Genomic DNA, 144,179 nt, shown 5'->3' with positions numbered 1-144,179 from the left:
AATAATATAGATGCCAAACATAAAAGGACGGCGAGTTTATGGCCAGCAATGGGCAAATATCGACTGTATTGTTTTCCAGGCTTATGTAGGACTCTTGCTTCTTGCTGGTGTTACTCGATCTCATGGGGAGTCAACAAAAAGTTCGTGGCATCAGAAAACGAGCAGAAACATTTTGCGGGCAAATATGTCACTTGAAACCTTTTGCAAGATATCGCGTGTCTTTCGATTTGATAAGAAATCTACTAGAGAATAACGAAGACGCACTGATAAACTTGCTGCTATTCGTTGCATTTGGGAGAAATGTCTGGAGGTCCTTCCCAAATTCTTCAATCCTGGCGAAAATATAACTGTCAAACAGTTAGTAGGATTTTGAAGTCGCTGTCCATTTAAGGTGTATATTCCCAGCAAACTATCGAAATACGGAATAAAAATACGGATGCTTTGTGACAGCAAAACTTCATGTGCATTGGTAGCACAAGTTTATACAGGGAAAGAATATGGACCATAAAAAAAAAGTCAGGGTATGAGGGTAGTGTGTGATCTTTCCAGTAAGCTAAGGGGTCAAAATGTAACTTGTGACAAATTTTTCACTTCTTACAATTTGGAACAATACTTTTGAAAAAAAATGACAATGTTGGGGACTATCCGGAAAAATAAGCCAGAACTTCCACAGCAAATGAACAACAAGGAAGTACATAGCTCTTCATTCTACTTCACAAATGATACTACTGTGGTCAATTGTATCCCAAAGAAAAACAAAAATGTGCTAATGAGTACACTGCATCATATCAATGAAGTCAGCAACAGGAATGATAAGAAGCCTCAAATGATTTTAGATTACGAGTATAATACATCCAAAGAGGCTGTAGACACACTTCACCATGTAACATATACATATACTTGCAAACGATAAACAAACAGATGGCCAGTGATATTTTTCTACAACATTCTTGATGTATCTGCTTACAATGCATATGTCTTGTGGACTTCGATAGACCCAAATTGGAATGCAAATAAATTGACTAGAAGGAGATTATTCTTAGAGGAACTTGAAAAATCACTGACAAAGGAACATATTTCATCAAGAAAGCACTTTTCAAGAGCAGAGGAAGCAATCAGAATTGTCAAGAACATTCAAAAACCTAAAATTGTGACTACAGTACCGGTATCAGAGTCTACAAGAGGAAAAACTGTAAAGCGTGAACGCTGTAAGTTCTGTCCATCAAGCAATGACAATAAAACGAACATGTTGTATGGAAACTACAGCAAACATATTGTAAAGGTCATGTCGCATATTTGTGTCACATAATTGTAAGCAATGAGAAAGAATTGTGATTATGTATATCATGTGTGTTACACAAAACGTAAGACAGAAGTTAATCATTATAACATAGCACACGCATGTAGTTCAATCTATAATTCTTCAAGGCCTATTGTTGTATTATAAGTTAAACATTTCATTCAAACAAGTATGTTTCTTCAATTTGTTGTTATTAATTTTTAATAAGAATGTAGAAAAAACAAATGAATAATATAGCAAAATAAAATATGATGAACGAATAATAATAAAAAAATTGAAATAATGTAAGATTATAATAAAATAAATAAATAACAGTAATATTAACAATAACAATAATGATAAACTATGTTATTGTAGTCATGCAAATGTTCACAAACATGATTTTGTAACTTTATATGCAATTATAATAGGTCGGGTCATATTGACCCGAACAGCACATTCGTATAGTAGAATCTAACAGAACAGCAGGGTTAAAACATTTGTAAAATAGTTGGCTTTATCGTTAATACCATCAATATTGTAAAGTAAAATCCAATTTATATTGAGAAGTAAAGAAATAAAATAATGGATAGTAGAGTTACTAATTACACGAGAGTATGTTGTGGAATTGTTACAACCATCAGATGTTAACGTATTTCTAGTTAAATTAGCTTTGAATAAAATTGCGTCGTGGTCAGAGAAAATAGTCGGAATGACTACCGCATTAGATCTATCATTATGAATAGTGGTAACGATATTGTCAATCCCTGTACCTCTAGAGTTGCTTAAGCCGGGTCGAGTTTGCTGACATAGTACTAGTCTAAGGCCATAACTGTCAAACAGGGTCTTAAGGTAATCCACCTCATTGGTATCGGTACAGAAGTCAACGTTAAAGTCGGCTGCTAGAACAATATTAGCGTCGGGTTTAAAATTGTATATCAAATTAATCATATCACTTAATTTGTCAAGATACCAAATATTTTGGGTACCTAGCAGTGGTGTGGAAAGCAATGCATATTATGTCCAATCACAGAAGACTTTACAGTTATTTGTGGTACAAGTTCCGTATGGTTCTCTTTTTGGCGCGGGTGTAAAGATTGTGAAGCCAGAAAGACAAAGTTAAGAATGTATGTTACATAATTTTTTTCCTACGGTAGCACACATTTACATTACAGTAAATAAATATTTCAAATTGGAGAGGTTATAAGATCACGATTTCATGGCCGTCTAAACCCCGAACTCTCGTGAAACTGCACACGGATCTCCATAGCAGGTAGACATTATAAACAAAATTATCTGTCCACATTGACTGTAAATGAATTTCGCCTAGACATAATTGGAATGTTGCGTTAAGAAACCACAGCGCGTGCTAGGAGAAGGTGGTTGAGCTATTTTCTATCCCTCCTCGTCACTGCGAGGTACTTGCCGTGGCAGCTTGGTGAGCACTGTATCACCACAGTCTAATACAGTGATGTCCAAGCAAGCGCATTTTTCTGACCTTGACGTGGTGCGCGGGCATCAAGCGCTAAGTATGGAAAGAAGAAGGGTTGTGTATATGAATAAGCAGCCTGTTGGATTAAGAAAACAGTGGTGCACAAACTTCAAACGGAACGTGACATTTTATGTCGTTATTTTTATATGGCTTCTTTCTGTTATTATCTTATATTGTCTGTAAAACAAAAGTACTAATATCAATTTCTCATTACTGCAGTTGCGTTTTAAATCTTAATAACATAATAGAGAGTTAAGAAGGAATATTCACTTAAATTCCATAGTAGTATAATATTATACTGTATTAAGTGGATGAAACACATCATTCATAAAGAAAGTGATATTCCAAAGAAAGAGATTGAGTATGACATGAGGTTATGGAGGTAGGAATTGGTTATGGAGGTAGGAATTGGTTATGGAGGTAGGAAAACGGATCGGAGTAGATGTGAATGTGATGGATATTGATAGGAGCCATAGGATTGGCAGGCGCGACGTTGGCAATGATAGGCCTAGACCTATCATTGTCAAGTTCGTGAGTTATCGGAAGAGGAGTGAAGTGTTCGAAAATAAGCGCCTACTTAAAAAAACTGGTGTAACGATTCGAGAAGACCTGACCAGAATCCGGCATAACATCCTGAAAGAAGCCATTACTAAGTTTGGAGTGAATAGTGTGTGGACTCAGGACGGTGTTATCATAGTGAACAGAGGTGATTCGAAGCGACGTGTGACATGCTGGAGCGATCTTCGCAACTTATAGAAGTCGAGAGTTTTGTATCACGACACAAGGTTTAATTCTGTTAATTCTAGTTATAGTTACATAGTACTTAAGCCTATCTACTTTATTTATTTATTTATTTTATTTTTTTTTTTTTGCTTTGCTTTCTTATTTAATATTAACTTACTAGGTGTTAGTTTATATTGACAGGAAAAGTGTTGTGAAAGTAGTGATAGTCTTGATTGAAACTTTTAACAAAAAGGTAGAAGTAGTGTAGTTTAGACTAGTAGTGTAATATTCTTAGAGTTGGTAGAAGTGGACCCTAGTCAAACGGAAATTCTGACAGTCTCTGACAATGACACTGACCTTCATAATTCCCCTCCCCTTACCAGTAACAACCTGCCCCAGCAGACGGCAGATATCTTACAGACCGCTTTCTCTTTCCACCCCAATGCCCTTCGAGTCGCACACATAAACGCTCAAAGTATTTTAGCACACATTGACGACTTTTACGCTATATTTTCCCCACTAAACTTGCACGCCATCTTAATTTCTGAGACCTGGCTTCAACCATCTTTATCCTCTTCCCTAATTCACCTCGACGGATACAATCTACTTCGCAACGATCGCTTAAATAAGCGGGGAGGTGGTGTTGCAGCCTTCATTAGATCGGATCTCGAGCCCAAAGTTATTCACCAATCCCCCGGCGAATATTCCTCTCGCCCTGAATTTCTCTTCGTAGAAATACGAGTTAGTTTTCAGAAATGTTTGCTGTGTATTGTTTATAAGCCTCCGAAGGTTAATTTTTTAGCTGACCTGGAGACATCCCTACAGAACCTATTGCCATATTATGAACACGTAATCGTTATGGGTGATTTTAATACAAATCTACTTGCCGCTGACTCAATACAGACGACACAACTAAAGACAATGTTCCATGCTTGTGATATGACTATCCTTCCACTTGAACCCACTCATCATACCACCTACTCAGAAACGCTCCTTGACTTAATCATCACCAATAATCCTGCCAAAGTTCTCTCACATGGACAGCTACCTGCGTCTGGAATATCTTCCCACGATATAATATATGTAATATACGCATTGCAGTGTCCCAAATTGACAACCAAAATAGCTACTTATAGAGACCTAAAACGTATTGACAATTCTGCTTTAATAGAAGACGCATTACGTATACCCTGGGACGCAATATGGAAGTTGCGAACTGTGGACGAGAAGATAGAACAGCTAAATAACTTTATTATAGACTTGTATGACCGACATGCTCCTCTAAAAACTAGACGTGTGAGAAGACTGCCTGCGCCGTGGATGACTGCTGACATACGCAACATGATGGCTGAACGAGATTCGGCATATCGAAAATATAGACGAGACAAAAACGAAACTAATTTTAACAGGTACAAGCAACTGAGAAACAGAACCAGCCAGACTGTTAGGAATGCTAAAATCCGACATGCATACAGCCTTATTGAACCAGGAACTAGCCCCTCCACGCTTTGGAAACATGTGCAGACAATGGGATTAAGACAGACAAAGATCCAGGTAGACGGCAACTCAATCTCACTGGAACGGCTCAATGACCACTTTACGAAAACTCACACTACAACCCTTAGCCCCATTGACAAACAACAGACAATCGATGAACTCTTAAACCTACGGACCAACCCCTCAAGGGAAAAATTTCACTTTTGGTATATTACGCAATCTGACGTAAAGAAAGCCCTGAAACGAATCACAACTAAAGCAGAAGGACCAGACCACGTCAATATTTCGTTATTAAACAAAATCATAGACGTAATACTACCGACTGTGACCCACATTTTCAATGCCTCAATTATGACTTCGACTTACCCACAGCAATGGAAACTCGCTTTTGTCCACCCAATTCCCAAGACCAAAACACCGACATCTTATAACGACTACAGACCTATCAGCATCCTACCTGCCCTATCTAAAGCATTGGAGCGCATTGTACACAAGCAACTGACAGAATACTTAAACAAATACAAACTTCTCGACTCTTATCAATCAGGTTTCAGAGCCGGACATAACACAAGTACAGCATTACTTAAAATCACGGAAGACCTACGCGAGGCCCGGGACGAACGTAAATTGACAATAATGACTTTACTTGACTTCAGCAAAGCCTTCGATTCTGTAGACATTGACTTATTAATATGTAAACTCAGAAGACTACACCTAGAAGAGCACGTTGTCCTGTGGTTTGACTCTTACCTTAATGGCCGCCAACAAAGTGTGATAGCTGGAAATCGTTCTTCCCCTTGGCAGGCCGTAAGGTCAGGGATCCCACAGGGATCAGTTCTTGGCCCTTTACTATTTACAATTTATATCAACGACATATCAGAATCTCTAAAGTACTGCCGACACCATCTCTATGCAGACGACCTTCAAATATACATAAAATTCCACACTGACGAAATAAATGATGCAATAACTAAAATTAATGACGACCTGAACTCAATCTGCACATGGATACGGAAATTCCGACTTAAACTAAATCCAGAAAAATCACAGTCAATCATTGTGGGCCATTCACGTTTGTTAAGCACTATTACCATACCAAATTTGTCCCCGATTAAAATACACGGCACCGAAATTCCGTTCAGTGAATCAGTAAAGAATCTAGGTATTTATATGGATAAAAGTTTAAATTGGAACATTCAAGTTGCAGAAACCTGCAAAAAGGTATTTTCATTAATCCACTCGTTTAGACGATTGAAGAATTTTCTACCCCTTTCCATGAAAAAAATGTTAGTGCAAACACTCGTGATGCCCCACTTCGATTACTGTGATATTCTGCTTACTGACCTAAGCGTTACTTCGGCGCAGAAACTACAACGTGTTCATAATATGTGCGTCCGTTTCGTCTGCAATATTCGCCGGGCTGATCACGTAACACCATCCCTCGAAATGTTGTCCTGGCTCCGTCTAGAAGATCGTAGGAAAATCCACTGTCTTTCCCTTCTCTTTCACATATTACATTTCTCCACTCCTGTCTATCTTGCGTCTCGTTTTCAAAATTTATCCACCCATCATAACCTAGACACACGATCACAACACTCCTCAATATTATCCATTCCCTCCCACCGAACATCCTCATATTCATCTTCTTTCACTGTGGCTGTTCCTCGACTTTGGAATTCCCTACCGAGTAATGTCAGGGACTGTCAGACATCAAATCAATTTAAGAATAGGTTAACGAGATATTTTTCTAACAATTATTGTCAACAATAATAGCTGTTTCAGGTTTCTCAGTGTTTAATGGTTATATATATCACAGATAAATATATAAATTATCTCATTATTATTATTATTATTACTATTATAATTACCATTATTATTATTATTATTGTTATTATTATTATTTTTTATCATTATTATTATAACTATTTCTTACCAGTGTTTATTATTGTCACACTAACATTAGTTATCCAATTTTCATCATTTACTTTCATGTTGTTTTATGATCTAGATATTAATGTAATAACTATGTAAGCAAATGTATTTAATTAGAATTAGAGTCTGGCTGGGCGGAAGAGAAGGCCTACTGGCCTTAGCTCTGCCAGATTAAATAAATAAATTATTATTAAATTATTATGATAAGTTGGAATTTATATTGATGGTATCTTTAGCCTTATAAACGTAATCAATAAACTAATCAAAACAATATTACAGTACAAAGCAAAGTTACCTAGGTGCTGTATCTGTTTTAAGTGTAACTAATATTCCATAACAAAACTCTTATCGCATTATGCTTTGAAGGTGATATTTGTGAGCAACTTCCTATCATCAGAATATTAATTTATTTTCTCGAAATCTGCTGAAGCTATAGAGCTGACATTTTTACAACACATGGGCACGTATCTTTTGCTTATGATGTAACAGTAGTTGCTTTGTTAATTCATTTCCTTACAAACAACTTCCATGCGAAAATTTTCAAAATTTGTAATACACTATCTCCAGTAATACGTATATACGGTATATTAGATTTATATCGAAATATTTCAGTTTCCTATTAAAAAAGTTGAGAAACTTATTTCTTTTGAATAAAAAAATCAAACTTGTGAAAAATGAATATTAAAATTAAAACTTGCATTCTTATAATGCACTTACACTTCTCAGGCAAATCTAAAAATTAACATGGATAAAGTTTTAATAAGTTCTCTTCCCTTTATGTATTGAATCAGTGCTGGCCATCCCTGAATATAGCTCGACCAAGCGGCATATATTACTTCTTTCGTCTGTCTCTTTCCTTTCCGCTGTAAAGCGCTCAGGCTCTCCTGGGCTCTAAAGCGCGCGCTTGCTTCTGTGGGCATCAATTGACATGACTGGTCTAATATATACAGTCACGAAGCTTGAGTTGTTGGGGGTACTAGGAACAATAGACTGTGCCGGTACTATTTCGCATTGTCTGTGATGAGGCGATAGTAGCGGTCCTAGTGGTTAGCAACTATCTGTGGATGCATATTTACTACGTATTGAATTTCGTGACTGTACTGTATATACTAGACTGTGGTGTCATTGATGGCTGAGGGCAGGTACCAACGAGTTACAGAGAGGCACTATACCTTGGATTAGCGCTCCCTATGGACCGCCATTTTTTGTTTGGTTATAAAGAAGCGCTTAACACGTGTTAACATGGTCAGTTTGGTGTGAAATAATTTTTAATGCGGAATCAATGCCGGCTGTGTTCAGCACACAACTCCACGCGCAGAACCAACAAAACAGAAGATATATCGTATTTTAAGTAAGGGCAGAAGAAAAAATATCAATAAAGGCACCTCATTTATCTTCATCTCTTTATTTTCAATAATTATATTCAATAATTTTCTAGGTCTACTTCTAGAATGGGCATCATGGGATAGTAGTGAAATATAACATTTGGGTTGCATTAAAAAAAATTGGACTATTCAATCTATCTTAATAAGAAGCAAATAATTGCAATCAGTTTCGACCTGATATTTAGATGAAACATAGCATAATTCTTTTGGTGTATATTATTTCGTAGGCTTGTATAATGCACGGATGCACATGTCAGTATAGTTACAATGAAATTCTTGATGCGAATAAATATTATGAAAACAAAGAGCCCTTTAACACCACCTTAAACTTCTTATAACAAATTTGAAATTATGTCAAGTGGTAATTTGGTTATAACATTGCTAACGGAAACAACGGGGAACTTTGAATAATAAGGTGCCCCGTAGTTTTCAATGAATATTTCATTCCATATTCTTGTATGATATAGTTTCAATAGTAGTACTTCCCAACGCTTCTATTATTATTATTATTATTATTATTATTATTATTATTATTATTATTATTATTATTATTATTATTATATTTTTGGGATACATTGATATATTTAATTTAAATAATTCGCTATTGCTTTTGTAAAAAGCTAATTTATAAAAAAAATAAAGAAATAATGGTTAAGACTTAAAAAATTCTAAAAATGTCTCATTTCTGTGGATTTAAATGAAAAGTGTTGTAAATACTAATTTTCGTTTATGGATGTCTGAATCCTATGAATACAGGTTGCATTGCCCCAGAGAATTGTAAGATAAGACGGACTGAGCATAAGCGAGATATAGAGGTACTGTATTTAATAAGATTGTACTATCAAGAGTTTAATATTTATAGGGCCTACTAGAATTTTCAATTTATTGATGCGTAGGGCTCTTTTTGTTAACAAAGAGGGAACTCTGCACCAGGACCGCCGAGAAGGGGGGGGGCAAAGGGGACAAGTGCATATGGGCCCGTGAGCAGTAAGGGCCCATCAGATTACTTTTTATTATCACGAATAATTATTCACAGATACATACCGGTACTTTAAAATTTTGTAAGAACATTTGTTACATGAATCTGACATTAACCAACAATAGTAGAATTAATACAAATTACCACTTCATCATGTAAATGTTTAACTTTTATATAATAGAATATCGGTTTCCAATGTTAACAATCATCGACACGACACTTGAGGGTTTCGGGATTTGCCTGAAATATGCTCCCTTCGCTTGTACCGAACACGTTCAATTGGCTTGTCCTCTTAACTAACAACCCCTGCCGGTCCACCGCAATATGCTAGTGGACTCGCCCAAAATATAAGCCGGAGGATTTTGTATCCTTTTCAGTAGGGCCTACATAGTATATTTCGTGATGAAACTTTCGTATTTTCTTTGTCGTTTTTCTAGTAAATTCTGTTCGTTAGCGTTATCAGTGGACAATGGACAAATAGAAGCATAAGTCGGGAGCTGAGAAGCGCAAAGAGAGACAGAAAAGTTGAAAGATATTAAGAAAGGGAGTAGAACTTTGTTTGATGTTGGTGTGAAATTGAGCGATCTTGGAAAACTAAAAGTTGTTGTTTTCTAATGCCAGGCGTTTGACAATAAAGTCATTTGACCTCTTGCACTCCAATATTTTTCAAAGATATTATCATGACCAGCCACTGAAGCACAGATTTTGAGGTGTTCCGAATCCATTTCTTGGTTTGAGTTGCACAATGGGCAGTTAGGGGACTGATATATTCCAATTCTATGCAGGTGTTTGGCCAAACAATCATGGCCTGTTGCCAATCTAAATGCAGCTACAGACGATTTTCGTGGTAAATCGGGAATTAACTGTGGATTTTGATGCAGGGAGTTCCATTTTTTCCCTTGGGATTGTGTTATCAAATTTTGTTTGTTGAAGCCTAAGTATGTAGATTTAATAAATCTCTTCACAGAGTAATACGTAGATTTAATAACAGGCCTGTAAGTAGCAGTGCTGCCCTTCTTTGCTAAAGCATCCGCATTCTCTTTTCCCAGGATTCACAATGGGATGGTATCCATTGGAATACAATTCTTTTATTGAGTGATAATAATTGAGAGAGCATTTTAGTTATTTCTGCTGTTTGAGATGAAGGTGTGTGTTTAGAGACTATTGATAGAATAGCTGCTTTGGAGTCTGACAATATAACTGCATTCCTAAATTTATTGATGTGGCATAGAAGATTCCTGAGACATTCACTTATTGCAATGATTTCACCACCAAAACTTGTTGTTCCATATCCAAGAGATCTATAAAGTGGGAAGAGACAGCACGTAACACCGGCACCGGCACCTTGTTCTCTCGAGATCAAGGATCCGTCGGTGTATAAATGAAGCCAGTTTTGTGGAGGGTACCTAATATTAATTGTCTCTAAAGACAATTGTTTCAGTATTTCAGTGTTTACTTCTGATTTCAGTATTTCTTCTGTTAAATTTAGATTATATTCTATATTTAATAGAGTTAAAGGGTTTGGTTTAATTTGCAAGTTTTCTTTGAAATTCGGGATATTGATTTTCTGTTTTAATTCTTGAACAATGAATATGAAACTTTTTTGAGTTTTCAGTCTACAGAGAGGACTGTATGAATGCCAATTGTTTCCTGGTAATCTGATAAGTTTTTCATATTGAATCAGTGCTTTTTCTTCTATTGTCATTTTGATGCTGTTAATATTAGTGAGGAATCTCATAGAATCTATTGGAGTTGTTTTGATTCCACCAGTAATGAGTCTGAGAGCTTGGTTTTGAACATATTCTATGTCGTTTACGAAAGGTGAAGTAATTAAAATTTCTCCGCAGTATGTCAGCACTGGAAAACTAAAAGTAGCAGACAAGTTGTGTCATTGAACGTGTTGTTGGAAAACAAGAGCTTTTCCAAAAACAGTATTACACTATTTTCAAAATTCAAGACTGGAGAATGTGTTCCCAGAGCTGGGTAGTGTGGAGTGAAACAAATCAGAGAAAATAGTATAGTGACTGATTTGCTTCACTCCACATTAGCCAGTCTCTGGGAACACATTCTCCAATTTTGAGATTTGAATATAATACTGGAAAGGCTCTTGTTCCGTCACTTAGATGCTTATTAGGCAGGTTGGGGATATTTTTTGAACAACACATTCAATGACACTTACAATTTGTCTGCCACTTTTTAGTTTTCCAAGGTAGCATGTTACCTGCCATGACTCAGAGTTAGGAACTGGTGTGGGTAAATTTGTTTCACTTGCACATATTAACACATCATTTTTACTATTGTTTGCTCGTTCTGATTCAAGACTACTGTTATCAGAATTTTTTATAGACAGCCACAACCATCAGTATTCACTTCTAAGCATGAACTGTCTTAATTTTTGACAATCTCAACTGACGGGCTTGAGATTTGTTTATTTTCTGCACCTTCACTAGCAACGCTCAATTTCACACCAACTTCAAACAAAACGAAGGAAATAAAAATGTATTCAGAGTAATAATGTGCCAAGAAAGGATGAGTAACCTTGGCGTCAGTCTGGAGAGCGATCTTGCTAGGTCTTTAAATTTTGATGTTTCAGTATAATTGATGATTTTGCGTCAGTGAAGTGAAGGAGAGTTTTTTGTTGATTTTGGCCTGCAACTCAGAAATTACAGATGTTTAAGGATAGTGTTTTATGAAAACAAAACGAAACGAAACAGATGACAACGGAAAGACTAAAGTTTCGTCACGAAACATACTATGTAGGCCCTACTGAAAAAGAAGCGTGATGAATGTAATATAGTGTGCTAATGCAAAGTTTTGCTACACGTTTTCAATGTGCCAAAAGTGTATATCTTTAGATTCGTATCTGTGTATGGGATTATCTTTTATTTCTTTTGCAAATAATTATTATGGTCAGAATAATTGATAACTTGTCATTTTTAACTTTTTTTCAACGCGGCCCGCGCACAATATTGCACAGGGGTCCAGAAATCCTGTCGGCGACCCTGCTCTGCACACATCAATATCACACACAATTTGCCATTATTGCGTCAAATGTAAGAACAGTTTTATTCTCCAAAAGCCTCTGCCTAGTTTCGAGGCAGTGTGGGATCAATATAATGTTTTGTTTCAAATGATATTAGACTACTCAGTCATTATTGTGCATGCTAAGAGGTTATTTGTAGTTTTAATAATTGCAGTTTTCTAAAAGTCCCTGTGTTATATTCCATTTTGAAGTTAATTTTTCTAAATAATTATTGAATCTTTTATAATTTTCGCCACCACCCTTCCTACATTTTACTCCTATTATTTACATACCGTCGCCTCTCTTAAAATCACTTTGAGCACTTAATTACATGGTTTTATATTAGGTCAGATTAGCTGTAAGGTAATTAAATTTGTGACGAAGCCAAAAGTTATGAATTTTTCTTTTAGGTGCTTTGCCTTGGTTGCATTGAGTATAACTTCTTATTTAATATCAGGGCTATATTTAGTGAAACTAATAAAACACACAGCTGTTTTAAAACGTGAAGTTTTGTATGTTTTTTCTTTTTACTTATTAACATAGGCATAATATGTAACTCAATTTACAAAAATACTAACTTCACCACTGCCATTTCCTACAACATTCGAGCCACACCCCTTTGTTTTGACCAAACAAAACATGGCGGACTAGTGTTCAGTTGTCTTCAACCAAAAGGCGTTACATCCATTCTATAATAATATAACTCGTTGGTAGGTACTCAGTTTTTCGATATTTTATTCAAGCCTTAATTCCGTAACCTTACGATTAATGAAGGCAATAATAATCTTTAGTATTAATTGTCTATAAACGGTTGAGATCCAACACTTTGCGCAATTTGAGAGGTGGTTTTGACATTAGCTCATTATCAGTCTCCTTGTGAGTCTTATTCTGTACAACCACCTACACTCGAATTGTTTATTACTTAATTACATGTGTACCGTCCGGTCTTCCTTGGATTATTGCACTTGGGATTTTATCAGTCTAAAATTAACCATATCAGCCTAATTTGGACCTCCAAACGTCGGGCATAGCTGCGAGTACATTCATATAGTGAGTGAGTGAATTATCTCCGGACCACGAGAGCGGCAGCATAAATGTTGTGCGCTAGTTATGGGGAGAGCATGTTGTCGGTGATTCGATGCAAGAGAAACAATCATTTCCAAATACGTATTTTTGTGCATTAATAATTGTTCGTTTATTGTTTAAGAAACGTCTGTTATTCTCTAACTAGCCATAAAGCAACGTACTCATTTTTTCTTATCATAAAGGGTTCTTCATGAAAGAAATTCGGTTTTTCGAACCTAAAATACTTCTGTTATAGGTATTTATATACCTTACTTATGGCTTTTATGGAACCCGGAGGTTCATTGCCGCCCTTACATAAGCCCGCCATTGGTCCCTATCCTGAGCAAGATTAATCCAGTCCCTACCATCATATCCCACCTCCCTCAAATCCATTTTAATAGTCTATTATTTTCCCATCTACGTCTCGGCCTCCCCAAAGGTCTTATTCCCTCCGGCCTCCCAACTAACACTCTATATGCATTTCTGGATTCGCCCATACGTGCTACATCCCCGGCCCATCTAAAACGTCTGGATTTAATGTTCCTAATAATGTCAGGTGAAGAATACAATGCGTGCAGTTCTGCGTTGTGTAACTTTCTCCATTCTCCTGTAACTTCATCCTTCATTAAACCTGAACTTGTCCGAAAACTCTTGTTTACAGGATTGTCGCATCACTTGTATCACTCTAAATGTGTAAGATTTTAACTCCCCGATCTTTGTAGTAATTTGCACGGAGAAATAAGAAAGACTAGAGGATTGTAAGGACTTTTCCCTAGCGATGTGAAATGCTATCCAAAATTTCCTCGGTAAGGGTAGAATAAACTTTAAAAAGTACGTGAAAATGTGTCCTTGCAAGGGAGTTCGGGGCCGAGAAAAACTGAATATGTGAGCTCCAAGCTTGTTGGCCACTTGTCCCACCTGAATTTTATTTGTAATACTTTCTGCCCTGCTAAATTATTCGGAAGATTTTGGATCGTGAACGATTGAAACGTACAGTACGAGTAGTATCATCTTGGGTTCCTCTCAGAATTGCCTGAGCCGTGATAGCTGGCTGGGACATACTGTACATCCGCTACGCTACTCCGCCTTCAGCTGGGAGATTGCTCACTCATCCGCTACAAAATCTGTGTGTAATGAATTCACAGATAACTGTCGATGTAGAACCTATACTTACTTTAGTCAGTTGAGCTTTTACTCCACTGTCTGGAAAAGAAATGAAATATGTTATTACTATTGCTCAAAAGAATATGCAATAAAACTTAAAAATATTCAGTATAAATTAATAAAAATGACATTAAATTAGAAAAGGTTAACCTTGGCATAGAACCTTCTAAGTGTAAAATCAATGTTCAACAATGGGAAATGGTTCAATTATAGCATTTAAAAAGAGATTAATACAATGTATTGGAACTAATTCAATTTAAATCATTTTTGATAGGGACGGTCTCATGAGTCCAGGGTCCAACGCCGAAAGTTTCCTAGCATTTGCTCTTAATGGGTTGAGGGAAAACCCCGGAAAAAATCTCAACGAAGTAACTTGTCCCATCCAGGATTTAAACTACAGACGGCCAGTCTCCGGCTCTGACATTTCTCTTGGAAAGAGAAGAGAGAGCGAGAGAGAAAGATAGTGACCAGCATTGCCAACCTGTGGTTGTGAAAAGAACCTCGAAATTCCACTGTGAATGAAACTATTCTGCTGAATTTTAACCTTAAAACACTCTGGTTCAGTTTAAAGTAATGTTTATAATTCAATTGTAATTTGCTGTTACAAGACTTGAAGTCTGATATGCGAGGATTAATTCAATCGCAGTTTGCAATGCTGGGAGAGAGGCGGGCGCTAGAGGTTAAAGTTCTCAGCTAGAACCAACCAGCTATGAGCGTCTGATGTATTTAGTGCGATGTTGCCACTTCTTTTTTTATGCGAAGCACGTGGCAAACAAGTCCTTAGTTCTTTGTGTTATAGGTAGTACAGGCACGTACAGATGAAGTAGTTGTGTTGTTTTGTGCTTGAGGGATTTACTGTGCCTGTAAACTTTATTATCGGTATAGTAATATGGCCAGAGGTTCGTCAGAATCGAGAAATAAAAAAATCGGCTCTTTTAACAGCCAATATAATGAATTTATATATGCAGATTGTTAGTTTTTATTCTGTTATAATTATTTAGCTGTGTACGTTAACGAAAGCTACGATCTACATTTGTGTAAAATGATTTACATACGCGTTCGCATTAGTGTTTTTTTTGTGATCTACGCTAGCTGTGTACATTAACGAAGGATGTGATCTAAGCTAAATGTAAAATGATTTATAGGCATGGCTACGCGTTCGAATTAGTTTTTATTCCGCGCCACAAAATCGGCCGGCGAGAGCGCGACAGTTTTAATTCTGTCTATACGTTTCGGCAACACTGTCTCCCTCGGTCACGAGAAACGTCAGGGCCGGAGGCAAGCTAACCGTTTCTCCACAGCGGTGGGCTATATGAGTGTTAAGGGTAGTGATGAGTAGAAAATCACGGTGATCGAAAAATCACGATCACACCTATGATTAAACAGCTGTTTAAACAGTGATCACAGTTCGAGGGCTAAACTGCTCACTATCTGAATCTGAGACAGTTCACGTTCTTTTCTGACTGCGTGCGCTGCGCTGCCGTGCTTATGCTACCTAGTGACAAAACTGGGAACTATTACGCCCGCGAACTGTGAGTGCCCGATTTTAACAATATACTAAGTGTAGCCAACTCAGTAGATTTCAGGCTGATCCTGGCAGATTTCAATTTCCCAAAGGCGGAAAATCTACTATCGTCAGCCGACAGCAGAAAATCTGGCAGGCTTTTACATTGCTTAATTGATTCCATTATATTAAGCTGTGACATTATAAACTGATTACACTATTCAACTAGTAAAATTACAATAATAACAACATTTTAACAAATATGAAAATGATTTTTAAAATAACAATGTTTCATTAATTTTCTGAGTGATGTGTGAATTATGTCAAAATTACTCATTTTCAGTTTTTTTCTATATAATATTTCACTTCAGGAATACTGGACAAGATCAAATTGACAATCGTTATATTGGCTAGCCGGACGACAAATGATCAGTTTGTCTATAGCATTAAATTAAATGAATAGATAGATAGATAAATAAATAAATAAATAAATAAATAAATAAATAAATAAATAAATAAATAAATACCGACTTTCAAACCTTTAATCTGTTTTTAAAATGATGAAACGCCTGTATTTACACCTCAGTATTGTGCTTACACGGAATTCTGTAAAATACAAACACATAACCTCAACATTTTCTCGCCCTCTCCTACCACGTGCGAAAAATCGAGAGCATTGAAATATCGCAGAGAGAACTCTGTGTATCAGGTTTCGGTTGATCTATTACGTAAAATGGACGACTGCAAGACAGTGACAATTTCTACGGTAGGTATTGACCGGCTAAATAAATAAAAAAAAAAAAAGAAGGGGGTCCAGACAAATTAATATTAATAAGTGGAAAGATGTGTCACTAAAGTCGCTGATCGATAGTGGTCTTGAGTATATAACAAGGAAGATGAAGTCGCAAGTAAGTGCGAAAGATTCCCCAAGTAATGTAACTTCCTGTCTGTTATTTTTTTGAAGTATTTTATTAGTTGCATTTTAATTTACACTTTACCTAGCGCTAGTTGCTGTATGTTGTGTTTTCTCACAATATTTCGTAACAGGAACAGTTTTGTGGAAATTCTTGTCAGGAGATGTGCTCACAGCTTGCTCTTGATGTCGGAATAGAGCTGTTTAAAATGTATAACTCTCTTACAGCCAGCATTTAAAAACTGTGACTGTTATTGTCTTAGTCCACACCTGCAGAGTAACGGCTAGCACGTCTAGCCGCGAAACCAGGTGGCCCGGGTTCGATTCGCGGTCGGGGCAAGTTACCTGGTTGAGGTTTTTTTCCGGGACTTTCCCTCAACCCAACATGAGCAAATGCTGGGTAACTTTCGGTACTGGACCCCGGATTCATTTCACAGTCATTATCACCTTCATGTTATTCAGATGCTAAATAACCTAAGATGTTGATAAAGCGTCGTAAAATAACCTGCTAAAATAAAATAAAAGTTATTATCTTAGTATTAATAAAATTTGTACTTAACTGAGAAGTCATTTGATGTATACAGAATATTCTGTACAAGAGTTCAAATTCCAACGCTCAACAATTTTTCAACTGTAATATTTAATTTTCTTTATTCATTTGTTATTGTTACAACTTTGATAGATTGAATGTTGTCCCTAAATCTCAATATTGCAGTTATTTTGTAATAATAGTAATATTATTTGATTCAATCTCGTATGTTTAGCCTATTCATAACATGACATTGAGTATAACTTTAATAAATTAGATGGTGTTGATTGATACTAATACCATATCTTTAAAAAATAAATGTCATAAACACTTGGTTCATAATTTAATCTTTTTATTGATTTTTTATATTTCATTATATTCTGATTGCAAAAAAAACTGTTTGTCTGTTTTCCCCAGTACTATTTCTGTGGAGTTAAAAATGTCACAAACTTCTATGATGTGCAATATGACTTTGAGTAACATACAATCGTATACTTCGCTTGGTGTACAAAACATACTGATGGAATAACGGTCTATGTTGCCTGTCAGATAGTAAATTTATGAGTGGAGTTACGATGTAACATTTTTGTTTGTAACATTAGACCAACGCTTCAATTGCAGAGAATGCTTTCCGTGTGTAATACAGAAACCGAATTTACCTTTCTGCAAATTGCATTATTTCGTTTATTGATGTGTTACAAGTAAGAGCCATTCGCATGTGTTAAAAGGGAAGGAATTTATATGAAGCTCTCGTAAAATGTAATTGGGAATATCGTATATTTCGTCGCCTTGGTGAATGTGGTTTATTTATTACAATAATTAGTATTGGCAGCTAGTATTTCTTAAGTAAGCTTTCCCTACAATAGTTATCCTGTGAAAATTTTCAGTCAAGTCTAAGCCGTAATATTCCGTAAAAAAAAAAAAACTTTGTAAGATGCTAATGTTATTACTTACTTTTTGTCTCATCGATCACCTTTTGAGTCTGAAAATAAATGAAGTAAATTTGTTTAAGTGTTTAAAGAGTGGAAAAAATTAAAGTCACTGTAATGATTTGATGGGAAGGAAAGAAGAGAAATAAAGGCGGGGTACAATGTTTCAAGTTTAAACAGTGAAGTAAGCCCTGTCCGTGAATGGCAGCACTGTCGGTCCAAGTTTACCCGTAAGTTATTTCTCGTCCATAGGACTTTTACTTTTAAGTGAATGTATCTGTAACACACATTGTAGATATTTGTACAAGTCTTGCTGTCGGAATGTCTGACGGAGAAAATAGGAAACAAAATGGCGTATGTATGCAGAGACCGGTAAGAAATACGCCCTAAAATAAGAGAAAAGCAGCAATACACTGACATGCAGTGACCAACCCGGATAACCACAAGATCATATTAAGCTACGGTTTTGGCCAAATAAGGGATTTTTGTCTTGACGGAAGTGTTTTATTCGGGTCACTGGAAGATCTTTGGAAATTATGAAGGAAATGTCAGCCTCAGACATAAGCATCATCATTGTGGACCTCGGGCTGACGTAATTTAATCATGATTGTTACTTAATACCAATCTGTGGGTGTTCTGGTCCAGGGAAAATCCGTGTTTGATAGAAGAATGAATCGTTTAATATGTTACTTAATTAACATTGCATTTAAAGAATTAAAATACGATAATTTTGGTCCAGAGAGACTCATTTGGTCTAAGGATAATTCCTGTGACATGTTTCTTAATTATTATTATGTACAAATAATTAAAATAGGATCATTTGGCTCCGGTAACATCCGTTTTGGTGCAAGGATAATTAATTTAACATTTTTCTAAATTATTATTTAATGCATCCTTTAATAAATCACTTCAAATTAATACAGAGTGGATTGTGTACGAAGATAATTTTTTATGTTGGCCTCATTCTACATCTTTTTTCCTTTGTTAAGTTTATTTATACACGCTTTAACATATGTGATCATGTCGCGTGTTGAGAATGTGTGAGTATACCAGTATGCCGTTTTTACTCTTGTTGAGTTCCTGTTTCTATTGTGTGTTGTAAATGGTTTGTGTTCATGCGACCTGTTTATAGATTTTGATTAATGTTTATCGTATTGGTAATTGAGACGGTGATGAATCATGGCATGTAAATTTACAATTTGACATTTGCCTTTATGACTAAGGGAAACCATGAAAAACCCGAGTCAGATTAGTCGGCCACAGAGCTTGAACCCGTGACCTCCCAAATGCGATCTCAAATTCTACCGCCTGAACCAACTCGCTCGGTTGTGCATCATTGTTTATGTACAAATAAAAAAGTGGAAATGAAGTGGTAAAAAAATATTGTTTTAAGAAACACAGGAAACGAATATGGGTAGGCCTGAATTATGAGCGCAGGAACGCCACTTCGCGACACTTTGTAAAATAACTGACCTCCAGTGAGCTCAACGGTAAAATGCTAAGTTTTACTCTGTATTTGGCGCACTAAAATGCTCATATTTACTACAAAACTATTAAAAATACTATTATGTTCTGTGGACAAAAGAAACTGAAGTAGAATATAAAATGATGCCGAATAAAGTTTAAATACAATAATTGCGACAGAATATCAAGTTTTCTGTGCGTAAGGGTTGATTTTTTATCTTACCCCACTCCCCATAGGACATTAGTCCTTCTAGAAAAAACACACTTTCAAATGGTGAAGGAATTATCCAGATCGGTTAAGTAGTTTCTGAGATTTCTTCATACAAACACACAAACATTCTCTGTATATTAAAATTGATAAAGATTTAAATATTCATATATTTCCATTATAGAATACAAATATATCCGTATAAAAATAGTGTTAAGTGACTAATATTCTCAGTTTGTTGTATGCAAGGCCGCCTTAAATAGACGGCGTCATTTGTTTTTATATCATTATAGCCTGTTAATCTGAGGCGGCGTTGGTAAAAGTGTTGTTATTTTAAAACTCTTTTATCTCGTTAAAGATCAGTTCTGTCAAACTTTTTCGTAGAATAAAACTTATCGAAGATCATATTTAAAGTAACGTTTTTCATGGAAATCAATAATAAGAGAGATATTTCGATTTATTTAATTCAGGCTCCCTTATAATCCCCCTTTTGAATAAAGTATTTTGAATGCCATATACAGTAGTATAAAATCTATGTTAGGACGAACTTAATTAACATTCAAACTTTCATAGAAATCGGTTTAGTCATTATCGCGTGAAAAGGTAACAAACATACATACATACATACAGACAGACAGACGAAGAAAGTTAAAAAAACTCTATTATTGGTCTTAGGATAGCTAAATATGCTTGAAAACACCAATTATTCTTAAAAAATGGAAAATCACCAGAAAAATTTTGGTTACAGATTTATTAATAGTATAGATTTCATTTCTATTATCATCATTCTCAATGATGTTAATTTCTGAAAATTCAAAGGATTCAGAGTGAGGCTTAAAATCTGACAGAAGTCCGAAGTTTATCAGTTAAATGTTCACCCTTCAATCTGGATCTTTTTTTTCCACTTCACTTAATTTAATTTCGAGAAGAATTGTGTTGTAGGGCTGGGAACGGAGCGGTTCGGTTCGGAGCAGTTACTGTGACGTCATTACTCGGTTGATCCGAGTACAGTACGGAGTACAAATGTGTGGCGGCAGATTTAAAATATAGATGGAGTGTTTTACAAGCGGTGTAGTAAAGCGCTTTCGGTTTTCCAATTGACGAGAAAAAAAGTGCTTCTCTTCATTGCAAAATGGCGGTTGCAAATTTTATTTGCGTGATTACAACTATTAGCGGAGTTATTTTATATGAAAGGCCTATTTAACCTTCAGTTCTTTTATATATGGCAGACGAAATAAAATTCATAAAATACTTTATAATAATAACAGCTAATAAATTATAATGCGAGGTGAACGTTTCACACTGCAGCTAAGTAAAAAAGAAGATAGAAAGAAACGGGCTCGATGAAGCGCTGCCTAAAACACCTAAAAATGACACACAGAATTATTTACTACTAGCCGTACCCGTGCGCTCCGCTGCACCCGTTAGAAATAAATATAAAGTAATTACATAATTAAAATAGGACATTTGATCCAAGGGAACATTCGTGTTTGATAGAAGGATAAATCGTTTAATATGTTACTTAATTTAAATTGTATTAAAAAAATTAATATGCGATCATTTTTGTCCAGAGACCACTCATTTGGTGCAATGACAATTTCTTTAACATATTTCTTAATTTTTATTACATGCATCCATACTTTAATGAAGACTGACATAACATTTAGATTTAATGTGTATACTTTATTTTACTTGCTATATGTTTCCATTGAATTATGATAATAACATAAGTTAAACCCTTGTTTTCTACGTATTCAGTGAATGGCGCTTGAGCCACTATGGTTCTGAACCCTTCAAATAACTTAAATAACTTATATTATCTTATCTTATCTTATATTATATTATATTATATTATATTATATAAAAATGTGTTGATAACGGACGTACACCGATAAGTAAGTTTTTAATTAGTTTTGGGGGCTCTTGAATCTCAGGAGGAACAAATTTTATTTTACAACAGCGCAACGTAATCTGCTTGGCTCATCACCCAATTTTTTTGCATTGCATTTAATGCATATGCATTTTATGTATTTAACACGATTCAATTGAGCATAGTTAAAATTTGGATTATAAAATAATGGAATGCTAATCTAACATATTATTACTGCATACTAAATCAATACACTCTTGTGGTTCGTTAATTCTCTGAGATAAGAGTCATTCCACGTCAAATCGCACAGCAATGAAACACGACCTTCTCGGAAGTGGTCGAATTTTTTTTTTTCATGAATTCCAGACATCAAATAAGGAGACCCGTATTGTTTTATTTTCACAATTATTAATTACTTGTGTAGTTATGACTATTTGAAGTTACGCAAATTATGCGCGCACTGTTACATAAACTCACTTGGAACTCTGTCTGTACATATAATTGAGATTTGAGGTTTGGCGCATTTGAAAGACTAAATACAACACATTTTATTACTTTAGGCCTATTACAAATAAATTTAAAATTTGGCCTATTTTCTTAATAATTTATTTTTCAAAGCAAAATGACTGTATTAAATAGCCAAGTTAAAAATCTGAAAAAAAAAAATATATATATATAGACTTGTTCGCTGATGTATTATCTGTAAACTACTGCGTTTATAAATATGGGATCGGCACCCATACATTTGTAACAATTTATTATCCGGAGGTATGCACGCGCTCGCGATGCCCAGCTAATGAACTGCTTGCAGCCATAGGCTAGAAGGCTGCCCGTGGAAATTTCCTGTTGCATCTGATGTCACCAAACTAATCATCAAATTATTAATACCTTAAGGAACAGTAAATATCATATCTAAAATTATTGTATTATTGTCAGCTCAGCTAAGAAGGGAAGCCCTTCACAGTGCTATATGTTTATACTGTAATATAGCCAAGTGTTTGATGATAGCAAGGCTGGGTAAGGCAGTAAACTTTATGGCAGTAAACAGATGGCAGGAGACAAAATATAGAAGAGAAAAATAATCAGTTTGGGTTTGAATTTCACGCAGTGACGTGACTTCTGGCCTGTACAACATGAGTGATGGTAAAGATCGCGTAATATATAACAAGTGTTTAAATCCATATACCTTCCTAATCACGCTTTTAAAAAGAAAAGTATACTAAGGCGCGTAAGTCGCGACTTATTGATAAAGCTCAATTTAAAGGAGTCTTTGAGTGTGCAAATATGTGATTCGTTCCGTAAAAATCAATCAATTTCCGGATAGGTCAGGTGAAATTATATATGAAGCCAGTAGTTCTTGTGATATTAATAAACATGAATCAAATGAAAGTGCGGACAGAGAAAGTGATTATCCCAGTTCTTCTTCTAGCAGTTCTATGGATACAGTGCTAGAAATCACTAATATTGAGGAATTAAACAAGAGTTTGATGTCAATAGAATCCCCTATCAAGAAAAGAAAGCTACAACAAAAACGATACTCCCGTGAAAAGTTTCAAAAGGTAAAAGGCTCCCTAACATGTAAAGTTCTTCATGTAGAAGATGCATCGTCATCCCTTCAAAAGTCAACCATATTTTCTTCTTGACGGAATGCAAATAAATGTACAACCTGAAAATTACATAGTTATTGCAGACTTTTCTGAAAATTATTCATTTGTAATACAAGATTCAATACAAGGTGTGCATTGGAATATATGCCAAGCCACAATACAATACAATTTTAATTTTACTTCCTCTTTTATTTTATTTTGTATTCTCTAATAGGCCTATTAATATTATATCTGAACTGCGACCGAACACGAGCGCTGCTCATTCGGTCTCAAATTTTGTTAATACTAGTGTATCTCCTTTCTTATATTGATTGTATTATTTTATTTCTATTTCTCTTGTTTGTAATTATATTATTTATTCTGTATATTTAAATAAATAAATAAATAAATAAATAAATAAATAAATAAATAAATAAATAAATAAATAAATAAATAAATAAATAAATAAATAAATAAATAAATAAATAAATCCTGTCGTAGTATATTTCAAAGGAGATACAGAAATTCGTTACAAAAGTATTGTCATGTCAGAAACCATGAAATATGACACCGATCCCTTTCACTTTTTTCAGTCCGAAGCAATCAATTTCTTAAAGCAAGAATTCAACGATATGAAAAAAATAATCTACTTTTCCAATGGATCAACTTCACAATACAAAAAAAAAAAAAAGATAATTTTAAAAATAATTGCTTACATGAAGACGACTATGGAATTAGTGCTGAATGACACTTCTTTGCAACGTCGCGTGGTAAAGGTCCATGTGATGGCATTGAAGAAACTGTTAAAAGACTTGCCACGAGAGTTAGCCTATACAAGATCCTATAACAACACCAAAAAAGATAACTGACTGGTCACAAAAAAAAAAAAGAAATTTCTAACGTGTCATTTATATTTTGTCCATTGAATAAGCACAAAAACCACACTGAAAATTTGCAGGCCACATACCATAATCTAAAACCAATAATGGTACATTAAAATTACATTATTTCATTCCGTTGTCAAAACTGAAGATTTAGTAAAACAATTTTCTTTCAAGAAAAAAGGTAGGCGAATGAAAATTTAAAGTGTGAAAGAAAAGAAACATTTAAAAAGCATAATGCACAAATATTTGAGGATATCATAATAAGTAAATTAGCAGCGTTTGCTCGAGTGACTTGATCGGTACTGGGTGTAATGTTGCAACGTTCAGTCAATCCTCCAGCGCCGATAAACCTCCCAGCGCGCTTCAACGCTTCCCGTCCACTGCTGCTGCGCCGACCGCTACACATTGTGTCGTAAATAATTACATTTCCATTAAACTATTGGAGATCCCATTCTGATTTTTTCTGGAATTATTAAGAATACTTCAGTGCACCTAGTAGGAATTTTCTTAGATTTTTAATAGGGCTATTTCATGTTGATATATATGTTTTAAAAATTGAATCATAAAAAAAATAGTTGTAATATTTATATTAAAACTAGTTAGTAAATATTTAATAGACGATAGCACTTTAAGCTTTTAAATGCATTTTTGAAAACATTTTTAACATCAATATCGTCAGAAATATGGCGCTTTAAATGTTGCGTTGTGCGACATTTTTAACGAATTCTAACATGTAATATTTTAAAAACATGTGGACTTAGGAGGAAATAAAAATACACTTGTTGGTTTATTAGACCCATAGAGTTGGTAAAAAAAAATATAAACGCAATCAGAAATATGAAGAACAAAATTTGTATAATTTTGTGCGATTTGACGTGGAATGACTCATAAACATTATTTTAAGAAATACAGGAAACGAATACAAGAATAGCCTATCAAGTTGTTTGTGCATAAGAAGCTATTTTAATCTTACCTGTCCTCAATTCACTCTGAAGTTACTGTAATAACATTATAGCATTATGTCCATATAGAGAAACTACACTTTCCAATGGTGAAATAATAATTAATTACACAAATCGGTTAATTTAGCTTCCGATATTACTTCATACGAACACAGAAACATTTTCTGTAGGCTATGATTCATAGCTTTCGATTGTTGTTGACCAAGGCCCCTTATAGACAAATTCATTTATTTATTTCATTACACCGCCTTAGATGGCAGTTATTTTAATTTTGAAACTCATTTATCTCATTAAATCAGTCCTATGAAAATTTTTCAAAGAATAAAACTGATCGGAAATGATTTTTAAAGAAATATTTGTTATGTAACATTTTTCACAAAAATCAATAATAAGCGAGATATTTCAATTTATTTAATTCAGACCCCCTTATAACCCCCCTTTTAAATAATTTATTTTGAATGGCATATAGCCTAAAATCTAAGTAATAGCGAACTTAATTTATATACCAATTTTCATCGAAATCGGTTCAGCCATTATCGCGTGAAAAGGTAACAAACAAACATACAGACAAACAGATAGACAGACAGACATACAAATAAACATTTGAAAAAGCGATTTTCGGTTTCAGTGTGGTTAATTATATATGTTAGGACCAATTATTTTTGGAAAATCGAAAATTACCAGAGAAATTTCGGCTACAGATTTATTATTAGTATAGATTAGGCCTACGGAAAGTGTATAAAATAATCAATAAAACGTGGAATCTTGAACTGAAGAACATAATGTTTATTTATATTAGAACCATGTCCTCTTTGGTGAAGAGCAATATTATTGATAATTTAAAGTAATTAGGTAATATAATTCGTAGAAATAAATACAAATAAAATGATGACTGATGAGGTAACAAAAACCCAATAAACACAAATAGAAAAAATATAACGCACTTCCTTTTTTAACATATTTCGATATTAATCAAATACTCTAATATAATAATAATAATAATAATAATAATAATAATAATAATAATAATAATAATAATAATACTTATGGCTTTTAAGGAACCCGGAGGTTCATTGCCGCCCTCACAAGAACCCGGCATTGGTCCCTATCCTGAGCAAGGTTAATCCAGTCTTTTCAATCATATCCCACCTTCCTCAAATATATTTCAATATTATCCTCCCATCTACGTCTCGGCCTCCCCAAAAGTCCGGCCTCCCAACTAACATTCTATATGCTTCTCTGGATTCGTCCATACGTGCTACATGCCCTGCCTATATCAAACGTTTAGATTTAATGTATCTAATTATGTCATGTGAAGAATAAAAAGCATGCAGTTCTGCGTTATGTAACTTTCTCCATTCTCCTGTAACTTCATCCCTCTTAGCCCCAAATATTTTCCTAAGCATCTTATTCTCAAACACCCTTAACCTCTGTTCCTATCTCAAAGTGAGAGTCCAAGTTTCACAACCATATAGAAGAACCGGTAATATAATTGATTTATAAATTCTAACTTTCTGCTTTTTTGAGGGCAGACTGGATGATAAAAGCTTCTCAACCGAATAATAAAATGCACTTCCCATATTTATTCTGCGTTTAATTTTCTCCCGAGTGTCATTTATATTTGTTAATGTTGCTCCAAAATATTTAAAATTATCCAGCTCTTCAAAGGATAAATTTCCAAGTTTTATATTTCCATTTCGTACAATTTTCTGGTCACGAGACGTAATCATGTACTTTGTCTTTTCGGGATTTACTCTCAAAGCTATCGCTTTACTTGCTTCCAGTAAAATTCCCGTGTTTTCCCTAATCGTTTGTGGATTTTCTCCTAATATAGTCACATCATCACTGTTTGAGTCGCTTGAGAAACTTCTTGCCCCAGCAACTAAAACTTACCCTAGTGCAAACCCTAGTAACGCCGCACTTCGATTATTGTGACGTTTTGTTAAGTGACCTAAGTTCTGAATTGTCAGTCAAGTTACAGCGAGCTCAGAATATGTGCGTCAGATACGTGTGCAACATCCGACGGTATGATCACATATCACCGTCCTTCGCAAGTCTCTCGTGGCTCCGACTTAAAGAACGTAGAACTTTACACTCTTTGTCTTTACTCTTTCGAATTCTGCACACTTCAACACCAAATTACCTTTCGTCTCGTTTCTCTTATCTATACTCTAACCACGATGTAAATACCAGATCACTTATCTGTGGCACGCTAAGTATACCTCTTCATAGAACATCTTGTTATTCATCATCTTTTACAATATCCACCTCGCGTCAATGGAATTCCTTGTCACAAAGTATTAGGGGCTGCAAGACAATAAACACCTTTAAGAACAGCTTAAAAGATAACCTTATTAGCATTTCACTCCAATCATACTGATTTAAACTATCACTGACTACATTGTTACTTTTTTCTTTAGACATCATCCTGATTGTGCTGTATTTTAATTATCTCATAATAATCTCTTTCTATTATCTAATATTATTTGAAATATATTAACATTCTATGTATTTTAGTTTAATTCTGCTACACAGTTTATTTCAGTGTTTAATTAATAGTTCATAGTATTTTGTTGTTTAATTTGTAAATAACTTTTGTATACATGTAACTCTCATCTCAATCAAATTGTTGGATTCTTTGTAAGTTCATGCATATGTATATACACTTTTTGCTGGTTGAGTGGAAGAGAAGGCCTTACGGCCTTAACTCTGCCAGCTAAAATAAATCATCATTATTATTATTATTATCATCCGCATAAACAAGAGCTGATGTAACCCGTTCAATTCCAAAGCTTCTCTGTTATCCTGGACTTCAATAATAGTAATAGTAATAATTTAATAATTTATTTATTTTATCTGACAGGATTAAGACCATAAGGCCTTCTCTTCCATCCTACCAGATAGCACATATAAGTACAAAAAATAAATACAAACACTGATGAATAGTAGTAGTAATAATATTATTACTATTATTACTATTATTATTATTATTGTTGTTATTATTATTATGATTATTATTATTATTATTATTATTATTATTATTATTATTATTATTATTATTATTATGTACAGTAATATGTTCAAACTGTCAGTGTTCATTAGGCCCACTTGACAGGTCATATAATAGAATGAACTCATCTTCAATACTAGAGTTTCAGCCCGCCTTGGCGATAAGGAAATAATTTGTCCTACAGCAGAAAATGTTTAAATACAACAGTACCTACGTTGTTGTCTGGTAGAACTAAGTGAAACACGTGAACTCTGTTCGAACGTTTGAACTGACCGGTAACGGCTACGGTTAACAGAGTACCTTCGGTGCTCCGCTGCCAAGCAGATAAACCGATAGAACCCAGTAACTCAACAGTTCTACTCGCTCCGTCCCCAGCGCTATTGTGTTGTTTATAAATTTCTGACCCACATAGTTGACCCATTGGCTTTTCAGAAAAGTAGGCCTATCACTCTGTAAGGAAATTACCTACAGCAGTTGCAAGAACGGCCTGGCATCCATGATATTAACGGAAAATTCTTCCATGATAACATGATTTTGTTTTTTACCAATACTTAAAAGTTTCTCTCAGTAACTAATTACGAAAATTATTCTTCACACTTACTAAATTCGTTAATTGTGTTACGATTTCTTCGAATGTAGGATCGTCATAGTCGTCACTTTGCGCTTCTGGAAAGGAAAAAAAAAAAACACTTTGTAAACACAGTGATAGTACGCAGAGCGATTGGTAGATATTTAATTACCTGGTTCGTATGGGATCTGTGAGCTTCCAATGGGGGACATGCATGACACTTTCAGTGGGGATATATTTATTTCTAGAGCTCTTATTTAGTAATGGGTCGCCACCATATATTATCTGTATTCGTGCTTCCCATCACCTTATAATTATTACAGTAACACATACAAACTTTCATCGAAGTGTCCAGTCTCCTTATTTCACCTTTACTACTCCTATTACTTACCATAATACATACCCTCAATTTACTATCTAACCTCTCACCTTGAAAACTTTCCTTTCTACCTAGTGATCACCTCACCACTTTTTTTGTTTAGTTATATTGAAGTACTTCCTATAGTTTAAAATTTCCTTATTTTATATACTGTAGGATCTCATTCCTACACTACTTAATCATAATCATTTACTTTAGTCTCCAATTTACAATCACTTCTACCTCTTCTCACTTCTGTCATTAGTTTTATCCCCTGTTTCTTCACTAGTCACTGAATTATATGTTCATTTCTTCATCCCCCCCCCCCCTATAAATTTTTCGTTGGGCATTATTATTGTAATTCAATGCTCAAGGGAATATGATATAATCTCATGACATGTATTCGAATACTTAGCTTAATCTGTCAGATCCTCTTAAACCAGGACTGGGCACCAGGAGCGAATCCAAACTCTAAACGGGGACGTTTAATATTCACGCGCTACGACATCAACGCTGTGCGGGAGAAAGGGGTTGAAGAGAAGTCATATGGCTCCCCGTTAGAGAGTAGAATTCGCTCTCGGTGCCCAGCCCTGTCTTACGCCTTGGTTTTTCTGAACCGATGCATGCGGCGCTGCGTAGAAGCCGTTCCACCGTAGTTGGAGCTGGCCTTGTCATCTCGCGCAGGTTACGTGGGCAGCAGCACGCAGCCAAGGTCATGCTTCAACCACCGTGGAACGGCTTTGACCACCTTCGCAACGACGCTGCGAGACTTGTGGTTTCTCAAGCTGCGAGTTCCCCAGGCGGAGTAGTTGCTAGCGTAGGTACTGTCCGGATTTTCCCTTAGAAGTTCTCTGAAGTTACTTGAGTGGAACGACGAAACTCGGAGGCAAATGGACAGCAATCTTGCAGCTGGGTCATTCCATACAAAATTTTAAAATTTGTAACGTCAAGTTCTGGATTTTTCAATATTATGGTAAATGAATGCCATAATAATGAATAGTTAAATGGCCTAATATGAACTTCATCTCACCAGTGGTTGAAAAGTAATGAAAGGTGGAATATTTGGGGAGTTGATATGTAGACTATTGTTAAAAATATTATTAAAATGACATGCTTCATTGTATCAAAGTAAAAATTGTGCCAATACAGTGATGACTCTATATATTTAAACTTACTTCTGAGTTATTATGGATTTTTACTTCGAGCAGGTATTAAAACTTCCAGTAAAATAAAGAAATGTTAATATTTTCAAATTGAATATTTTTTTTTACCATGCTCTATTTTTTACGGTGAGATAAACAATTTGTTTAATATATTACAAAAATTTTATAATGGGCTCTCTAGTACTTTGGGAAATATTAAATAAACCAGAACTGCAAATGTTTCCATTAAGGATTAAAGTCGCGTCACTCGCTCATACCAGACACCCACACGCGTGCTTAGCGATCGATATGACAAATGCCAGATGTTGCGACATCCGCCCAACGGTACGCTAATAGATTTCACGTGAGAGTTTGTTTTCTTCCTGTTATAATCTCAGCGCAACTTTTTCCCTTCATTTTAGAGGGTGATTTTGTTCTGTTCTGTCATTGTAACTTTTCCCCTGCACTTCAGACGGCGATTTTGACCTGTTCTGTCATTATAAGTTATAGGTATTCGATATACCTAAATTAAAGAAGAAAAGTTGGCGTCATCTGTGGTGTTGCAACACTTTCGGACTTTAAAAACATTCGTCACAAGTCTGTAAAAGAAAAGTGACAAGTAGCATGTGTAAAAAGGTCCCGCATTTAGTGGTAGGTGATGCTATTTGAGAACGCTTTTGCCATAAGATTTAAAAAATCGAAATAATTAGTGAAGTTGCTCGGACTGAAAGTAAGGTCGACAAATCAACAAGCGAAGAAGAATGTTTACAAACAGAGGCGGGAAATTCAACAAGTGAAGAAGCATATGCTCCTGAACGTAAGGAACTATAAATGTATCTATCTGAAATATTGACGTCATTGTTACAGAGAAATTTAGTAGAAATTTAGTACAAGGAATGGACGACAACTGACAGGGCCAATATGATTTTAGTGAGAAGTGACTGTGTAAATTTCATTAATAACTTCATTGGTTGGCTTAAAAAATTCAAGATACTGTACACAACTTCATTGCAAAGTCCCAAGCAAATTATTTAAAGTAGCTGAAAAATGAAATAAAGCCCGGTGAACTCATTATCATTGGTAATTTTTCGGAGAATTAGTTTCATTATTCAGGATGCTACACAAGGTCATCACTGGAGCACTTCTCAAGCAACAATACATCAATTGACAGTATATTACAGAAATTCAGTTGGTATTTTAGAGAACCTTTGATTTTCAGTAATTTCGGAATGCTAAGTTCACTATAGTGCAACAGTTCATGTTTTTTAAAGGAAAATGATAGAACGTCTGAAACAAACACATACCGAAATATCTAAAATATATGATTTCAGTGATGGAGCAGCTAGCGAATACAAGAACGAAAAATCTCCGTTAATCTACTCAATCATGAACACGAATTTTTAATACTTGCGGAGTGGCATTTCTTTGGAACTAGTCACGGTAAAGGGCCCAGTGACAGTGTGAGGGGTACAATCAAGCGACTCGCTGCAAAAGCCAGGAACTGTAATTTCAACTCCTAAAGGACTGTATGATTGGTCAAAATGCAATATACAGGGAATTATTGTCATTCATATCCATTGAGAAAACGTGAAGAAGTATTTACAAAATCTAAATCCTCAAAGATTTGCCGGCCTCAAGACTGTTCCCGGAACAAGAAGTGATCACTGTGTGGTTCCAGTTAATGGAAAGTTAGCAATAAAACCCTATTCTGCTTCACCAGAAGTACCGAAACTAGTTGAAATCAGACGTGTGACGCGCACCGGTCGTCAACGCGGAAACGCTTCTCGCAGTGACCAGCAGCAGTGATGGCGCATGGGGCAGGGGCATAGATCACCCTTTACGCGGTGAGTTGTTTTAATTTATAATTTCCTTATTTTTGAAGATTCCACTATGAAAATATGACAGCCAAATGAAAATGCTCATTAAATTGCCATTGATTATTTTTATGTGAATTGAAATATTCGATTTTATGTAATGGCGTTTTTTTAAATATATTTTTGAATTTATTTAAACATAATTTTCAGAGCTACACTGAATTATAGTATCTTAATAACCTATTTTGTAAAAAATTTGTAATTATTCTTATGGTCAGAAAACAAATTTAAAATAGAGCTATGTGCTCAAATAAAAATAATTTAACTGCGCATTACACTTAAACGGTAGCTGTCGCAAACATAATTTTGTACATGATTAATATGTGCGACATAAAGAGTTGAATGTACAATTTTTAACAAATTTGGAGATACGAATGTTTTTCGTCATACTGTTCTGCATGGAATTACCCAGCTCACATATTCAGTTTTTCTCAGCCCTAAATTCCCTTACAAAGACACGTTTTCGCGTACTTTTTAATTGGCTCTCCTTCCATTTCCCCATTGACATTGACAGTGGTCTTGCCTCCTCTTCGCTACTGTTGAAATGGGAAGCTAATATAGGCCTATGTACGTATGTTACATATTGAAATTCCTTTAGTAATGCATTGTAAGAATTGCGATTAATTAAAGCACATCTACCATATTTAAAATACATAGGCCTGCATCGAAGGAAACGCTTCTGAATTTCTTTTTATATGCGGCAATTAATATTATTCTTATATACATCTGTCCACATAATTGAAACATAATATTATGATTTCCTACGTATTGCAAAGTAACTGTATAACATGTTCATGCTTGAAATATCCCAGGAATTATGAAAAATAGATTCTGGTTGTCCATATATTTTATCCACGATGTTATCAATGTGTGTTTTTCTAAATTCAAATTGTATGTAAGAATTAAACCTACACTTTTAATAGAAATTTTCAGAACTCATTGTATTGAACATTTGGTTGTAGAGATGTTCTATGAAAACTTATGAAGCAGCATTGTTAACAATCAGTACGAAATTATCTAGTAGAGTATTTATACTCTAGGTACCCAAACAGTGTAGCTACTGTATATCACGTTATGGTATTTAAATTATACCATAGGTATGCAAAGAGAAAGAACATATTTATGTAGCCTATTCCAACGTAAGTGTTGATCGATTATTATTCCGAGATACTTAACTTGAGGAGGCTGATTTAGAATAGGACAGTTACAATTATTAGAAGAACAATTGGATGTATGAATTTTTAAATAAAGTATTTGTATCTATTTTAAATACGAATTTCTTGAACTATTGAACATAGTTTGGGAGGATATGCCAGTGGAAAGTAATGTTCAATGAACTATACCAAAGGGCAAAATTCACTCTGTTAGTTTAGGGTTATTACAAGCAAATACAGCATTCGACTTGTAGAATAACAAATTCCCACACTAAAGTTTACTCACATAGAGTGTTGTGGTGGTTTTTTCTACGAATTTTGAAAACAGATAAGGGGTACTGGTCTTTTATATTTTATTGTGAACGACCTCTCCCCAACATACTACTGATTTAATCTGGCTCGCAACCTGCATTCTTGCGCTGCAATGTCTTAAATTGGTTTTAATTTCTTATAAGAGGTTGAAAGTGATGTAAGTTACCATACGAGTATTTTTTTTTTTCGCTATGTTATCAGTCGCATCTTCCCTCGCTGCAACATCAAAATTGGTAGTTGCGATCAACGATTTCTTCACAATCGACAACGAAGTTGTATTTTATGAAGATTTCAACAAGAAAAAATGGCATGTCATGAAATTACAATTGGAGCAAAACATGTGAAGCATACTTAATAAAAAATTAACAACTGAGCTGTACGAAGATACGAGAGTTTTAACGCAGATGTAGGCCTACTATCCTGTAAGAACATGTGTATTGCGATGATTGCTGCATATTCAACGTCTTCCAGTGGATGCCATGTACTAGGAAATTCGTATGTTAAAATATGTCCCAGTGATACAATGCGTCGTAAAAGTATATTTCCACCCTGCAAGCATAGTCTGTCTCCTTGGTGAGTGACGGAAATCAAGCACCTGCCATTAGTGTAAATATATATATATTGTCTTGACAAGCGGCAACCGATGTCTCCAGAAAACTTTGAAATATGTATAATAATTCTATTCTGCAACAAGATACAAATAATGTGAAAATTCCTACGCCATCATATTGTAAACATTGTAAATGTTGTTTAATAAATTAATCACTGGTTTACCTGTATATTGTTAGATATACTTTATGCTCGACCATGCCGAAATGTAGTAATTATACACCCAGTAGCAGTCCTTTAATGGACCTCATTAAAGTACACCTATTCATTAAAGTTCAGGTTTTAGATTATTCTCGGATATGCAATCGAAAGACATCTAGCAAAACGTCACGCAGGCTGGAAATGCAATACTGTTGCAGAAGGTTATGTTCTGTTACTATAATAATTAGCGTTAATTGTAAATAATATTCAAATAAATTCAATTTGTCATCTCGTTTTTCAATGTCGAATTCAATTTCAAGGTTATATCAAGTTTAACGTTTATCTTACTTTCTAGATTATATATCAAGGTCGTCGACATTCGTTCCCGGAAAAAATCAATACTTTCGCATCTGCGTACATCTCACAATTTACGAGATTGCACAAGGTCAGTTCGCTTCCCAGTTACATAAGAATAACATGAAAACTTATGAATAATTTCAAGTTAGAAATATGGTCGAGCATAAAAAGTCGTATGAAACTTGCCTATAATGGTAATTAAGACGCTCGTATGAAAATTATGAAACGAGCGCAAGCGCTCGTTTCATAAACAAACATACTCGCGTCTTAATTACTATCGTTATAGGCTGGTTGCATAATGTAGTATTATGAATTTACATATTTAACTACATATTTCACTCTCTCTATTTTAGTGTATATATTTACATACATATACTACATAAAAGTTAGTCTTTTTTTTTACTTATGGTAGCCTTAATATTTTAAACTGTAACGCCAATACTTCAAGAGTGTGACGCCATATAATTTCGTGTGACAGTTACCCAAAGTCTGTGTTGTGGGTAAACTATCATGATACGGACGGGTTTGAAAATAAACATGAAGAAAGAAATGCTGAATTAAGTGATAATTAGACTGTGATGCAGAAGGACGTGAAGATAAATTGAAGGAGGATGAAGAATAGATAGAAAAAGAATAACACATCAAGAATGATGATAATCAAGAAATGGAAATGAAGAAAGGAAAGGAAAATGAACAGAGAACTGGGAAGAGAAGATGTCTTCGAAAAGCGAAGGGCGGGAATCAGATGAAGTAGACGTAATCGAAGAACAAGTGGAAGGAATTTTTATACTTATAATTTCGTGCACGGGACAGCGAAATGTGGAAGTTTTGGTAACGGTAAGAAAGAGCCAAGGAGTGAAGTGTTGAACTTACCAGCGAAGACGAAGTGCACGAATGCAGCGAGGACGAAGATCAACAGCGAAGTTCTCATTGTCTTGTAGTAAGGCACCTGGTCTGCTGTCAATGGTACGCCGTCACAGTGAAAACGAAGAGCTCCACCGCCTTCTTTTATACGGTCTCCACGGACATGACACCGATAACATGTTGAACTACGTAAGTACGTTAATATGATAGGCTCGTCGATTATATAACACACGACACGTTTGTTTCATCATAATGTGACGTGCATTTGTAATTATGGAGTAATTTATTCATAGCGTTCTGCCGAAGGGCAGGTGTTTCACTGCAAACCCAGAATTTTCCAGTATTTCCTATTTTCTGCCTTCCTCTTAGTCTCCGTTTATGATCCATATATCTTAATATTGTCTATTGTTTGATATCTTCTTCTTCTACCCCGAACTCTTCTCCCGTTCACCATTCCTTCCAGTGCATCCTTCAGTACGCAGTTTCTTCTCAGCCGGTGACCCACCCAATTCCTTTTTCTCTTCCTAATCAGTTTCAGCATGTTCTTTCTTCACCCACTCTTTCCAACATAGCTTCGTTTCTTATTGTGTCTGTCCATTTCTCACGTTCCATTCTTCTTCATATCTGCATTTTTAAAATGCTCCTAGTCGCTTCTCTTCACTTCGTCGTAATGTCTATGTTTCTGCCCTATGCAATGCTACACTGCACACAAAGCACTTAATTAGTCTCTCTCTCTCTTAGTTATTTTTTCAGAGTTCCGCAGATGATGCTCCTTTTTGTATCAGGAGCTTCCGCTGCCGTTACTATCCTCCTTTTGACTTCCTGGCAGCAGCTCACAGTACATCCCAAGTACTATTTGAAACTGTTGACTTGCTGTAATGCCTCATTTAGAATTCGCAAATTTACCTTCTTTACTTTTCTTCCTATGACCATGGTCTTCGTCTTGTTTGCATTTATCTTCATCCCACACAGCTCGCAGCTGTCATCTAGCTCCAGTAATATACAGTATATGGAGTGTTCATAATTCGTAAATTGGAAATCATAATAGGCTAATGCTAAATGTGATTTCCCGATCTCTGATCGGGCCAAAAACCCTGATAGAAATAATATCTAATCCCTGCGGTGGATTTGGGTGAAGTTCGGAGGGCCTAATTAGTCAAATCCACTCTGAACTGCACGCTGAGTCCCTCTGCAATCTTTGAAGATGTGAAAGAGAGAGTGGTGTGCGAAATCAACGGGATGCTGTCGCAATGACCTATCCCAAGAGAAACTACAAACATGGCGTGATGAGTCTTTCCAATAAGCAGTAACAGGAAGTGCTTCTGGGAAGTCAAAAGGAGGATAGCAATGGCAAAGTGTTCTTCTAATAGGAACTAGTGAAGAGGCTAGTGAAGTGCTTTGTGTGGAGCGTGGCATTGTATGGTGCAGAAGTACGGACATTACGACGAAGTAAAGACAAGCGACTAGAAGCATTTGAAATGTGGATGTGGGGAGGAATGGAGCGTGTGATATGGAAGACAGAATAAGAAACGAAACTGTGTTGGAAAGAGTGGGTGAAGAAGGAATGATGCTGAAACTGATCAGGAAGAGGAAAAGAAATTGGCTTGGTCACTGGCTTACTGAAGGATGCACTGGAAGGAATGGTGAACGGCAGAGGAGTTCGGGGCAGAAGAAGATATCAGACGATAGACGACATTAAGGTACATGGATCATATGCGGAGACGAAGATGAAGGTAGAAAGTAGGAAAGATTAGAGAATGCTGGGTTTGCAGTGATAGACGTACCTCTGGGCAGAAAACTATGGATGAATGGATCATTTAATTACCATCAATAGATTTGTGGATTAGAGCTCTCGGCCAGTTTTATCTAAGGAGTGATTAAGAAATTTCTCCTCCCGTCTTTTCTGGGCCATCCTTCTGTCGGACCGTTAATTTAAGAGATTTGGTAGAGTCCCATCTGCGGTCATTCTTCTGAGGTGATTACTCAATTGCTTCCGTACGTGTTTACTATGTCGACGGTAATTACGATTTTGAATGTACCGTAATAATATTTGTTTTGGTCCAATAGCCTCTGTCTTGTCAGAGCCTAATCAACCTTATCTCTGCGTGTTATTTTATTTTATTCGCGAATGTCCACGACTCTGATCCAGATGTGTTGGAATTGCCAGTATTTTGTAAAATTTTAACACGGTTTCTCGCCTCACTTTCATGATTAACATTGTTTTCATTGTGCCAAAGAGTCGTTGGAATATGACAAATATTCATTTTCTATGTATCTGGAGTAGAAGTAGATAAGAGTGCAACCAATGTTAACAGAAGGGATCCACTTACTTTGTAATTCGATTATTTGTAGCTAATACTTAAACTATATTTTAAATGGTTAGCTCCCTATATAGCCATTATTTTTGTATTATTGAGGAGGGGGGAATTTTACTTGAAGTAAATATTGAGATGAGTTTGGAAGTAAATCCCACAAAAACAAAGTATATTACTATGTCTCGTGTCCAGAACATAGTACGAAATTGAAATATGAAAATGGAAAATCTATCCTTTGAAGAGGTGGAAAAATTCAAATATCTTGGAACAAGAGTAATAAATATAAATGACACTCGAAAGGAAATTAAACGTAGAATAAATATGGGAAATGCCTGTTATTATTCAGTTGAGAAGCTTTTATTATCCAGTCTGCTTAAAAAAGCCAAAGTTAGAATTATTTATAAAACGGTTATAGTATCTGTTGTTCCGTATATTGTGAAACTTGGATTGGCACAGAGAGGAACAGAGGTTAACGAAGTACAAGAATAAAGTGCTAAGGGGGATGAAGTTACAGAAGAATGGAGAAAGTTACACAAACCCAGAACAACACCCATTGCATTCTTCAGCTAACATGATTAGGAACATAAATCCAAACGTTTGAGATTGGCATCTAACACGTATGGGTGAATCCAGAAATGCATATATTGTTACTTGGAAGACCTGAGGAAAAAGATCTTTAGGGAGGCGGAGATGTAGATGGGAGTATAATATTAGAACGGATTTGAGGGATGTGGGGTATGATGGTAGAGACTGAATTAATCTTGCTAAAGATAGGGATTGATGGCGGACTTACATGAGGACGGCAATGAACCTCCAGATTCTCTAAAACCATTTGTATGTAAGTAGAAATTTGTAGATTGTATTGATTTGAGATTAAGCATAGTCCTCTGTAGTGTCAGCTCGTCATCTGTTCATAATAATACCCAGTGTGATTCAGTAGCGATGTAAATAAAAACATTATGCTGTCTGTAGTGTCAGTCCATAATACAGGGTGGCGTAAGGAAACGGGAAATTTTGAAATAACGTAAATGTCACGAATGAAGAGAGTGCAAACATTATTTATCGATGGAAGTGCGCATGCATAATTTGCCATTTATGTTGCCATTATTACACAATGTCACTTGTCATGTTACATTTTGAATATGACATCGGAAAGATGTGCTCCATTTGGCTTTTGATTTTTGATTTTCTTCTGTTTATTTTTAGAAATATTTTCAAACCCAAGTTTGTAGTAGAGCATGTCAATTTTTAAGTTTCCTTTTCTGCTGTTACATTCACAAGACTCAGAGAAGCATTTCTATTCATTCAAATTTGGAATACCTCATTTATTCACTTCAATTTTTTTTATTTTGAAAATGTTATTTTTTTTCTCTAATTCATTAAAAGTATTAATGAAGTGAGCTAGTATCATTTCTCACAAAATAAATGCATAGAGACATGCAGCTATCTCACAAATACTTGCAATAATAATTTCATCCGGATTGATTAATATTTGGCATAACAAAGTTGATGTTGAATCATGAAAAATAAACGTATGGAAAATATATTTGAAAGTAAAATGAATATATATGTGAATTAGAATTCTCACCCCGCTACATGCATCAGTGACTTGAGGGAGCCAATTTTAGATGAAGAAGTTATTGGATTTGTAATCAGAAATTTGTAAAAAAGAATTCTTTGATGAGAAAATGCATTTGACTGCTCTTTAAATGCCACGCTCCCTTAGACTAATTAAAAAAATAACATATTTGTAATTAGAATTAAAGTAAATCAATTTGGAGTGTGAAAATATACATTCTAAAGAAGTGAAATAGGCGATACAAATTTTTTGGAACATTTTCATGAATTTGTGTGGAGTCTCCCCGTGAGGTACGTGTGTCTGACGAGTAAGTAAGAATAGGGGGACATTTGAACGACAAAGTTGTGAAACTCTAATGGAATGGCAAGTAAAGTTACATGTATTTTTTTCCTAAATCCAGTCCATTTGAGCGACATATTATTTAATTTTGAGGACACTATGGTCCTCTATTTTGTGATTGTGGTATCAGTTCGGTTACCTTGAGGTTTCCTAGAGACGGAATTGTAGCGTGCTTAATCAAAAGCAGATAACCAATACAATGTATTCGTCCTTCGTTTTGTAAATTTTGGAACAATGAAAATTATCACCCTATGATAACAGCATTTACTTCGTAACATTTTGTTCGTTTTTAGTATTTTTTGGTGATATGTCCCAACCTTGAATACAGATAAAAAAACACACACGTGGAACAGGTAATCAGCATTGTTTTACAGTGCTCCAAAATGATGCGATTTTTTTCTATGTAGGCTGTCTTTGGTTGTCATTTTGCAATTACTAAAAATGGTATGGTGCTCCATGGGGAGAAAGGAGTTTTTCTTTTCGTGGTGGTGATGACGCTGTTTTATTTAGTAATACTGAAAATAATTTGCAACAATCATTTTACGTATTTAATGTTATCTCAAAGGAATTCGAAGTAATTGTATATAATGAAAAAGCTAAATCTAGGCAATCTAATATGATGGAAGTTGTGTTGCGGATAGTAATAATATTGAACAGGCATCGACACTTTGACGTTTTGTGTATAAATATTAACAGTTAACGCCACTTCAAAGACGGAGTGTTGAGCAAACAGTTAAGGGTAATAGAATAATTGCAAGATATGAGCTTCTGAGTTTTAAAGGTGATTTCAATGATATTGTAATCAGTAATTCCTTTCATTTAAAAAGGGGGACAAAACCAACTGTGGTAACTTTCGAGGAATATCACTTTTGTTGACGTCGTACAAAATTTTGTCGAATATTCTTTTGAGAAGATTAACTCCGTACGTAGATGAAATTATTGGGGATCATCAGTGCGGTTTTCGGCGTAATAGATCGACTATTGATCAAATTTTTTGTATTCGGCAGATAATGGAGAAAAAATGGGAGTATAAGGGTACAGTACATCAGTTATTCATAGATTTCAAAAAGGCATATGACTCGGTTAAGAGGGAAGTATTATATGATATTCTTATTGAATTTGGTATTCCCAAGAAACTAGTTCGATTAATTAAAATGTGTCTGAGTGAAACATACAGCAGAGTCCGTATAGGTCAGTTTCTATCTGATGCTTTTCCAATTCACTGCGGGCTAAAGCAGGGAGATGCACTATCACCTTTACTTTTTAACTTCGCTTTAGAATATGCCATTAGGAAAGTTCAGGATAACAGGCAGGGTTTGGAATTGAACGGGCTACATCAGCTTCTTGTCTATGCGGATGACGTGAATATGTTAGGAGAAAATACACAAACGGTTAGGGAAAACACGGAAATTTTACTTGAAGCAAGTAAAGCGATCGGTTTGGAAGTAAATCCCGAAAAGACAAAGTATATGATTATGTCTCGTGACCAGAATATTGTACGAAATGGAAATATAAATATTGGAGATTTATCCTTCGAAGAGGTGGAAAAATTCAAATATCTTGGAGTAACAGTAACAAATATAAATGACACTCGGGAGGAAATTAAACACAGAATAAATATGGGAAATGCGTGTTATTATTCGGTTGAGAAGCTCTTATCATCCAGTCTGCTGTCCAAAAATCTGAAAGTTAGAATTTATAAAACAGTTATATTACCGGTTCTTCTATATGGCTGTGAAACTTGGACTCTCACTCTGAGAGAGGAACATAGGTTAAGGGTGTTTGAGAATAAGGTGCTTAGGAAAATATTTGGGGCTAAGCGGGATGAAGTTACAGGAGAATGGAGAAAGTTACACAACACAGAACTGCACGCATTGTATTCTTCACCTGACATAATTAGGAACTTGAAATCCAGACGTTTGAGATGGGCAGGGCATGTAGCACGTATGGGCGAATCAAGAAATGCATATAGAGTGTTAGTTGGGAGAACGGAGGGAAAAAGACCTTTAGGGAGGCCGAGACGTAGATGGGAGGATAATATTAAAATGGATTTGAGGGAGGTGGGGTATGATGATAGAGACTGGCTTAATCTTGCACAGGATAGGGACCGATGGCGGGCTTATGTGAGGGCGGCAATGAACCTTCGGGTTCCTTAAAAGCCATTTGTAAGTAAGTAAATTCCTTTCATTGAGGTTAGATGATGTTGAAATTTTCAGATATATATTTTGATTTGTAAATTTGGGCCTTAAAAGTCAAATAGAAAAATGTATATCTTACCCATAAATCAGATCGCATGTGAATGAATTAATGAATGAAGTTTTTTTTTCTAGTTTCATAGCTTAACAAGTAGCTGTATAATAAAATTGAGTAATGGAATTGCGTATTTATTTTTTGAATTACTGTGATTTACCGAAGTACGTACGATATTTCCGTGCAGGAATTCTGCTTTACCATATGGTAAAGAGTGGGTAGAATGGAGAAAAATTCTGTCCGGCACCGGGATTCGAACCTGGGTTTTCGGCTTTACGTTCTTACGCTTTATCCATAAGTCACACCGATTCAGCACCTAGAGTTACTTTACAACGCGGTATCAACATCTCAGGTTATTTAGCGTCTGAATGAGATGAAGTTGATAATGCCGGTGAAATGAGTCCGGGGTCCAGCACCGATATTTACCCAGCATTTGCTCATATTGGGTTGAAGGAAAACCCTGAAAACAACTTAACCAGGTAACTTGTCTCGACCAGGATTCGAACCCGGGCCACCTGGTTTCGCCAGCCGCGCTAACCGTTACTCCACAGGTGTGGACGGCATTTTATAAGTTTATCTTGGAGCGACAGTAACAAATATAAATGACACTCACTTTGAGAGAGGAACAGAGTTTAAGGGTGTTTGAGAGTGCCTGCACTGAAGTATAGGAACTTAAAGAACATGGTGCTCAGTCAGGTTGCAGAAGTTTTTAAGGATAGCCTGGGCAGAGATCGATTATAGGTTAGGTATCTTATACACATGAAGATATGCTGATTACTCTACAAGTAATTTACTCAGTTGCTTCACCACACTGTGTCTAGTGCGAGCTTACCTATCGTCGGTGTAGTCGATGGACGGCGATAGTCAAATTATGCTTGACGAGATGAGTCGAAGGACTTGTCATGGATCACTTGGCTGAAGAATGTAACCGTCACCGTAGAATGAAGAAGCCATACCATCACTCACGATGGGAACAAACGTAACCGCTAAGACACTTATGTTACGTTTATGTTTGATTTTAATTGTGAATGGGCCTTTACAGTTTGTCAAATGTGAATTGTTTTTTCTTTTCTATTATTTTTCAGAATAAGGAACAAATATCTGTACAGTTGAATTCTATTTTGAATGCTATAATTGGAATGAAATCGCCAGGAGGTTAGGAGAATGTAACTTATATTTCATATTTTCATTGTAGCTGTTTTGCAAGGAAGTTTGTATAATAATTCATGGATTCAAGGGAAGAAGCCCAACTTTGGTCATTTCTCCAAATATGGTCCAGTTACTTTTCTTTTGCGGAGAAGGGAAGGGTTCACACCTACAGAGTAACGGTTAGTGCGTCTGGCCGCGAAACCAGGTGACCCGGGTTCGAATCCTGGTCGGGGCAAGTTAACTGATTTCGGGTTTTCCCTCAACCCAATATGAGTGGATGGTGGGTAACTATCTGTGTTAGACCCCGGACTCATTTCACTGGCATTATCACCTTTGTTTCATTCAGACGCTAGATAACCTGGGATGTTGATACAGCAGCGTCGTAAAACGACCTACTAAAAAGAAGGAAAGGAAATATTTCGATACTTTATCACAGTCTAGTATATGCAGTCACGAAGCTTAATACTTACTAAATATGCAAACATAGACAGTTGAAATATGCATCCATAGATAGTTGCTCACCACCAGGATCGCTACTATCGCCTCATCACAGACTCTTTCCCTAGCAGACGATAAAATGTATTGTACTTTCGATATCGTGTTCTTTTGAAAAAATTAACACCTTCCTTCCACTACTGAAAATATATGAAATACATACCTAAGGTTTATATATTACTAGTGGCTTGTGCAGCAAATACTGCTGCAAACTAATTTCGTTAGACGTTCAATTTTTCAGCTTTATTTTCAACGAAGAATACTTGTCTTTTTGATAGTTATTTGCTTCCATAATAATGAAACATACTCCCTCTGAATGGATTTTTTTTAGGCCAAATACTTTTTCTTGAACCTATCCAGCTTCAGTTTTTGAGTTTCAACGCGAAAACGCAAGTATCAATGTCAGGACGATAGCAGTAGCTATTTCAGGTCATTGTGGATTGTAGGCAAAAGTTAAAAAAATGTCAGGTTTGCTAAGCTTTCGAATAATAGCATTTTTGTATAAGTAGCTGCTGCATGTAGAACTTGAAATGTAGAGCGTAAAATCATTTTATCCTACTAAGAGATCTTGCTGACATGATCTGGAGACTACAACATTTTCTAGGCCTCTTATTTTATCAGTAAGTAATACCTTTTGATCTTTCCTTAGGAACTGTAATTTTTGCGCTCTCTGGAGCCAATACTGAAAACAATGACACATATCAATATCTACACTACACCGCCATTAAGTATATGAGAAAGACCCAACACCACTGGGTTAATAAGTATACAAATATTTGATTTTTAATAACAATATTACTATCTTACTTAAGTTTTATAGCCAGTCAGTAAATTATAGAAATGAAGATCTAAATTAAGATATTCTTTACATTTACTTACATAACCACAAAACGTTTCACTTTCGTGTCATCAATATAGCATCAATATTATGTATAATTAATGAAAAATAGATGCATCATGATATTAACTATAATAATATTTAATTTCTAATGGTAATAATGTCATCAAACCACTTCAAGTTTCGTAGATTTGAATATCCAATACACAGCTGTACTCAGAAAATTATTATAAACTGCAGAATCAGTTTTTAATAACAAATTGAATTGAGCTCTAAATATGTCGGCAATCCTGCAGGTCATGGCCTTCGTGTAATAGCCTATTGTTTATTGTAATGTGTGTTTTGTTCTGAAATTCAATCAAGTCGGCCGTGATTCAGTAAAATTAGTTCTCAAAACTGACAACAGATGGATTTTGTAAAATAGGAAAATTATGTAGGAAAATTGATATTTCACTGAAAACTACTACTTTCCCGAAAAACTTTGGATGCCAGGGATGAAAATGAGGGGTCACTCATTAACATCCGTTCAGCCGTTTTCCCGTAATTTCCATTACCAGTTCAAATTATATATATAGATAAAATATATATTATATTCTATAAACTCACCTTCCTGGATCTTTCGGAAGAAGGATAACTGTAACCTATTTTTCTTACAATTTATAGTACTAAAAACGTCTCCTTGTCTCATATTATTATTCAAATTATTGTATTTTAGCCATTTACAGTTATTACAACCGATAACGAACATTTCACAGTTTACATAGCTTCTCACAAAAATGCGAAATACGGTACAGTCAATGCTTTTTTGATCTAGATCAGGCCGTAAGGTTTGCTCGGGTTTTCTATTTCAGTGTATGGAGCTCAGTGAAATATTATATTATAACTTTATTGCTTATCATAGCTAAGCTTTATTTAGTGTAATGTGTCCATAAGTTCCGTTTACTTCTTGTTGCATAATATGTTGCAGAAATAATTACAAAACTGTGTTATTTTAATGTGAAGAGAATTTTACATGTTAACATAATCTGTTCGCGTCAACATTTTAAGTTTAGAATGGAAGCTATTTTGAGGGGTAATAAAAAGGAATTTATATTGTGATTTCAATTTAGCACATCTACATTCCTTAATTTTAGACAAAACATTTACCATACCACTCCTATGAAATTAGTGTACGTACAATTGTGTTACTTCGTCTCTTAAGTAGTAGATAAATACAATAATTCAGTACTCAATTGTAGTAGATATTAAAATACAAATTAATAATGTATGATTGGGAATTTAGGAATATAAGTTAAATATAGTAAACATACCCTATAATTTTCATATGAATGGCAAGGCATTGGAGATCACTAAATTTAGACAGAAAGGGGCAACTGGTACAGTAAACATAACCTATAATTTCAACATATCTAAATATTCGTGGGCTGCAACTGAAAATTATTGAATCGTGCATAAATGAGTGTACAAGAATTTCGCAATATTTAATCGAAATAAAGGAAGATATTACACATACGAACAACGTAATTTTCACACCAAAAATAATATTACACCTTAACTCGCAAGGAATTATGTCTGAAGTGTCCCCTAATCATCATTTTAAATTTTATTAATGCAATTACACTACATTTTAGAGAAATATATGTTACTCTTAATGCATTCCAATTAATTTATATAGTTGAAACGCCTCCCTTCGTGATCGGGTTAAGCGAGACAGATGGATAATAATAATAATAATAATAATAATAATAATAATAATAATAATAAATTATTATTCTTTCAAGATGCCGGCTTGGTACCAGGAAGCACGCTGTTTGCTGGCGGAGGCGGATATTCAGTAAAATTAAACAGCATAGATGCAAATCATAACCACATACCTTGTCATAGAATATGTTGGAAATATGTCTTTGTTCCGCCACATATCTCTAATATCTTCAAGAAAGTTTTCATTAACATGCTTTAATTCCTCTTCTGAAATTGCGGCAACTTCTCTTCTGATATTGTCTTTCAGTTTGTCCAACGTATGCGGGTTATTCCGATACACTTCATTTTTTAAAGTTCCCCATAAATGAAAAACGCATACGGTAAGATCTGGAGACCGCGCTGGCCATAATCCCCTAATGATGACTCTATTTCAACAATTTCCTCTATTAATTGTAACGACAGAGCAGCTGTTGAAACTATGCCTGTGTACATTCAACGTCCATAATTCTTCTAGGAATGCTGTGATTATGTTATCCCTGTACCTCCGCCCATTCACAGTATACTAAAAGAAAAGGCCCTATAATTCTGTAAGCGTTCACAGCACACAAGACAACAATTTTTTGGACATGCAAAGGCATTTCGTGTACAAGCTCGGGTTTTTTTGCACTCCAGTATCTATTGTTTTGTGTCGATACATGGCCATTTAGATAAAACCATGCTTCGTCAGTACGAGTAAAAAAAAATAAATGCGGGTCAATAGAGTCATCATTAACATTATCTAACACCCAATTGCAAAAATTAACTGTACCTACACCATCGTGTGGTTGCAATTCCTGAGCTACACTTATCTTTTAGGGGATTAATTTTAAAAGTTTAGTGGCATTCCAAGCCGAAATTCCTGATTCCTGCGCAAGTTTTCTCAGAGATTTCCTTGGACTTTGTTCTACTTTTTGCCCGATGTCGTCGAGTTTTCCCTCCGTAAGAAGACGGAGACTCATTCTCCCGAACGGATCCTGTTCGCTTAAATCTATTCACAAGATTACGAACTGTTTCTCTGTGTGGCGCTCGAACGGCAGGGAATTGTCTATAAATCGCCGTCTGATTTCTCTACAAGAGGAATCATACATAAATATTGTGTGTTCTAAAGCATACTGACTTTTTGGCATTATAACAACACTAACGCACTGGAACACGTAGATCATAAGGACTTGGCTTCAACTGATTTAGCGGGAACACTGACAGACGGGAGAGTGAAGGGGGACATAACCGGCTACAAGCAGCGCAGCCAACCGGCCACACGTTCAAATGGAGTCACTACAGATAATTACAATGCGGAACTGTTTGAGTTTATGAAAAATACTTATGTTTTCAATCTCTCCCAAGGATCAACTAAATCTAACTCTTGCATTGACATAGTATTTGGAACTAATGTCAAATACCTTACTATAATAATACCAGACAGCTAGCAGTTCTGCGCGCGAATGACGCTGGTGCTGCTACCTAAGCGGTCGGTGTGGAGATACTCGCGAAACAAGGTGTGATCAAATGCAGTGTATATTGTTGCTGGGCTAGTTAATAGTTTTATTAATTTGTGCTGTGTTAAAATGTCAGAATGGGTATGTGCTGTTTATAATTGCTACAATTACAGCATTACAAATTGCTCCAAATCGTACTTTCGATTTCCGAGAGGTCATAAAACGTGAGTCAACAAAATTCTTTATTAGGCCTAATGCCTTTGTCTCTGTGTTTATAGAACAATAAATATGAGCTTTTTCGAATTTAAATCTAATAAATGAATAGAAGTTAAAATATACTGGAAATTTTAAGGTTTTAGCAAATTAAGTTTTATTGTTGTCCACATGCCTTTACTAATTACTACAAGCATCAGATTACTACCATTTTTATATTTGCAGTTGTCAGCAATGGGTATATAAAGCGTTATTGTAAATTCATTCTTAATGTCAGAATTGATATTGTCTGACTAAAGCAAAGAACAAATACGCAGTATTTTTCATAATATGCAGCTTTGATATAAAATAATGTTACATTAAATACGATACTATTCAATTAATATTTGTATTTGTGGACGTAATTCCACGCCGCTCCGCTAGATGTCAAGTCCGTGATATTTCGCACTCACGTCAATGCTGCTATATAGTATACAGCTGTCCGGTATTATTATAGTAAGGTATTTGCCAAAGTAGGCAAGTTGTCCTGCCTGAACTACGTTTCATACTTGAGTTACCATACGCCTATCTTAAGCACAACGAATCAATACACTCAAGTCACTGACATAAGTAATAAATACTGTAACATAAATACTTCGGGTGCTGTAAATAAATAATGTAGAAACTTATACAGTAGCAATATTTCAATAAAGTTTTAATTTGAATTCCAAGGTAAAGTTGTTTAATACAAAATCTGATATTTAGATATGTTTATCAACGTTAATCCCGGAACTTCGGATCCCTAATCATTTTTATGTACGCGTAGGATTGATTTTATTTCGAATTTATTTGTTGAGTTTCATACTGCTTTTGAAGTTCAACTTACTTTGAAATATAGTGACGTGTAAGTATAAATTACGAATTTATATAGTTTGGCCTTGATTTGCCTTGAATTAGCCTATATTCAGTAATGGATTTTTTCTTAACAAATGGCGGGAAGTACAATTTTCGTCAGTAACTGTTATCACGTGTTTGTAATAATCTGATTTCCGATTACGTGATTATTTCATGTACATTTATTACGAACTTCTGACGAACACAGAGTGAAAAAAAAACAGAAATATTACGTAAGCAAATAAAGCGTCATGATTAGTGAATAAATAAATAATAATTTAATAATAAACAATTAAATAATAAATTGTGTATTTGTTACAAATAGAAATAATAATAATAATAAAAAAGTAAAAATAATGCATTAAAAAGAAGCAACCAAATGGTAATATTGGCACAAGAGTTACATTGTAAATGGTGATATTGAATGTACTTACTTCATCCATTTCTTTGAGTACTTTCTTTATTGCATCTGAAACAAACGGAACAGTTATTATTCATCTTTATATCTGAACGCGCGCTGTTGAAACAAAAGACAGATGTGTATTGTTGCAGAAAAGTTTGTGTGATAATCGTGCTTATTGCATTGGATTGTATTTCTCCTACAATATACAGTATTTCAGCATCAGATTAGGTAGTTAAAATGAACTACTATTTAAGTATGTTGTCAAGATCCATTAACATACCATTTACTTAAAGTGCCTCTTAACAGTACTGGTGATAGATAAAATAAAGAATGATTAGTTTAACTCTCTTTTTAAGATATTCAAAGCGACCAATCTTCTGATTTTAACGTCGTACACAAGTTTCACAAGTAAAGAACCTTCGTTGCCGGGTTGGGTTCAGGAAGCCATAAATCTGACTGGCACGCTGTGGACAAAGATACCGCCAGGATGTCGCGTTGTGAATTTTCCATTTTTGAAAGAATATCCCTGCCACTGCACTACGGTTTCAGTTGTGTGTTGTGGATGTGGTTCTCAGCAGGACGATGTTTAATTTCTTTCGGCCATGGATAAACTATAATAATAGTGAAATGCATGCAGTGCGGGAGAAAACAAGTGGCACTGACTACGAATTTCCTTATGGGAAAAGTACTGTTCGTAGATTACTCCGAAGTATGGGGTTTTTACATAAGAAAACTCAATAGAGCTGAAGCCACTAACATCATTGCCTGGAGGTACTCGTTGCGTTTACAAGGCTACGATGATATGTATTTAGACGAAACCTGGCACGACAGTATATATGTCGCATGAAAAACTGAACAGACGACTCCGAAAACTGTGTGGTACCGATGTCCGGTGCAAAGGGTGACAGAATTGTTATTGTGCCCGGTGGGGCGTTTTGGTTTCACCGATGGTGCTCTAGCTGTTACAAGAAAATGGCAGACGCACCTACAGATTATCATCACAATGAACTTTGCAGTTTTCGAAAATAGTGTCCTGAAAATGCTGTAATAGTATGTGATAGTGCACCTTATCACAGTTTTCAGTGTTACTTAACTTATAATAAGTTACAACCTAATCTTGTTTACTAAATTTGTTAGGCCTAGCCTATAGCATATACAGTAGACTAAATATAAATACACTCAGGGACAAAAAAAACCGGACACTTTAATATTTGCTGGTATTTTGCAAAACATTATCTTCTCATACAATATTATGGTAGCCATCTGTTGTTATGGAGACGTGTATACATTGTTGATTGTTTTTTGTTTTATAAACAAGCCATTACAAGCAAATATTCCAATTTTGCTTTCGGAGTCTCAGCTACAACAATTTTGTCTCAACCATTTTGTGCTTCATTATCGTTATCATTCGTTATTTCTTTATTTTTACATTTCCTGAGTTTAGGTGGGGTTGTAACATTTGTCTTAAAACAAGATGCGACCTAATGATGTGGCTCGAGCTGTAGCCCTTTACGATTATGGACGCAGTGTACGTTACATTGCAAATGTTATGAATATGGCTAGAAGCACAATCCAATGATAGGCATGCTAACGACTAGATCATCGGTGATGACCTATTATTATTATTATTATTATTATTATTATTATTATTATTATTGTGCAATTGATTTAATTTGTTCCTAAATAGAAAGTATAGTATATTGAAAATAATCCAACCAGCTGCAAAAGACAATACATTTAGAGTCCAGCCAAGAGCAAACGTGGCAACAGCTGAAAGTTTTAGCAACACAGTTTCCCCTAACTGGCCTGTCAATCACTGTAATCTGTGTAGAAGTGGTGTGAGGCCAGGGTTCTTTACTTGTGGAGCCGAGAATTAATTTGCCGATAGAAATTTTCTTGCTGTATAACTCTGTGGGAGAATAATATATTTGCAATCTGATTATGCTGTAGCTTTTGCTAGAAGCCTTCATGTAATTCTGAAAAGCCGCAAGGTCGCGGGTTCTATTCCCGATGGGGTCATGGATTTTCTCCATTGGTCTCTAGCGCATAATGGCTCTGGTGTTACGCAGCCTCTAACAAATGAGTACCAGGGGTATAAATGTTATGTTTTATTTAAGGACGCTCGCAACTGCAGAGATTATATCAGCGTCGCCGGATGTGCCGGAATTTTGTCCCGCAGGAGTTCTTTTACATGCCAGTAAATCTACTGACACGAGCCTGTCGCATTGAAGCACACTTAAATGCCATCGACCTGGTCCGGGATCGAACCCGCAACCTTGGGCATAGAAGGCCAACTCTGTACCAACTCGCCAACCAGGTCGACCCAGGGGTATATCCTTAGAAGTGGAGTAATGGTAAAATTCAAAATAAGCTTTTTGAAATACAGGTAAAAAAATACCAAAAGAATGAGTAAAAAGCCATAGTTTTAAAAGTATTCAATAAGGGGAATCAGAAAGACCCCAAAAATTACAGAGGAATAATCATATTGAGTTCCTGCTGTAATATTTCTGTCCAAATATTAAATGAGAAATGAAAATTTTATGCAGAGAATTGTATAGATGAAGAGTAGTGCGCATTTAGGAAGGGTCGTTCTTGTATAGTTGCAGATTTGACTGTAAAATATTACTAGAAAGAAGACGAGAGTTCAATGTATAAACACGCTTACATTTTTCGGATTATGGAAAGGCTTCCGATGATATTAGAAGAACATTATTAATCAAGATTCCACAGTATGAAAACGAATCCAATCCGCAATGAAATGAAGGTGACTTTAGATTAAAGACTAACACAATCCATCCTTATCAGTATGTCAGAAAAGGACGCCTCCTGTCTCCCACTTTAGTATTTATTTATTTAACCTCGTAGAGATAAGGCCGTCAGGTCTTCTCTGCCCCTCTACTGTACCAGGGGATTACAACTATAATATGGAGAATAAAATTACAATTAATATTAAAATTACAATTACAATAAAAATCAAAGTACGAAAAAATTATCTGATTAATGATAGCTAGGCAATTTATCATAGAAGTTTAGATCAGAAGAATATTTTTTGTATTTACAGGATTAGAAATTAAACCTAGAGTATCATAACAAAATTGGACAGTGATGAAATTACCGGATATTGAAATATTTCTTGATAGATTAAGAGAACTATTTACAAGAAATCAATTACTGACCTAGTGCCTAGTAAGTTTGCGTTTGAATTCAATTTTATTTCGACAGTCCCTGATGCTAGGAGTTCCAGAGTCTTGGTAGTGCTATTGTGAAAGAGGATGAGTATGAGGAGGTGCAATGGAATGGTATTTTTAATATTGTTTCATGGCGAGAGCGTGTGTTCAGATTATGGTGGGAAGAAAAGTAAGTGAAGCGAGACGACAGATACGAAGGAATAGAAGAGTTCAAAATTTCTAAGAGGAAAAGTGATTGTAAATTTCCTTTCTGATCTAGAAAGACTAGACGGCAGTTCGGAAGGCGGTCGGCTGCTATATGCGTCGTAGCATTTCTGGCATGTGACATCACAAGCTTGTATAGCAGAACCAATCGGAATCAGTCTGTAACAAGTGCTTTTCAAGTTCGTTTGTTCAAGTGAGTGTTTCAATACATTGAATAAGTAAAACTAACATTTACTGTGTGTGTGTGTAAGATAAATAAATGGAAGAAGAGACTGTAAAAAAACAAATATTGCACAGGCAGGTGCGGAAAATATTGTTTAAGGTGTAGGCCTATAATTATTTTAAAAACGTTGACGAGCACAACGCTGCCGACCATCTTGATGCTGGCTGCAACGTTGCCAACGTGCAAGAAACGACTGCAGAAGCATGTGTTGTGGGATTGAGAACAGTCCAAAGAATATTGTTAGTGAAGGAAACAGGGTTTTTTGGTGTCATGCTTACAGTAATCAACGGCTAAGGTCATTATTGTCTTTTGATGATTTAAATTCTCTCCTGCGCTATTTGCATCGCACGTGCGCCTGAAGTACGATGTGGCAATGTTGTACACTGCCTTGCCTTCTCTGTCTCTGTCGACGCAAACGCTAGCAGACTACCGCCTTCCGAATTGCCGTCGACTCTAGTTTAAGCCAACACATTGCTTCCAGGGATGGAGTAATATGATCATATTTACGAACATTGCTTACAAAACGTACACACAAATTATGAGCACGTTGAAGTTTCGTTTTGTTGTCGCTGGAAAGGTCAATCATTAAAATGTAAGCATAATCAAAATAGAGAAATACAAGCGTCTGGATAACGGACTCTTTTAAGCAAGAGGGAAGATGAAAATTGATCTTTTTTGCACATGGATAGTAGAATATACTTTTGTGCACTTCATTCAACACAGACGCGCATGCTTAGGAGGGAACCAAGAAGTTATAAAAAGGAATAAAAATATAAAAAAATACTAACATTCAGACAATTTATATGCATATATGACCAAGTCGTAAGAGCAAATTCAGAAGACATTAAAAAAATCTATATACATTATAAATATGAATTAATTACACCAAAATTTGGATTAAACATTTTCAGTAACAAAACTTAAGCTATTGCCTTCAAAGGAAGAAAATCAATGAAGAGCAAAATAGTAATAAATAACAATGCAATAGAACAGATAAATACCTTTAATTACGTGGGATGCTCAATTCCTCGTCAGAATGAATAGGATGCAATGCATGATAATTTTTAAAAATAACTGGAGTGATAAAGTCTGGAGTGCAGAACAATAAGATAAGAAAAGTATAACACTTTTGTAGTATGATAAACCTGGACTAACAAAAAAAAAAAAAAAAAAAAAAAACAGATGAATCCCGTATCACCGCAGCAGAAATGAAATTCTTGACATGGCAAGATCACAAAACAAACACAGAAATATGTCATAACAATTTTATATATTATAGTTTAGTTTGGAAGTATAGACTATATCTATGATGAAAACCAGAAGAGAAAAAAGTGAAATTTAAAAAATTTCTAGGCATATAAATTTTACTCAAAACAGAAAATGCTAACTTATTTTCATAAACTTTCATTATATGTCTATTATGAGACCTGAGTTGCAGTGTACAATGAATACTTGTAAAAATTTTCAAATGAAAATAATTGTCTGTTATCAGCTAACAAAGCTTTGTACACAGAAACGGTCAATTTTCCTAGCTGTGGTGTCCTTTGTACCTCTTTTGCTTTCCTCACACACACTCTCTTTTCTAAAATTTGGCAAGGAAGTGGTTTTCCCTACTTCCCCATTCAGTTGCTACAAGTGAGATGCCTATCCACCCCTTTCTGTACCTGCATGAAAACAATAGCAAATATTTGACGTGATTCGTGACCATTTAGGGGCGATCCTGTTTTTGCACATTCCACAGAATAGGGGAGGAAGGAAATATGAAAGTATTAAATTTTTACCACATGGAAATGAAGGAACATACTTGTAAGAAATTCACAGAACGAAGGAATCCAACTTTCCATATAGACAGGTAAAAAAGTGGTGAATATGACTAATATGTCATTAAAATATGTCATATCAGGATAAAATTGTCAATTATACACAAATATGCTCAACAAAGTACTTTAACTTATTTTTTTTTCGAATGATGCAATTCTGTATATTTTAGCAACTCACTGTGGCTATAAAATATGCTAAATAATGAAGATCGTAGTCCTAATATGAGCATGAGCAAAGTCTGCGGACACGTAGGACTGACATCTCTGATTTTGGTTCAGACAATCTTAAATTAAATTGCTAGTTAAATATTCGCAGCTATGCATGTTGTTTCATCATCATCATCATCATCATCATCATCATCAGCTTTAGTCTAGTGGTCTTTCTAATAAAAACTGCATATACAGACGTTTAACTGTGTTATACTTATACAATGAATAGCTCGTTTATAAGTCGTGTGTAAATTCCTTACTAATAATCACTACCTACGTCGTGTATAACAGTCATAGTTTCGTCATTACTTCATTATGAAAGATAATAGAATATCTGAGGTTCTCTATTGCATCTGGTAGAGCGCTCTAGTGTGCCGTGTTAAGTATCGATAGTACAACTGGCTCTTATCTATTACCACACTATACTTTGGTCAAAGAATACAAGCTACAGCAATATTATTGTAATTATTCTGTGCTCTTTGGTTTGTTATTCTGTGGTTACAAGGCGACCATCATCATAAATTATGACAGTCGATACGAACAGCTGTTAGAGGGGCGGCCATTTTTTCTCTATATACAACGCTTAAACAAGGGGTTTCGTGTATATAACTACTGCAAAGCAATTCCAGTTGTATAGTTACAGACTGTTTATACATTCATCGCTTATGCATGGTTTATTAGTAACGTTTTCTGTCTCAACCCTGCATAAGTCTCGCATAAAAACTGTTCACGGTTTATGAGTAAGACCGTAAATGTTTTACTGTTTATTCTTAGGAAAATAACACGTACAAAAATACAGTCTTAATTCTTCCCTGAAGGAGTAAAACCTCGAATTTTAGAATTACATGTTTGAATTATATTTAATTCATGGCTTGCTTGTGTATTATTTTTCTATACAATTATGTCGTGGTCGTTTACAAATAAAATTATGATCTTAACTTGGCGTCAGGACTAGGAAAATATTTAATCAGTAGCTCACCTTTATTTTCAGGACTCGCAGCCTTAATCAACTGCTGTGACCTCTGTAAAAATATATGAAGGAGAAGTAAGGAAAAGTTTTTATTCGCAGGTTAGTAGATACTGTGAGTTCCGGAGAATCACAGCGAGTCCACTAACCACATTGAAGCATTTTGTAACTAAAATGTTAAAATAAAATCATGAGTGGGTTCTGTTTGACTGTACGAAAGACTGTAGCGCCTGCATTTAGAGTTAAAAACGTGCAGTTTGTGACATTGCTGTTACAGATTAATGAAAACAGAAGGAGCGTTACGAAGATGACACATACTTTCTCGTTATCAGTGTTACGTGATTAAAAGTGATTGAATTCATGGTGCTACCATGACATTCCCCGTTCCTCGTCGGTGGTGTAGCGTTTGCCATGATACCATTGAACCTGGAGTTCGCGAGTTTAGGGCCGGTTGAGGTAATTGGATTGTAGAGGGTGATAAAATACGTAACAACATCTCCTCAGGGAGTTGAATAAGAATGAGTGTTCCGTTGAGGCGTTAGATGACATACTAGCACTACAACTACTAATAAGCCATCGGTGTAGCTCAATCGGCTGAGGCGTTTGCTTGCCGATCCGAAGTTTCGCAGGGGCGTGGGTTTGACTCCAGCATGGGCTGATTACCTGGTTGGGTTTCTTCCGAGATTTACCCCATCCGTAAGGCGAAAGCCAGGAAACCTATGGCGAATCTTCGGTCTCATCTCTCCAAATACCATCCAGCTATCACCAATTTCTTCTGCACTAAATAACCTACTAGTTGAATGTATTTTTCTTGCCTGACTAATTAAAGAATTGGGGGGCTCGGTGGAAAAGACGCCCATGCCACATTGCTGTTGATTTTTAGTTTCTTTGATAATCCGCCAGATCTTGGCATCCAGACCTCTTTTGTGAACTTCCAGTCTTGTGGCATGTATCTACCGGACATGATAAGCATTCATAAATACCTTTTCTTCATTCGAAGATACAATCTCAGAGAAATAAATGCTTCTCCCACAAAATTTAATTTCTGTGCCATGGGTCCCTTTTCCACTCACAAGTAAACATTGTCATGGGGGGCAGATAAAAAAGTTCATTTTTTCTTCCACTATGTTAATAATGTCGAAACAAATTCTTATACAAATTTTGGTCACTCGAGCGCTATTACGAGGGCCGTCGAGAAAGTAAGTTTCCCTGGTTCGTTTACAGAAAGAATACACAATTTGATTGGAAAATTTATTGGGACAGATACAGCAATTGTTGATCTACGTATTTTTCAACATATTTTCAATTGGAATTTGAGACATTGGATCGACAGACAGGTGCAGACGGTTGTCACACACTGGTTCCGATCCCGGGCGGCAAACTTCTACGACACAGGGATACAAAAGTTGATCACACGGTGTGACAAATGTCTCAATTCCAGTAGGGAATTTGTTGAACAATAGCTCAACTGCTGTATCTGTTCCATCAAATCTTTCCATGAAATTGTGTTTTCCTTCCTAGGGAAGCTTACTTTCTGGACGACCTGCTTAAATTCACTCGAGGTGGCCAAAATTTCTATAAGCACTTGTTTTGACGTTATAAATATGGTGGAAGAAGAAATAACTTTTTTATTTGCCGCCATGAGGATGTTGGCTTGTGAGCCCCTGAATTGCAGAGATCTATCGAGATAAAACCTCTAGCATCAAGAGAATGCAATGTTTTTTATTACTATATTGTATTCTGTTGCCGCTATACTTGGAATTGAATCGCAGGAAAGTTTGTGCTTACAAGGAATGTTCTTGACCTGGAACTCTCAGAAACGCACAAAAACATGCTTTTAGTATAAATCGCTGATCAGAAGAACAGTGGTATGGGTCATACCCATGCAAACTGCGCGCTTTACCACATGAGTCATTTGAATGATCGGCTATTGAAGATCTAGGAGAAGAACATTGGTAAAGCAAAGAAACAAAATATCAGTACAATGGAACCAAAAACACGCATATTTCAATATCGTGACTATATTGCTACATTTCCCATCAACACAAACAATGAAATATTGCGAACCTCTTGATGTGTTCTTAACTACTTTAGGCAGTATAAGCACAGTCTAGTATATACAGTCGCGAAGCTTGGGGTGATTTTTTGCATTTCTCGCGATAGTTGCTAGCCGCTAGGAACAGTAGACTGTGTCACTGGCATCGTGATCTAATACAGGCCGTAGTGCAGATCATGTGACTCGCTTAACCCGATTACGAAGGGTGGCGTTTCAACCATATAAATTAATTGGAATGCATAAAAAGTAACATATATTTCTCAAAAATGTAGTGTAATTGCATTAATAAAATTTAAAACAATGATTAGGAGACACTTCAGACATAATTCTTTGCGAGTTAAGGTGTAATATTATTTTTGTTGTGAAAATTACGTTGTTCATATGTGTAATAGACCTACCTGCCTTTATTTCGATTAAATATTGCGAAATTATTGTACATTTATTTATGCACGATTCGTTGTTCGTGTGTGTAATAGACCTACCTGCCTTTATTTCGATTAAATATTGCGAAATTATTGTACATTTATTTATGCACGATTCGTTGTTCGTGTGTGTAATAGACCTACCTGCCTTTATTTCGATTAAATATTGCGAAATTATTGTACATTTATTTATGCACGATTCAGTAATTTTCAGTTGCACCGCACGAATATTTAGATATGTTGAAATTATAGGTTATGTTTACTGTCCCAGTTGCCCCTTTCTGTCTAATTGTAGTGGTCTCCAATGCCCTCCCATTCAGAAGGAAATATTATAGGTTATGTTTACTATATATTATATTCCTAAATTCACAATTATACATTATAATGAAGCATAATGTCATGTATGACACTCCGCACATTCAATTTGTCTGTATTTTAATACTACAATTGAGTATTGAATTATTGTATTTATCTACTACCTAAGAGACGAAGTAACAATCGTACGTACACTAATTTCATAAGAGTGGTATGATAAATTTTCTGTCTTTATCAAGGAAGGTAGATGTGCTATATTAAAATCACAATATAAATTCTCAAAATAGCTTCCATCCTAAACTTAAAATGTTGATGGGAAAAGATTATGTTAACATTTGTAAAATTCTCTTCACATTAAAATAACACAGTTTTGTAATTATTTCTGCAACATATTATGCAACAAGAAGTAAAGGGAACTTATGGACACATCACACTAAATAAAACTTAGCTATGATACGCAATAAAGTTATAATATAATAATTCACTGAGCTCCATACACTGAAATAGAAAACCCGAACATATATTACGGCCTGGTCTAGATCGAAAAGGCATTGACTGTGCCGTATTTCGCATTGTTGTGAAAAGTTGTGTAAATTGTGAAATGTTCGTTATCGGTTGTAATAACTGTAAATGGGCAAAATACAATAATTTGAGTAATAATATGGGACAAGGAGACATTTGTTGTACTATAAATTCTAAGAAAAAGAGGTCAGAGTTATCCTTCCGAAAGATGCAGGAAGGTGAGTTTATAAAATATAATATATACTTTATGAAAATAATATATAAACCTTATGTAGTTCGTATTTCAATAGTGGAAGGAAGGTGTTAATTTTTCAAAAGAACACGATATCAAAAGTACAATACATTTTATCGTCTGCTAGGGAAAGAGTTTGTGATGAGGCGATAGTAGCGATCCTGGTGGCTAGCAACTATCTATGGATGCATATTTCAACTGTCTATGTTTGCATATTTAGTAAGTATTGAGCTTCGCAACTGTATATACTAAACTGTGGTATAAGCTCTATATCAAATGGTCGTTGATTTTGTAAGATTGAAATGTGAAAAACCACTAGTAAAGTTACCTGATCGCCACTTCATCACCAGACTTCACTTTGTGACATACAATAAACTTTCTGTACCGAAGTACAAGCATACTGTATGTTGCAATATGCTTTGACAAAGGCAGGTTATGACATTGATATTCCAATATCATCGTATGAAAATGTAAATAGTGTGGCTTATGATACTGGACTACTTGAATGCTGAAGTGACGTTAATATGAAAAAGTGGCTTTTAAGAAGTGAATATTGTTCAGGTCCACTCTGCTGTAACCACTTCATTGAAAGCACACTCCTATACTTTGAAGACAGAATAGCCGTGCAGCACTATCACGTCAGTAGAAAAAATGTTCGGGTTTCGTAATTATTTTAAGCAGAGGTTCTGTGACACTCTTGATGAGAAATGTAGCAATATAGTCACGACATCGAATTAGGCCTATGTGTTTTTGGTCCTATTATATTGATACTAGTGGCTTGTGCAGCAAATGCTGCTGCAAACTAAGTTCGTTAGACGTTGAAATAAAAATTTTTCAGATTTATTTTCAATGAAGAATACTTGTCTTTTTGATAGTTATTTGCTTCCATAATAATGAAACATACTCCCTCTGAATGCATTTTTTTTAGGCCAAATACTTTCTCTTGAACCTATCCAACTTCAGTTTTTGAGTTTCAACGCGAAAACGCAAGTATCAATGTCAGGACGATAGCAGTAGCTATTTCAGGTCATTGTGGATTGTAGGCAAAAGTTAAAAAAATGTCAGGTTTGCTAAGGTTTCGAACAATAGCATTTTCGTATAGCTGCTGCATGTAGAACTTGAAATGTAGAGCGTAAAATCATTTTATCCTGCTAAGAGATCTTGCTGAAATGATCTGGAGACTACACAATTTTCTAGGCCTCTTATTTTATCAGTAAGTAATACCTTTTGATCTTTCCTTAGGAACTGTAATTTTTGCGCTCTGTCGAGCCAATACTGAAGACAATGACACGTATCAATATCCACACTACACCGCCATTAAGTATATGAAAAAGACCCAAACCCACTGGGCTAATAAGTATAAAAATATTTGATTTTTAATAATAATATTATTATTTTACTTAAGTTTTGTAGTTATATATAGCAGTCATTCAGTAAATTATAGAAATGAAGATCTAAATTAAGATATTCTCTACATTTACTTACATAACCACAAAAGTTTCACTTTCATGTCATCAATATTGCATCAATATTATGTACAATTAATGAAAAATAGATGCGTCATGATATTAACTATAATAATATTTAATTTCTAATGATAATAATGTCATCAAACCACCTCAAGTTTCGTAGATTTGAATATCCAATGCACAGCTGTACTCAGAAAATTATTATACACTGCAGAATGAGTTTTTAATAACAAATTGAATTGAGCTCTAAATATGGCAGCAATCCTACAGGTCATGGCCTTCTTGTAATAGCCTATTGTTTATTGTAGTGCGTGTTTTGTTCTGAAATTCAATGAAGTCGGTCGTGATTCGATAAAATTAGTTCCCAAAACTGACAACAGATGGATTTTGGAAAATAGGAAATTATGTAGGAAAATTGACATTTCACTGAAAACTACTACTTTTCCGAAAAACTTTGGGTTCCAAGCTTGAAAATGAGGGGCCATTTATTAAGATCCGTTCAGCCGTTTTACCGTAATTTCCATTACCAGTTCAAATTATGTATATAGATTTTGATTCTTTGTGTTAGCAAAGTTCTTCTGGTAGACCCTGATCATTGAAATGTGTCTTACGGTAAGATGCGCAGTTTTGCATGGGAATGACTAATGCCACTATTTTTCTGATGTGCGATATCTATTATAAGCATCATTTTGTGTGACTCTGAGCTTTCGACGTCAAGCACATCCCTTGTGAGAGCTTTCTTGTCCAGCGGCAGAATTCCCTCTGGCGTCGTACATCTAGACGCGCCCTCCCCGCTTGCCGTGCTCATGTCTTATCGGTGTTTAAAACCCGTCTCACACGGATAGTGTATGTAAATTAGTGAAATATTAATCACCAGGGGCGGCCCGTCCTTATGTGCTACAGTACAATGATAATTTTTGCTCAAATAATGTATTTGCAATACCACCATAGTATCTGATCTGCCATTTGACAATTTCCCGTGGTTATGTTCATGACGCGTTATAGTGTGTTTAGTTCTTCGCTCTTAGCTCTTTGGTGCCTCAGGGTGTACGTTGTGCTACTCAAAACTCTACATGAGGATGTAGACAATTAATGCGCATGTGCGAAGCTGAAATCACTGCCCTGATTGGCTGTTTTTACGCGGGGAAGTGCTGTAGTCAGCTTCAGCACAACACAGCTTGGAGATTGCAAAAGTAAAGCGTAACGAAAGAATGCTTGTTTGAGGAAGAACTCGGAACTATGTACAATGTATATATTTTTTTTGATGTACCGAAGTACATATGATATTTCCACGCAGATATTCTGCGTCATCACACGATGAAAGAGAGATGGAACGGAGAAAAATTCTCTCCGGCGCCGGGATTTGAACCCGGGTTTTCAGCTCTACGTGCTGCTGCTTTATCCACTAGAGGGAACCCAAGAGATGGAGCTTAATCTGAGACGATTCTAAACGGCGTCGGGATTGTATCCGGCGTGGCTTAGTGGATAAAGCGTCAGCACGTAGAGCTGAAAACCCGGGTTCAAATCCCGGCGCCGGAGAGAATTTTTCTCCGTTCCATCTCTCTTTCATCGTGTGATGACGCAGAATATCTGCGTGGAAATATCATATGTACTTCGGTACATCAAAATATATATGATATGCGTAATAAATCACTTTGTGATTTAAAGACGGCGCCCATACCGTCGGATCCCGGCCAAACAGTCACTCATCTGAGTGCACCTCAACACATGTATGGACTTCGGTCCTGCGTTCATAGACATCTATGACGTAGTGCAGAGGGCGGCCACTAGAGGGAACCCAAGAGATGGAGCTTAATCTGAGACGATTCTAAACGGCGTCGGGATTGTATCCGGCGTGGCTTAGTGGATAAAGCGTCAGCACGTAGAGCTGAAAACCCGGGTTCAAATCCCGGCGCCGGAGAGAATTTTTCTCCGTTCCATCTCTCTTTCATCGTATGTACAATGTATTTGGTAATTCAAGTGTCCGACTGCTGCTGCCGTCTACCTGGTTTTTGAGGTTCCTCCTGAACCAGTCAGCAAGCGACGGAGAATGGAATCCCAGAAAACTGAAGCCAAGGAAGTATGTGACTGTATAATTCAGAAAACTACTCACCGTTTCCAGTCGTTAAGCTATCTAGACGCAACAAAATTGTTAAACAGCAAATTTTCTGGCAATTTTTCGCATAGCCTAATTTTCCTGAACGCGAATTTGAAGTTGCTGTCAACAGCCATACTGTACTGAACAAAAGAGTGTTAAAGACACAACTTGGAGTTCTATACGGAACACCTGCCTTCCGGAATATAGATGGAGCTGTTCAATTGTTACGATACATAGCCTCCAACAATTTACAGGATCCATCCCGTGAAGTAACGAAGTTGTTAAATATTTTGGTTACAACACCAATGACCACTGCTGAGCCAGAAGGATGTTTTTCTTGCTTAAAACGCATAAAAACGCTTTTAAGGAACACTATGTCCCAGGATCGCCTCACTACTCTTGCAACACTGTCAATAGAAAAGAGTATGATGTCCAAGATGAAGGGTTTAACACCAGGGTAATTGACAGGTTCTGCAGTAGGAAGGAACGTCGTATGGACTTCATATTTCGTACTAGGCGAGTCTCAAATTAAGATAAATACATATAAGTGTATACAGTAGGCCGATATAGAAATTGTAGCACACTCATTATTTTGACCACCAGCTGCTACTGTTAATCACATATAATTTTATCTACTGTACTTATACTGTACAGGTACAGTTAATAAACGAAGTAAAATTCCGTAATTGTGGACGTCATAGTTATACGAAATGCGTTTGGTGTGCAAACCAGCAAACAAAAGTTAATGTGAACATTATCGTCGGCGATTTTCATTTTAATAATAGGTGAAGAAAATAAACTGTAAACGCTAATGTCATTATAAAGAAACCGAAGTCTTGTGAATGGTTAAAAATTTTAATGAGAGAGTATGTGTCAACTTCGCGACTAATGTTTTATGTTTCTTCCCTGAGAGTCCAAATTATAGAGTACGAATCTTCAAAGAAACAGTAATTTGAAAATAGTAGGGCATTATTTGTGACTAGTTGCAGGAAATGGGACCTAAAGTCGGGTTTTTCATTTTTTGTTTTTTGTGGTTTCAAAAAGAGGATGAAATACTGATCATTCAAAAAGAAATCGTGGTTCATGGTGTTATAGTTTTTAATATATTACTTATTAAATGATGATATTACATTATGCACTTTTCGAGAAAAATGCAAATTAAAATTTTCATTTGTTTTCTTAGCAACTGTAAGAAAGATTTAGGTATTTAAGAAGCACTGTGTAAAACTACGTCCTAGTTTAGTATGTAAAAAACCCTACAGGTAGCGCAAGATGTAAGAACATAGAAATGCAGTTTTTATACCGCAAATTAGTTATTTTGTTCTCCTGTAAAATTTCCTTTCACGACTTTAAGTCCCCTTTCGCGCAACGGGTCACATTTTGTGTTATGGCTGAACGTACCTTGTTTATTAGATTGTAAGATACAATCGCAGATCGCATTCCCCGATTAATTGCCCCTGTAAGCAGAAAGAAGAAAATATTAACCTCTAGTTACAAATCAATACCATTCTGGGTACGTCACTAAGGGAGTATCTATAGAAAGGTTGATTGGTTTTTGTAAAGATATAGATAAACAAGAAAGTTAATCGGTCTTTGCACTCTTATGGAAATTGGATATCTTCTGTAGCAATATTGATCAGGCACATTGCAAAACCAGGCTGCTACAACGTCATCTTTTGTAACTCGCGTGTCACAATTAATGGTCTTTATGGTTTTATACACGTAATAGAAAGATTACAGTTATTTAGCCTAATCCTGAATGTCGCTTTGTTGGTTTTTGTTTGCAACTCTGTGATATTGAATGGTTCACTGCGGCCAGATTCTCAACCCGTAACGGATGACTGCGCTAAGGTTCTCTGTTTATCTATGTTTCCAAAGGAGTATCGTTATTTGTTAGTAGACCAGGTCCCACCAGCCGGCCGGTGATCAGGGAATGCTCTGGAATGAACAACTTACAAAGAATAACAGATTAAAAGTTTTATCCATCTCAGACACGAACATAATATTGGCGCTACCTATTGGGCATGCGTCGAATTCGAAATTCAAATCCGTTTTCCTTCATCATTTATATTTTTTGTAGTCCCAATTTGATTTTTTCGAGACAGTTCACACATTTCTGTTATACATGCTTCGTTTTAAGTAAGTTGTTGCAATGGCATTTTCTGGAAAATAATTTCCTGAAGACAAATCCTACAGAATCCAATAAATGGTAGTAGAAATGGTCTAAGGACAATAATATTATATAATTAATTCAGTAGAAGCTTAACATATATTAATTTTTTCCCTACTTTCTTTAAGTTCTTTTGCGTAACTTAAACCTGAATATGGCTCTGGAAGATCTGTGGTAAGTTGTCAACATCAACCAGCAAGCGTGTTGCTTATAAATGTCTCTTTGTAGAGCCTTTTTTTTTATACATTCTGCTGAACCCTTAACCTTGCTTATCTCTGACAGAGTCTCTGTTTCTTTGAAAGAAATCTAGGTATGAAAGGGGAAAATAAATTTTAGAGACATGCCGCTTCGTATTAAATTGTAAACCCTGATCACTTCTTCCACAAATCTTTGTAGTTGTCTAGCGTGTAGCTCCCACGAACTTCACGCATCCCGATTTGAGAGCAATCCGCGCTGTTTCTTGTTTCACTCGAATAGTGTCTTGAAACTAGGGTTTGCTGGCATAAAAAGAATATTCCTTCTTTAAGTTAACTTCAAGTAAGGTTGCAAATTTTCCTCTGAAATATTTAAATGTCCTTCCTGATTTGTCCATCGCCCTCACTAAGTCTGTAATTAAAGTTAATGTTATGTGCAATTATGGAAGAGTTTTAACCACATCAAGATGTGTGTTTTCCGCGCACTTTTATTTTAGCGTTAAACTTTCTCTCAAAGGTCGCTGAATTCATAATGATGGTGCTTATTCCCACTTTATTGCCCAGAAAGGAACGAGATTGGAGAATTTCGGATATTTTGCTATTGCTGTAGCAGTAATTTTCAGATGTGCATTAATTTACCAAACACGTCCTGGATAGTTCAGTCTTATGGATTTTTTTCATACTAAAATGTGTTACTTTCATACGCACATAGTATGCAGCGGATACAAATGGATCAAATGGACAAATTTCTACCGCGACTCTATTTTTTCCCCTACCTCAGAACCAGGGAAAAACATTCACTACTTTTCTTATTATTTTCCAATGAAGAAATATTGTTAAAACAGTATCCCCCTTTCTTCATTATGATAAATCATACATCATTCCCCATTAAAACTTCGGCCCCTCTTGTCCCGTCACTCCCGTTTTCCCTCACTCTACCTCGACGCCACGTCAGTGGGACGTCAACGGAGACCGGCGCACGACATGCGAGCAATTTATCACGCGTCGTCTTCTTCGGTGTCCTAAATTCCTTGGACTGCACACGGGGCACTAAACTTACCAGGATGGGCTGGGTATACAGCTTATCGGCAAGACAGTACAAACTGTAATTCTCTGCATTTTTATGAGATTTGGGACTCTGTATTTGCTCAGATTATAACTTTTAAAAATAATTTGAACTCTGTTGTGAATAGAAGTTTCAGTACATTTCTTTTACTGTCGGATAAGCCTCATTACTTTGCATTTATATAGAGGGAGGAAGCGAAATAGCGAATAGCTCATGTTGTATCAAATGTAACAAAAACATAATATAATGTTGATGGAAAGTTAATAGTTTTTTTTTTTAATGAAATGTTTAACGGCCTCTTGCTCGGTAACTATTGCGAGTGATTTTTGTCCATAGCGACGGGAAATCTAAGAAACAGTAATCTATCCCTCTGGACGGTTTTCGTGTGAAGTTAATATTAAAAACTTCTAATTTGAAGCCACTGTACGATGCGAACAGGTTGGAACGTCGTGCCAGAGATCAGCTGATCTAGCGAGACACACCGAGATAGTTGACCTCTCACATCTGTATCACTGTACAGTGTGTTAGCGGCGATGTTGCCGAACAGCTAAAACTTCAAACTTAATTTTCTAATTGACAGTGCATTTAAACACAAAAGGTAATATAGGTTTCCTCTTCAATCGTTAAGTGTATCTTATCATCCTTTTCCCTCAGGAAGGTTATTTCCCTTCCACCCTGTCTACTCTGCAAAGGTTAATAATTAACCTTATTATTAATTACCTTTATTTTTTATCTTGTTTTAAGCTGATTTTTGTAATTTGTTAATTCTTTCGGTGTAGCAATTCGTTGAAGTTCAGCACGACACAACTTGAGCTCATTGCAGTGAGAGAGGACGATTTGAAGCTACACATTTCCATTATGAACACGGAGGCCTTACCTTTGGGTAATGTACATGGGAAGAATAATACATTACGGAAGTTTTCCATGAATACTAACATTTCCATTCTTTCACATAGTGGAGATATTTGGGACGTGCCTGCAACACAAACAATAGATACTGTTACATAAGGCATTATTCTTCCAGATTTTAGTTGGATGACTAGGGATGTGAAGTTTATGCACTATAAGGTAGTATTGGTACTTATATGCCTACCAATATAGATAGATGTATTTAATGTCATCCAGCGATTTACAGCCATAGGCAACGTCAGATTAGATATATATATATATATATATATATATATATATATATATATATATATTTATGGCTACTACAATGTGAATAAATATAAGAATAAAGAAATAAATATACAATCACCAGATAATCACAAAAACAGGTTAAAAGTTTTAAAAGAAATAGTATAAAATCAGGTTAAAAATGTACAGATTTGTCAGTTACATGGGGTTAAAACAAATAGTATCTAAAACGTAATATTGCTAAAATCATTGACACTGTAGATTGGATTTGCCATCAAAGTCCTTCTCACCATCCTTCTGAAAGTAAATATGACGTGTTTCTTATATGCAATGGTAAAGAATTATAAAGTTTATAAGATATGGAAATAAAACTATTGCTTGTAGTACTATATTTGTACTTGGTGAAATATATGTCAAGTCTGGAACATGTAGAATAATTATGAATGGTTGAACAAGTAGGAAGATTATGCACATTACGCTTAACATACAGAAGGCAATCCAGAATAAACATTGACGGCAACGTAAGTATTCCTAGTTGTACAAAAAGTGGTTTACAATGAGTTCTAGAAGAGACACCACAAATAATTCTCACTGCTCTCTTTTGAAGGATAAACAACTTAGAAACCGAAGTATGGTTGCCCCACAAAAGCGTCCCGTAACTTAAGTGGCTGTAAATATGGGCGTAATATACTGTAAGTAAAGAATTGTAACATAATGTTTGTCTGAGGATTCGTAACATGAAAATTCCTTTATTAATTTTATTAACAAGATATTCTATGTGTGTACTCCAGCCCAGACCGGCTTCGAGGTGAATGCCTAGGAATTTAACTGAGGAAGACAAACCAGTAATATTTCTGTTAAAAGAAAATTGAATATCTACAGTCTTATTAGAGCTGATGCTAAGTTTATTGGCATCGCACCAGTCTTTTATCCTGAGCGATGTGTTGTCAAGCTATCTTTTCATCGAAACATCATTATCCTGAGAAATTCCAAGTGCCAAATCATCAGCAAACATGAAAGTGTCAAGGCAGTCATCCTCATTGCTGGCTGGGAGGTCGTTAATATATATAATTAACAGCACAGGACCAAGAACGGAACCCTGTGGGACACCAAACTTGACAGGTTTAAATTGAGACATTGCACCATTACAGTAAACAGATTGGTGTCTGCCTGTTAAATAAGAATTTAAAAACATAGTACTAGAATGATTAAAACCATAAAATTTCAGTTTTTGTATTAGTATGTCGTGAGAAATGGTATCAAAAGCTTTGGTAAAATCGTAAAAACGGCCTACCATTAACCTGGAGTTTTCTCAAACACTAAAGCACTTCTCCACAAATTTAACTATGGCTTCAATTGTATTGTGGGAGGATCTAAAACCATACTGATTAATAAATAGACGATTGTATTCAAAGTAATCTGTGATTTGATTGTGTAATAAGATTTCAAATACCTTTGAAAGTGTAGGTATTATACTAATTTGCCTATAATTTGAATAATCTAGCTGATTACCTTTTTTTATGGATCGGAATAACTTTGGAATATTTAAAGATGTCTCGAAAGGTGCATTTATCAATAGAAGTGTTGAAAATATGAGTTAATGGTTCACAGATAAAATTAGCAGCAGTTTTGATAATTTTTGGACTGATGCCATAAACATCTGGATAAGAACTGTTTCTAAGTTTCAGAATAGCAGTGTAAACCTGCTGAACAGTAACATAATTAAGTTTAAAAACTGTAGGCTGCCAGGTTGATGTGAACTATTTATAAAGGATGAATAATCGTTGTTTCCTTTAAGCATATTGATAATTTCATCTACTTGACAGATAAAATGGCTATTTATTTCTTCAGCATTTATGACGGGATGTTTGTTCTTGGGTTTAGAGTTGTTATTCAATAATTCAGAAACGATAGACCACGTAGTTTTAGATTTATTAGCAGAGAAATTAATTAAATTAGAGTAAAATAGCGTTTTCGCCGTTTTAATAGCCTTCTTATATTTACGTTTGAGTTGTTTATATTTATCCCCAAGTTCAGACATTCCGTGATAAGTTACTACTAGGTTGTAATAGAATAAACAGGTTCCTTTAAGCTCTCGAAGCTCACTTGTAAACCACTTGGAACACTTACCAAGTCTACAGTGTCTTTGTTTAACAGGAATCAAAGGAAATGCAGTATCAATTGTATTCCTTAAAACATTTGTAAAATAGCTGGCTTTATCGTTAATACCATCAATATTGTAAAGTAAAATCCAATTTATATCGAGAAGTAAAGAAATAAAATAATGGATAGTAGAGTTACTAATTACACGAGAGTATGTTGTGGAATTGTTACAACCATCAGATGTTAACGTATTTCTAGTTAAATTAGCTTTGAATAAAATTGCGTCGTGGTCAGAGAAAATATTCGGAATGACTACCGCATTAGATCTATCATTATGAATAGTGGTAAAAATATTGTCAATCCCTGTACCTCTAGAGTTGTTTAAGCCGGGTCGAGTTTGCTGACATAGTACTAGTCTAAGGCCATAACTGTCAAACAGGGTCTTAAGGTAATCCACCTCATTGGTATTGGTACAGAAGTCAACGTTAAAGTCGGCTGCTAAAACAATATTAGCGTCGGGTTTAAAATTGTATATCAAATTAATCATATCACTTAATTTGTCAAGATACCAAATATTTTGGGTACCTAGCAGTGGTGTGGAAAGCAATGCATATTATGTCCACAGAAAACTTTACAGTTATTTGTGGTAAGAGTTCCGTATGGTTCTCTTTTTGGCGCGGGTGTAAAGATTGTGAAGCCAGAAAGAAGAAGTTAAGAATGGTTACATAATTTTTTTCCTACGTAGCACACATTTACATTACAGTAAATAAATATTTCAAATTGGAGAGGTTATAAGATCACGATTTCATGGCCGTCTAAACCCCGAACTCTCGTGAAACTGCACACGGATCTCCATAGCAGGTAGACATTATAAACAAAATTACCTGTCCATATTGACTGTAAATGAATTTCGCCTAGACATAATTGGAATGTTGCGTTAAGAAACCACAGCGCGTGCTAGGAGAAGGTGGTTGAGCTATTTTCTATCCCTCCTCGTCACTGCGAGGTACTTGCCGTGGCAGCTTGGTGAGCACTGTATCACCACAGTCTAATACAGTGATGTCCAAGCAAGCGCATTTTTCTGACCTTGACGTGTTGCGCGGGCATCAAGCGCTAAGTATGGAAAGAAGAAGGGTTGTGTATATGAATAAGCAGCCTGTTGGATTAAGAAAACAGTGGTGCACAAACTTCAAACGGAACGTGACATTTTATGTCGTTATTTTTATATGGCTTCTTTCTGTTATTATCTTATATTGTCTGTAAAACAAAAGTACTAATATCAATTTCTCAATACTGCAGTTGTGTTTTAAATCTTAATAACATAATAGAGAGTTAAGAAGGAATATTCACTTAAATTCCATAGTAGTATAATATTATACTGTATTAAGTGGATGAAACACATCATTCATAAAGAAAGTGATATTCCAAAGAAAGAGATTGAGTATGACATGATAAGTTGGAATTTATATTGATGGTATCTTTAGCCTTATAAACGTAATCAATAAACTAATCAAAACAATATTACAGTACAAAGCAAAGTTACGTAGGTGCTGTATCTGTTTTAAGTGTAACTAATATTCCATAACAAAACTCTTATCGCATTATGCTTTTAAGGTGATATTTGTGAGCAACTTCCTATCATCAGAATATTAATTTATTTTCTCGAAATCTGCTGAAGCTATAGAGCTGACATTTTTACAACACATGGGCACATATCTTTTGCTTAATTCATTTCCTTACAAACAACTTCCATGCGAAAATGTTCAAAATTTTCAATACACTATCTCCAGTAATACGTATATACGGTATATTAGATTTATATCGAAATATTTCAGTTTTCTATTAAAAAAGTTGAGAAAATATTTCTTTTGAATAAAAAAATCAAACTTGTGAAAAATGAGCATTAAAATTAAAACTTGCATTCTTATAATGCACTTACACTTCTCAGGCAAATCTACAAATTAACATGGATAAAGTTTTAATAAGTTCTCTTCCCTTTATCTATTGAATCAGTGCTGGCCATCCCTGAATATAGCTCGACCAAGCGGCATTTTCGTCTGTGTCTTTCCTTTCCGCTGTAAAGCGCTCAGGCTCTCCTGCGCCCTAAAGCGCGCGCTTGCTCCTGTGGGCATCAATTGACATGACTGGTCTAATATATACAGTCACGAAGCTTGAGTTGTTGGGGGTACTAGGAACAATAGACTGTGCCGGTACTATTTCGCATTGTCTGTGATGAGGCGATAGTAGCGGTCCTAGTGGTTAGCAACTATCTGTGGATGCATATTTACTACGTATTGAATTTCGTGACTGTACTGTATATACTAGACTGTGGTGTCATTGATGGCTGAGGGCAGGTACCAACGAGTTACAGAGAGGCACTATACCTTGGATTAGCGCTCCCTATGGACCGCCATTTTTTGTTTGGTTATAAAGAAGCGCTTAACACTGTCAGTTTGGTGTGAAATAATTTTTAATGCGGAATCAATGCCGGCTGTGTTCAGCACACAACTCCACTCACAGAACCAACAAAACAGAAGATATATCTTATTTTAGGTAAGGGCAGAAGAAAAAATATCAATAAAGGCACCTCATTTATCTTCATCTCTTTATTTTCAATAATTATATTCAATAATTTTCTAGGTCTATTTCTAGAATGGGCATCATGGGACAGTAGTTAAATATAACATTTGGGTTGCATTAAAAAAGTATTGATTATTCAATCTATCTTAAATAAGAAGCAAATAATTGCAATCGGTTTCGACCTGATATTTAGCTGAAACATAGCATAATTCTTTTGGTGTATATTATTTCGTAGGCTTGTATAATGCACGGATGCACATGTCAGTATAGTTACAATGAAATTCTTGATGCGAATAAATATTATGAAAACAAAGAGCCCTTTAACACCACCTTAAACTTCTTATAACAAATTTGAAATTATGTCAAGTGGTAATTTGGTTATAACATTGCTAACGGAAACAACGGGGAACTTTGAATAATAAGGTGCCCCGTAGTTTTCAATGAATATTTCATTCCATATTCTTGTATGATATAGTTTCAATAGTAGTACTTCCCAACGCTTCTATTATTATTATTATTATTATTATTATTATTATTATTATTATTATTATTATTATATTTTTGGGATACATTGATATATTTAATTTAAATATTTCGCTATTGCTTTTGTAAAAAGCTAATTTATAAAAAAAATAAAGAAATAATGGTTAAGACTTAAAAAATTCTAAAAATGTCTCATTTCTTTGGATTTAAATGAAAAGTGTTGTAAATACTAATTTTCGTTTATGGATGTCTGAATCCTCTCAATACAAGTTCCATTGCCCCAGAGAATTGTAAGATAAGACGGACTGAGCATAAGCGAGATATAGAGGTACTGTATTTAATAAGATTGTACTATCAAGAGTTTAATATTTATAGGGCCTACTTGAATTTTCAATTTATTGATGCGTAGGGCTCTTTTTGTTAACAAAGAGGGAACTCTGCACCAGGACCGCCGAGAAGGGGGGGGGGCAAAGGGGACAAGTGCATATGGGCCCGTGAGCAGTAAGGGCCCATCAGATTACTTTTTATTATCACGAATAATTATTCACAGATACATACCGGTACTATAAAATTTTGTAAGAACATTTGTTACATGAATCTGACATTAACCAACAATAGTAGAATTAATACAAATTACCACTTCATCATGTAAATGTTTAACTTTTATATAATTGAATATCGATTTCCAATGTTAACAATCATCGACACTACACTTGAGGGTTTCGGGATTTGCCTGAAATATGCTCCCTTCGCTTGTACCGAACACGTTCAATTGGCTTGTCCTCTTAACTAACAACCCCTGCCGGTCCACCGCAATATGCTAGTGGACTCGCCGAAAATATAAGCCGGAGGATTATGTGTCCTTTTCAGTAGGGCCTATATAGTATATTTCGTGATGAAACTTTCGTCTTTTCTTTGTCGTTTTTCTAGTAAATTCTGTTCGTTAGCGTTATCAGTGGACAATGGACAAATAGAAGCATAAGTCGGGAGCTGAGAAGCGCAAAGAGAGACAGAAAAGTTGAAAGATATTAAGAAAGGGAGTAGAACTTTGTTTGATGTTGGTGTGAAATTGAGCGATCTTGGAAAACTAAAAGTTGTTGTTGTTTTCTAATGCCAGGCGTTTGACAATAAAGTCATTTGACCTCTTGCACTCCAATATTTTTCAAAGATATTATCATGACCAGCCACTGAAGCACAGATTTTGAGGTGTTCCGAATCCATTTCTTGGTTTGAGTTGCACAATGGGCAGTTAGGGGACTGATATATTCCAATTCTATGCAGATGTTTGGCCAAACAATCATGGCCTGTTGCCAATCTAAATGCAGCTACAGACGATTTTCGTGGTAAATCGGGAATTAACTGTGGATTTTGATGCAGGGAGTTCCATTTTTTTCCCTTGGGATTGAGTTATCAAATTTTGTTTGTTGAAGTCTAAGTATGTAGATTTAATAAATCTTTTCACAGAGTAATACGTAGATTTAGTAACAGGTCTGTAAGTAGCAGTGCTACCCTTCTTTGCTAAAGCATCCACATTCTCGTTTCCCAGGATTCCACAATGGGATGGTATCCATTGGAATACAATTCTTTTATTGAGTGATATTAATTGAGAGAGCATTTTAGTTATTTCTGCTGTTTGAGATGAAGGTGTGTGTTTAGAGACGATTGATAGAATAGCTGCTTTGGAGTCTGACAATATAACTGCATTCCTAAATTTATTGATGTGGCATAGAAGATTCCTGAGACATTCACTTATTGCAATGATTTCACCATAAAAACTTGTTGTTCCATATCCAAGAGATCTATAAAGTGAGAAGAGACAGCACGTAACACCGGCACCGGCACCTTGTTCTCTGGAGATCAAGGATCCGTCGGTGTATAAATGAAGCCAGTTTTGTGGAGGGTACATAATATTAATTGTCTCTAAAGACAATTGTTTCAGTATTTCAGTGTTTACTTCTGATTTCAGTATTTCTTCTGTTAAATTTAGATTATATTCTATATTTAATAGAGTTAAAGGGTTTGGTTTAATTTGCAAGTTTTCTTTTAAATTCGGGATATTGATTTTCTGTTTTAATTCTTGAACAATGAATATGAAACTTTTTTGAGTTTTCAGTCTACAGAGAGGACTGTATGAATGCCAATTGTTTCCTGGTAATCTGATAAGGTTTTCATATTGAATCAGTGCTTTTTCTTCTATTGTCATTTTGATGCTGTTAATATTAGTGAGGAATCTCATAGAATCTATTGGAGTTGTTTTGATTCCACCAGTAATGAGTCTGAGAGCTTGGTTTTGAACATATTCTATGTCGTTTACGAAAGGTGAAGTAATTAAAATTTCTCCGCAGTATGTCAGCACTGGAAAACTAAAAGTAGCAGACAAGTTGTGTCATTGAACGTGTTGTTGGAAAACAAGAGCTTTTCCAAAAACAGTATTACACTATTTTCAAAATTCAAGACTGGAGAATGTGTTCCCAGAGCTGGGTAGTGTGGAGTGAAACAAATCAGAGAAAATAGTATAGTGACTGATTTGCTTCACTCCACATTAGCCAGTCTCTGGGAACACATTCTGCAATTTTGAGATTTGAATATAATACTGGAAAGGCTCTTGTTCCGTCACTTAGATGCTTATTAGGCAGGTTGGGGGTATTTTTTGAACAACACATTCAATGACACTTACAATTTGTCTGCCACTTTTTAGTTTTCCAAGGTAGCATGTTACCTGCCATGACTCAGAGTTAGGAACTGGTGTGGGTAAATTTGTTTCACTTGCACATATTAACACATCATTTTACTATTGTTTGCTTGTTCTGATTCAATACTACTGTTATCAGAATTTTTTATAGACAGCCACAACCATCAGTATTCACTTCTAAGCATGAACTGTTTTCATTTTTGACAATCTCAACTGACGGGCTTGAGATTTGTTTATTTTCTGCACCTTCACTAGCAACGCTCAATTTCACACCAACTTCAAATAAAACGAAGGAAATGAAAATGTATTCAGAGTAATAATGTGCCAAGAAAGGATGAGTAACCTTGGCGTCAGTCTGGAGAGCGATCTTGCTAGGTCTTTAAATTTTGATGTTTCAGTATAATTGATGATTTTGCGTCAGTGAAGTGAAGGAGAGTTTTTTGTTGATTTTGGCCTGCAACTCAGAAATTACAGATGTTTAAGGATAGTGTTTTATGAAAACAAAACGAAACGAAACAGATGACAACGGAAAGACTAAAGTTTCGTCACGAAACATACTATGTAGGCCCTACTGAAAAAGAAGCGTGATAAATGTAATATAGTGTGCTAATGCAAAGTTTTGCTACACGTTTTCAATGTGCCAAAAGTGTATATTTTTAGATTCGTATCTGTGTATGGGATTATCTTTTATTTCTTTTGCAAATAATTATTATGGTCAGAATAATTGATAACTTGTCATTTTTAACTTTTTTTCAACGCGGCCCGCGCACAATATTGCACAGGGGCCCAGAAATCCTGTCGGCGACCCTGCTGTGCACACATCAATATCACACACAATTTGTCATTATTGCGTCAAATGTAAGAACAGTTTTATTCTCCAAAAGCCTCTGCCTAGTTTCGAGGCAGTGTGAGATCAATATAATGTTTTGTTTCAAATTATATTAGACTACTCAATCATTATTGTGCATGCTAAGAGGTTATTTGTAGTTTTAATAATTGCAGTTTTCTAAAAGTCCCTGTGTTATATTCCATTTTGAAGTTAATTTTTCTAAATAATTATTGAATCTTTTATAATTTTCGCCACCACCTTTCCTACATTTTACTCCTATTAGTTACATACCGTCGCCTCTCTTAAAATCACTTTGAGCACTTAATTACATGGTTTTATATTAGGTCAGATTAGCTGTAAGGTAATTAAATTTGTGACGAAGCCAAAAATGATGAATTTTTCTTTTAGGTGCTTTGGTTTGGTTGCATTGAGTATAACTTCTTATTTAATATCAGGGCTATATTCAGTGAAACTAATAAAACACACAGCTGTTATAAAACGTGAAGCTTTGTGTGTTTTTACTTTTTACTTATTAACATAGGCATAATATGTAACTCAATTTACAAAAATACTAACTTCACCACTGCCATTTCCTACAACATTCGAGCCACACCCCTTTGTTATGACCAAACAAAACATGGCGGACTAGTGTTCAGTTGTCTTCAACCAAAAGGCGTTACAGCCATTCTATAGTAATATAACTCGTTGGTAGGTACTCAGTTTTCGATATTTTATTCAAGCCTTAATTCCGTAACCTTACGATTAATGAAGGCAATAATAATCTTTAGTATTAATTGTCTATAAACGGTTGAGATCCAACACTTTGCGCAATTTGAGAGGTGGTTTTGACATAGCTCATTATCAGTCTCCTTGTGAGTCTTATTCTGTACAACCACCTACACTCGAATTGTTTATTACTTAATTACATGTGTACCGTCCGGTCTTCCTTGGATTATTGCACTTGGGATTTTATCAGTCTAAAATTAACCATATCAGCCTAATTTGGACCTCCAAACGTCGGGCATAGCTGCGAGTACATTCATATAGTGAGTGAGTGAATTATCTCCGGACCACGAGAGCGGCAGCATAAATGTTGTGCGCTAGTTATGGGGAGAGCATGTTGTCGGTGATTCGATGCAAGAGAAACAATCATTTCCAAATACGTATTTTTGGGCATTAATAATTGTTCGTTTATTGTTTAAGAAACGTCTGTTATTCTCTAACTAGCCATAAAGCAACGTACTCATTTTTTCTTATCATAAAGGGTTCTTCATGAAAGAAATTCGGTTTTTCGAACCTAAAATACTTCTGTTATAGGTATTTATATACCTCACTTATGGCTTTTATGGAACCCGGAGGTTCATTGCCGCCCTTAAATAAGCCCGCCATCGGTCCCTATCCTGAGCAAGATTAATCCAGTCCCTACCATCATATCCCACCTCCCTCAAATCCATTTTAATAGTCTATTATTTTCCCATCTACGTCTCGGCCTCCCCAAAGGTCTTATTCCCTCCGGCCTCCCAACTAACACTCTATATGCATTTCTGGATTCGCCCATACGTGCTACATCCCCGGCCCATCTAAAACGTCTGGATTTAATGTTCCTAATAATGTCAGGTGAAGAATACAATGAGTGCAGTTCTGCGTTGTGTAACTTTCTCCATTCTCCTGTAACTTCATCCTTCATTAAACCTGAACTTGTCCGAAAACTCTTGTTTACAGGATTGTCGCATCACTTGTATCACTCTAAATGTGTAAGATTTTAACTCCCCGATCTTTGTAGTAATTTGCACGGAGAAATAAGAAAGACTAGAGGATTGTAAGGACTTTTTCCTAGCGATGTGAAATGCTATCCAAAGTTCCTCGGTAAGGGTAGAATAAACTTTAAAAAGTACGTGAAAATGTGTCCTTGCAAGGGAGTTCGGGGCCGAGAAAAACTGAATATGTGAGCTCCAAGCTTGTTGGCCACTTGTCCCACCTGAATTTTATTTGTAATACTTTCTGCCCTGCTAAATTATTCGGAAGATTTTGGATCGTGAACGATTGAAACGCACAGTACGAGTAGTATCATCTTGGGTTCCTCTCAGAATTGCCTGAGCCGTGATAGCTGGCTGGGACATACTGTACATCCGCTACGCTACTCCGCCTTCAGCTGGGAGATTGCTCACTCATCCGCTACAAAATCTGTGTGTAATGAATTCACAGATAACTGTCGATGTAGAACCTATACTTACTTCAGTCAGTTGATCTTTTACTCCACTGTCTGGAAAAGAAATGAAATATGTTATTACTATTGCTCAAAAGAATATGCAATAAAACTTAAAAATATTCAGTATAAATTAATAAAAATGACATTAAATTAGAAAAGGTTAACCTTGGCATAGAACCTTCTAAGTGTAAAATCAATGTTCAACAATGGGAAATGGTTCAATTATAGCATTTAAAAAGAGATTAATACAATGTATTGGAACTAATTCAATTTAAATCATTTTTGATAGGGACGGTCTCATGAGTCCAGGGTCCAACGCCGAAAGTTTCCTAGCATTTGCTCTTAATGGGTTGAGGGAAAACCCCGGAAAAAATCTCAACAAAGTAACTTGTCCCATCCAGGATTTAAACTACAGACGGCCAGTCTCCGGCTCTGACATTTCTCTTGGAAAGAGAAGAGAGAACGAGAGAGAAAGATGGTGACCAGCATTGCCAACCTGTGGTTGTGAAAAGAACCTCGAAATTCCACTGTGAATGAAACTATTCTGCTGAATTTTAAGCTTAAAACACTCTGGTTCAGTTTAAAGTAATGTTTATAATTCAATTGTAATTTGCTGTTACAAGACTTGAAGTCTGATATGCGAGGATTAATTCAATCGCAGTTTGCAATGCTGGGAGAGAGGCGGGCGCTAGAGGTTAAAGTTCTCAGCTAGAACCAACCAGCTATGAGCGTCTGATGTATTTAGTGCGATGTTGCCACTTCTTTTTTTATGCGAAGCACGTGGCAAACAAGTCCTTAGTTCTTTGTGTTATAGGTAGTACAGGCACGTACAGATGAAGTAGTTGTGTTGTTTTGTGCTTGAGGGATTTACTGTGCCTGTAAACTTTATTATCGGTATAGTAATATGGCCAGTGGTTCGTCAGAATCGAGAAATAAAAAAATCGGCTCTTTTAACAGCCAATATAATGAATTTATATATGCAGATTGTTAGTTTTTATTCTGTTATAATTATTTAGCTGTGTACGTTAACGAAAGCTACGATCTACGTTTGTGTAAAATGATTTACATACGCGTTCGCATTAGTGTTTTTTTTGTGATCTACGCTAGCTGTGTACATTAACGAAGGATGTGATCTAAGCTAAATGTAAAATGATTTATAGGCATGGCTACGCGTTCGAATTAGTTTTTATTCCGCGCCACAAAATCGGCCGGCGAGAGCGCGACAGTTTTAATTCTGTCTATACGTTTCGGCAACACTGTCTCCCTCGGTCACGAGAAACGTCAGGGCCGGAGGCAAGCTAACCGTTTCTCCACAGCGGTGGGCTATATGAGTGTTAAGGGTAGTGATGAGTAGAAAATCACGGTGATCGAAAAATCACGATCACACCTATGATTAAACAGCTGTTTAAACAGTGACTGATCACAGTTCGAGGGCTAAACTGCTCACTATCTGAATCTGAGACAGTTCACGTTCTTTTCTGACTGCGTGCGCTGCGCTGCCGTGCTTATGCTACCTAGTGACAAAACTGGGAACTATTACGCCCGCGAACTGTGAGTGCCCGATTTTAACAATATACTAAGTGTAGCCAACTCAGTAGATTTCAGGCTGATCCTGGCAGATTTCAATTTCCCAAAGGCGGAAAATCTACTATCGTCAGCCGACAGCAGAAAATCTGGCAGGCTTTTACATTGCTTAATTGATTCCATTATATTAAGCTGTGACATTATAAACTGATTACACTATTCAACTAGTAAAATTACAATAATAACAACATTTTAACAAATATGAAAATGATTTTTAAAATAACAATGTTTCATTAATTTTCTGAGTGATGTGTGAATTATGTCAAAATTACTCATTTTCAGTTTTTTTCTATATAATATTTCACTTCAGGAATACTGGACAAGATCAAATTGACAATCGTTATATTGGCTAGCCGGACGACAAATGATCAGTTTGTCTATAGCATTAAATTAAATGAATAGATAGATAGATAAATAAATAAATAAATAAATACCGACTTTCAAACCTTTAATCTGTTTTTAAAATGATGAAACGCCTGTATTTACACCTCTGTATTGTGCTTACACGGAATTCTGTAAAATACAAACACATAACCTCAACATTTTCTCGCCCTCTCCTACCACGTGCGAAAAATCGAGAGCATTGAAATATCGCAGAGAGAACTCTGTGTATCAGGTTTCGGTTGATCTATTACGTAAAATGGACGACTGCAAGACAGTGACAATTTCTACGGTAGGTATTGACCGGCTAAATAAATAAAAAAAAAAAGAAGGGGGGTCCAGACAAATTAATATTAATAAGTGGAAAGATGTGTCACTAAAGTCGCTGATCGATAGTGGTCTTGAGTATATAACAAGGAAGATGAAGTCGCAAGTAAGTGCGAAAGATTCCCCAAGTAATGTAACTTCCTGTCTGTTATTTTTTTGAAGTATTTTATTAGTTGCATTTTAATTTACACTTTACCTAGCGCTAGTTGCTCTATGTTGTGTTTTCTCACAGTATTTCGTAACAGGAACAGTTTTGTGGAAATTCTTGTAAGGAGATGTGCTCACAGCTTGCTCTTGATGTCGGAATAGAGCTGTTTAAAATGTATAACTCTCTTACAGCCAGCATTTAAAAACTGTGATTGTTATTGTCTTAGTCCACACCTGCAGAGTAACGGCTAGCACGTCTAGCCGCGAAACCAGGTGGCCCGGGTTCGATTCGCGGTCGGGGCAAGTTACCTGGTTGAGGTTTTTTTCCGGGACTTTCCCTCAACCCAACATGAGCAAATGCTGGGTAACTTTCGGTACTGGACCCCGGATTCATTTCACAGTCATTATCACCTTCATGTTATTCAGATGCTAAATAACCTAAGATGTTGATAAAGCGTCGTAAAATAACCTGCTAAAATAAAATAAAAGTTATCATCTTCAGTATTAATAAAATTTGTACTTAACTGAGAAGTCATTTGATGTATACAGAATATTCTGTACAGGACTTCAAATTCCAACGCTCAACAATTTTTCAACTGTAATATTTAATTTTCTTTATTCATTTGTTATTGTTACAACTTTGATAGATTGAATGTTGTCCCTAAATCTCAATATTGCAGTTATTTTGTAATAATAGTAATATTATTTGATTCAATCTCGTATGTTTAGCCTATTCATAACATGACATTGAGTATAACTTTAATAAATTAGATGGTGTTGATTGATACTAATACCATATCTTTAAAAAATAAATGTCATAAACACTTGGTTCATAATTTAATCTTTTTATTGATTTTTTATATTTCATTATATTCTGATTGCAAAAAAAACTGTTTGTCTGTTTTCCCCAGTACTATTTCTGTGGAGTTAAAAATGTCACAAACTTCTATGATGTGCAATATGACTTTGAGTAACATACAATCGTATACTTCGCTTGGTGTACAAAACATACTGATGGAATAATGGTCTATGTTGTCCGTCCGATAGCAAATTTATGAGCGGAATTAAGATGCAACAATCTCTGTTCCTCCTGCACAGTTAGCAGATTGTAACATAGACCGTTATTCGGCCAACGCTTCAATTGCAGAGAATGCTTTCCGTGTGTAATACAGAAACCGAATTTACCTTTCTGCAAATTGCATTATTTCGTTTATTGATGTGTTACAAGTAAGAGCCATTCGCATGTGTTAAAAGGGAAGGAATTTATATGAAGCTCTCGTAAAATGTAATTGGGAATATCGTATATTTCGTCGCCTTGGTGAATGTGGTTTATTTATTACAATAATTAGTATTGGCAGCTAGTATTTCTTAAGTAAGCTTTCCCTACAATAGTTATCCTGTGAAAATTTTCAGTCAAGTCTAAGCCGTAATATTCCGTAAAAAAAAAAAAAACTTTGTAAGATGCTAATGTTATTACTTACTTTTTGTCTCATCGATCACCTTTTGAGTCTGAAAATAAATGAAGTAAATTTGTTTAAGTGTTTAAAGAGTGGAAAAAATTAAAGTCACTGTAATGATTTGATAGGAAGGATAGAAGAGAAATAAAGGCGGGGTACAATGTTTCAAGTTTAAACAGTGAAGTAAGCCCTGTCCGTGAATGGCAGCACTGTCGGTCCAAGTTTACCCGTAAGTTATTTCTCGTCCATAGGACTTTTACTTTTAAGTGAATGTATCTGTAACACACATTGTAGATATTTGTACAAGTCTTGCTGTCGGAATCTCTGACGGAGAAAATAGGAAACAAAATGGCGTATGTATGCAGAGACCGGTAAGAAATACGCCCTAAAATAAGAGAAAAGCAGCAATACACTGACATGCAGTGACCAACCCGGATAACCACAAGATCATATTAAGCTACGGTTTTGGCCAAATAAGGGATATTTGTCTTGACGGAAGTGTTTTATTCGGGTCACTGGAAGATCTTTGGAAATTATGAAGGAAATGTCAGCCTCAGACATAAGCATCATCATTGTGGACCTCGGGCTGACGTAATTTAATCATGATTGTTACTTAATACCAATCTGTGGGTGTTCTGGTCCAGGGAAAATCCGTGTTTGATAGAAGAATGAATCGTTTAATATGTTACTTAATTAACATTGCATTTAAAGAATTAAAATACGATAATTTTGGTCCAGAGAGACTCATTTGGTCTAAGGATAATTCCTGTGACATGTTTCTTAATTATTATTATGTACAAATAATTAAAATAGGATCATTTGGCTCCGGTAACATCCGTTTTGGTGCAAGGATAATTAATTTAACATTTTTCTAAATTATTATTTAATGCATCCTTTAATAAATCACTTCAAATTAATACAGAGTGGATTGTGTACGAAGATAATTTTTTATGTTGGCCTCATTCTACATCTTTTTTCCTTTGTTAAGTTTATTTATACACGCTTTAACATATGTGATCATGTCGCGTGTTGAGAATGTGTGAGTATACCAGTAGGCCGTTTTTACTCTTGTTGAGTTCCTGTTTCTATTGTGTGTTGTAAATGGTTTGTGTTCATGCGACCTGTTTATAGATTTTGATTAATGTTTATCGTATTGGTAATTGAGACGGTGATGAATCATGGCATGTAAATTTACAATTTGACATTTGCCTTTATGACTAAGGGAAACCATGAAAAACCCGAGTCAGATTAGTCGGCCACAGAGCTTGAACCCGTGACCTCCCAAATGCGATCTTAAATTCTACCGCCTGAACCAACTCGCTCGGTTGTGCATCATTGTTTATATACAAATAAAAAAGTGGAAATGAAGTGGTAAAAAAATATTGTTTTAAGAAACACAGGAAACGAATATGGGTAGGCCTGAATTATGAGCGCAGGAACGCCACTTCGCGACACTTTGTAAAATAACTGACCTCCAGTGAGCTCAACGGTAAAATGCTAAGTTTTACTCTGTATTTGGCGCACTAAAATGCTCATATTTACTACAAAACTATTAAAAATACTATTATGTTCTGTGGACAAAAGAAACTGAAGTAGAATATAAAATTATGCCGAATAAAGTTTAAATACAATAATTGCGACAGAATATCAAGTTTTCTGTGCGTAAGGGTTGATTTTTTATCTTACCCCACTCCCCATAGGACATTAGTCTTTCTAGAAAAAACACACTTTCAAATGGTGAAGGAATTATCCAGATCGGTTAAGTAGTTTCTGAGATTTCTTCATACAAACACACAAACATTCTCTGTATATTAAAATTGATAAAGATTTAAATATTCATATATTTCCATTATAGAATACAAATATATCCGTATAAAAATAGTGTTAAGTGACTAATATTCTCAGTTTGTTGTATGCAAGGCCGCCTTAAATAGACGGCGTCATTTGTTTTTATATCATTATAGCCTGTTAATCTGAGGCGGCGTTGGTAAAAGTGTTGTTATTTCAAAACTCTTTTATCTCGTTAAAGATCAGTTCTGTCAAACTTTTTCGTAGAATAAAACTTATCGAAGATCATATTTAAAGTAACGTTTTTCATGGAAATCAATAATAAGAGAGATATTTCGATTTATTTAATTCAGGCTCCCTTATAATCCCCCTTTTGAATAAAGTATTTTGAATGCCATATACAGTAGTATAAAATCTATGTTAGGACGAACTTAATTAACATTCAAACTTTCATAGAAATCGGTTTAGTCATTATCGCGTGAAAAGGTAACAAACATACATACATACATACATACAGACAGACAGACAGACGAAGAAAGTTAAAAAAACTCTATTATTGGTCTTAGGAAAGCTAAATATGCTTGAAAACACCAATTATTCTTAAAAAATGGAAAATCACCAGAAAAATTTTGGTTACAGATTTATTAATAGTATAGATTTCATTTCTATTATCATCATTCTCAATGATGTTAATTTCTGAAAATTCAAAGGATTCAGAGTGAGGCTTAAAATCTGACAGAAGTCCGAAGTTTATCAGTTAAATGTTCACCCTTCAATCTCGATCTTTTTTTTCCACTTCACTTAATTTAATTTCGAGAAGAATTGTGTTGTAGGGCTGGGAACGGAGCGGTTCGGTTCGGAGCAGTTACTGTGACGTCATTACTCGGTTGATCCGAGCACAGTACGGAGTACAAATGTGTGGCGGCAGATTTAAAATATAGATGGAGTGTTTTACAAGCGTTGTAGTAAAGCGCTTTCGGTTTTCCAATTGACGAGAAAAAAAGTGCTTCTCTTCATTGCAAAATGGCGGTTGCAAATTTTATTTGCGTGATTACAACTATCAGCGGAGTTATTTTATATGAAAGGCCTATTTAACCTTCAGTTCTTTTATATATGGCAGACGAAATAAAATTCATAAAATACTTTATAATAATAACAGCTAATAAATTATAATGCGAGGTGAACGTTTCACACTGCAGCTAAGTAAAAAAGAAGATAGAAAGAAACGGGCTCGATGAAGCGCTGCCTAAAACACCTAAAAATGACACACAGAATTATTTACTACTAGCCGTACCCGTGCGCTCCGCTGCACCCGTTAGAAATAAATATAAAGTAATTACATAATTAAAATAGGACATTTGATCCAGGGAACATTCGTGTTTGATAGAAGGATAAATCGTTTAATATGTTACTTAATTTAAATTGTATTTAAAAAATTAATATGCGATCATTTTTGTCCAGAGACCACTCATTTGGTGCAATGACAATTTCTTTAACATGTTTCTTAATTTTTATTACATGCATCCATACTTTAATGAAGACTGACATAACATTTAGATTTAATGTGTATACTTTATTTTACTTGCTATATGTTTCCATTGAATTATGATAATAACATAAGTTAAACCCTTGTTTTCTACGTATTCAGTGAATGGCGCTTGAGCCACTATGGTTCTGAACCCTTCAAATAACTTAAATAACTTATATTATCTTATCTTATCTTATATTATATTATATTATATTATATTATATTATATAAAAATGTGTTGATAACGGACGTACACCGATAAGTAAGTTTTTAATTAGTTTTGGGAGCTCTTGAATCTCAGGAGGAACAAATTTTATTTTACAACAGCGCAACGTAATCTGCTTGGCTCATCACCCAATTTTTTTGCATTGCATTTAATGCATATGCATTTTATGTATTTAACACGATTCAATTGAGCATAGTTAAAATTTGGATTATAAAATAATGGAATGCTAATCTAACATATTATTACTGCATACTAAATCAATACACTCTTGTGGTTCGTTAATTCTCTGAGATAAGAGTCATTCCACGTCAAATCGCACAGCAATGAAACACGACCTTCTCGGAAGTGGTCGAATTTTTTTTTTTCATGAATTCCAGACATCAAATAAGGAGACCCGTATTGTTTTATTTTCACAATTATTAATTACTTGTGTAGTTATGACTATTTGAAGTTACGCAAATTATGCGCGCACTGTTACATAAACTCACTTGGAACTCTGTCTGTACATATAATTGAGATTTGAGGTTTGGCGCATTTGAAAGACTAAATACAACACATTTTATTACTTTAGGCCTATTACAAATAAATTTAAAATTTGGCCTATTTTCTTAATAATTTATTTTTCAAAGCAAAATGACTGTATTAAATAGCCAAGTTAAAAATCTGAAAAAAAAAAAAAAATATAGACTTGTTCGCTGATGTATTACCTGTAAACTACTGCATTTATAAATATGGGATCGGCACCCATACATTTGTAACAATTTATTTTCCGGAGGCATGCACGCGCTCGCGATGCCCAGCTAATGAACTGCTTGCAGCCATAGGCTAGAAGGCTGCCCGTGGAAATTTCCTGTTGCATCTGATGTCACCAAACTAATCATCAAATTATTAATACCTTAAGGAACAGTAAATATCATATCTAAAATTATTGTATTATTGTCAGCTCAGCTAAGAAAGGAAGCCCTTCACAGTGCTATATGTTTATACTGTAATATAGCCAAGTGTTTGATGATAGCAAGGCTGGGTAAGGCAGTAAACTTTATGGCAGTAAACAGATGGCAGGAGACAAAATATAGAAGAGAAAAATAATCAGTTTGGGTTTGAATTTCACGCAGTGACGTGACTTCTGGCCTGTACAACATGAGTGATGGTAAAGATCGCGTAATATATAACAAGTGTTTAAATCCATATACCTTCCTAATCACGCTTTTAAAAAGAAAAGTATACTAAGGCGCGTAAGTCGCGACTTATTGATAAAGCTCAATTTAAAGGAGTCTTTGAGTGTGCAAATATGTGATTCGTTCCGTAAAAATCAATCAATTTCCGGATAGGTCAGGTGAAATTATATATGAAGCCAGTAGTTCTTGTGATATTAATAAACATGAATCAAATGAAAGTGCGGACAGAGAAAGTGATTATCCCAGTTCTTCTTCTAGCAGTTCTATGGATACAGTGCTAGAAATCACTAATATTGAGGAATTAAACAAGAGTTTGATGTCAATAGAATCCCCTATCAAGAAAAGAAAGCTACAACAAAAACGATACTCCCGTGAAAAGTTTCAAAAGGTAAAAGGCTCCCTAACATGTAAAGTTCTTCATGTAGAAGATGCATCGTCATCCCTTCAAAAGTCAACCATATTTTCTTCTTGACGGAATGCAAATAAATGTACAACCTGAAAATTACATAGTTATTGCAGACTTTTCTGAAAATTATTCATTTGTAATACAAGATTCAATACAAGGTGTGCATTGGAATATATGCCAAGCCACAATACAATACAATTTTAATTTTACTTCCTCTTTTATTTTATTTTGTATTCTCTAATAGGCCTATTAATATTATATCTGAACTGCGACCGAACACGAGCGCTGCTCATTCGGTCTCAAATTTTGTTAATACTAGTGTATCTCCTTTCTTATATTGATTGTATTATTTTATTTCTATTTCTCTTGTTTGTAATTATATTATTTATTCTGTATATTTAAATAAATAAATAAATAAATAAATAAATAAATAAATAAATAAATAAATAAATAAATAAATAAATAAATAAATAAATAAATAAATAAATAAATAAATAAATAAATCCTGTCGTAGTATATTTCAAAGGAGATACAGAAATTCGTTACAAAAGTATTGTCATGTCAGAAACCATGAAATATGACACCGATCCCTTTCACTTTTTTCAGTCCGAAGCAATCAATTTCTTAAAGCAAGAATTCAACGATATGAAAAAAATAATCTACTTTTCCAATGGATCAACTTCACAATACAAAAAAAAAAAAAAAAAAATAATTTTAAAAATAATTGCTTACATGAAGACGACTATGGAATTAGTGCTGAATGACACTTCTTTGCAACGTCGCGTGGTAAAGGTCCATGTGATGGCATTGAAGAAACTGTTAAAAGACTTGCCACGAGAGTTAGCCTATACAAGATCCTATAACAACACCAAAAAAGAAAACTGACTGGTCACAAAAAAAAAAAAATTTCTAACGTGTCAAAAACCACACTGAAAATTTGCAGGCCACATACCATAATCTAAAACCAATAATGGTACATTAAAATTACATTATTTCATTCCGTTGTCAAAACTGAAGATTTAGTAAAACAATTTTCTTTCAAGAAAAAAGGTAGGCGAATGAAAATTTAAAGTGTGAAAGAAAAGAAACATTTAAAAAGCATAATGCACAAATATTTGAGGATATCATAATAAGTAAATTAGCAGCGTTTGCTCGAGTGACTTGATCGGTACTGGGTGTAATGTTGCAACGTTCAGTCAATCCTCCAGCGCCGATAAACCTCCCAGCGCGCTTCAACGCTTCCCGTCCACTGCTGCTGCGCCGACCGCTACACATTGTGTCGTAAATAATTACATTTCCATTAAACTATTGGAGATCCCATTCTGATTTTTTCTGGAATTATTAAGAATACTTCAGTGCACCTAGTAGGAATTTTCTTAGATTTTTAATAGGGCTATTTCACGTTGATATATATGTTTTAAAAATTGAATTATAAAAAAAATAGTTGTAATATTTATATTAAAACTAGTTAGTAAATATTTAATAGACGATAGCACTTTAAGCTTTTAAATGCATTTTTGAAAACATTTTTAACATCAATATCGTCAGAAATATGGCGCTTTAAATGTTGCGTTGTGCGACATTTTTAACGAATTCTAACATGTAATATTTTAAAAACATGTGGACTTAGGAGGAAATAAAAATACACTTGTTGGTTAATGAGACCCATAGAGTTGGTAAAAAAAAAAATATAAACGCAATCAGAAATATGAAGATCAAAATTTGTATAATTTTGTGCGATTTGACGTGGAATGACTCATAAACATTATTTTAAGAAATACAGGAAACGAATACACAGAATAGCCTATCAAGTTGTTTGTGCATAAGAAGCTATTTTAATCTTACCTGTCCTCAATTCACTCTGAAGTTACTGTAATAACATTATAGCATTATGTCCATATAGAGAAACTACACTTTCCAATGGTGAAATAATAATTAATTACACAAATCGGTTAATTTAGCTTCCGATATTACTTCATACGAACACAGAAACATTTTCTGTAGGCTATGATTCATAGCTTTCGATTGTTGTTGACCAAGGCCCCTTATAGACAAATTCATTTATTTATTTCATTACACCGCCTTAGATGGCAGTTATTTTAATTTTGAAACTCATTTATCTCATTAAATCAGTCCTATGAAAATTTTTCAAAGAATAAAACTGATCGGAAATGATTTTTAAAGAAATATTTGTTATGTAACATTTTTCACAAAAATCAATAATAAGCGAGATATTTCAATTTATTTAATTCAGACCCCCTTATAACCCCCCTTTTAAATAATTTATTTTGAATGGCATATAGCCTAAAATCTAAGTAATAGCGAACTTAATTTATATACCAATTTTCATCGAAATCGGTTCAGCCATTATCGCGTGAAAAGGTAACAAACAAACATACAGACAAACAGATAGACAGACAGACATACAAATAAACATTTGAAAAAGCGATTTTCGGTTTCAGTGTGGTTAATTATATATGTTAGGACCAATTATTTTTGGAAAATCGAAAATTACCAGAGAAATTTCGGCTACAGATTTATTATTAGTATAGATTAGGCCTACGGAAAGTGTATAAAATAATCAATAAAACGTGGAATCTTGAACTGAAGAACATAATGTTTATTTATATTAGAACCATGTCCTCTTTGGTGAAGAGCAATATTATTGATAATTTAAAGTAATTAGGTAATATAATTCGTAGAAATAAATACAAATAAAATGATGACTGATGAGGTAACAAAAACCCAATAAACACAAATAGAAAAAATATAACGCACTTCCTTTTTTAACATATTTCGATATTAATCAAATACTCTAATATAATAATAATAATAATAATAATAATAATAATAATAATAATAATACTTATGGCTTTTAAGGAACCCGGAGGTTCATTGCCGCCCTCACAAGAACCCGCCATTGGTCCCTATCCTGAGCAAGGTTAATCCAGTCTTTTCAATCATATCCCACCTTCCTCAAATATATTTCAATATTATCCTCCCATCTACGTCTCGGCCTCCCCAAAAGTCCGGCCTCCCAACTAACATTCTATATGCTTCTCTGGATTCGTCCATACGTGCTACATGCCCTGCCTATCTCAAACGTTTAGATTTAATGTATCTAATTATGTCATGTGAAGAATAAAAAGCATGCAGTTCTGCGTTATGTAACTTTCTCCATTCTCCTGTAACTTCATCCCTCTTAGCCCCAAATATTTTCCTAAGCATCTTATTCTCAAACACCCTTAACCTCTGTTCCTATCTCAAAGTGAGAGTCCAAGTTTCACAACCATATAGAAGAACCGGTAATATAATTGATTTATAAATTCTAACTTTCTGCTTTTTTGAGGGCAGACTGGATGATAAAAGCTTCTCAACCGAATAATAAAATGCACTTCCCATATTTATTCTGCGTTTAATTTTCTCCCGAGTGTCATTTATATTTGTTAATGTTGCTCCAAAATATTTAAAATTATCCAGCTCTTCAAAGGATAAATTTCCAAGTTTTATATTTCCATTTCGTACAATTTTCTGGTCACGAGACGTAATCATGTACTTTGTCTTTTCGGGATTTACTCTCAAAGCTATCGCTTTACTTGCTTCCAGTAAAATTCCCGTGTTTTCCCTAATCGTTTGTGGATTTTCTCCTAATATAGTCACATCATCACTGTTTGAGTCGCTTGAGAAACTTCTTGCCCCAGCAACTAAAACTTACCCTAGTGCAAACCCTAGTAACGCCGCACTTCGATTATTGTGACGTTTTGTTAAGTGACCTAAGTTCTGAATTGTCAGTCAAGTTACAGCGAGCTCAGAATATGTGCGTCAGATACGTGTGCAACATCCGACGGTATGATCACATATCACCGTCCTTCGCAAGTCTCTCGTGGCTCCGACTTAAAGAACGTAGAACTTTACACTCTTTGTCTTTACTCTTTCGAATTCTGCACACTTCAACACCAAATTACCTTTCGTCTCGTTTCTCTTATCTATACTCTAACCACGATGTAAATACCAGATCACTTATCTGTGGCACGCTAAGTATACCTCTTCATAGAACATCTTGTTATTCATCATCTTTTACAATATCCACCTCGCGTCAATGGAATTCCTTGTCACAAAGTATTAGGGGCTGCAAGACAATAAACACCTTTAAGAACAGCTTAAAAGATAACCTTATTAGCATTTCACTCCAATCATACTGATTTAAACTATCACTGACTACATTGTTACTTTTTTCTTTAGACATCATCCTGATTGTGCTGTATTTTAATTATCTCATAATAATCTCTTTCTATTATCTAATATTATTTGAAATATATTAACATTCTATGTATTTTAGTTTAATTCTGCTACACAGTTTATTTCAGTGTTTAATTAATAGTTCATAGTATTTTGTTGTTTAATTTGTAAATAACTTTTGTATACATGTAACTCTCATCTCAATCAAATTGTTGGATTCTTTGTAAGTTCATGCATATGTATATACACTTTTTGCTGGTTGAGTGGAAGAGAAGGCCTTACGGCCTTAACTCTGCCAGCTAAAATAAATCATCATTATTATTATTATTATCATCCGCATAAACAAGAGCTGATGTAACCCGTTCAATTCCAAAGCTTCTCTGTTATCCTGGACTTCAATAATAGTAATAGTAATAATTTAATAATTTATTTATTTTATCTGACAGGATTAAGACCATAAGGCCTTCTCTTCCATCCTACCAGATAGCACATATAAGTACAAAAAATAAATACAAACACTGATGAATAGTAGTAGTAATAATATTATTACTATTATTACTATTATTATTATTATTGTTGTTATTATTATTATGATTATTATTATTATTATTATTATTATTATTATTATTATTATTATTATTATTATTATGTACAGTAATATGTTCAAACTGTCAGTGTTCATTAGGCCCACTTGACAGGTCATATAATAGAATGAACTCATCTTCAATACTAGAGTTTCAGCCCGCCTTGGCGATAAGGAAATAATTTGTCCTACAGCAGAAAATGTTTAAATACAACAGTACCTACGTTGTTGTCTGGTAGAACTAAGTGAAACACGTGAACTCTGTTCGAACGTTTGAACTGACCGGTAACGGCTACGGTTAACAGAGTACCTTCGGTGCTCCGCTGCCAAGCAGATAAACCGATAGAACCCAGTAACTCAACAGTTCTACTCGCTCCGTCCCCAGCGCTATTGTGTTGTTTATAAATTTCTGACCCACATAGTTGACCCATTGGCTTTTCAGAAAAGTAGGCCTATCACTCTGTAAGGAAATTACCTACAGCAGTTGCAAGAACGGCCTGGCATCCATGATATTAACGGAAAATTCTTCCATGATAACATGATTTTGTTTTTTACCAATACTTAAAAGTTTCTCTCAGTAACTAATTACGAAAATTATTCTTCACACTTACTAAATTCGTTAATTGTGTTACGATTTCTTCGAATTTAGGATCGTCATAGTCGTCACTTTGCGCTTCTGGAAAGGAAAAAAAAAAAACACTTTGTAAACACAGTGATAGTACGCAGAGCGATTGGTAGATATTTAATTACCTGGTTCGTATGGGATCTGTGAGCTTCCAATGGGGGACATGCATGACACTTTCAGTGGGGATATATTTATTTCTAGAGCTCTTATTTAGTAATGGGTCGCCACCATATATTATCTGTATTCGTGCTTCCCATCACCTTATAATTATTACAGTAACACATACAAACTTTCATCGAAGTGTGCAGTCTCCTTATTTCACCTTTACTACTCCTATTACTTACCATAATACATACCCTCAATTTACTATCTAACCTCTCACCTTGAAAACTTTCCTTTCTACCTAGTGATCACCTCACCACTTTTTTTGTTTAGTTATATTGAAGTACTTCCTATAGTTTAAAATTTCCTTATTTTATATACTGTAGGATCTCATTCCTACACTACTTAATCATAATCATTTACTTTAGTCTCCAATTTACAATCACTTCTACCTCTTCTCACTTCTGTCATTAGTTTTATCCCCTGTTTCTTCACTAGTCACTGAATTATATGTTCATTTCTTCATCCCCCCCCCCCTATAAATTTTTCGTTGGGCATTATTATTATAATTCAATGCTCAAGGGAATATGATATAATCTCATGACATGTATTCGAATACTTAGCTTAATCTGTCAGATCCTCTTAAACCAGGACTGGGCACCAGGAGCGAATCCAAACTCTAAACGGGGACGTTCAATATTCACGCGCTACGACATCAACGCTGTGCGGGAGAAAGGGGTTGAAGAGAAGTCATATGGCTCCCCGTTAGAGAGTAGAATTCGCTCTCGGTGCCCAGCCCTGTCTTACGCCTTGGTTTTTCTGAACCGATGCATGCGGCGCTGCGTAGAAGCCGTTCCACCGTAGTTGGAGCTGGCCTTGTCATCTCGCGCAGGTTACGTGGGCAGCAGCACGCAGCCAAGGTCATGCTTCAACCACCGTGGAACGGCTTTGACCACCTTCGCAACGACGCTGCGAGACTTGTGGTTTCTCAAGCTGCGAGTTCCCCAGGCGGAGTAGTTGCTAGCGTAGGTACTGTCCGGATTTTCCCTTAGAAGTTCTCTGAAGTTACTTGAGTGGAACGACGAAACTCGGAGGCAAATGGACAGCAATCTTGCAGCTGGGTCATTCCATACAAAATTTTAAAATTTGTAACGTCAAGTTCTGGATTTTTCAATATTATGGTAAATGAATGCCATAATAATGAATAGTTAAATGGCCTAATATGAACTTCATCTCACCAGTGGTTGAAAAGTAATGAAAGGTGGAATATTTGGGGAGTTGATATGTAGACTATTGTTAAAAATATTATTAAAATGACATGCTTCATTGTATCAAAGTAAAAATTGTGCCAATACAGTGATGACTCTATATATTTAAACTTACTTCTGAGTTATTATGGATTTTTACTTCGAGCAGGTATTAAAACTTCCAGTAAAATAAAGAAATGTTAATATTTTCAAATTGAATATTTTTTTTACCATGCTCTATTTTTTACGGTGAGATAAACAATTTGTTTAATATATTACAAAAATTTTATAATGGGCTCTCTAGTACTTTGGGAAATATTAAATAAACCAGAACTGCAAATGTTTCCATTAAGGATTAAAGTCGCGTCACTCGCTCATACCAGACACCCACACGCGTGCTTAGCGATCGATATGACAAATGCCAGATGTTGCGACATCCGCCCAACGGTACGCTAATAGATTTCACGTGGGAGTTTGTTTTCTTCCTGTTATAATCTCAGCGCAACTTTTTCCCTTCAGTTTAGAGTTTGATTTTGTTCTGTTCTGTCATTGTAACTTTTCCCCTGCACTTCAGACGGCGATTTTGACCTGTTCTGTCATTATAAGTTATAGGTATTCGATATACCTAAATTAAAGAAGAAAAGTTGGCGTCATCTGTGGTGTTGCAACACTTTCGGACTTTAAAAACATTCGTCACAAGTCTGTAAAAGAAAAGTGACAAGTAGCATGTGTAAAAAGGTCCCGCATTTAGTGGTAGGTGATGCTATTTGAGAACGCTTTTGCCATAAGATTTAAAAAATCGAAATAATTAGTGAAGTTGCTCGGACTGAAAGTAAGGTCGACAAATCAACAAGCGAAGAAGAATGTTTACAAACAGAGGCGGGAAATTCAACAAGTGAAGAAGCATATGCTCCTGAACGTAAGGAACTATAAATGTATCTATCTGAAATATTGACGTCATTGTTACAGAGAAATTTAGTAGAAATTTAGTACAAGGAATGGACGACAACTGACAGGGCCAATATGATTTTAGTGAGAAGTGACTGTGTAAATTTCATTAATAACTTCATTGGTTGGCTTAAAAAATTCAAGATACTGTACACAACTTCATTGCAAAGTCCCAAGCAAATTATTTAAAGTAGCTGAAAAATGAAATAAAGCCCGGTGAACTCATTATCATTGGTAATTTTTCGGAGAATTAGTTTCATTATTCAGGATGCTACACAAGGTCATCACTGGAGCACTTCTCAAGCAACAATACATCAATTGACAGTATATTACAGAAATTCAGTTGGTATTTTAGAGAACCTTTGATTTTCAGTAATTTCGGAATGCTAAGTTCACTATAGTGCAACAGTTCATGTTTTTTAAAGGAAAATGATAGAACATCTGAAACAAACACATACCGAAATATCTAAAATATATGATTTCAGTGATGGAGCAGCTAGCGAATACAAGAACGAAAAATCTCCGTTAATCTACTCAATCATGAACACGAATTTCTAATACTTGCGGAGTGGCATTTCTTTGGAACTAGTCACAGTAAAGGGCCCAGTGACAGTGTGAGGGGTACAATCAGGCGACTCGCTGCAAAAGCCAGGAACTGTAATTTCAACTCCTAAAGGACTGTATGATTGGTCAAAATGCAATATACAGGGAATTGTCATTCACATCCATTGAGAAAACGTGAAGAAGTATTTACAAAATCTAAATCCTCAAAGATTTGCCGGCCTCAAGACTGTTCCCGGAACAAGAAGTGATCACTGTGTGGTTCCAGTTAATGGAAAGTTAGCAATAAAACCCTATTCTGCTTCACCAGAAGTACCGAAACTAGTTGAAATCAGACGTGTGACGCGCACCGGTCGTCAACGCGGAAACGCTTCTCGCAGTGACCAGCAGCAGTGATGGCGCATGGGGCAGGGGCATAGATCACCCTTTACGCGGTGAGTTGTTTTAATTTATAATTTCCTTATTTTTGAAGATTCCACTATGAAAATTTGACAGCCAAATGAAAATGCTCAGTAAATTGCCATTGATTATTTTTATGTGAATTGAAATGTTCGATTTTATGTAATGGCGTTTTTTTAAATATATTTTTGAATTTATTTAAACATAATTTTCAGAGCTACACTGAATTATAGTATCTTAATAACCTATTTTGTAAAAAATTTGTAATTATTCTTATGGTCAGAAAACAAATTTAAAATAGAGCTATGTGCTCAAATAAAAATAATTTAACTGCGCATTACACTTAAACGGTAGCTGTCGCAAACATAATTTTGTACATGATTAATATGTGCGACATAAAGAGTTGAATGTACAATTTTTAACAAATTTGGAGATACGAATGTTTTTCGTCATACTGTTCTGCATGGAATTACCCAGCTCACATATTCAGTTTTTCTCAGCCCTAAATTCCCTTACAAAGACACGTTTTCGCGTACTTTTTAATTGGCTCTCCTTCCATTTCCCCATTGACATTGACAGTGGTCTTGCCTCCTCTTCGCTACTGTTGAAATGGGAAGCTAATATAGGCCTATGTACGTATGTTACATATTGAAATTCCTTTAGTAATGCATTGTAAGAATTGCGATTAATTAAAGCACATCTACCATATTTAAAATACATAGGCCTGCATCGAAGGAAACGCTTCTGAATTTGTTTTTATATGCGGCAATTAATATTATTCTTATATACATCTGTCCACATAATTGAAACATAATATTATGATTTCCTACGTATTGCAAAGTAACTGTATAACATGTTCATGCTTGAAATATCCCTGGAATTATGAAAAATAGATTCTGGTTGTCCATATATTTTATCCACGATGTTATCAATGTGTGTTTTTCTAAATTCAAATTGTATGTAAGAATTAAACCTACACTTTTAATAGAAATTTTCAGAACTCATTGTATTGAACATTTGGTTGTAGAGATGTTCTATGAAAACTTATGAAGCAGCATTGTTAACAATCAGTACGAAATTATCTAGTAGAGTATTTATACTCCAGGTACCCAAACAGTGTAGCTACTGTATATCACGTTATGCTATTTAAATTATACCATAGGTATGCAAAGAGAAAGAACATATTTATGTAGCCTATTCCAACGTAAGTGTTGATCGATTATTATTCCGAGATACTTAACTTGAGGAGGCTGATTTAGAATAGGACAGTTACAATTATTAGAAGAACAATTGGATGTATGAATTTTTAAATAAAGTATTTGTATCTATTTTAAATACGAATTTCTTGAACTATTGAACATAGTTTGGGAGGATATGCCAGTGGAAAGTAATGTTCAATGAACTATACCAAAGGGCAAAATTCACTCTGTTAGTTTAGGGTTATTACAAGCAAACACAGCATTCGAGTTGTAGAATAACAAATTCCCACACTAAAGTTTACTCACATAGAGTGTTGTGGTGGTTTTTTCTACGAATTTTGAAAACAGATAAGGGGTACTGGTCTTTTATATTTTATTGTGAACGACCTCTCCCCAACATACTACTGATTTAATCTGGCTCGCAACCTGCATTCTTGCGCTGCAATGTCTTAAATTGGTTTTAATTTCTTATAAGAGGTTGAAAATGATGTAAGTTACCATACGAGTATTTTTTTTTTTTCGCTATGTTATCAGTCGCATCTTCCCTCGCTGCAACATCAAAATTGGTAGTTGCGATCAACGATTTCTTCACAATCGACAACGAAGTTGTATTTTATGAAGATTTCAACAAGAAAAAATGGCATGTCATGAAATTACAATTGGAGCAAAACATGTGAAGCATACTTAATAAAAAATTAACAACTGAGCTGTACGAAGATACAAGAGTTTTAACGCAGATGTAGGCCTACTATCCTGTAAGAACATGTGTATTGCGATGATTGCTGCATATTCAACGTCTTCCAGTGGATGCCATGTACTAGGAAATTCGTATGTTAAAATATGTCCCAGTGATACAATGCGTCGTAAAAGTATATTTCCACCCTGCAAGCATAGTCTGTCTCCTTGGTGAGTGACGGAAATCAAGCACCTGCCATTAGTGTAAATATATATATATTGTCTTGACAAGCGGCAACCGATGTCTCCAGAAAACTTTGAAATATGTATAATAATTCTATTCTGCAACAAGATACAAATAATGTGAAAATTCCTACGCCATCATATTGTAAACATTGTAAATGTTGTTTAATAAATTAATCACTGGTTTACCTGTATATTGTTAGATATACTTTATGCTCGACCATGCCGAAATGTAGTAATTATACACCTAGTAGCAGTCCTTTAATGGACCTCATTAAAGTACACCTATTCATTAAAGTTCAGGTTTTAGATTATTCTCGGATATGCAATCGAAAGACATCTAGCAAAACGTCACGCAGGCTGGAAATGCAATACTGTTGCAGAAGGTTATGTTCTGTTACTATAATAATTAGCGTTAATTGTAAATAATATTCAAATAAATTCAATTTGTCATCTCGTTTTTCAATGTCGAATTCAATTTCAAGGTTATATCAAGTTTAACGTTTATCTTACTTTCTAGATTATATATCAAGGTCGTCGACATTCGTTGCCCGGAAAAAATCAATACTTTCGCATCTGCGCACATCTCACAATTTACGAGATTGCACAAGGTCAGTTCGCTTCCCAGTTACATAAGAATAACATGAAAACTTATGAATAATTTCAAGTTAGAAATATGGTCGAGCATAAAAAGTCGTATGAAACTTGCCTATAATGGTAATTAAGACGCTCGTATGAAAATTATGAAACGAGCGCAAGCGCTCGTTTCATAAACAAACATACTCGCGTCTTAATTACTATCGTTATAGGCTGGTTGCATAATGTACTATTATGAATTTACATATTTAACTACATATTTCACTCTCTCTATTTTAGTGTATATATTTACATACATATACTACATAAAAGTTAGTCTTTTTTTTTACTTATGGTAGCCTTAATATTTTAAACTGTAACGCCAATACTTCAAGAGCGTGACGCCATACAATTTCGTGTGACAGTTACCCAAAGTCTGTGTTGTGGGTAAACTATCATGATACGGACGGGTTTGAAAATAAACATGAAGAAAGAAATGCTGAATTAAGTGATAATTAGACTGTGATGCAGAAGGACGTGAAGATAAATTGAAGGAGGATGAAGAATAGATAGAAAAAGAATAACACATCAAGAATGATGATAATCAAGAAATGGAAATGAAGAAAGGAAAGGAAAATGAACAGAGAACTGGGAAGAGAAGATGTCTTCGAAAAGCGAAGGGCGGGAATCAGATGAAGTAGACGTAATCGAAGAACAAGTGGAAGGAATTTTTATACTTATAATTTCGTGCACGGGACAGCGAAATGTGGAAGATTTGGTAACGGTAAGAAAGAGCCAAGGAGTGAAGTGTTGAACTTACCAGCGAAGACGAAGTGCACGAATGCAGCGAGGACGAAGATCAACAGCGAAGTTCTCATTGTCTTGTAGTAAGGCACCTGGTCTGCTGTCAATGGCACGCCGTCACAGTGAAATCGAAGAGCTCCACCGCCTTCTTTTATACGGACTCCACGGACATGACACCGATAACATGTTGAACTACGTAAGTACGTTAATATGATAGGCTCGTCGATTATAAAATACACGACACGTTTGTTTCATCATAATGTGACGTGCTAAGCGTCCATTTGTAATTATGGAGTAATTTATTCATAGCGTTCTGCCGAAGGGCAGGTGTTTCACTGCAAACCCAGAATTTTCCAGTATTTCCTATTTTCTGCCTTCCTCTTAGTCTCCGTTTATGATCCATTTATCTTAATATTGTCTATTGTTTGATATCTTCTTCTTCTACCCCGAACTCTTCTCCCGTTCACCATTCCTTCCAGTGCATCCTTCAGTACGCAGTTTCTTCTCAGCCGGTGACCCACCCAATTCCTTTTTCTCTTCCTAATCAGTTTCAGCATCATTCTTTCTTCACCCACTCTTTCCAACATAGCTTCGTTTCTTATTGTGTCTGTCCATTTCTCACGTTCCATTCTTCTTCATATCTGCATTTTTAAAATGCTCCTAGTCGCTTCTCTTCACTTCGTCGTAATGTCTATGTTTCTGCCCTATGCAATGCTACACTGCACACAAAGCACTTAATTAGTCTCTCTCTCTCTTAGTTATTTTTTCAGAGTTCCGCAGATGATGCTCCTTTTTGTATCAGGAGCTTCCGCTGCCGTTACTATCCTCCTTTTGACTTCCTGGCAGCAGCTCACAGTACATCCCAAGTACTATTTGAAACTGTTGACTTGCTGTACTGCCTCATTTAGAATTCGCAAATTTACCTTCTTTACTTTTCTTCCTATGACCATGGTCTTCGTCTTGTTTGCATTTATCTTCATCCCACACAGCTCGCAGCTGTCATCTAGCTCCAGTAATATACAGTATATGGAGTGTTCATAATTCGTAAATTGGAAATCATAATAGGCTAATGCTAAATGTGATTTCCCGATCTCTGATCGGGCCAAAAACCCTGATAGAAATAATATCTAATCCCTGCGGTGGATTTGGGTGAAGTTCGGAGGGCCTAATTAGTCAAATCCACTCTGAACTGCACGCTGAGTCCCTCTGCAATCTTTGAAGATGTGAAAGAGAGAGTGGTGTGCGAAATCAACGGGATGCTGTCGCAATGACCTATCCCAAGAGAAACTACAAACATGGCATGATGAGTCTTTCCAATAAGCAGTAACAGGAAGTGCTTCTGGGAAGTCAAAAGGGGGATAGCAATGGCAAAGTGTTCTTCTAATAGGAACTAGTGAAGAGGCTAGTGAAGTGCTTTGTGTGGAGCGTGGCATTGTATGGTGCAGAAGTACGGACATTACGACGAAGTAAAGACAAGCGACTAGAAGCATTTGAAATGTGGATGTGGGGAGGAATGGAGCGTGTGAAATGGAAGACAGAATAAGAAACGAAACTGTGGTGGAAAAAAGAGTGGGTGAAGAAGGAATGATGCTGAAACTGATCAGGAAGAGGAAAAGAAATTGGCTTGGTCACTGGCTTACTGAAGGATGCACTGGAAGGAATGGTGAACGGCAGAAGAGTTCGGGGCAGAGGAAGATATCAGACGATAGACGACATTAAGGTATATGGATCATATGCGGAGACGAAGATGAAGGTATAAAGTAGGAAAGATTAGAGAATGCTGGGTTTGCAGTGATAGACGTACCTCTGGGCAGAAAACTATGGATGAATGGATCATTTAATTACCATCAATAGATTTGTGGATTAGAGCTCTCGGCCAGTTTTATCTAAGGAGTGATTAAGAAATTTCTCCTCCCGTCTTTTCTGGGCCATCCTTCTGTCGGACCGTTAATTTAAGAGATTTGGTAGAGTCCCATCTGCGGTCATTCTTCTGAGGTGATTACTCAATTGCTTCCGTACGTGTTTACTATGTCGACAGTAATTACGATTTTGAATGTACCGTAATAATATTTGTTTTGGTCCAATAGCCTCTGTCTTGTCAGAGCCTAATCAACCTTATCTCTGCGTGTTATTTTATTTTATTCGCGAATGTCCACGACTCTGATCCAGATGTGTTGGAATTGCCAGTATTTTGTAAAATTTTAACACGGTTTCTCGCCTCACTTTCATGATTAACATTGTTTTCATTGTGCCAAAGAGTCGTTGGAATATGACAAATATTCATTTTCTATGTATCTGGAGTAGAAGTAGATAAGAGTGCAACCAATGTTAACAGAAGGGATCCACTTACTTTGTAATTCGATTATTTGTAGCTAATACTTAAACTATATTTTAAATGGTTAGCTCCCTATATAGCCATTATTTTTGTATTATTGAGGAGGGGGGAATTTTACTTGAAGTAAATATTGAGATGAGTTTGGAAGTAAATCCCACAAAAACAAAGTATATTACTATGTCTCGTGTCCAGAACATAGTACGAAATTGAAATATGAAAATGGAAAATCTATCCTTTGAAGAGGTGGAAAAATTCAAATATCTTGGAACAAGAGTAATAAATATAAATGACACTCGAAAGGAAATTAAACGTAGATTAAATATGGGAAATGCCTGTTATTATTCAGTTGAGAAGCTTTTATTATCCAGTCTGCTTAAAAAAGCCAAAGTTAGAATTATTTATAAAACGGTTATAGTATCTGTTGTTCCGTATATTGTGAAACTTGGATTGGCACAGAGAGGAACAGAGGTTAACGAAGTACAAGAATAAAGTGCTAAGGGGGATGAAGTTACAGAAGAATGGAGAAAGTTACACAAACCCAGAACAACACCCATTGCATTCTTCAGCTAACATGATTAGGAACATAAATCCAAACGTTTGAGATTGGCATCTAACACGTATGGGTGAATCCAGAAATGCATATATTGTTACTTGGAAGACCTGAGGAAAAAGATCTTTAGGGAGGCGGAGATGTAGATGGGAGTATAATATTAGAACGGATTTGAGGGATGTGGGGTATGATGGTAGAGACTGAATTAATCTTGCTAAAGATAGGGATTGATGGCGGACTTACATGAGGACGGCAATGAACCTCCAGATTCTCTTAAGCCATTTGTATGTAAGTAGAAATTTGTAGATTGTATTGATTAGGGATTAAGCATAGTCCTCTGTAGTGTCAGCTCGTCATCTGTTCATAATAATATCCAGTGTGATTCAGTAGCGATGTAAATAAAAACATTATGCTGTCTGTAGTGTCAGTCCATAATACAGGGTGGCGTAAGGAAACGGGAAATTTTGAAATAACGTAAATGTCACGAATAAAGAGAGTGCAAACATTATTTATCGATGGAAGTGCGCATGCATAATTTGCCATTTATGTTGCCATTATTACACAATGTCACTTGTCATGTTACATTTTGAATATGACATCGGAAAGATGTGCTCCATTTGGCTTTTGATTTTTGATTTTCTTCTGTTTATTTTTAGAAATATTTTCAAACCCAAGTTTGTAGTAGAGCATGTCAATTTTTAAGTTTCCTTTTCTGCTGTTACATTCACAAGACTCAGAGAAGCATTTCTATTCATTCAAATTTGGAATACCTCATTTATTCACTTCAATTTTTTTTATTTTGAAAATGTTATTTTTTTCCTCTAATTCATTAAAAATATTAATAAAGTGAGTTAGTATCTTTTCTCACAAAATAAATGCATAGAGACATGCAGCTATCTCACAAATACTTGCAATAATAATTTCATCCAGATTGATTAATATTTGGCATAAAAAAGTTGATGTTGAATCATGAAAAATAAACTTATGGAAAATGGATTTGAAAGTAAAATGAATATTTATGTAAATTAGAATTCTCATCCCGCTACATGCATCAGTGACTTGAGGGAGCCAACTTTAGATGAAGAAGTTATTGGATTTGTAATCAGAAATTTGTAAAAAAGAATTCTTTGATGAGAAAATGCATTTGACTGCTCTTTAAATGCCACGCTCCCTTAGACTAATTAAAAAAATAACATATTTGTAATTAGAATTAAAATAAATCAATTTGGAGTGTGAAAATATACATTCTAAAGAAGTGAAATAGGCGATACAAATTTTTTGGAACATTTTCATGAATTTGTGTGGAGTCTCCCCGTGAGGTGCGTGTGTCTGACGAGTAAGTAAGAATAGGGGGACATTTGAACGACAAAGTTGTGAAACTCTAATGGAATGGCAAGTAAAGTTACATGTATTTTTTTCCTAAATCCAGTCCATTTGAGCGACATATTGTTTAATTTTGAGGACACTATGGTCCTCTTTTTCGTGATTGTGGTATCAGTTCAGTTACCTTGAGGTTTCCTAGAGACGGAATTGTAGCGTGCTTAATCAAAAGCAGATAACCAATACAATGTATTCGTCCTTCGTTTTGTAAATTTTGGAACAATGAAAATTATCACCCTATAATAACAGCATTTACTTCGTAACATTTTCTTCTTTTTTAGTATTTTTTGGTGATATGTCCCAACCTTGAATACAGATAAAAAAACGCACACGTGGAACAGGTAATCAGCATTGTTTGACAGTGCTCCAAAATGAGGCGATTTTTTTCTATGTAGGCTGTCTTTGGTTGTCATTTTGCAATTACTAAAAATGGTATGGTGCTCCATGTGGAGAAAGGAGTTTTTCTTTTCGTGGTGGTGATGACGCTGTTTTATTTAGTAATACTGAAAATAATTTGCAACAATCATTTTACGTATTTAATGTTATCTCAAAGGAATTCGAAGTAATTGTATATAATGAAAAAGCTAAATCTAGGCAATGTCTGGATTCCCCATAAGATGGAAGTTGTGTAGATGAAATTATTGGGGATCATCAGTGCGGTTTTCGGCGTAATAGATCGACTATTCATCAGATTTTTTGTATTCGGCAGATAATGGAGAAAAAATGGGAGTATAAGGGTACAGTACATCAGTTATTCATAGATTTCAAAAAGGCATATGACTCGGTTAAGAGGGAAGTATTATATGATATTCTTATTGAATTTGGTATTCCCAAGAAACTAGTTCGATTAATTAAAATGTGTCTGAGTGAAACATACAGCAGAGTCCGTATAGGTCAGTTTCTATCTGATGCTTTTCCAATTCACTGCGGGCTAAAGCAGGGAGATGCACTATCACCTTTACTTTTTAACTTCGCTTTAGAATATGCCATTAGGAAAGTTCAGGATAACAGGCAGGGTTTGGAATTGAACGGGCTACATCAGCTGCTTGTCTATGCGGATGACGTGAATATGTTAGGAGAAAATACACAAACGGTTAGGGAAAACACGGAAATTTTACTTGAAGCAAGTAAAGCGATCGGTTTGGAAGTAAATCCCGAAAAGACAAAGTATATGATTATGTCTCGTGACCAGAATATTGTACGAAATGGAAATATAAATATTGGAGATTTATCCTTCGAAGAGGTGGAAAAATTCAAATATCTTGGAGTAACAGTAACAAATATAAATGACACTCGGGAGGAAATTAAACGCAGAATAAAGATGGGAAATGCGTGTTATTATTCGGTTGAGAAGCTCTTATCATCCAGTCTGCTGTCCAAAAATCTGAAAGTTAGAATTTATAAAACAGTTATATTACCGGTTCTTCTATATGGCTGTGAAAATTGGACTCTCACTCTGAGAGAGGAACATAGGTTAAGGGTGTTTGAGAATAAGGTGCTTAGGAAAATATTTGGGGCTAAGCGGGATGAAGTTACAGGAGAATGGAGAAAGTTACACAACACAGAACTGCACGCATTGTATTCTTCACCTGACATAATTAGGAACTTGAAATCCAGACGTTTGAGATGGGCAGGGCATGTAGCACGTATGGGCGAATCAAGAAATGCATATAGAGTGTTAGTTGGGAGACCGGAGGGAAAAAGACCTTTAGGGAGGCCGAGACGTAGATGGGAGGATAATATTAAAATGGATTTGAGGGAGGTGGGGTATGATGATAGAGACTGGCTTAATCTTGCACAGGATAGGGACCGATGGCGGGCTTATGTGAGGGCGGCAATGAACCTTCGGGTTCCTTAAAAGCCATTTGTAAGTAAGTAAATTCCTTTCATTGAGGTTAGATGTTGAAATTTTCAGATATATATTTTGATTTGTAAATTTGGGCCTTAAAAGTCAAATAGAAAAATGTATATCTTACCCATAAATCAGATCGCATGTGAATGAATTAATGAATGAAGTTTTTTTTTTCTAGTTTCATAGCTTAACAAGTAGCTGTATAATAAAATTGAGTAATGGAATTGCGTATTTATTTTTTGAATTACTGTGATTTACCGAAGTACGTACGATATTTCCGTGCAGGAATTCTGCTTTACCATATGGTAAAGAGTGGGTAGAATGGAGAAAAATTCTGTCCGGCACCGGGATTCGAACCTGGGTTTTCGGCTTTACGTTCTTACGCTTTATCCATAAGTCACACCGATTCAGCACCTAGAGTTACTTTACAACGCGGTATCAACATCTCAGGTTATTTAGCGTCTGAATGAGATGAAGTTGATAATGCCGGTGAAATGAGTCCGGGGTCCAGCACCGATATTTACCCAGCATTTGCTCATATTGGGTTGAAGGAAAACCCTGAAAACAACTTAACCAGGTAACTTGTCTCGACCAGGATTCGAACTCGGGCCACCTGGTTTCGCCAGCCGCGCTAACCGTTACTCCACAGGTGTGGACGGCATTTTATAAGTTTATCTTGGAGCGACAGTAACAAATATAAATGACACTCACTTTGAGAGAGGAACAGAGTTTAAGGGTGTTTGAGAGTGCCTGCACTGAAGTATGGGAACTTAAAGAACATGGTGCTCAGTCAGGTTGCAGAAGTTTTTAAGGATAGCCTGGGCAGAGATCGATTATAGGTTGGGTATCTTATACAGTACATGAAGATATGCTGATTACTCTACAAGTAATTTACTCAGTTACTTAACCACACTGTGTCTAGTGCGAGTTTACCTATCGTCGGTGTAGTCGATGGACGGCGATAGTCAAATTATGCTTGACGAGATGAGTCGAAGGACTTGTCATGGATCACTTGGCTGAAGAATGTAACCGTCACCGTAGAATGAAGAAGCCATACCATCACTCACGATGGGAACAAACGTAACCGCTAAGACACTTATGTTACGTTTATGTTTGATTTTCATTGTGAATGGGCCTTTACAGTTTGTCAAATGTGAATTAATTGTTTTTTCTTTTCTATTATTTTTCAGAATAAGGAACAAATATCTGTACAGTTGAATTCTATTTTGAGTGCTATAATTGGAATGAAATCGTCAGGAGGTTAGGAGAATGTAACTTATATTTCATATTTTCATTGTAGCTGTTTTGCAAGGAAGTTTGTAAAATAATTCATGGATTCAAGGGAAGAAGCCCAACTTTGGTCATTTCTCCAAATATGGTCCAGTTACTTTTCTTTTGTGGAGAAGGGAAGGGTTCACACCTGCGGAGTAACGGTTAGTGCGTCTGGCCGCGAAACCAGGTGACCCGGGTTCGAATCCTGGTCGGGGCAAGTTAACTGATTTCGGGTTTTCCCTCAACCCAATATGAGTGGATGGTGGGTAACTATCTGTGTTAGACCCCGGACTCATTTCACTGGCATTATCACCTTTGTTTCATTCAGACGCTAGATAACCTGGGATGTTGATACAGCAGCGTCGTAAAACGACCTACAAAAAGAAGGAAAGGAAATATATCGATACATTACCACAGTCTACTATATGCAGTCACGAAGCTTAATACTTACTAAATATGCAAACATAGACAGTTGAAATATGCATCCATAGATAGTTGCTCACCACCAGGATCGCTACTATCGCCTCATCACAGACTCTTTCCCTAGCAGACGATAAAATGTATTGTACTTTCGATATCGTGTTCTTTTGAAAAAATTAACACCTTCCTTCCACTACTGAAAATATATGAAATACATACCTAAGATTTATATATAACTAGTGGCTTGTGCAGCAAATACTGCTGCAAACTAAGTTCGTTAGACGTTCAATTTTTCAGCTTTATTTTCAACGAAGAATACTTGTCTTTTTGATAGTTATTTGCTTTCATAATAATGAAACATACTCCCTCTGAATGGATTTTTTTTAGGCCAAATACTTTTTCTTGAACCTATCCAGCTTCAGTTTTTGAGTTTCAACGCGAAAACGCAAGTATCAATGTCAGGACGATAGCAGTAGCTATTTCAGGTCATTGTGGATTGTAGGCAAAAGTTAAAAAAATGTCAGGTTTGCTAAGCTTTCGAATAATAGCATTTTTATATAAGTAGCTGCTGCATGTAGAACTTGAAATGTAGAGCGTAAAATCATTTTATCCTACTAAGAGATCTTGCTGAAATGATCTGGAGACTACAACATTTTCTAGGCCTCTTATTTTATCAGTAAGTAATACCTTTTGATCTTTCCTTAGGAACTGTAATTTCTGCGCTCTCTGGAGCCAATACTGAAAACAATGACACATATCAATATCTACACTACACCGCCATTAAGTATATGAGAAAGACCCAACACCACTGGGTTAATAAGCATACAAATATTTGATTTTTAATAACAATATTACTATCTTACTTAAGTTTTATAGCCAGTCAGTAAATTATAGAAATGAAGATCTAAATTAAGATATTCTCTACATTTACTTACATAACCACAAAACGTTTCACTTTCGTGTCATCAATATAGCATCAATATTATGTATAATTAATGAAAAATAGATGCATCATGATATTAACTATAATAATATTTAATTTCTAATGGTAATAATGTCATCAAACCACTTCAAGTTTCGTAGATTTGAATATCCAATACACAGCTGTACTCAGAAAATTATTATAAACTGCAGAATCAGTTTTTAATAACAAATTGAATTGAGCTCTAAATATGTCGGCAATCCTGCAGGTCATGGCCTTCGTGTAATAGCCTATTGTTTATTGTAATGTGTGTTTTGTTCTGAAATTCAATCAAGTCGGCCGTGATTCAATAAAATTAGTTCTCAAAACTGACAACAGATGGATTTTGTAAAATAGGAAAATTATGTAGGAAAATTGATATTTCACTGAAAACTACTACTTTCCCGAAAAACTTTGGATGCCAGGGATGAAAATGAGGGGTCACTCATTAAAACCCGTTCAGCCGTTTTCCCGTAATTTCCATTACCAGTTCAAATTATATATATAGATTTTCATAAAATATGTATTATATTCTATAAACTCACCTTCCTGGATCTTTCGGAAGAAGGATAACTGTAACCTATTTTTCTTACAATTTATAGTACTAAAAACGTCTCCTTGTCTCATATCATTATTAAAATTATTGTATTTTAGCCATTTACAGTTATTACAGCCGATAACGAACATTTCACAGTTTACATAGCTTCTCACAAAAATGCGAAATACGGTACAGTCAATGCTTTTTTGATCTAGACCAGGCCGTAAGGTTTGCTCGGGTTTTCTATTTCAGTGTATGGAGCTCAGTGAAATATTATATTATAACTTTATTGCTTATCATAGCTAAGCTTTATTTAGTGTAATGTGTCCATAAGTTCCGTTTACTTCTTGTTGCATAATATGTTGCAGAAATAATTACAAAACTGTGTTATTTTAATGTGAAGAGAATTTTACATGTTAACATAATCTGTTCGCGTCAACATTTTAAGTTTAGTATGGAAGCTATTTTGAGGGGTAATAAAAAGGAATTTATATTGTGATTTCAATTTAGCACATCTACATTCCTTAATTTTAGACAAAACATTTACCATACCACTCCTATGAAATTAGTGTACGTACAATTGTGTTACTTCGTCTCTTAAGTAGCAGATAAATACAATAATTCAGTACTCAATTGTAGTAGATATTAAAATACAAATTAATAATGTATGATTGGGAATTTAGGAATATAAGTTAAATATAGTAAACATACCCTATAATTTTCATATGAATGGCAAGGCATTGGAGATCACTAAATTTAGACAGAAAGGGGCAACTGGTACAGTAAACATAACCTATAAATTTCAACATATCTAAATATTCGTGGGCTGCAACTGAGAATTATTGAATCGTGCATATATGAGTGTACAAGAATTTCGCAATGTTTAATCGAAATAAAGGAAGATATTACACATACGAACAACGTAATTTTCACACCAAAAATAATATTACACCTTAACTCGCAAGGAATTATGTCTGAAGTGTCCCCTAATCATCATTTTAAATTTTATTAATGCAATTACACTACATTTTAGAGAAATATATGTTACTCTTAATGCATTCCAATTAATTTATATAGTTGAAACGCCTCCCTTCGTGATCGGGTTAAGCGAGATACATGGTCTGCCTTACGGCCTGTATTAGATCACGATGGCTGTGGCACAGTCTATTGTTCCTAGTACTCACAGCACTCCAAGCGGCTAGCAACTATCGCGAGAAATGCAACTCATTGGCAAAAGATCATCCAAGCTTCGTGACTGTATATAGTAGACTGTGACACTATGTTTATTAATTAATGAATTATTTGGAAATATATTGTTTCATACGTACAATTTATTCAATAAACTCTATTACTGTATGAAATTGAAACAGTAGGGTTGTTTACTGTGATTGCAGGTACATAGTGGACAGTATTGAACAAACTTTATCTTAGTAGAAATAATGACATAGGTCTATTAAATTATAAATAAAGAACGTGATTTAATGAATTAATAAGTGTTTATTATTGATTAATACATAATCTTGAAATGTGCATTAATACAAATGAAACAGAATCTCATAAAACAGCAATGTTTTCCCATACCGTAGAGTTTTTCTTGAAGGAAGTAAGATTAATGTGTTGAGGTAAGACTGCACGTCAGTTATTCAACCTCGTTTTTCATTTATCACTTTGTCCGTCATTTAGAACATGCAAAAAACAAAGTATATGGTTAACAGTAACAATAATTCGTACGTCGCCATCTTGAAAGAATAATAATTTATTATTATTATTATTGTTATTATTATTATTATTATTATTATTATTATTATTATCCATGTGTCTCGCTTAACCCGATCACGAAGGGAGGCGTTTCAACTATATAAATTAATTGGAATGCATTAAGAGTAACATATATTTCTCTAAAATGTAGTGTAATTGCATTAATAAAATTTAAAATGATGATTAGGGGACACTTCAGACATAATTCCTTGCGAGTTAAGGTGTAATATTATTTTTGGTGTGAAAATTACGTTGTTCGTATGTGTAATATCTTCCTTTATTTCGATTAAATATTGCGAAATTCTTGTACACTCATTTATGTACGATTCAATAATTTTCAGTAGCAGCGCACGAATATTTAGATATGTTGAAATAAGGTAATATGAGAATTGGGTTTGGCTTTTTGAGAATGAGTGCTTTCATTGCAAGTTGTCATAATAACAAGAAAAATACTAATTTTGATGATGATAGTGATGCTAATTTCGCAGAATCTTTGATTCAATAATTGAACATAAACTCATGAAATACTTTTTATAATTTGCAATAACTCCCGATACGATGTAAACAACTGGATAGGCTAGAAGTGACTAGTGACATAGACCGTTGTTGTAACTCGTGTAGAAGCGCCTGTAGTACAGATATTGAACAGCAGTTTTTGTGACAGCTGTGTAAGACTATACAGAGCATTATTCCATTAAGAGTTCGATTTTGAAAAATTGTAACATAGTCCGCTATGCGGCCCAACGCTTCAATTGCAGGCCAAAATTAGCCGAACTTCTATTTTAAAACACTTCCGGAAAATAATTTTACTAGAATTAATCTGGAAACGACTTCAGAATAATACCGCGTAAATACACCTATATGCTATCATCATTGTGCAAGAAACACCTCTTGTTTATGCACTAATTTCTTTATGTACCCCTGTACCATAAATAAAAAACATGTTTTTAAATTATTTTCAATTTATACAGTCTTGCTACATAAGTACTTAAGCGGTATTCTGAAGTATAGCGTTAATCTTCATGAAGAGCATACTCATCATGATCACAAACTGTGGAATTTGTTTTGAAAGTGAAATAAAATCAAACATTAACTTCGTATATGCAATATATATTTTATAAATTAAGTAAAATAGCTTGACATGATGTATCCAGAGAATTAAATGTCACAGCTATTGAATAAAAAAATATTAGTACGCTTATAACTTATGCGGTAAAACTTTAGAATGGTACGCACGTTCATATATAGTATTAAATTCCTGAAAAATGGCAATTATACGAAGAAAACTGTACTGTAATACAATTGATTATTCATTTAGGTCATACTCGTGTAGATTATGTTGTAAATAACATAAAGAAAACGATGACAAAACTATCTTAATGCACATGCGTCATCTATGATTAGAGATTGGTTTGCATTTGATTCGCAAATCAATTCCAACTGTCAGAAATCGATCTGTGACAGTTTGACGTGCTGTACAAACGCGTGACTATTAGTCAGAAACAGTCAGCGTTTGGAGTTTGGGCTGTGCGAACAGTAAAATCCATGTGCGCATGCTCGGAACTGTTCAAACCAGTTTGGAACTGCTGCGCGAACAAACGTATTATTGGCACAAGAGTTACAATGTAAAACGTGGTATTGAACATACTTACTTCCTTCATTTTTTTCAGTACGTCCTCTATTGCAGCTGAAACAAACAACAGTTATTATTCATCTTTATATCTGAACGTGCCCTGTTGAAACATAAGACATGTATATTGTTGCAGAAATGCTTGTGTGATAATTAACCGTGCTGATTGCATCTGGTTGTATTTCGCCTGCAGTATATTTCAGCATCAGACTGGATAATTAAAATAAAATGTAATGTTCGTATGTTGTCAAGATCCATTAACATATCATGTACTTAAAGTGACTGCTAATAGTGCTCGTGGTTGATATGGTAGGGAGTGATAAGTTTAACTCTATTTTTAAAATGTCCAAAGCGATCTGTCTTCTGTCTAGTTACAAATTACTGTTTTTAGTCTCATAATTAATTTGTCGTTAGAAATTTTCTTGCTGTATAATTATGTGCGACAATGATATATTTGCATTTTGATTATACTACAGCTTTGTTAGAAGTCTTCACGTAACTCTGAAAAGTCGGAAGGTTGCCGGTTCTGTTCCCGATGGGGTCGTGGATTTTTTCCATTGATCTAATCTTTTCGGCCGCATAATGGCCCTGGAGTGTTACTAGCCTCTAACAGAATTGAGTGACAGGGGTATAAGTTCAATTCTAGGGGTAATGGTACAATTCAAAATAAGCTTATTGAAATAGAAGAAAACATACCGAGAGATTGGCAAAGAGCTACAGTTGTACCAGTATTCAATAAGGAGACCCCAAAAATTACAGAAGATTAAGCATATTGAATTCCTGGTGTAATATTTGTCCGAATATTAAATGATATTGTTACTACTGTTACTACTACTACCACTACTACTTTTGCTATTATTGCTTCTCCTACTCCTATTAGTACTTGTACTACTACTACTATTTTGCTACTATTGCTTCTCCTACTCCTATTAGTACTTGTACTACTACTACTACTACTACAACTGTTGCTACTACTGCTATTACTACTACTGCTGCTGCTACTACTACTACTGTTGCTGCTGCTGCTACTACTACTACTACTGTTGCTGCTGCTACTACTACTACTGGTGCTACTACTACTATTACTACTACTACTGCTGCTGCTACTACTACTGCTATTACTACTGCTACTGTTGCTACTACTACTACTGCTACTGCTGCTGCTACTATTGCTGCTGCTGCTACTACTACTTCAACTGTTGCTACTATTGCTATTACTACTACTGCTGCTACTAATGCTATTACTACTACTACTGCTACTACTGCTGCTACTACTGCTACTACTACTGCTATTGCTACTATTGCTGCTACTACTACTGCTACTGCTACTACTACTACTACTGCTATTACTACTACTACTACTACTGCTACTGCTACTACTACTACTGCTATTACTACTAGTACTACTACTACTACTACTACTACTCCTACTGCTGCAGCTGCTACTATTACTGCTGCTGCTGCTGCTACTACTATTACTGCTACTGCTACTACTACTGCTATTACTACTACTACTACTACTCCTACTGCTGCTGCTGCTACTATTACTGCTGCTGCTGCTGCTACTACTATTACTGCTACTGCTACTACTACTACTACTACTACTACTACTACTACTACTGCTACTGCTACTACTGCTACTGCTGCTGCTGCTGCTTCTGCTGCTACTGGAACTACTATTGCTGCTGCTGCTGCTAGTACTACTGCTACTACTACTACTACTGCTGCTGCTGCTGCTGCTACTACTACTACTACAACTACTGCTACTGCTACTACTGCTGTTGCTGCTGCTGCTACTACTACTACTACTACTACTACTACTACTACTACAAATAATAATAACAATAATAAAAGTATGTTTGAACTGCACTGTCCCCAAATAATTTGCAATATGGTGTTTCAACGAAGTGGCGGCGATTTACTGAACATTAACCTTACTGATAAAATATTCATTGCTAAATCTAGATAAAGTGTGTTGTCTTTTGTTTCCGAAAATTCTGTGTAATTATTGAATTGATTTAGTTGTACCCCTGTTGTCATGTCGTTGTTACTTCTGTTGAATTAAATTAAAGTGCTATGTAAATATTCTCAGCTCTCTGTTGTTTGCTTTACTCTAAATGTTTTAGAAATACATGTTTGAATTAAATTTAATTCACTGCTTGTTTTTGTATTATTTTTCTAAACAATATATAATATCATATCTTGATCGTCTAGAAATAAAATTATGATCTTAATTCGGCGTCAAGACTAGGAAAATATTTGATTATTAGCTCACCTTTATTTTCAGGACTCGCAGCGTCAATGAATTGCTGTGACCCCTGTAAAAATAAATGAAGGAGAAGTAAGGGAAACTTTTTATTCGCAGGTTAGTAGATACTGTGAGTTCCGCAGAATCACAGCTAATCCACTAACCACATTGAAGCATTTTGTAAGTTGAGGGTTCTGCTTGACTTCACGAAATACTGTAGCGCTGCAGTTAGTGTTCAAATGTGCAGTTTGTGATATTGCTGTTATAGATTAATGAAAAGGGAAGGAGTGTTACGAAGATGACACATACTTTCTCGTTATGAGTGTTACGTGATTAAAACTAATTCAGTTCATGGTACTGCCATGACATTGCCTGTTCGTCATCGGTGGTGTAGCGGTTGCCATGATACCATTGAAGCTGGAGCTCGCGAGTTTAAGGCCGGTTGAGGTAATTGGATTGTAGAGGGTGATAAAATACGTAACAACATCTCCTCAGGGAGAGGAATAACATGGAGTGCTCGGTTTAGTCGTTAGATAAAATACTAGCACTACAACTACTAATAAGCCATCGGTGTAGCTCAATCGGGTGAGGCGTTTGCCTGCCGATCCGAAGTTGCGCTGGGGCGTGGGTTTGACTCCCGCATGGGCTGATTACCTGGTTGGGTTTCTTCCGAGATTTTCCCCATCCGTAAGGCGAATGCCAGGTAATCTATGGCGAATCCTCGGTCTCATCTCTCCAAATACCATCTAGCTATCACCGATCTCATCGGCGCTAAATAACCTACTAGTTGAATGTATTTTTCTTGCCTGACTAATTAATGAATTGAGGGGCTCGGTTGAAAAGACGCTCAAGCCACATTCCTGTCGATTTATAGCTACTTCGATAATCCGCCAGATCTTGGTATCTGGACCTCTTTTGTGAACTTTGTCTTGCGGCATGTGACTACCAGACATAGTAAACATTTATAAATGTATTTTCTTCACTTGAAGAGATAATAACAGACAAGTAAATGCTTCTCCAACAAAATTTAGTTTTTGTGCCATGGGTCTCTTTTCCACTGACAAGCAAACATTCTAATGGGGCAGTTGAAAAAGTTCGTTTTTTCTTCCACCATGTTAATAATGTCAAAACAAATACTTACATAAATTTTGGTTACTCGACCACAATTACGAGGGCCGTCGAGAAAGTAAGCTTCCCTGGGCCGTTTACAGAAAGAAAACACAATTTTATTAAAACATTTATTGGGACAGATACAGCAATTGTAATCTTTTTTTTCAACATATTTCCAATCGGAAGTTGAGACACATTGGATCGACAGTGATGTGCAGATGGCTGTCACACACTGGTTCCGATCCCGGGTGGCAGACTTGTACGACACAGGGATACAAAAGTTGATCCCACGGTATGACAAATGTTTCAATTCCAGTAGTGAATTTGTTGAACAATAGCTCAACATCTGCTTTATCTGTACCAATAAACCTTTCCATGAAATTCTATTTTCCTTCCCAGTGAAACTTACTTTCTGGACGGCCCTCGTAATTGTGCTCGAGTGGCCAAAATTTCTACAGGCATTTGTTTTGTCATTATTAACATGGTGGAAGAAAAAAAATTGCTTTATCTGCCCCCATGAGAATGATTGCCTGTGAGTCCCTCAATTGCAAACATCCATCGAGATAAAGCCTCTCGCACCTAGAGTATACAATATCTGAAATTGTATTATATTGCCGCTATACTTGGAATTGAGTCACAGCAAAGTTTGTGCTCACAAGGAATGTACCTGACCTCGAACGCTTAGAACTGCACGAAAACAGGCTTGTAATATAAATCGCTGTGGTATGAGTCATTCCCATGCAAAACTGCTCGTCTTACCACAAGAGACATTTGAATGATCACCTATTGAAGATCTAGGAGAGTGATGTCAAAGCAAGCGCATTTTTCTGACCTTGACGTCGTGCGGGGGCATCAAGCGCTAAGTATGGAAGGAGGAATAAGCAGCCTGTTGGCTTAAGGAAACAGTGGTGCACAAACTTCAAACGGAACGTGAAATTTTATGTCGTTATTTTTATTTTGACTTCTTTCTATTTGATACTTGATTATGTCTGTAAAACTATAGCACTAACACCAATTTTTTTAATATTGTAGCTGTATTTTAAAAGTTATTAACACAATAAAGAGTTAAGAAGGAATATTCACATAAATCCCATAGTACCTACAACTATACTGTACTAAGTGGATGAAACACATCATTCATAAAGATAGTGATATCCAAAAAGAAAGGATTGAGTATGACATTATAAGTTGGAATTGATCTTGGTGGTATCTTTAGCCTTATAAAAGTAATCAATAAACTAATCAAAACAATATTATAGTACAAAGCAAAGTTACCTAGGTACTATATATATGTATTAAGTGTAACTAATATTCCATAACAAAACTCGTATCGCATTATGCTTTTAAGGTGATATTAGTGAGCAACTTCCTATCATCAAATATTAAATTATTTTCTCGAAACCTGCTGAAGCTACAGAGCTGACGTTTTTACAACACATGGGCATATATCTTTTGTTTATGATGTAACAGTAGTTGCTGTGGAGTAACGGCTAGCGCGTCTGGCCGCGAAACCAGGTGGCCCGGGTTCGATTTCCGGTCGGGGTAAGTTACTTGGTTGAGGTTTTTTCCGGGGTTTTCCCTCGATCCAACATGAGCAAATGCTGGGTAACTTCCGGACTCATTTCACCGCCATTATCACCTTCACCTCAAGACGCTAAATAACCCGAGATGTTGATACAGCGTCGTAAAATAACCCACTAAGAACACAGTAGTTGCTTTGTTAATTCATTTACTTACAAACATTAATTTTCCATACGAATATTTTCAAAATTTGTAATACACTATCTTCAGTAATACGTAGGATATTTACGGTGTATTACATTTACGAAAATAGGCCTAGACCTATATCTGAAAATTTCAGTTTTGTATAAAAAAGTTGACAAAAGATTCCTTTTGAATAAAAAGACAAACAAACTTGTGAAAAATGAGCATTAAAATTAAAACTTACATTCTTATAATGCACGTATACTCCTCAGATAAATCTAAAAATTAACATGGACACAGTTTTGATAAGTTCTCTTCCGTTTGTCTATTGGATCAGTGCTGGCCATTCCTGTATATAGCTCGACCAAGCGGCATACACTATCTCACTCATCTGTCTCTTTCCTTTCCTTTGTAAAGTGCTCAGGTTCTCCTGAGCTCTAAAGCGCGGGTTTGCGCCTATGGGCATCAATTGACATGACTGATCTAGGGGAAGAACTTTGGTAACGCAAAGAAGCAAAATATCAATACAATAGGAACAAAAACACACACATTTCAATGTCGTGACTAAATGTGTCTTATGGTAAGACGCACAGTTTTGCATGGGAATGACTAATGCCACTGTTTTTCTGATGGGCGATTTGTATTAAAAGCATGATTTTGTACAGTTTCAAGCTTTCGACGTCAAGCACATCCCTTGTGAGAGCTTTCTTGTCCAGCGGCAGAATTCCCTCTGGCGTCGTACATCTAGAGGCGGCCTCTCCGCTCGTGTCTTATCGGTATTTAAAACCCGTCTCACTCGGCTAGTGTACGCAAATTAGTGAAATATTAACCACACTTAAGTTTATCTACTGTACTTAGACTGTACAGGTGCAGTTAGTAAATGACGTGAAATGCCGTAATTGTGGAGGTTACAGTTATACGAAATGCGTTTGGTGTGCAAACCAGCAAACTAAAGTTAGTGTGTTATTTTGACTGCACGTCATCGTCGCTGATTTTCATTTATGTGTGTCCTTTAAATAATAGGTCAAGGAAATAAATTATAGACATTAATGACATTATAAAGGAGCAGAACTCTTGTAAACGGCTTAAAATTTTAATGAGAGAGTATGTGTCAACTTCGCGACTAACTTTTTATGTTTCTTCCCTGAGAGTCCAAATTATGGAGTACGAGTTTTCAAAGAAACAGAAATTTGAGAATAGCAGGGCATTATTTTATGATATGGTTGAACGTACCTCCACTATTTGCTCGTAAGATCTCCCCACCGATCTTTTCAGTCTCAGAATAACTTCCGCTGCAAACAGAAAGAAGAAAATATCAACCTCTAGTTCGAAATCCACACCTTGTGTGAATTAGGTAGAAGGTAAGCCTGAATATAACTTTGATGTTAGATATAGAGTGGAAGGTAACCACTGACCGGTATGAAACTGGTAATAGATCTTGAGGAGAAGTTTGAAAAATCTAAATAAGTTTTTTTTTGTAACATCGATCCATCGATACCCAAGGAGCTGCTTCTCGTTGTTGAAAAGTTTAGTTGATCCCTGGACTGCGAGAACTAACCTCGAACCCAGTTCCATCTCTTGTTTTCCTACCCCCACATCGTGTCTTCCGGGCAAGCCTAACGTTATCCTATTCAGGCACTCCCGTTACCCCTGTCTCCCTTACACACAAATTCCACCACATTATCGGAACCCTTCACACATCGACATCTCAGGAGAAATTTCTACCGTGAATCTACTGTTTCCCCTACCTTAGAACCAGGGAAAAACATTTAATACTTTTCTTGTTATTTTTCAACAATATTGTTAAAACAGTCTTCCCTTTTTTCACTGTAATAATATATCATTCCCCTTTAAAACTTCGGCACAGTTTGTCTCGTCACTCCCCTACACCTCTCTCTACTTCGACGCAAAGGAGACTGGCGCACGACAGATGTTTGCGAGCATTATATGACGGGTCGCCTTCGTCGGTGTCCTAAGTTCCTTGGACTACACACTGGGCACTAAACTTACCAGGAAAGGCTAGGCATATCGGTTATCAGCAAGACTGCGGAAAATGTAGTTATCTGTATTTTTATGACATTTGAGACTCTAGATTTACTCAGATGATAACTTTTAAAAATAATTTAAAATCTGTTGTGAATAGATGTTTCAATGCGTTTCTTTTACTGTCGGATAAACATAATATCTGTTGTATTTATATACAGGGTGGAAGTGAAATAGGCTTGCAGATCCAGAGGCAATACTTACTTATACAGGGGACAGAACATCTAGAAGCTTGGAGACGGTTACTTTTACTGTCCGACCACCCCCTCCTCCCGCACTAGCAGGTATACAGTACCATTCACCTGCAAAACATTTTCTGAACAGACGTTATTGTATTGTGAGAGCGTAGCTGGATCAGTGAAAGTAGATGGTCAAAGTTTTCAGTTTGTAGTGCAACGAACAATTCTGCTGTGTGTGGATTCTTCTGTAGTGACGTCACTGAAGCCTCTAGTTGTTCTGTCCCTGGTTTACAAATGGCTTTTAAGGAACCCGAAGGTTCATTGCCGCCCTCACATAAGCCCTCCAGCGGTACCTATCCTGTGCAAGATTAATCCACTCTCTATCATCATACCCCACCTCCCTCAAATCCATTTTAATATTATCTTCCCATCTACGTCTCGGCCTCACTAAAGGTCTTTTTCCCTCCGGTCTCCCAACTAACACTCTATATGCATTTCTGGATTCGCCCATACGTGCTACATGCCCTGCCCATCTCAAACGTCTGGATTTAATGTTCTTAATTATGTCAGGTGAAGAATACAATGCGTGCAGTTCTATGTTGTGTAACTTTCTCCATTCTCCTGTAACTTCATCCCGCTTAGCCCCAAATATTTTCCTAAGCACCTTATTCTCAAACACCCTGAACCTATGTTCCTCTCTCAGAGTGAGAGTCCAAGTTTCACAACCATACAGAAGAACCGGTAATATAACTGTTCCGAGGCTTATTATAGGGATACGTAACAAGCTGTTTTTTACGGTGATGGGTTGTTAGCCCTTCGCCCAACCCCCAAGCTGGAGGACCACCCCTTATCGGCTGTCCACGACTGCTTATTCAATATATTCGCAGCTACCCTCCATTCCAGAGGCAATAGCTTATGTATATAATATCATATTGAAGGATAGTTAATAGTTTTTTCCTCAAATGTTTAACGACCTCTTATTTCGGTAACTATAGCGAGTAGGATCGTGAGTTTTGTTCATATCGATAGAAATCTAATAAACAGTAATCTATTCCTCTGGACGGTTTTCGTGTAAAGTTAATATTAAAAACTTCTAATTTGAAGCCACTGCACGATACAAACAGGTTGGAACGTCGTGCCAGAGATCAGCTCATCTAGCGAGACACACCGAGTTAGTTGACCTCTCATATCTGTATCACAGTAGAGTGTGTTAGTGACGATGTTTCCGGACTGCTGAAACTTCAAACTTAGCTTTCTAATTGACACTGCATTTAATCACAAAACGTAATATAGGTTTTCTCTTCATTTAAGTGTACCTTATTGTCCCCTTCAGTCTGGGAGGTTATTTGACTTCCACCCTGTCTAGTCTGGAAAGGTTAATGATTAACCTTATTATTAATTCCCTTTATTTTTATCTTGTTTTATTTACGACTTTTAAGCTGATTTTTGTCATTTGTTAATCCATTCGAGTTTAACAATTTTTTTGGAGTTCAACAAGAACTTCGTCTCATTGCAGTAAGAGAGGACGATTTGAAGCTACACAGTTGCGTAATGGACACTGAGACCTTACCTTTTGGCAGTATAAATGGGAAGAATAATACATTACGGAAGTTTTCCATGAATACTAACAATTCCACTCCGCCATGATGGGGATAATTTTGAAACGTGCCTGCAACACAAAAAATGGATACTCTTACATAAGCCATTATTCTTACAGATAAAAGTTGGATGCCTAGAAATGTGAAGTTTATGCACTATAATGTAGTACGTTTTGGTACTTTGCGCGCACACGCAGAGGGTGTAAAGGGTATAAGTGTCATTATTTTAACTGACGATTATTCATATTATAAGGAAGAAAAAATTTCTTTACATTTTTTTTCTAATCACCTACAATATTTATCTGATTATTAAATTTTACAAAATTAGACGATCTGCAACGTTGTTGGATGGGAATGAGAGAAATGTAAGTACACAGTACAGATCAAGCATGTACAGACATACCGGTACAAAACAGATGCTGTGTTCTAATGGAGGAGCGGACCATGATAATACTGTTGTTTACATAAAACGAGCAGCAAATACAAACTTTCAGTATCATTAATAGAACATTATGGTAAATTTACATTTTACGTAACAATATTGCTCCATTTTTATTGTACGTTTAAAAAAGCAATAATGGTTTTCCGCACAAAATGATACGAACTTTTTTTTATAATGCAAAATTTTAATCTTTCCCGCTTCCGTAAAGCAGTATCATTATTAACCATTTTCTGGTTGTGTGATTTTCGAAACCGAGTAAGAGACTTCTAGTTTCTATAAATCGTTGAGAAAGTGCTACAATAGTTCGCCGATTAGGTAACCTTCTTTGAGAAAAACGTTGATGGTACATCGTTCATGCCTCACTTGAATTACGACGACTTTCTCCATAAATCAGGCGTGGCGAAAATGTGATCGTGCGCCGAGCCACTGTGTAACCTGCAACGTGCATAGCACCTATGAAGGCAGACGGACACCCGAAGTGGAAGTGATGCAACTGTCTGATTTATTAACAGATTTTCATTTTCCTTACGTCAAGCACTTAAATATAATTTTACACAGTACAAGGTTACAAACTAATGTTTAGTACGTGTAACGAAGAAAGAAATGAACAAGAAAACATAGGACACATTATTACAACCTGAAATTAACTGTCTTCAGAATCTCTGTGCGACAGAGTTTCAAAATCAGGAATTATGTCACTTACTGCCAGTCGTAGTTGATCACGAAGGTATTTATTTTGTCTGTCAGTCGTGATCTAAATTTGGGTTTTACTGTTTTCATTGTTGAAAATAATTTTTCACAAACGTAAGTTGTAGCGAACATGGCTTCAACAGAGCAAGCGAAAGAACGAAGCTTCGGATATTTATTTTTTGGCAAAGATTTGAAAAGTTCAACATTTGTCAAGTCCTTTAATCTAGCTTCCACTTAACATCACATTGTAAATCTGTGAGTTTACATTCAAGAGCTTACCGCATTATTCGTACATCTGCTGAAAAAGGATCGACGTACAGAGATAATAATATGCGTAATAATAATAATAATAATAATAGTAATAATAATAATAATAATATTAATAAAATAATAATACTTAATTAAATACATTAAAGGTGATATGTTACAGTTGTATGAACACTAATAAGTACATGTTTCTGAGATGCTTCTCCATCTTCAGTGACGATGTGGTTCAGTTGTTCGAACCAAGCAAGAACACGAATCATGCCTGACTAACATCTTCAATAAACTTATTGTACTTATTAGTGTTCATACAACTGTAACATATCACCTTTAATGTATTTCATAAAATCAATGGACACTGTATTATTGACCTAACATGTACACATTTATTTATTTATCTATTTATTTAAATTTAAATATACAGAATAAAGAATATAATTACAAAACAAACAAGAAAAATAGAAATAAAATAATACAAGCAATATAAAAAGAAGATACAGTAATATTAACAAAATTTGAGACCGAATGAACAGCGCTCGTGCTCGGTCGCAGTTCAGATATAATATTAAAATAAAAAAATAATAGTAATAATAAGAATAAATAAGTAAAATAAAATACTAACTAAAATATATTTACAGCGGCAATGGAATTATATAATATAATATTAACACTAGAGAAGAATAATATCGCACGTGAAAAGTAGGACTAATATATATTTCAAAATTATAGAATACAAATATAATATAGGTTGATTAATTCATACACATAGGCTATAAATTTATTTAATCAAATTGAAGATATTAACACGTTTCTAATTTTCTTGTTATATGTTAGTGGGTTACATGTTAGAAGTTCTGGGTGTAATTTAGTTAAAGCATTGTACAACCGTGGGCCAAAATTTATGCTATGCTTTAGACCAGCAGATGTGAGACATTTAGGTTCTACTAATGTTGAATTAATATTTCGTCTTGTGTGTTTTATCATTAAATCTATACTAATAATAAATCTGTAGCCGAATTTTTTCTGGCAATTTTCGATTTTGCAAAAATAATTGGTCCTAACATATATAATTAACCACCCTGAAACCGAAAATCGCTTTCTTGAAATTTGTGTTTGTATGTCTGTCTGTCTGTATGTTTGTTACCTTTTCACGCGATAATGGCTGAACGGATGTCGATGAAAATTGGAATATAAATTAAGTTCGTTGTAACTTAGATTTTGGGCTATATGGCATCCAAAATACATTATTTAAAAGGTGGGTTATAAGGGGGCCTGAATTAAATAAATCGAAATATCTCGCTTATTATTGATTTTTGTGAAAAATGTTATATAACAAAAGTTTCTTTAAAAAATAATTTGCGATAAGTTTTATTGCTCGAAAAATTTTGATAGGACTGATATTTAATGAGATAAATGTGTTTTAAAATTAAAATAACTGCCATCTAAGGCCGTGTAATGAATTAAAAAACAAATGACTTCGTCTATAAGGAGCCTTGGACAGCAACAATCGAAAGATATGAAAGATAGCCTACAGAGGATGTTTCTGTGTTTGTATGAAGTAATATCGGAAGCTAAATTAACCGATTTGTATAATTAATTATTATTTCACCATTGGAAAGTGTAGTTTCTCTAGATGGACATAATGCTATAATGTTATTACAGTAACTTCTGATATAATATAATATAATAAAATGTAATATAATATAATATAATATAATATAATATAATATAATATAATATAATATAATATAATATAATATAATATAATATAATATAATATATAATGTAATGTAATGTAATATAATATAATATAATATAATATATAATATAATATAATATAATATAATATAATATAATATAATATAATATAATATGTAATATTATATAATATAATTTAAGTTATTTGAAGGGTTCAGAACCATCGTGGGCCAAGCGCCATTTACTGAATACGTAGAAAACAAGGGTTAAAATTAAATTATTACCATAATTAAATGGAAACATATAACAAATAAAATAAAATGTACACAATAAATGTAAATGACGTCAATCTTCATTAAACTATGGTTGCATGTAATAAAAATTCAGAAACATGTTAAAGGAATTGTCATTGCACCAAATGAGTGTCTCTGGACCAAAATGATCGTATTTTAATTATTTGGATGCAATTTAAATTAAGTAACATATTAAACGATTTATCCTTCTATCAAACACGAATGTTCCCTGGATCAAATGTCCTATTTTACTTATGTAATTACTTTATATTTATATCTAACAGGTGCAGCGGAGCGCACGGGTACGGCTAGTATGAAATAATAGTTAACCTTTTAATGTTTCATCAGTAACATGTAGTACAATGCCGTTTTATGTTATACAACGGTTTCCTCGTAATACTTGTGAACAAATCATACATTTAATATTCTCATCATATTGGCAGCAAAAAAATGCGTCCTCACATCCTACTTGAAACTTTCGTTTTTGTAGAGGTACATGGTTTCGAGAGAGACATTGCGAAGATACGCCACTCGCAGGTCAGAGACAAATACAAATGGAACTGAATTTGACTCCAGTGAGTGAGAGGGTGGGGGTTGCGGGAGGTAGGAAGCAAGAGAAATGCATAGCTATCATTGCGAGGCACAATGTATTCGCGAGTCACATTTTCGCCATGGCTGCCATAAATTAATAACATATGATATTCCTAAACTGTAAATGACATTGTAAGTTGTTTATCGAATACCCTGTACTGAACTTTAATCCACTCGGCAGTAGAGCTATGGACAGGGAGCTTGAACTCGGCTGACTCGTACTTACGTCTGTGCAGAGTACTGCCTGCTGAACACGTTGCCATGTCTCTCACACCAGAATATTAACAAATTTAAGCATGCATTTTCATTTAATTTCACGAAAACGTAGTAGAACGCACAAATATTTATTTAAACTAACATTAACTCTTTGTTAGACATATCTACTGATGTAATTGTTTTTGTAATTTTACTAAAGGTATAAGCAGTATAATGCAAATAAAACAAGAATATAAATATTTTTGGGGGGAAAAGTATAAAGTTTTGACCCTATGTTCTATGGACTTTTTTTTTATCCTGTAGACCGTCCCCGATGACTTTGAAAAGGACGGCACTTACACTCCTTACACGTATATACCCATATATGTGTGTGTGTGTGTGTATATATATATATATATATATATATATATATATATATATATACAGGGACATCATTTTATGTTTACTTCGATTTTTATTGTACCTAAGTTTTTGAATGTACTTCACTCCCACCCCTTCTACTAAGGAAGTTCCAACTCCACACAGAACCAAGACCGCAGATAGTAAGCAGTACTGAGTTACTGGGTATAGTACGTTCCAGAAATATGTTCGCGTTTTCCAGTGACGAAAGAGCTTTCAATATTGAATCATATTTTCGCACAGGTACTGTCCGTTTGCCTACGTCGCATCCCGATTTCCCCCACCTGCTTCTGCTCGCCCCTCTGTAATAGCTGGGCTGTCTTAGCTCTTTTCTGAAAACATTAATTTCTCTTAGGAATTGGAAGTTTACGTAATATTATACAGCTGTTTAATTTAACTTAAATAAAAGGACCTCGTTAAGTAATTAACTGTCACGTGATTTCCTCCCTTTCTACAATCTTGCGGCATAACCACTTGGACGGACAGTAGATAGCATGTCTGAGTAATTTTATATTTTCGGGTCGGGCAGAAGTGAAGATTGAATTCAAAGTACGTAGAGTAGGTACAGAATTATTTCAACATGAGTTGCTAGTACGAAGGACGAAACTGGCAATTGGAATTAGATGCAATAGTCTATAGTGCGATAATATGCACAAAAGAACTGAAGCCTGTATCGAAATGAACGGCCACCATTTTAAAAATTGTGTTTAAATATTCATATTATGATTATTTTTCAATTTAACTTCCTTCTCTATATTGTACGCTAATGTGCTGTAGACAGTATAATATACACTGCATAATGAATACGTTCGCATGGATAACTCACTTCGTGAGTAAAAACACTTATTCTTAATACAGTACTGTACTTTGATTAAAGAAAAACCTAATGAAAATTATCAAACTCAAAATCGCGATATTTCCTAGTTTACGTAAATGGATGAACTACTTTTCTTCCTTCCTATACCTAGTAGAGTGATTTGTGTTTTACGCCAGTATCATCGAACTTCAGTCTTGGAGGGGAGAGCAAGCGGTGTTTCCGGTTCTCTAAAGGTATAGACAGGTTAATATTAAAAATGTTAGTAAAAATAAAATGATGACCCTGTATATATATACACAGTATATACTGTATATGTATAACTACGGCCTTATGTGGGTCTGATATTAGACATTCTTGGGTACCTGGCTGTGGTGTGGAAAGCAATGCACATTGTGTCCAATCACAGAAGACTATCAGGAAGACAAATAGTTGTTTATAATACGTGTTCCTTAAGGTTCGCTTTTAGCACGAGTGTAAAGTTTGTGAAACGAAGTGAAACCGAGTTTCACAGACATACGAGGACCAAAAGATAACGTTCAAAATGTGTATCATACAATGTTTTTTGTTTCTACGAAACCACAAATTTACATTCATTATATATTTCAAATTGGAGAGGATCTAAGATCACGATTTTATTACCGCCTAAACTTGGAACTCTCGTGAAACTGCACACGGATCTCCACAGCAGGTAACAGTACATTATGCAACGAGCCTATAGTGGTAGTAATTAAGACGCGAGTATGTTTGTTTATGAAACGAGCGCACGCTCGTTTCATAATTTTCATACGAGCGTCTTCATTACCATTATAGGCAAGTTTCATACGACTTTTTATGCTCGACCATATTTCTATCTTGAAAAAATTTATAAGTATTCATGTTATGGTTATCTAACAAGGGAAGTACCCCAGCTCGAACGGCTAAAACCGACTGCAAACGCGTTTAAAATATAATGTTGTACCTGTTCGAATAGCTATCAATGCCATTCATCTGTAAAACTACGTGTGCGGCCGCTAACGCCATCTGAAGGTTAGCGTACTAGCCTCACTACGTCGTAGCTGTACAGACAGTACGAGCGAGACCATTGCGGTGTTCAGTAGTGAAGTGCACGTATTAAGTAGGCTGAAGTCAATTAATCCTGTGAACATTGTTTACCTGCTGCGCGAAAAGGTACGTCGAACTTACATACCGGATAATGAGGATGTAATTGGAGTGAGGATGAGCCGTTTGCATACATGTTACGTGACATTATAATGCAAACATACTGCCGGGAATTATCAGAAGTAGATACCGACATATTGGATAGGAATAGTGATTGTGAGTCTGATGCCGGAGAAGAAACAGCACATGGGTATGAGAGTTCCAACAGTTCTGAAACGTCCTCTCTAGCAAATAAAGGAACTGCAAGTCAAAGTAAATACTTACTTTCACTCCAACAATGTGACCTCCGCGGTCTCCAGGTTTCAATCCGACCGACTTTTGGTTGCGGGGTTACCTTAAAGAACGAGTTTTCCTGACACATCCAACAACCTTACTGCAACTGAAAGACGCCATCTCGCAAGAAATTGCCAATATTCCAAGACATTATCTCCAAAATGCCGTACATGGTGTCGCAGAAAGAAAGCTGTACGTTGAACAAGAGAACGGCGAAGATCTTCCCAATGTTTTGTAAACCCCGTTGTTTGTCCAACACTGTGATGTTTTTGTTTTTTCCCTATCTCATATTATAATATTTATAGCGGTTTAATGCTTGAACTGACTTTTCAAATACCCTATACTCGCTATATTATTTAAGGCAAATGTCGTGTAGCTTATTGGCACATAATACCTCATTTATGTATTTTGTGGATCTCCTTGTCATAACTGTCTGTTACACGGGGTTGTTTCTTCAGCGATTTGTGCTTCTCTAGTAATTAGATTCGGTATTCTTCAATCATTGATTGTATACGATTGCGGAGTTTTACAGATAAATAACCTTGATGGGTGATAGAACAAGCACAGCCCTGTATTTTAAACGCATTTACACTCGGTTTTAGCCGTTCGAGCTGGGGTACTTCCCTTGTAAGTGAAGTGCGGAACTGACCTTCTAAATTGTGAGATGTGCGCAGACGCGAAAGTATAGATTTTTTCCGAGGAACGAATGTCATTGACCTTGATATAATCCAGAGAATAACTTACTTACTTACTGGCTTTTAAGGAACCCGGAGGTTCATTGCCGCCCTCACATAAGCCAGCCATTGGTCCCTATCCTGAGCAAGATTAATCCAATCTCTACCATCATATCCTACCTCCCTCAAATCCATTTTAATATTATCTTCCCATCTACGTCTCGGCCTCTCCAAAGGTATTTTGCTCTCCGGCCTTCCAACTAACACTCTATATGCATTTCTGGATTCGCCCATACATGCTACATGTCCTGCCCATCTCAAGCGTCTGGATTTTATGGTCCTAATTATGTCAGGTGAAGAATACAATGCGTGCAGCTCTGTGTTGTGTAACTTTCTCCATTCTCCTGTAACTTCATCCCTCTTAGCCACAAATATTTTCCTAAGAACCTTATTCTCAAACACCCTTAATCTCTGTTCCTCTCTCAAAGTGAGAGTCCAAGTTTCACAGCCATACAGAACAACCGGTAATATATCTGTTTTATAAATTCTAACTTTGAGATTTTTTTTGGCAGCAGACTAGATGACAAAAGCTTCTTAATCGAATAATGACAGGCATTTCCCATATTTATTAATCTAGAGAATAACATTAACATTAATCTTGATATAACCTGGAAATTGATTTAGAATTGAAAAACGAGATGATAAATTGAATTTATTTGAATATTATTCACAATTAACGCTGATTATTATAGTAACAGAACATAACCTTCTGCGACAGTATTGAATTTCCAGCCTCCTTGATGTTTCGCTAGTTGTCTTTCGATTGCATATCCGAGAATAATCGATGCTTGCGCTTTTATAATGCTACAATGGTGGTTTCTCATTGGCTGGACAACTGAACTATAATGAATAGGTGTACCTGGATTACATCCTCCACCACTCTTCCCAACTTGCAACGCAACGGGATATTTGTCGGGCTTTTCCGGTACTCTCTTGAGGATAGAACCTGTATCTGTTAGGGCTGAGTCAGGATGACTTACCTGTCAGCATCGGATTCACGAATTCTTTCAGGTCGCCTTGGGACAATCATCCTCATTCATAGAACGGACAATGTGTCAAAGGATGCCTAAGTATAAGGATACGTCTTAAGTTTGGCTCTCGAAAAGCAGAGGCAAGCCTAGCTAAAATTATATTCACGATCACGTGAGAGGATTAAAACGCTTTTGAAATGAAAGCGGTTTGTCCTAGAAAGCTTCACGAGCAATGTCCAATCAGAAAGGGCGAAAGAAAGAGAATAGTCTAGGCATTCTCTATGCATGAAGCAATAAGATTCCACTAATATTAGTGTCTATTAGCTGTTATGTAATTCGCTTCCGATTTGTAACATAGAGATTATTCACTCATCCACTACGAATTCTATCTGTAATGATTTCACAAATAACTGTCGATGTAGAACCTATACTTACCAGTTGCAGTTTAGTGTGTTCTTGATTGTCTGGAAAAGAAATGAAATATGTTATTAGGCATACTATTGTTCAGGATTGTATATACTAATAATAAATCTGTAACCAAAATTTTTCTGGTAATTTTCGTTTTTTTTTTTTCAAGAATAATTTGTGTTAACGTATATAATTAATCGTCCTGAGACCGAAAATCTAGTTTTTAAAATTCCTGTGCATGTTTTTTTTTTTTTTTTTTTTTTTTTTTTTTTTTTTTTTTTTTACTTGATAATGGCTGAACCGACTTATGTGAAAATTTTAATATAAATTAAGTTCGTTCTAACTTTCATTTTAGGCTGTATAGCATTCAAAATACTTTATTTAAAAGGAGGGTTATAAGGAGGTCTGCATTAAATAAATCGAAATAGGGTCTATGTCGCTTATTATTGATTTTCAAGAAAAAATATTACATTACCAAAGGTTCTTTAAAAATGGTTTCCGATAAGTTTTATTCCTTGCAAAATTTTGATAGGACTGATACACGAATTTTAAAATACGGTAACAATACGATCTATCATTGCCGCCTCAGACTAATAGGCTATAATGAAATAAAAACAAATGACTCCGTGTACTTAAGGCGGCCTTGCACACAACAAATGGAGAATATTATTTATTTAACACAATTTAATACCGATATAATTATTATTGTATTTTATGTCGGGAAAATATAAACATATAAATGTTTATTAATATTAATATACAGAGAAAGTTCATGTATTTGTATGAAGTCATCTCAGAAGCTACTTAACCGATTTGGATAATTTCTTCACTATATGAAAGTGTAGTTTCTTTAGATAGACATAATGCTATAATGCCATTACGGTAACTCCTGAGTGAATCGAAGATCAAGGTAAGATTAAAATAGAAGAAAACTTGATACAGTGTTCTGTCGCAATATTACAGTCTATTACTTGATTATTTAAACTTTATTTCGTCTACATAAACTACTCTAATTTTATACACTTCAGTTTCTTTTTGTCCGCAGAAAGTAATGGTATTTTTAAGAATTTTATCGTAAAATGTGAATATTTTTACTGGACCAAAAATACAGCACATGTGAGTGAAAATTAGTATTTTACCGTTGAGCTCACTGGAGCTGAGTTATTTTATAAAGTGTCACGAAATGACGTTCCTGCGCTCATAATGTACCCATATTCGTTTCCTGTGTTTCTTAAAATAATATTTATGTACAACATTAATTTTTCATGTTTTTTATTTACATAAATAGTGGTATACAACTGAGCGAGTTTTCTCAGACGGTAGAGTTTGAGACTCCCTTTCGGGAGGTCACAGTTTCAAACTTTGCGTCGTCCAGTCTGACTGGGGTTTTTCATTGTATCCCTTAGTCGTAAAGGCAATTTACATGCATGATTCATCACCGCCTCAATTACCAATACGATAAACATTAGTCAAAATCTGTAATCAGTTACATGAACACAAGCCATCTACAACACACAATAGAAACAGGAACTCAATAAGAGTAAAAGCGGTCTGCCAACAGTATACCAACACATCCTAAACACGCGACATGTCCACAGATGTTAAAGCGTGTATAAATAAACCTAACAAAGAAAAAAAGATGCGCAGTGAGGTTAACATAAAAATTGTCTTCGTACGCAATCCATCTTATTAATTTGGAGTGATTTATTAAAGGATGCATTCAAGACTAATTTAGGAAAATGTTAAACGAATTATCCTTGCACCAAAAAGGATGTTCTCTGAACCAAATGATCATATTTTAATTATTTGTATATAACAACAAATAAGAAACATGTTAAAGGAATTATCATTGCACCCAATGAGTACTCTCTAGACCAAAATGATCGTACCGGTATTTTAATTATTTAAATACAATTTAAATTAAGTAACATATTAAACCATTTATCCTTCTATCAAACACGAATGTTCCCTGGATCAAATGTCCTATTTTAATGATGTAATTAGTTTATATTTATTTCTAACGGGTGCAGCGGAGCGTACGGGTACGGCTAGTATGCAACAAAACTTTAAAGCTAGATAATTTATCATAGAGAAACAAAGAATATTTTATATTTACTGAATTACAAATTAAACCTAGAATAACAAAATTGTATAGTAATGAAATTACTGGATATTGAAATATTTTGTGATAGATTAAGGAAACTATTTACAAGAAATCAATTACTGACCAAGTGCCTAGTAAGTTTGCGTTTGAATTCAATTTTATTTCGACAGTCCCTGATGCTAGCAGATAACGAATTCCAGAGTCTTGGCAGGGCTATTGTGAAAGAGGATGAGTATGAGGAGGTGCGATGGGATGGTATTGTTAGTATTGTTTCATGACGAGAGCGTGTGTTCAGATTGTGGTGGGAAGAAAGGTAAGTGAAGCGAGACGACAGGTACGAAGGAATAGAAGAGTTCAAGATTTCGAAGAGGAGAACAGTACTTGCTTTAATAACGCTCGCATTTTTTTCGTTGCGAGAGCGTGTTGGTGTAGTGCACAATGACTACTTGTGCAGTTTTTTTTTTTTTTTTTTTTTTTTGATCCTTGTAACAGCGCCAGAAACAGGACCTACCATGGTCTTTGCGTTATCTATGCACACGTCAATGCAATTGTCCCAAGGTTTTCATGAAATTTCAGTACCGCTTGTGGAGCATGGCAATGGCTTGCAGAACAAAATATCTTCATGAAAGGACTTGATAATTCGTACCGCACAAACGTCATTAACACAGCTAATCCGGCAACGTCCGTGGATTCGTCAAGTTGTAGCGAAAATTTTCATTTGACTGATACGAAATATTATGATATTTTTAACATCGTTTGATAGATTCTGTAGGTATTCGATTACGCACAGTGTTATTTGATAAGGGCACACTGGAGATCAAGTTTGCAGTTTTTTCTTCCACATGCACTTCACTACCTTCACTAATAGGCTAGTGGTTTCATAAGAGTCCCAGCAAGAGTGAGGTTTACCAGCAAGAGCCAGGTCATGACTAATCAAGTACGACGCTTCCAGTGCTTTCTCGTTATTTGCTTTTACATGAGATAAAAATATTGTCTGACCTGCATGGAGTTCGTCAGTTTTTCTTTTAAAACACCTAGTCTGCAGTTTCATTTTTAAAGTCAGGTATGAGTTTCGAAATGCCGTTTCTAAGCTTGGCAGGGAACATAGAACTACTGGGCAAAACTTTGTTACATATCTCACACTGTGGACGTCCATCAGCAAACTCAGTGAATCCCATGTCCAAATATGAATCACAATATTTTCGTTTTTTAATTCCTTTCAGTATTTCTACATTAGGCACCATAGACTTTGAAGCAGGATCATGTTCAGCATATTCCAAACTCAATCTCAAGGAATTCGCATTATCTTCTTTTAAAGTAAGGTTACAGCTGTTGTTATCCCCCTTTGACTGAGCTCTGGTTGGTAGCTGATGATTCTCGGGTATTGCGGAGCCCGTCTTAAACCGCAGTTCCAGTTCAACGAAAGTTTAGCAATCAAATTAACATGCAGGTGTATATATATTTTTGAGGCAACATAACAGTCAATAGATTGTAGATTCCACGTATCACAATTAACAAACGCTGCCTGCTTGGTATATAAAACATAAAATAAATTTCGAGAATCATTGAGTAGGCCTTCTAGAAAAAAAACGCAAACTATTTTCTGAGAAAGTATTTTCGCTTCATGGAAGTAGTTTGCGTTTTTCTCGCTAAAGACTAGATGGAAGCAGGAATTTTTGTCATCTTCATAACTGCCGCGGACGGAGCCCCTGGGAACCGCTGCTATAGACCAAAATGATCGTATTTTAATTATTTAAATAAAATTTCAATTAAGTGACATATATTAAACGATTTATCCTTCTATCAAACACGAATGTTTCCTAGTCCAAATGTCCTATTTTAATTATGTAATTACTTTATATTTATTTCTAACAAGTGCAGGGAAGCGCACGGGTTTGGCTGGCATGCAACAAAACTTTAAACTATGCAGTATAAATAAAAAAAAAGTGGACTTCAAATTAGAAAAGTCGGACACACTAACCTTGGCATAGATTCTCGCAAATGTAAAATCAATATCCATGAATGGGAAATGTTCAAATTATAGCATTTAGAAAGCGATTAGTAGAATTTATTAGAAGTGATTTAGTTTAAATCATATATGCTAGGGACGGTCTCATGAGTCCAAGGTCCAGCGACGAAAGTTACCCAGCATTTGGTCTTATTGGATTGAGGGAAAACCACGGAAAAATCCTCAACCAGGTAACTTGTTCCATTCAGGATTTAAACCCGGGCCCGCTCATTCCACGGTCAAGCAAGTTAACCGTTTCTCCACAGCGGTGGACTGTATGAGTGTTAACAGTGATCTAAAGTTGTTGAAAATGACCATAAAGTAATTGAAAAATGCATCCAGCAGCTCAATAAACCAGCATCAACGATCAGTCAAGTGGCTCTGCTAGTAAATATAGGGCTAACGAGATATGCCCGTGAAATTATTTCCTTTTCTCCTGAAACGTGTATTATGGATTTGTTGGTTACACCCTTATTCCGGGGAGGTCTTCAATTGTAGAGAATGCTTTCCATATGTAATACAGAAACCGAATTTGTCTTTCTGCATAGGTGCAAATCGCATTATTTCATTTGTTGATGTGTTTCAAGTAAGAGCCATTCACATATGTTAAATAGTAATATACGTTACAAGAGCGGTATGTTGACGTTTTCATGGTCGAGGAAAAGATTGAAAAAGCGAAACGTAGTTGAGCTTTTTTAATTTCCGAGAACATGAAAACAAACATACCACTCGTGTATCGTACATTATTTTGTGCGAAGATCGTTTATTACATATCTGAAAGACGAATTTCTAATTAGTTGCAATGAAATCTCCATGTTGGTTTCTGTTTAATGACGGCAACTTCGGAACACCAAAATATCTTTCTTCAACATTGTTGCTATAAAATGTTTTCTATGTTTACTATACTCCAGCAGGCCGTGATATACGTCTGTATTTTTTTCCCGAGTCTATAAATGCGAACTTAAAACAAACGGTAAGGTTATGTAATGATTTATTTTTCATTTTAATATTTTAACAATATTATTTATATAACATATTGTAGTAATAACATCGGCATCTGGAATCTTGTTGATTTTTTCACGGCTTCCTTAATGTTACTTGTATCAGGAATACAATAAGTTTCGTGGAGTTGTAGACTTTACTTAATTTTTGCAAATATTTAAAAACAATAATTAACATTGCAATTTAGGTGAAATTGCAGTGGTAAGTTTCCAATTTATAATTATTACTATGTTAAACGTCTCTAAAAATAATATGTTAAAAGCCTAAAGCAGTAAAATGAATGTCGCGCTTAAGCGGTAAGAAGAGAGAAATTGTTATGTGCGTTACGTTGGGAATACTGAATGTGGTATTTCACACTTACCGCGTATTGGGTCTGTGCGGAAAACAAGCAAATACGCACGTTCTCGCAAAAAGGTAATGAATTTATGTAAAACTCGTAAAATATACTGTAGAAAATTGGTATATTCTGTGACTTTGGTGAATCTGGTTTGTTTTTGCAGTTCGCATTGGCAGCTATGATTTCGTAAATCAGCTTTCCCTACAATGGTTATCCTGTGAAAATTTTCAGTGAAGTTTACGACGTAAGAAAAAAAAAACTTTTGAGAGTAATAATGCTATTGCTTACCTTTTGTTTCATTCGTCACTCTTGCAAACTGAAAATAAATGAAGAACATTTAGTTACGTGTTTAATACGTGGAGAAATTAAAGGCACTGTGATGGTTTGGTAGGTAGGAAAGGAAAGAAGTAAAGGCGGGGTAAAGTGTTTCAAAAGTCAGCCCTGTCCGTGAATGGGAGAGCTATCGGGCCAAGTTTACCAGTAAGTTACTTCCCGTCCATTGGATTTTTGCTTTTAAGCAAATGTATTAACTCGGATTGTAGATATTTGTACAAGTCTTGCTGTCGGAATCTCTGACGGCGAAAATAGGAAACAAAATGTAAAATATATGTGCAGGGATCCGTAGCAAATACACCCTAAAGTAAGACATGCAGTGGAACCGCAAGATCATATCAAGCTGAAGCTTTGGCGATGTATGCAATGGAGGGGAAAGTATCTTGCCACCCTACCCCATTATCTCCTGGCCTAGTTTTCTTATAAGTGGTGCCTTGTTGGCATCAATTGTGACGTTCAAACTTTTCTTCTGACAGTTGACTAAACTGCAATATTATGCAACTTCAAATGGTTGGATTAATTTTTCTGTAAACATATACTAAGGTTAGGTTGCAGAAATACCGATCAGATATGATCAACGATCAAGGGAGGTTTGATCGGCACTCAGTTCTATTTTCGTTGCAGGAAGAACAATCAATATTTTATTTTGATGAACAGATTTTTGCAGATTAACCTCTTCCCTTACTATATATTTTACCAGTTTTGTGAAAAAAGTGTCATTTTTTTATTTTCGTAAAGAGGTCATTTAATATTACAGAATCACTGCATATCACTAATTTTGTTACATACCTAAAAAAATCACTATGAAATAGACATAACATTCATACCTGAATTATTATCCCGAGTTATCTGGTGCACCTTGATTCCAGCTCTGGTAGTTGTCCCACTTTGATTTGCTCCTGAACTATTTACCAACTTATGTTTTTTATGGATTAATTTATGAGGTACAATACCAGTGCTGTTATCAAGGCGTTAAATGTTGCTTGTCGTGTGATAGACTCGAAAGCAGGTTATTACGCACAGTGGCACGTTGCATTCCGGACAGTAGTATCTGCTCTCCTATATGAGAGCGTTTTGGGAAGAATGGTGTAGCAGTCATTGAATATTTGTACCAGTACATCTGTTCTTCAGGTTTGTGAATAATGTTCTGCAGTATCACTATGCCCAAAAGTACACGTATTTCAGAGTCTGTAGTAGGCCGCCACGAATTATTTTCAGCATTCTCTGAACACTTATTAGCAGGGAACGGATTTATATGGACTAAAAATATATGAAATATGTAAATATATATGTAGTTATTTTTACCAAAATATGGAATTAAATATGGATTTTTACCAAAATATGGAATTAAATATGGACTTAAAATTATAAAAAAATGACTATGTACGTTAAATATTGGTACATTTTAATCAAACTAAACAAAAAATATAATGGACGTACCTTATCTTCCAATGTAGTTTCAACAAAACACAATTTTTATTGTCTGTTACCATAACAATAGGTTACAAACATTTCTTTCAAGTGCTGAAAAGTGAATCTTCTTCTATTGTCTCTGAGGATAGATTTATACTGACTAAAAGAGCGTTCGACGTCACAAGAAGTAACTGGTACATAATTCAATTTCACAATGTCTGCTGGGGATAAGTCCAAGTTAATCTTCACTGTTGATTCACCACTCATCACAGCAACAACCTTTTGTAGTTCTTCATATCCAGGGTTTTTTGAAAGTACAGTGTCCACCTTAGCTCTTACTGCATCTGCAACTTTACCTCTACCACGATTCAGTTGTTCCACAGTACTATTTATAATTTCAAAACTTTCAGATAGTGAAAGGTGCCTATTTTGGAGACTTTTGAGCGTTTTTATGATGCATGAAAATGTATGCTGAATGTGAGCTAAGTCATTCTTCACACTTATGTCACAGGTAACTGTTTTCGCAGTATCAATTGAGACTGCATCTTCAGAGTCCAATGCAAGGAGAACATTGTTAATAGAGTCTATATGTTCGGCATAATATTCAACTGCTTCTAGCCATGTACCCCATCTAGTTAAAATTGGCTTTGGTGGCAATGGAATTTCAGGGTACATTTCTTTCAACACGTTAACTCTACTGGGAGCTTTGAGAAATACTTTTTTCACTGATGAAATCAACAAATCTACTTTAGGGAAATTGTCTCTGACCACTTCTGCCACACGATGAAATGCATGCGCCACACAAGTAAAATGAGTCAATTTAGGATATACAACAGATAATGCTTGTCCAGCTTTGACCATATAAGGGGCAGCATCGCTAATAAAGAATAACACATTATCGTACATAATACCCTTTGGCCACAGGATACCCATAGCTTCGTTGAACAGTTTAACTATAGTTTTGTTATTGCACTTTTCTAGAACATCACAATGTAAAAGAATTCGTTCAGAATATTGTTCACTTAACAAACCGATAACTACATTACCAACAAGTCTACCTTCTTTGTCGGGAGTCTCATCAATGGAAACCCAAATTGAACTATCTTTAATTTCATCTCTTATCTTCTGTATTGTCTCATCGTAGATGGATGGAGCATACGTCTTCCTAAGTGTTGACTCATCCGGGATTGTATGTTGAGTATATTTTTCAAGGAATTCCCTGAAGACCTTATTCTTTAGTTTGTAGAGATGAATATCAGCAGAGATGAGAGAACGGCACAGGTCGATGTTAAACTCAGATCTTACATTCGATGTTGTTGGTTGTGTTAAAAACAATTGTCTCTGCTTGGAATTTAGTTGTTTGTTGGCCTGATGTTTACTAGTTGTAATGTGTTGTTGCACCAGGAACTTTTGTGTAGATGATACTGCACACTGACACAAATTACAAAATAATATTTTATTGTCAGTTGATAAACCATCTTCTTTAAATTCTGAAATGTAACTTGTTAGTTTTGATTTTAAATTGACTGAATGACGTACTTTTGGCATATTTACCGTCTTTATAGTATGATTTACAAAACTGAACCTATGTGTACTCTGACTGGCATTTAACTGTTGAGCTGCACAACTGAAGTCTGTTAAAAATTTTAAATTAAATTAATACAGTTTTGTAACTTACTTTCCCATTGTTGATAGGACTGCTAATTTTCAAATAACTCTGATGTTAAAGGGATTACTGAACATGTGTTTAAATCTCTATTGTTGAAATGTATTTTTAAAAGTTAATGGAATTTTGTTTTGTTTTATTGTTAAACCTAATATAATATGGACTGTTTTATATGAAATATGGAAAATATATGGAAATTAACGAAAATATGTACTAAACTCTAAAATATGGAAAAATATGGAAAATAAAAGTAGGATTTTTCAACCCTACACATTGTGAAACATAAAGATAATGCAAAATATAAATTATATTAGCTTTATAAGTAAATATGTATTTACATATAAATCCTTTCCCTGCTTATTAGCATGCCGAATCGTCTCCTCGAATATAATGTTGACGAGGTCATTATTAAAGAATAATTTAAAAAACTGAGAATTATCGTTGTCAGAAACAATGTTAAAATTTCAGGGAATGGGGATACCCGGCCCCGGAACAATTTTTTGCATTGAAATTATTCTGAATGATGTTCATTTCTAAAATGCAAAGGCTTCAAATTGAGGTTTGAAATCTGACAGAAGTCCGCAATTCAGCAGTTAAATGTTCACCTTTCAATCTCGATCTTCTTTTACTCTTCACATAATTTAGTTTCGAGGAGAATTGTGTTGTTTATAAATTTATGAACCACATAGTTGACGCACTGGCTTTTCAGAAAAGCATCACTCCATAAGGAAATTACCCACAGTTGGAGAAACGGCCTGGCATCCATGATATTAACAGAAAATTCTTCCATGATAAACAGCATGATTTTGTTTTTTTACCAATACTTAAAAGTTTCTCTCGGTATGAAATTACGAAAATGTTATTATTCTTCACACTTACTAAATCCATTAGTTGTCGTATGAGTTGGGTGGATTCAGATTCTTTAGTTGTGGTGTTACTTGCCGCTTCTGAAAAAAAAAAAAAAAAAAAAAAAAAAAAAAACTTTGTAAACCTGGTGTTAGTACGCAGAGTGATTGGTGGATACTTAATTACCTGGTTCGTATGGGAACTAAGCTTCCAATGGGGGACATGAATGACACTTTCAGTGAGGATATGATATGATATGATATATGATATGATATGATATGATATGATATGATATATGATATGATATGATATGATATCGTCGTGTGAATGCAAGAACTAAGTAACTCGAAATTTGCGTCTTTTAGTTACCTCTTTTATAGCATAGCAAAAATCGCACAAAATGTAATGCAAGAACTTGGTAACTGATCGAACGATGCCAGCGACATCTATTTTCCAATATAACAAAAAGGTAAATGAAAATGAGACATATTCCTTAGTGCGATAAATAAGTAAATAGGCAATGTCACAAAATATGAAAAATCAAGTTACCTAGTTCTTGCATTCACACGACGATATGATATATGATATATGATATGATATGATATATGATATGATATGATATGATGTGATGTGATGTGATATATGATATGATATGATATGATATGATATGATATGGTATGGTATGGTATGGTATGGTATGATATGATATGATATATGATATGCAATGATATGATATGAAATGATATATGATAGATATGATATATATGATATGATATATGATATATTATATATGATATATGATATGATATGATATGATATATGATATGAGATATGATATGATATATTATATATGATATATGATATATTATATATGATATATGATATTATATATGATATATGATATGATATATGATATCATATGATATATGATATGATATGAGATATGATATGATATGATATGATATGATATGATATGATGTGATATGATATTTATTTCTACAGCTCTTATTTAGTAATCGGTCGCCACCACATATTATCTGTATTCGTGCTTCCCATCACCTTATAATTATTACAGTAACACATACAAACTTTCATCGACGTGTGCAGTCATCTTATTTCACCTTTACTACTCCTATTATTGTAATATACAGGGTGGACCATTTAAGTTGATACTGTACAATATATCCAAAACTAAACGTTGTAGAAATAAATGTCTTGAATGAAAGTTGCTTGATATTATGGGGGAAAGTAAATGCCGTTTGTCGTGTTTTATTTGGAGGACGTTGTGATGGTTATTTCAGGGTCAATTTAATTTTTTGAATAGGAACCTACATTTTAAAGTTTTTTTTCTCATTCCTCATAAAAAACTAAACAACTTTTTTATGAAGCACTTTGCAATTGTTCTTACACCAACGTAAATAACAACAAAAATTGTGATGGTTGGACCCATTCGAAACAGTCCTGCATGTAATTCAACAATGCCTATGCCATCATATTGTAAGCATTATACATGTTGCTTAATAAAATAATTGGTTTGCCTTATAGAATATGTATTAACAAATGAGAAAGAAATCACAATAGAAATCAAAAGACGAAAGTGGAATTGGATAGGGCACACAATCAGGAAAGAGGATGGAACAGTAGAAAGAATGGCTTTGGATTGGAACCCCCAGGGTAGTAGAACAAGAGGAAGGCCAAAAAATACATGGAAGAGAACAGTTTTGGAGGAAATTGCTAGGGAGGGGAAAACATGGAGCGAAGTGAAGAAGTTGGCTACAAAAAGAGTCCGATGGAGGCACTTTGTGAATGCCCTATGCTCCTCATGAGGAGATACAGGAGTTTGATTGATTGAGTGTATAATATTCGATATATACAGTAGAACTCGGTTATAACGACATCCAAGGGACCTTAAACATTATGTTGTTATAAACGAGTGTCGTAGTAACCGAGATTCATATTATCAATCTAGTGAGGTGGAAAATGAAAAATAACAAATTTAATTAGACTTATTTTAGATTTATGTATTCACTTTTAAGGCTACAATGAACAAAAATAAAACACACGTAGGCATAGAATTATAAATGCAGTATTCTGTATTAAAACAGTTTGTTCAGTACTCACCAAACTACTTTACTTAGATGTGAAGTAATCAGTCATTTTACTCTGTTGTCTTCTACTTGTCCAATACACACTTTCTAGGGCTAAATTACGTTCTGTGTTCATAATTTCAGTTGCAATTTCACTGCTCCCTTCCCTAGCTTCATAGAACATGTTCATAATTATGATGACTTCTAAAGCGTCACTCACTTCTTTTAGTGGCCATACTGCGTTAAAATGCGTGCACTTAGTGAAAACTTCCTGTCGAAACTGATCTAATACCGCATGAATTCGGGCAGGTTACAATGGGGTGGGGAATCCGCCTGCATTCCAGAGGTCTGTGACAGAAGGAGACTGTAAAGAATTTGTCAGGGTCAGATTTCAACAAAATATTTCTTAAAATACTTTGGTTTTTATTCCGAACTGAGGTTGAAAATGACGTTATATGCGAGGTAGACGCATATACGTTTGTCGTATTAAGCAAGGTAGGAAAGCGTATGTCTTACGGGGAATTAGTTGGACCACAGAATATTTGACGTTATAGGCGAGGTGTCGCACAAAACGAGGTCGCTATAACCAAGTTCTACTGTGTGTATATATATATATATATATATATATATATATATATATATATATATATATATATATATATTTAACAAGGCCTACGTGGAATTTCAATGCCAAACTTTATATTTTGTTGTACAGTATTATCTCCCCTAATTACAGTATTATGGAAGAAATTGTCATAGAGTTTTTTGAAGAGAAAAAATTCTATATCGATTTGTTTTATTTAAATTAATAACGCTATACTGGAGAATTAGCACGGTCACTTTGAACCGTGCCGTTACGTTTAGCACCAAATTTAAGTAAATACAGAATGTCACCAACATAAGAACATGACGTTGGTGTGTGGCGTAGTTGGCGGGAGAAATTTTTTCTCTCTCTGTCTACCTCCTTCGTTCTGAACATTATTGAGAGATAACACCACTGTTAGCGACAATGTGTATTTGCGTAAATATTGCGAGTAAATTATGACGAGTGCCTTAGATGAGAGGCTCGGGACAGAAACAGTTTTGCTGTAGCGCATGCGCGGACCTCTCATGCAGTGGGAGCGTGATCCTTACTTGAATTTATTTTTGCGTGTACTTGCAGATTAAATGATTGAGATCCCTTCTTGCTCCGGTTACAGGCCTTGCATTTACGAAGGTTATGTTATGTTATGTTATGTTATGTTATGTTATGTTATGTTATGTTATGTTATGTTATGTTATGTTATGTTATGTTATGTTATGTTATGTTATGTTAGCTTAGATTAGATTAGGTTAGGTTAGCTTAGCTTTGGTTAGGTTAAATTAGTTTTGGTTAGGTTAGCTTAGCTTTGGTTAGGTTAGCTTAGCTTTGGTTAGGTTAGGTTAGGTTAGCTTAGGTTAGGTTAGCTTAGGTTAGGTTAGCTTTGGTTAGGTTAGCTTAGGTTAGGTTAGCTTAGGTTAGGTTAAATTAGCTTTGGTTAGGTTAGATTAGTTTTGGTTAGGTTAGCTTAGCTTTGGTTAGGTTAGGTTAGGTTAGCTTTGGTTAGGTTAGGTTAGCTTTGGTTAGGTTAGGTTAGGTTAGCTTGATTTGGTTCGTCCATGTAGTAGTTAAAATTATATAATATGAAAGTTCTTGATTCGTAATATTGATAAGAGAATAATAGGCCTATAATGAAAGCGGTGAATAATTTCATGGTCCTTAAATTTTTTTTTCGTAAAAGGCTAGGTATTTTTCTATAGGCCAGAAATAAAACAGCAACGCCGTCATAATTACGTACTTTACGCTTTGGCGAACATTAACCGGAAATTTACTTTCCGTCATTTTAATTGTATTCCGTAAAACACATCTTTTTTCCTGTTAATTTCCTTGTGATAACCTAGTTTATTATCTTATTACATCTTCATTTTCATTTAATGCATTCAAAAAACCGCCGTTGTACTACATAAAACCTTGAACTTGACTAATGGAGTGAATTATTTAAGAATATAGTCGC

The 144,179-nt window shown here is 35.3% G+C and overlaps 1 protein-coding gene across 1 annotated transcript; it reads right to left on the bottom strand.

Moving 5' to 3' along the window:
- Positions 1-55,762: 55,762 nt before the first annotated feature.
- LOC138702176 (uncharacterized) lies at positions 55,763-99,929 on the bottom strand. The gene is made up of 7 exons (XM_069829782.1): positions 99,835-99,929; positions 93,051-93,115; positions 82,516-82,543; positions 78,621-78,649; positions 67,499-67,538; positions 64,534-64,589; positions 55,763-56,073 (listed from the first exon to the last, which is right to left on the bottom strand). The coding sequence occupies exons 1-7, from the start codon at positions 99,890-99,892 to the stop codon at positions 55,978-55,980; spliced, it is 372 nt and encodes a 123-aa protein (XP_069685883.1). The 5' UTR covers positions 99,893-99,929; the 3' UTR covers positions 55,763-55,977.
- Between the last annotated feature and the right edge of the window lie 44,250 nt (positions 99,930-144,179).

Source organism: Periplaneta americana, chromosome 6 (assembly GCF_040183065.1).
Source record: "Periplaneta americana isolate PAMFEO1 chromosome 6, P.americana_PAMFEO1_priV1, whole genome shotgun sequence".
Lineage (NCBI taxonomy): Eukaryota > Metazoa > Arthropoda > Insecta > Blattodea > Blattidae > Periplaneta > Periplaneta americana.
Note: the sequence above shows the minus strand (reverse complement) of the source record. Positions and strands in the feature narration are given on the sequence as shown.

Bases quoted from the DNA above. Each gene is read 5' to 3' on its own strand.
- LOC138702176 (XM_069829782.1), bottom strand. From the start codon at position 99,892: ATGAGAACTTCGCTGTTGATCTTCGTCCTCGCTGCATTCGTGCACTTC. The intron at 67,539-78,620 runs GTAAGTATAGGT...TTTGTGTTGCAG, and splicing joins TAAAAGATCAACTGACTGAA to GCACGTCCCAAATATCTCCA. The intron at 56,074-64,533 runs GTACGTTCAGCC...ATATTTTTACAG, and splicing joins CTTACAATCTAATAAACAAG to AGGTCACAGCAGTTGATTAA.